Below are 144,179 nucleotides of genomic sequence, written 5' to 3'. Positions count from 1 at the left end.
ATTTTTTGCCAACTTGGGAGAGGATCCATTTTGGAGCTACTATTTATTAATTGTTTTGTACCAAGCACTCTGATAAGCAATTAGTCTGCATTAGCTCATTTCATCCAAACAAATCCCAATAAAAAGATTTTACTAATGAAGAAGCTGAGACTTCAGGTAGCTCCCAAGAGCCCCAAAGACTGTTCCCAGAAAGGAACAGATTTGTTTCATGCAGTGAAGAACATGTAGAACACAAACCATTTTTTAAAAACAAATTTACCTTCATTGGCCCAATAATTATAAAAATTTCTTCCAGATTCTAGCAACACTCTGTTAATATTAATTTTTACTGTTTGTTATTTTGGATTGTCACTATTGTCTGGATTTTGTCAATATTTTAATGGGAACTCTGGACAGGGGAAACTAGGGGTGGCTAGCCAGAGACCACGTTAGCCTTCTACCAGCCATTCTGAACAGAACTGTCATCTCCCTGACATAGCTCCAACATTGCCATTTGGCTTCCTTCTTATCTTTGGGTTTTCCCAAGAACCTGCTACATGGGTTATAAACTGAACCTTATTTTATGTTCTAGACCTGCGTACTTTGTTTTCTTTTCCATTCATCCTGGTTTCATGCTGAATATGAAACTAGCTAGAAAATTACCACTTTAAAATGTTCATTGCAAGGTTGTGAAGAAAAGAACACAATTTTGGTAAAGACCGACACGTCCAAACTTATTTGGTAAATGTTTGTCATGAATGTCAACGGGTAATGAAAAATTAATGTCAACAGGTCGTGGAAACTGCTCACACTGTGATCATCTGCTTTCCCTTTTTAGTTTTCTAGGCTTCTGCCTTCTCCTTCCATCATTTTTTAAAAGCTTCTTTTATGCATATTCCTGGTTTTGGCCACATACTTTCATCTCTACATATTCTCCTTGGTGACCTCATCCACTCTCAAGTATTCATGCCATGCGAATCTCCATTTCCAGTCCAGACCTCCCTCCAAACTCAACTTGTTCAATCACGTACAACCTGGATCCATCCATCCAGGTTTCCATGGGCATTTCAAACTCAACATGTCCAAATGAAGTTATCATCCTCAAAAATCCTTCAATCTCTCACCCTATCCATTTCTCTCCCATCGTTCACCTCCCCAAAACATTACCTTCCGACGTTTCTCACCACCCCATAATAATCACTGGTATTAATTTATCCATGTGAAATTCAGAAGCGCCTACATTCTTTGATCCATGTGGTCTTTTCACTCATTAATCACCATCTTCTGCATATATGAGTAGGAAGAATAACATCTGCTTATCTCAGCAGTGGTTTTGTAATTATTTTAAGGCCTTTTCAAATATATTTTTGTGAATTTAAAATGATGGACTATCTTTTAATGTATTTACATATACAATGCAAAATGTTTCACCTTTGTAAGTTTGTAACTTTTGGCTTAGAAAGCATTAATATTTTTACTCAAGCCATCTGGGTCTTGGAGATGTCGTGTGTTTTTGATAATTATATGTGGAAACTGATTTTGATCTTTAAAAATTACTTTAGGAATGCTATTTGCTAAATTTCTTTCCCTTTCTGTTTTTCTGAGTGTATTACAACTAACTTGCAATTCAAAAGAAAAATTTGGAAAGGCTTATATTTAAGCAATTTCAAGTGAACATCACAGATATCAAACGATCAAACTAAAACATTAATAGCTGTAGATGACACAAATGTTTCCTTGACTTAACTGTCTTGTTTTTATGTAATTTTTCCTCCACATTTAAAAAAAATCCTTTAGCACCGTCTGCTTCTATAATACTTTGTCATGCTTTAAAAATTTCATTCCCAGACTCTGCAGTCTTGAAATACCTCCATGAAAGTTTCGTAAAGGAAATAAATTGGAAAAAGAATTTCCATTCCTCCTAGCTTGTTTCTTAACAAACAGCAGACAAATTGCTCAAGAAACATAGAGCTGCATAATTTTTGTCACAATCAGACACTTCCCTTCTGATTTTCCCTCTGACCTTATGACCATGTTGTGCCTGAGGAAACAGTATTTTATGTGCTATGCACACAACTTGTGCAATAATTTTTCTTTAAAATATGCAGATCTGGTTTTATAATCTGTACCATTAAATATGATGAATTTCCATATACTCTCATTCATTTTATAGATAAACATTTAACAGATGACTAGATTACCAAAATAAATTCTCCAAGGGACATTGATGGACTGAAGCAATAATACCAGTAAAAGAAATCCGATAAAGTAAATAAACTCTTCCTCGATGAAATTAAAGCACACGTTTAGATAAAAATCAGACTTTTCCAGTTTGGGACAGCAGTAATGGAAGATTAAGTGGCTCACTTTTGCACTGTGTACAACTCAAGTCTGATATTGATTTAGAAATAGAAATAAGTGGTATTAAAACAGTGATGCTGAAATTGTGGTAGAAGAAATAGCAATAGGCCAACAGTTTCCTGGGGGAAGTCTAAATATGGATGTTCAATTGTTTACAAATACATTCAACCTTTCAATCATTATTCAATACACATCAAACACCTGCTGTGTCTAGATTCTATACAAGTTTCTGTAATGAATCAATAATTTTCTAAATAATTTTAAATGAAATTGATTCATCATCTTATAGAAAGAACTGGACTCCCTTCCTCCTGTATTTTCTTCTCTGGCCCATTTTCCACATACTAACCAGAATTAACTTTGTAAAGTTCAAATTATATTATATAATAAAGTTCAAACTCCTTAATGTGGTTTACAGAAACTTGATGGTTTCACGCTTGCTACCTCTCTGGCCTTGCGCTCGCCCTTGCCCTCCGGCCACACTGAACGACTAAGCATTCACAGAAGTCAGGCCTTTGCATGCATTTCCACTGCCCAGATAATTTTCTTCCTCTCCTTTTCTGACTCTTTTTCCTTGCTTTTTAGTTTCTGGCCTAAATATCTTCTTGGCTAAAACTTCTCTAAGGAATAAAGCCTGGTCGGGTGAGCCTCTTATGCAGTCAAATACTCTACACCTGAGCTCTCTCCATCAGGTGTGTCTCTTATGAACCACATTTAACATGCCATGCCTTCCACCTTTTAGCACCTAACACAGCAAGTTATTCACTTGTCTGCCTCTTCTACTGGACTGGCTACCCCTCAAGGACAATTGTTTGCTCTGGAAATCTCGTTACGTGAAATAGGGCCTTGGTGATAATTGGCTGAATGAGTAAACGGAAAATTGAAATACATTTTTCCCATTTATTTTGGTGAGGCCATTTTACAGTGGCATGTGTGTGAAGTACGGGAAATTATCCTTGGTCTCACTACTTGACTACGTGGATTGAAATATTTGATGGTAAATGCACACACTTAAGCACAGCCTCCTTTATCACACGTTTTAATTTTATTATTAAATGTTTTGTACTGAAATCAGTAATGCCCCCGTCTTCCCTACTGAGAAGATTAAGTGGCTTAATCTTGCTTTGATGTATTATGATGAGTCAAAATACAAGGCAACTCCAAAATCAACTTAAATTTTTTTTCTTTTTTTTTTCTTTTTAAAGCAGGGTAAGAAGGAATTGCACTAACAATAGTTATTTCTGGTTGACTTTTACTTTCATTTTTTACTCTCCCATGTTTTCCTAAACATTGACAATGGGCAGGTCAAAAAGGAAACCAATAAATATTTTACACACAGGAAAGAACAGGAAAGATAATTACATTGTACAAAAGACAGATTAGTAATATGGGTGATCTGTGACTTTCTTGCTACCTTTAAAATTCTATAATTTTATGGCTTCTCAATTGTACTATGCAAAAATATGTAGATTTTAATCCATACTAGATACAGTAGGGATTCAACTAGAAATGTCTGTGAAATGTTCTATCACGATAGAAATAATTAATGAAAAAGTTTACATATGACTTTAGTCACAATAAAAGGTAAATGCCTTGCACATAGTGAGCACTCATTAACTGTTAAACAAATAAATCTATGAACTGGTCAATGAATGTTAAATCAAGTTTGTGTATTAAAATCCTGTCTCTGCTGCCCTCCAGTGGCTCAAAGGCTAAACTCTGAAAGACTTCATTTTTCTGCATTTCATTTTCAGATCCTTATTTGAGAGGAGTATGAATGTTCAGGTTTGGGGGCTTGGTATTTTTCGTGGACAGTTTTGTATTTGTTCTCTGAAATATTACCTTGGTGGATCAAGACTAAATCCCCAAGATCAAATGCATTACCCATCTCTTCCCATTTGCAGGTTAAACTTCAGCAGTAGTAATAGGTGGTGTCAATAAACACTAACATTTGTATGTTCACAGTTTATAGAGATTTTTCATTTGTGTCATCACATAAAACTCCTTGTAAGAAATAGTGGTGTCAATGACGACGACAACTGCAACTGTTTTATTAGAAATAGCTCTGGCCTCTTGTTACTATAAAAAGTAGGTGATAGTCTTGCCATGTGCTATTAGGCATGAGGGTTCACATAAATGGCATACCCTGTGAGCAGCCTGGAACTCTAAATTTACATGTAATCTAAAAGTAGTACTATAGAAAAATGTTAACTTAGCAGCAAATACCATTACAAATATCAGTTCTGCAATCGGGTGAACTACAGAACTGTATTTTTGTATTGCCCCGGTCTGTGAGAGTTATATCCTGAATTCAACCGGTTACTAGAGTAGATGCAGGAGAAAACTTTTGTTTCCAAAAAAATGGAGTTTTTGACATTGGCTAGGAGCTAACTGCCAGATCTCCTGTGCTTCAGGCCTCATCCTGGGGTTTTAGATAACGATCTCCAACTGATTTATCTTCTAGATGACTTCTCTAAATGTTTACCTTCCCTTGTTATTATAGTTCTTCTGGAATTTCCTTTCAGTTTTAGCCAAGGAAGTCTCTAAATTCCTTCCTAGTCTGCCACCATACCTCTAGGTGGTGTGATTGTTTCCATTTTTTGCTCACCTACAATCTATCATCTTGAATCATAGTCTCTTACTTTATGTCTCTTACTTAAACGCTATTTCTTCCTTTTCTGTAATATGTATGTCCCATTTATCCTTCATAATAATACTTGTGTTTTTCTTATTATCAATTAGATTATTAGAATTTTGTGTATTTTATTGATGTTTTCATAAGCTCTTGGGTTTATTTAACAATTGTGTAATTTTTCTACTTTTTACTTCACTGTAATTTTGCAACTTGTTTTCAGTTAATAATATATTGGGAACATTATAAAAGAAAAATTATTTTTAGAACTAATCCTAAGAATATTTTCTCACCAAAGCATTTTTATAACAGTGAAGCATTTAAAAAGAATAAGTAAACTGAAATAAATGTCCATTAGGAGGAGATGTGTTATATAAATTTCAGTGACATCATAAAATGCAATAATATTCACTAATTAAAATTATGTTTTCTTTAAATATTTATTTGCTTGTTACAAGTCCATAAAATAACAAGTTAAAATTACAGGACATTTTGTGAGTTAAAATATAAAGAAGTATTTTTTTCCGTTTTTAGAAATGGATGTGCATGGATGTATTGTGCGTGTGTGTGTATGTGTTACATATATGCACACATAAATGTCTGAAAGAATATACTCTAAGCTACTAACAGTGATTTTATCTGTGGTGTGGTTGTTATCATAAGAATCTATAACCAAAAATGTCCCAACTCTCCTTATTCTTCATGAGGCCTTTAACCTAATGTGCCTTAAACTTCAACATATACTTTAGTATAATTTTCTAAACACTTCCAAAAATTTTATGGAGATACAGGCACAAAAACAAAAGAAAACAGCCAAACTGGGATGCTTTCCATTCTTGTTACAAGAAAAGCGAACCAAGAACATAGTGAGAAATTGTTTTAAGACAGGTTTGTGGTACTTTGTTACGGCACTCCTAGGAAACTAATACAATTTCCTTAGGAAATTATCCATTTTATCAAGGTTTTAAAATTTTATTTGTATAGAAGTCTATAAAGCAGTCTCTTAGGATTTGTAATTGCTTCTGCTTCATTTTGTTTTCACTCAATTCTTCATTTTTTACTTTCTCTCTTAAGTTAGGGGTATTTTGTCTATTGTTTTATTTCACCTCAAAATAAGGACTTTATTTGTGAATTAGACTTATTGTTTTCTATTCTGAACCTCAACAATTCCTGCTTTTACCCTTACTATATCTTTGATTATTTATTTCTTTGGTTTATTTTGTTGTTTACCTTTATTTTTTTCTTTGTTTTTATTTTTGGTTTGTTTTTGCATTTTGAGCTGGCCATTTAATTCATTTATCTTCATTCTTTCATTTTTATTCATGAAAGTGTTTAAGGTTTTGAGTTTTCCTCTCACCAGTACTTTAAATATCTTCAAAAGACTGAAATACAGTGTTTTGTCACTGGTTTTCAATAATTCTGTAATTCGTATTTCCCCTTTCACCCATTAAGCAGAAACTGTTTAATGGAAGGCTTTTAAATTGCCAGTTGGACGTACATTTATTTATTTATTGTTAATAATTTTTCATTTTTTGGCTTTGTGATAAATGTATAATATTTCTTATTCATGGTACTTATTGATCTTTTCTTTGTGACATTCTATATGATCAATTCTCATGACTTCCATGTGCCCTTAAGTAGGTACACTCTATTATCAGAGTCTGAAGCTTTATATATCCTTAAGATCTGTCTTACCATAAGTCTGATATTTGTGGTCTCAAGTCTATCATATTATTTTATTTTATAATTATTATTATGTTATATTTGCTGAGTTTTTTCTACACACTATAGATATGTTTTGCTCTTCTACCTTTTAAACTTTGCTATTTACAAAGTGATTAACTTTATCCTTATATATTTTTTAACACCCTTAGTCCTGTTTCCTTATTTAAACTTTTACTCAATACTCTGTTGTTTTATTCTGGTATCCATTAATTCTCACCTGTTCACTATATGTATAAAAAAATTAGTAAAATTATTCTACTTTCCTCTTTTGTTCTCCATTCTCCTCTGATATGTTGGTTGTGTTATTTATACTTGTAAAAGATACAACACATAACTGATATTGTGTATAACATTATTTTACCACCATTGTCCTCATTTTTATAGTACTATAGTCTTACTTAGATCTACATACAACTGAATGTATGAAATGTATACCAATAGTCTTTTATTCTGGTTTCAGCAGTCAGATCTTGGTTAGAAGATGCTCATTCTCTAGTGAATTCCTCAAGAAAGGCTACTGAGTACAGAATGTCCTGATCTCTTGCATATTTAAAGCATTGCTATCAAAGACAACTTGGCTTTATAAAATTCTTGGTTTGCACATCCTTTCCTGAAAGGATTTGAAAATTCTGCTTCATTGATGCCTTGCTTTATGTATGTTTTTCTAAGAAATTTGATGCTAGTCTAATTTTGTCCTTGTAACTTTTTTTTTTAACCTGATGGCCCTGAGAATTTTTTTCTTCATCTTTAAAGTCTAATAGTTTTACTAGAATATGTCACAGCATTGATCATTGTAGGTCAATTTTCCCTGGTACCTGGTAGATCATTTCAATATGTAAATATGGGTTTTATTTCTAGAAACTTTACTTAGATTATACATTTCAGTATTAGTTCTGTTTAATTTTTCTCCTTCTGAAACTCCAATAATACATAAATTAGTTCTTTTTTGCTTGAATACCATTTAAATCACTTTTCTTTGGCCTTTTAAAAACTCTTTATTTTTTCATTCCCATGGTTTTCTTACTTTTATTCATTGCACTTTATTAATTTTTCACTCGTATCTTTTCTTCCATGATTCCCTCCTCCCCCACTGAATTCAATCAACTCCTATTTCATTTCTTCTTATTCTTGACTTTTGACTTTTTGATGCAAAGTGCTGTTTTAAAAATTCCCAAGGGACTTCCCTGGTGGTCCAGTGGTAAAGAATCTGCCTTACAATGCAGGGACTGTGGGTTCGATTCCTGGTTGGGGAACTAGGATCCCACATGCTGCGGGGCAACTAAGCCCACGTGCCATAACTACTGAGCTTGCATGCCTCAACTAGAGCCTGCGTGCTGCAAACTGCAGAGCTCACGCACCCTGGAGCCTGCACGCCACACCAGAGAGAAGCCTTTGCACCACAACAAAGATCCTGCATGCCTCAATGAAGATCCCGCGTGCTGCAACTAAGACCTGACGCAGACAAAAATAAATAAATTAAATAAATAGTAAGTAAATCTTTTTTAAAAAAATTCCCAAATACTTGTTTGACAATACTTAATTCAGTTTGGAACATTGTGTGATAGTTTCCTTTTCCTTTGTTTTTCTTCTGTTTACGGGAAAGTTCATTAGAAAACTGTTCTGATTTTCATTTGCTTTATTTTAATAGTAATCTATACAGACAAAGACTGTATCCCTGCTTGGGGTGGATTACCAGATTCTTAATTCAAAATTATCTTCTTCAGTCTGTAGAGCAAAATATAACTTCTCTCTAGATGGCTTTCGTTTTTCTGTAGGGGGTAAGGAGAATGATTATGTGCTCTTTGATATTTTAATTTCCTTTTGTTTTCTAGGATCTCAAATTTCCCTCTCTCACTTCTTTTTCTCATTCACTCTGAATTTTCCAAGTTGCGCTTCTCCCACCTGTTTAACCCCTACATCCCCGCAAACTTACTCTTTTCTAATTGCCTCCTTGCATCCTCTGTACATTTCTCAGTCCCTTCCATGAGATCAGTACTCTTTTTCAATATTTTTACACTTAGGTTTGGTTTTCTTTCTCTGGAAGTAATTTCGAGATTAACCTTAGGCCCACTGCCAATTTCCCTCTTCTTTCATGCAGTTTTTAATAGACTGCTTTTGCTCTCCATGGACACTTCTGTCAGGAATGTGAGTAGTTCACTGGTATTTTGTTTTGATTTTTCCAGTTTTACAAGTAATTGGAAGTCTGGATGTTCTCTACTACTAGAATTTTGCATAGTTTCATTTGTTCTTGTTGTTCTGACTTTTCTTAAGAGGATATGTTGGGAGATTTGAATTTACTGAATGCCTCAACGAAAATCCCGCGTGCCGCAACTAAGACCTGACACAGACAAAAATAAATAAATAAATCTTAAAAAAAAAATTCCCAAATACTTGTTTGAGAATACTTAATTCAGTTTGGAACACTGTGTGATAGTTTCCTTTGCTTTAGCTTCCCTAAGTTCCCCCAATTTTATTTTAAGTGGTAGATTTTAATATATTATTGTCAATTAAAAGTAACTTCGAAAATGAGTATTTTTTAAAGCAAAAAAAAAAAAAAAAAATCCTACAAAGTTGCATGAGACGCTTCACAGGAAAGACATATCTAAGTCTTCAAGCCTGTGCTCCAAAAAGAATTGCTATTGAGATACTGGAATCACTGCTAATGATCTTTGAGATACCAAAGAGACATGGAACAGTTGCGAGGATATTGCAAATGGGTAAATCCTGTTGAAATTTTCACAATGTGAAAGATGGATTATGTAAGATAACTATAGCAATTTTGACTTTGAGCCTAAATAGTGTTCTAGGATGGTTATTTAAGAGGTCGTTTGGAGTTACTCAGATGAAGCTCAGGTTGAACGTGGGTTCCTTGTGAAGAAGTACTATCAGGTTAGCTAGACTCCTTTTTTTTGAAAGTATGGGTAGATTGGGGAATTATGTGAATATAATGTATCTGGAATTGAGAAGACATTTGACAAATCTTTTATTATATCCTTTTGGGCAAAATGGAGAAATGTAAGCTGTATTATAATATCATCTTTTTCTTGCTTCCTCTAAGCTATTAGGCCTATCTTTGTGTCAGGTGCTCACTCCACCATATAAAAGAGGTCCAAGAACACATTAGTTTTACTACCATATTGTAAACAATTTTCCCTTGCTTGTTTCGTGTTTATTTTACCCCAACTTCTGACCTGATTCATTTTCCCATTTATGACTTTAACTTGAGCCTTGGAACTATCGCTCATTACAAGTTGCTGGCTAGCAGCTACGCTTGGCTGGAATTCATATTCTCTCTTTGATTACTTCTATGAAAAGGGATGAATATAAATTAAAGATGATAAAACTATAAATAAAATGAAGGGATAAAAGAATGATAAAGTTCATAATTCAGATTCTGAAAACTGTTTTAACGGTACCATATATATGCTACATTAAGGAAATTCCACAAGATTTTTCCTTATATATCCCTCTTTTTCTTAAAATTTTATAATGTTTAATTTTGATAACTACCGCCTTCCCTAAGTTCTAAACATTTTGCTGGTGGTGGTGTTCTGAGGAAACACTCCCACGACGATCAGCAGATGGCACTGCTAACTTGAGGAACCAATTCCAGATGAACTAAAATTTGGAGATGTGACTTTTTAAAACTATTAACAGTCACTATTTTTTCATTACACAAGTGTATTGAAGAATAATGAGAAAATAAAGTTAAGCAGATGGAAGAAATTTTAAAATCAGATAAATAACAGGTAAATTCACTATGAATATTTTAGTGCAGCGCCAGGTTTTATGGTCACGTGGAAACAAAAATGGAATATATCCCACAAGAGCTTAGTGACTAGGTTTTTTAAATGAATACTGTATTATAAACAAATTGCTATGTCATCTTTCTCAGCAACATGATTTTTTCTGCCTATAAAACTATATCATAATTTGCTTAACTAATAACATGTTGTCTGAAATTTAGGCTATTTCCAATTCCTTATTCTCATAAATAACACTGTCGTGAACATCCTTGTGCCTAATTCCTTAGTTATAAGCATCACATACTTAATTGTCTCCCAACAGGATAAATTTTAGAAGTACAACTTCTGTTTCACAATATATTTATATGTTTAAAGTACTGTTTTCAAATTGGTCACAAGAAAGGCTATACTAATTTACACACTCCTTTTTGCTTTGATTTACATACACTGAATATTATATTAAAAAGCATTTGCTTCAAAATAGGAACAAAAGTTAACTTTAAAGCAAATGTCTGTCTTTTATTAAATATTTTTAACTTTTAATAGGTTTATGATCTGCTTGATTTTTGTGAAGTTCATATTCAGGTCTTTTACCCCTTTTTAAAAATAGAGTAAGTCATGATTTCTCTGCTTATTCTGTAAGCACTCTGTATACATTAAGGCTATCATTGCCACAAAATATCCCAATACCATTAACCCAAGAGTTATTTAAGAGAGCATTATTTTATTTTAGAAAGAATATATTTCTTCTTTGTAAAGTTTATTAACTTGTTTTGAGTATTATTTTATAATTAATTTAAATAAATGTCCCCAGGGGTTACGAAAAGGCTTAGTCTATATTTGTATGCTCTAGAATTCAAATTTTACAATCCTGTTATATTTCTCTAATTCTCTATGTTATTTATTTTTGACCATTTGATTACTCATGGAGAAGAGACGCTAAAATTTTCAACAATTATGTTTCTCTTTACTCACATTTGTTTTTTCTTTTTACGATTTATCATTATATTATTTGATGCATTAAAGCTTATAACTCATATTTTTAGTGTGGATTTTGCATTTTAGCTTAAAGAAAGCCCTCTACCCTTTTTCAGTTGTCTCTTTAAAAAAAATCAAATTATACTTGGTATACTCCCTAATTAATATATCAATTGTATATTATTAATATATCAGTTCAGGGATGCTTCTCAAGTGGTTGAAAAGTTTGATCTCTTCAGTAGCTTTAAACATTTTACTCATAATGTTTCCTGTTTTTTCAATGGGTTCCTTCAAACTGTCCCACAGGTCTATGTCATTCCATATTATAAATTAATAGAATTTGAATTCCATAATATAAATGCTTTAAAAGAGGATGTGACTGTCTCTTATGCACTTAATGTTTAGGGAGCTGCCTAACTGGACTAGAGTATTTCTCATGTAAATCAACGGATTTTTAAAAATAATGGCATTCACTCTGACAGGGTTTTCAGGATAGGTGTATTTAACTCATCAAAACATCTACATGAAGTAGGTATTATTATTATCGCTATTGTATTATTACTGTAACATTTTAGAAATGAGGAACAGAGAGATTAAGTTATTGCCCAAGGTAAGATAACCAGGATCCAAACCCACACAACAAAAACATCTGAGTTAGTGGTTTTATTTCCACAACCAAGCCAGAGAGAGAGAGGCCTGCGAGCAAAAACTGAAAGTGATGATTTTATTTGCGACTTTGTAGGATGACGGTGTACGAAACAAGACTGCTGGTGCCTGGTGGCAGCACCTGGGCAACCACAGTGGAGGTTGTTTCGACAACTTCGGGAGTATTAGAAGACGGTCCCTTTGGCAGGCCTGGTGACAGTATTATGGTGAACAATGGAAGGACAGTGACGAAGCGCACTTACAACAGGCTTGGCAAGATGCCAATGGAAGGGGCTGGCGCCAAAGAGCAAGGCAGAAGCAGAGATGGAGCAGGTCAGGACTCAGTTGTGAATTCAAGTGCACGCCCCCTCCCCACCCCCTGGGGACTTGCAATGAATATGACAGAGTCCAGAAAAGACCTGATGCCACAGGAGGGGATGAAGTTGAAAGCAGAAAATTTTGCTTATTTCTTGACAAATTGCCGTACTTCTACCTGTTTGCTAGTATGGCCTAGGAAATACAGGATCCTTCTATGGGCTGGGGGTGGGAGGGGCAGCTATACCGACAGAGCAAAGGCAGTGTAACCCACTTGGCAGGAATTACATTTGCAAAATCAAAAGATTGGTTTGCACAGCCATGGTTCACACCTGGCCCGCAATGCTTTGTGATGCCTTAGATCCTATTATCCTGATCCTGAGTCTAGAAGTCTTTTCACTAAAGCATCTGCGTATGATTAAGAGCAGCTAACGTAGGATTTAAAAAGAAGCACCCATGGGTTACACATGATAGTTTTTTATGAATGATTACTGAACAAGTCAGAGTGAACATCTACCATTTCACCTGCAGAGTTGAAGCCCTAGCTCTGTCAACTGCCCTGAGATTTGTGTGATCTTAGGAAAAGCATACATCTGAGAGCCTTGGTACATCCACCAAGGATGTACCAAACTTCCCATATTCCAAGTGACACTGACCCTCAAATTAAAACAAGCCTCTCTTAGGGGTAAAATTAGTGACCAATGGACCCAAAGGTTTTTGAATTTTGATGATAATGAAATGAAATTCTGTTAGAGTAACTAGGCAAAAACAAAATAAAACAAAACAGGTAACTTTGAATGACACAAAAATTAGATTTACCTCTAACTTCTATGTAATACTGGATGTCAGACAACATTGAAGAAAAGTCTACAGTCAAATCCATTGCCTTTTACCTGAGAGCCTTCAGTAGATATTCTTTGATTATACAAGGCCTCAGCAAACACACCTCCTATGTACCCTTCTCGAAAAGAAGAAAAATATTTTACTCCATCAAGAAATGAATCAAAATTCACAAGATGATTCTGAGACACATAGAACTGATAAGCTCATGAATAATATATAGAATTATCTAAAGAGTGTTGTAAGTATAGTTACAAAAATGGGTACAAATATGAAAATTGTGTTTATTTATGAATTTGTAATGCATATGTATATTTAAAAGTAATACAGCAGAAATTAATACAACATTGTAAATAAACTATACTTCAATAAAATAAATTTTTTAAAAAGGTAATACAAAATTATGGTGGGTAATTTAAGGAGTCAAAAAAGTATGGAGAAATAATCATTTGTAATTCTGCCTATGAAAAAAAAAATCTTAACATTTCAGTGTATTTCCTCCTGCTACACATATGCATGTTGCAAGCCAACTATAAATGGCAAATTTTATTCTTACATTTTAAAACTTAATAACGGATAAAATCTAATAGGCTGAATTTCTGAAAACACGATTTTTAATATTTTTGCATAATATTACATTCTACAAAAATCCTATAATTTCAAAAGATTTCCTTTTGGGGGCCATTAGATCATTTCTACATTTTTGGGCTATTGTGTATAACATAGATGTAAATGTCTTTTATAATCTCTGCATTGGATAGAGTCCTGAACATGAAATTAGTGAGTCAAAATGTATTATCTTTATAAAGCTCTGGATAAAAATTTCCCATTAATTTATACAACCACCATCTGTGTAGGAGAATATTGGTCTACGTCATCAATAGCAACGATCATCCTTAGAAAGTATAACTTCCCAATTTGAAAGGCAAACAATGACATATTTTATTCTATTTAGGTCCTAATGTTTTTCGCAGAAATTCAAATCGGGGTATTTTCCCTGGGTAAATGTGACTGGCCAAGGAGTCAAGGAATCATGTTCTGTCTGATACGTTATCTCAGCAAACTGTGTCTATATCCTGACTGCACACACCCCTCAACCACACCAGCCCCACTTTCTACCATCCCATCCACTCCTCTCTCACTACACTGTCTGTCCTTCTAGCCCTAAGCTAATGTCCTATCGTTGCACCATCCACCATACAGATGGAAGCAAAGCAAGTTAGGGCTGGAGGTAGGAGCATGGTGTATTACATGCTGCCCATTGACTAACATTCTCCTACAACTTGCTATTTAGAAATGGGGAACCAATTCTTACTGGTGCATTTGATTTAACTCTTTGATAAGATAGACCTTAATAACATCAGGAATTAAATCATTCTTGCAGTCACCAGTGGCTGATTGGTACAAAGCCGTTGCTTGTACTTCATTATCACGATACCAGTTGCACAGAAGCTAATGGACCCTGCTTTTCTCTCCAAGGTGGAATGATAACTCTAAGAAATCTCATATACACATTAACATTTACTATTTGTTATTTCGTTGAATACTGATTAGTTTGAGAATTTTCATGCTGTTAGGTTTTTGTAATTCTCTGACTTATTCATGTCCTTTGTTGAAATTCAGGTTGGAATTTTTTTCTTATTAGTTTATATGAGCTCTTTGCGCACTTTAGTTAGTAATCAATGCAATTTCTGTAACAAATATTTACCCTTAATTTGTCTTAGGTAGAGAATGGTCCTGCCTCATTCCTGATGTCTATGTGTGAATTCTACGTGCATGAGATTCCTGGACATATTCTGACCTTGTTATCACTTCTTTTCGAGGGAGAAGCAGCATCATGATCCAATTGTTGAGTTTGGGAGCAAAATCTGTGCATACACAGCTCAGTACCCTTTTCAAGTGTCTTCTAATTTGAGAGCAAACTTCCCCACAGTGAGATAAGAGGGACAAGTTCTATTCTGCTTTCTCATGTCGTAAGTTCAACAGGCGCAGACCCCAAACGTGAAGGCTTGGGTTGCTCCAAGGCTGCCTGTGAGTTGACGGGTACATAAGCCTAACTCAGGGGCTCTATGGTAGCAAACTCACCCGTCTGTCAGTTCGGCAACATTCTCCAACATGAGCTTGATAATAATAAAGGTGATATTTTGGCCTCTGTCTATTGACTTATCTCTTTTATATTTCAATTGGTTCAGAAGTTGGACGGGGGAGACAGATACTATTTATTGAATCTTTGAATTCCAGTAATTTGTTTCTTAATGATGTGGTTTTTTAAATAATATAAAAGTTTAATTTTTGTAAAGTCAAACTTATTGCTGCTTTCCTTTATTCCTTACATTGCTTTTATTCTTAGAAAATCTATCCCCATGCTAAGATCATTCAGATTTATCTATATTTTCATCCAGCTCTTATGTACTTTGGCTTTTTGTTATTTAAATCTATTTGAAATTAACTTATGAGCATGATGCAAAGTGAAGATTTCTTTTCCAAATAATTAAGAAAACACCTTGGCACACCTTTTCTGAATAATCCTTATTACGCACAAAATTGTAATAACCTTCTCATTTACTACCAAATATGTACACGTGGCTTCACCGACAGCACCGTCAGGATCTGGGACCTGCAGGACCAGGGTGTGGTCAGGGCCCTGCCGGGTCACCCTAACGGAACCAAGACCATCGTTGTCAAAGACCAGAACAGCCAGACCTGACAGTCTGGACTCCTGCCAGCGGCGCTGAGACCCAGGGACAGCCGGGGAGCCCCAGGAATACCAATTCATGTCTCAGATAATGAGCCTGTACCCTGCCTCCGAGAGGACCGGGTACTGGTGGGCACAGCCAATAGCCAGCGGTAGCTGCAGCACATCTGTGGGAGCCCGAAGTACACGGTGGGGTGTAAGGATAGCACCATCCTTCGTCTCAACTTCTCTCCCCTCCGCCAGGGGTGGGAGAGTGTTGGGACGGACCACCTGGTTAGCATCTACTGCATGCCCATGGTGACCAAGGTGTCCCAGGCACCCGAGACCTCCTCCATCGTGTGCTGGGATGTGTCCCCCACAGCTGCCTGATGGTTACTGGGGTCCAGGGGCTGCTCCTGATGTACCAGATCACGTACTGAGGGGCTTGCCCCTGTTGTCCCGACTCCGGGTCATTTTTTTTGGTCTTTTTTTTCCCCCAGGGATGGGGGGCAGGTGGTAGTGGTGACGTGTGGTGTGGGGATGCTGAGTTTCTTTGGCATTATGAGACTGGACCGGTGATCTTTGCCACATGCAGTAAAGCAACTGAGGAAAACAATAACCCCACCACCACATATAGATGTTATGTATATATGCATATATACATGTATCTGTGTGTTTACATACATATTACATATACACACAGTCATGTCTCTGGACTGTCAATTATATACCGTTGATTCTTTTGCCAAAGTTCTATTTTTCAATTACGATGGCTTCATATTTTTTTTTAATCAGGTAAGGGAGGTTCTACCTCGCACAATCCATCGTACAAATACATGTTATAATAAAATACCATTTTTGGCTATCAAGTTTTGCAAGCAAACGTTAATTTTCTGCAATAAACTTTTATCATTTTGTAAGTGTGATCTCTACACATTGTGCATGCCTGTGAGTCAGGCACGGACTGGACCGTGGCCTGTGCTCCCAGCTGGCCTGCCGCACGACCGAGAATGGTCTCCACCAGTCACAAATTACATCTGTTTGTGCCTCTATTTGTTAGACAATCTGGCACCAGGAACAGCTGAGAGGAAAGATTTGAAAACAGCTTGCTTGACTGATGTGTCTAGAGTTATCTCTAAATCCAAATAAAATGTTAAGTGCCATCAAGCAATCATAAATCAGGCATGTCTCTCTTTGAGCCATGAGAAGATCTTGCTACAGCTTTTATGACACCCATTTGTGAGAGACTGGCTTGCATTCAAAGACAGAATTTAGATCTGCTTGTTCCACACAATTAATTAGGTTGCATTTTTAACCTGATTGAGCTGCGAGGTGTAGCACAGGGCCTAGCATTTAAGTCATGGTGACGAAAACTATTGGAACTAGGATTGCCAGCCAGGTAAGAGGAATATAGCACCTACTAAGAGTGCAGAACGTGGCTGATACCAAAGAACATGTTGGGAGAGCAGCTATGATCCAGGAGATGTGTTTGTGGGTAGTGAGACATCGATCAGGATGGGCATGAACAATACAGGGTAGCTGAGCAAAAAACCAGTAGGACATCACCTTGTGGGAGATCCCAGTACTGAACTTCGTGGGTTATAACAAGAAGTTTTCAAGGGAACCCTCCTACACTGTTGTCCAGAATATAAATTGGTGCAGCCACTATGGAAAACAGTAAGGAGGTTCCTCAAAAAACTAAAACTAGAGTTACCATATGATCCAGCAATCCTACTCCTGGGCAAATATCCAGACAACACTATAATTTGAAAAGATACATGCACCCCCTACGTTCATAGCAGCACTACTTACAATAGTTAAGACGTGGAAACAACCTCGATGTCCATCAACAGACGAATGGATAAAGAAGATGGAATACTATGGAATACTACTCAGCCATAGTATACAATGGAATACTACAATGGAATACTACTCAGCCGCAAAAAAGAACTGAAATAATGCCATTTGCAGTTACATGGATGGACCTAGAGATTATCATATTAAGTGAAGTAAGTCAGAAAGAGAAAGACAAATACCATATGATATCACTTATATGTGGAATCTAAAATATGACACAAATGAACTTATCTACGAAACAGAAACAGAATCACAGATGTAAAGAACAGACTTGCAGTTGCCAAGGCGGGGGCGGGGAGGGGAGGGATGGATTGGGAGTTTGGGATTAGCAGATGTAAGCTATTACATATAGAATGGATAAACAACAAGGTCCTACTGTATAGCACAGGGAATTATATTCAGTATCCTGTAATAAACCATAATACAAAAGAATATGAAAAAGAATATAAATATATAACTGAATCACCTCGCTGTACACCAGAAACTAACACAACATCGTAAATCAACTATACTTCAATAAAAAAAAGAAAGTTTTCACTTTTTTATATTTGTGAAAACCCTAAAGGCCACGTGAGGGTGCAAATGGACCTCTTCTTCAGGCAAAGCTTTGTTTTTAAAAAAAAAATTTCCTAACTGTTGTATTAGATGCCATCAGTTAACACCAGCTCTGCCTAATTTAGGCAGAAAAGCAATTACTGGAAGAATATTGTGAAGCTCACAGAACCAACGGAAAGGCTAGTGAATCGAACTTGAAAAATGGGTAAAAACCAAGGAAAGTTAGGCAGGAGGCACTACGTCAAGGTCATGCCCCAGGAGCAGTTGGGCTCTGGTGACGTCTTGGCACCAGCACCTCTACCCTCTACCATGGCTGCCCTGCGCCATGTCAGTGAATGAATTCTCACGTGACTTTGGCTTTTGCTGACTCACTTAAGACTGGAAGTAGTGGTCAGGAACATCTGACTGGCTGATCCTGGTCGTGTGCCCACCCGGGTTTGGAGGCAAGTGGGGGAGAATCTGGAAACTTGGGCTTCTTTATGTAAGGCTGGGCCTTGACTCCTTAGCAAGACTGTTGAGAGTGGGAGGGGAGGGAGTCTGGGTGTTGGGTAGCGAAACAAAACAAACAAAAAAATACCCCACAAACACAAATATAATATATCAGCAATGGATTTCTATACCTGAAATTTTAATATTTTGAATATTTGTTACTTATAAAAATCTGTTTCTGTTTTCTGCAATAATTTGTTTTTAAAAGTCTAATGCTTAAGGTCTGTTTTTTTCCCACTTTTTGTGAAAGGAATATTTCTTCTTTACCCTTTCTTTTGATAGGGTCCTGGTATATCTCCCCAGTAATAGGGTGCTTACAGCGCCCCCTGGATTTCCCTAAACGTCACTTGGGTCTTCATAAGGAAGGCTGGTCTCCAGCTCCTTGATCCAGTAGCCCAAACTGAGTGCAGAGGGACCTAGGGCATTGGGCAGCCTTGGCAGGTAAGTCTCATTTCTGAAGTAAATCTCATCTGTCTCCCTCAAAACTTACATGCCAGATACCACATCTTTCCTGGCGCAGCATAAGCCATGGAAACCTGATGTAAATGTGCCACCTACAGAAGACTGTTCCCCACCTCCACCTACCCCCATTTTAGCACTCTGAACAGTTAGCGGCCTGGGCTTAGGCAAAAGTTTTCCAACATCACCTTTGCCAGCAGCCAGTGGCCTGACAAAGCCATCCAGGGCTCAGACCTCTCAGGTTAACTACTCTCAAATCTGGCTGGATTCCCCCAAGGCACTTATACCAGCGAATCTGGCGAGGAGCAGCTGCCCAAGACCCTCGAGGAGGAGGGTTTTCTTATGATCTGATGGTTCATTTCCAACTCAAGCCCTAGACCATATAAACTAATGTATATTTATGGCATTCAGAATTTCTTCTTAATTTTTGAAAGCCTCTAATTTCTAAGGCAAGAGTCTGCAAGTCAATCCTGATTAACCTTCTTTAAGCAGATCCCATGTGCCCTGTAATGAAAAGAAATTCTAGCATTTGGATGGTACCCTTCCCTGGTTTCCTATATGAATGTAGCTGTTTCTCCATTTCTTGGCTGATTTCACTAGCCACTGGGAAGAGAAATATTAAACATCTGTTGTCAAGTAGCTACCTTCCCACAGATGGCAACGAGAGCTGCGTTTGTTCTTTTTATATTTTATTTCACCTCTTCCTTTGAGTTCCTGTCTCATTGCTTTCTCTTGGCATTCATAAAAAGATATGAGGCAAAAATGAATTAGGCGAGAAAAAAGTAGCACATTTCTCTCATACCCCACACATCGTGGACAGGTGGTTTCCCTTGGGCTGTACTTCTCTCCCTGATCTCACATTTACCTAGTTAACAACTGATCAGCTCAAATGCTCTCCTCTCTGTGGTGGTCATCTCAGACCGGCCTCACCACTGTGGGACCCACATCAGCACCCAGAGTGCCCCCCCCCCCCCACAGGGCTCTAAACATGCCTCTCTCACACCTATTGTACTCTTCCATCATTGTCCATGCACTCACAGCATCTCCCTAGCCAGACTGTGAACTCCCTGATAGTTACCCGTCACTGGATCCCCAAGGTCAAGTTGAGTTTGTGAAATGAATGAACAGGTTTGGGAAAGAGACAGAAAAGACAAGAAGAAAACTTTTCTTAGAACCTCTAGATTGTTCCTAAATTGGTAACATCTGAGATCTCTCACACTTTGTTCAACCAATTTGGGAGGACAAATGTGAAGAAAGAGCTAGATTATGGGGCTGATAACCATTTCTGTTTATTCTGCTAAAAGCATAGTGCGTGTGTTAGAGGCTAACAATGTAAATAATTACTAACAGCAAATAAAGTATATAAACATAGCTTTGGATAACAGTTTCTATATAATTCCCATTTCTTTATAATGAATGCCCTATTCTGCATTTATTATTAGAAAAACGAATTGTCCACTGTGGAAGAGCTACCCATCACCCTCACAGCTCCTAAGCAATATACAATCTCGTCTTTTATGGCTCTCAGCTGCACCCTGCCTGGAAGATGCTTTAGACGTGAGCCAACTTTTGACGTCTAACAAATGCCCAGTAAAAGACACTTCGAATTCCAGTTGGACTGAACTTGCCCTTGCTCCAGAGGGCACATAAATGAATAAATACATCGTGCACACACATATGCGCGCACGCAATCCTCAGAGCAGCTGTGTTATATTACAAGTTGGAGGCCTTTTGTTAGTTCAGATGTTTCAGGTCTGTAAAAGCACTCTGGAGAAGAAATAAATATTATGAGTAAGTCTCGTTTCCAGGCTTATAGTGGAGAAACACTTACTAGCACGGTTTACTACAGCTTTATACTCAAACAATCTCGTAAAAGAATACCAGCATTACTCACTCAGCACATGACTGCTAAGACAAGATGGTGTTTGTTCTATTCTCTAAATATTCAAAACATGATTTCATTCAGACCATTTCCCAGATGGATTTTCTTTTCAGTAAAACTAATCAGGATAATCATGGATCATGGACCCACTTTCTTCTTTTTTTTTCTTAAAGCATTCATCTTTCTTTTACTTTACCAAATATTGAATATTAACAAAACTTCACAATGAGAGAGACAAGATATATACATTTGAATTGTCAAAGGAGAGGCAGGAAGCTGGGCAGGAACTCAACGTGGACTCTAGATCATTCCATTTGAGGTTTTGGGCTTTTGCTGTGAAGGCTCAGGGTCTGAGGCTGACAAATTAGGCAACAAGAGGAGAATGTACTGAAGACTGATATAAATGTGAATTTATTAATTTACAAGGAGAAAGGACTCTCAGAATAACCAAAATACTATAAGTCTGCCTATCAGTGCACTCTCTTCTTAACGTTAAACTCTATGTGAAGCCAAATTATAACAAGATTGTTTAGTGAACATAAAGTCAGAACAAAGGGACAGGGGGAAGTTGATTTTTAATGGCAATGAGAGCCTGATATGTCCATATCCCTATGAGGTCTTGTTAAGGGGATTAGAAACACTCTGCCATGCTCTTCCCAAAGCCTGGTACATTCTTCCCCCATTCTTCATTAACTTTTACTAATCCATCTAATCTTAGCTTAATTATCACTTTCTTAGAGAGACCTTTTCTGGTCTTCTTATCTAAGAAAGGGTCCCCACTGTACACTCCAGAGCACTCTGTAATTTCTCTTTATAGCACTTACCTCGATTTGTACTTATATACTTATTTGTTGCTTCAAGTCCTGTCTAAGACTCTAAGTTCCAGGAGAGCGGGCATCATGTTTGTTTTGAGTCCCACCAGGTTTTCAGTACCAACCACAGCACCTGGCACCTCTGCAAGCATTCAGTACATATTTGTTAAATGAATGTTCATCCAGAAGCTGCCTGGAGTAGTGGCTAAGAGCACAGGTGCTGGATTCAGGCTCCCCAGATTGAAATTCTGGCTCTGCCTCTTAATAACTATGGGAGCCTGAGCAAATTACAGAATAAGATCCCTTATCTTACGATAAGGGAGGACACTGATAGTGCCTGCCTCACAGCATTCTAATGAGGATTAAATAAGATAATAGATGGAAAATACTTGAAACACTGACTGGCACAGTAATCACTCAAGCAGAGTTAGATCTTAATAGTTTCTTCCAAAGCATAATTCCAAGAAAAATTGAAAGCCTGATTGCTAAAACTCAATTTCCCTGGGAATTATTAGGATGAGTACCATCAATACTAATCTCTGAAGATATTTATTTATGTTCCCATGGTTTAGCAGACCATCTTTTTGATTAAAAAATCCTTTATTATTAAATATGTGCATATATTGAAACAAGTCATACTCAAGCCCTTCCAGCCTAGAATTCACTTTATCTTCTCATGATGTTTTGTGTCTATGTACTGATCCGCTGTGCATGGGCGACAGAGCTTAACTCTAATGGCAGCTGTATTATCCTCATTTCTGAGTTTTTGGGAGGGCCACCTCTGTAACAATGAATTACGGACAATACTCAAGGTGGATATTTTATAAAATTTAGTAAGGAAAGAAGAAGAACACAATAAACACACAAAATTCTGTAAGAACAGAGGTAATCATTATTGTATTCATTTGTTTTAAACGCTTTACTGATAAACACTATGGGGCATGCACCATATTTGCAATGAATTAGCATTGTAGTTTTTGCCCCCCTGCCGCCCCCCTGTGGGTTTCACTTGGGTGCTTATGGGTAAGCGCCTGGACACTAGGAGAAAAGTTACATAACCTCAAGCTGTCAATCAACTTGTCAGTCAAATGACACAGGACACAGGGAGGGGCCACCACTCTAAAAAAAAAACCCAACCCTACCCCACTGCAGGGCTGCTTCTGGTTTCCAACAGCCCGCTCTCATCCTTTCTCGGGACTGTACTTTTGCTCTGCTTAATAAAACTCTGGCTGCTTAAAAATCCTCTATGCCTCTCAACTGAATTCTTTCCCTCAAGAGGGCAAGAACTGAGGAAATGGCCGATCCACCGGTGATAGACAGATAAGAAATAAATCCATATACATATAGTCAACTATAATTTTTGAGAAAGGAGACATGAAAACACAATGAGGGAAGGATAGTTTCTTCAATAAATGGTGTTGGGAAAACTGGATATTCCCATGCAAGAGAATGAAATTAGACATCTGTCTTACAACATACACAGAAATCAACCCAAAGTGGAGTAAGACTTAAATGAATGACCTGAAACGGTAAAACTCGTAGAGGAAAACATGGGAGAAAATCTCCTTGACATTCATCTTGACAGTGATTTTTTAGATTTGACACCAAAAGTAAAGGCAATAAAAGCAAAAATAAATAAGTGGGACTACATCAAACTAAAAAGCTTCTGCACAGCAAAGGAAACCAACAACAAAATGAGAAGGCAACCTACTGAATGGGAGAAAATATTTGCAAATCATATATCTGATAAGGGGTTAATATCCAAAATATATCAAGAACTCATACAACTCAGTAAAAGCAAACAAATGGGGCTTCCCTGGTGGCATACTGGTTAAGAATCTGCCTGCCAACGTAGGGGACACGGGTTCGAGCCCCGGTCTGGGAAGATCCCACATGTCACGGAGCAACTAAGCCCATGCGCCATAACTACTGAGCCTGCGCTCTAGAGCCCGTGCGCCACAACTACTGAGCCTGCGTGCCACAACTACTGAAGCCCATGTGCCTAGAGCCCATGTTCCGCAACAAGAGAAGCCACCGCAATGAGAAGCCCATGCACCCCAACAAAGAGTAGCCCCTGCTCGCCGCAACTAGAGAAAGCCCGCACACAGCAACAACGACCCAATGCAGCCAAAGATAAATAAATTTTAAAAAAAACCCAACAAATTGAAAAATTGGAGGAGGAACTGAGTAGACACTTTTCCAGAGAAGACATACAAATGGCTAACAGGTACATAAAAATGTGCTCAACATCACTAGCCATCTGGGAAATGCAAATCAAAACCACAATCAGATATCACCTCCTACCTATTAAAATGGCTATCAGCCAAAACCAAGCAATAGCAAGTTCTGACAAGGATGTGGAGAAAACAGAACCATTTTTCACCGTTGGTAAGAATATAAATTGGTGCAGCCACTGTGGAGGTTCCTCAAAATATTCAAAATAGAACTACCTTATGATCCAGCAGTCCCACTTCTGGGTATTTACCCAAAAGAAATGAAATCATAATCTCAGAGAGATATCTGTACTCCCATGTTCATCGCAGCATTGTTCAAAATAGTCAACATATGGAAACAATTTAAGTATCCATCAACAGATGAGTCGATAAAGAAAATGTAGTATACACGTACAACGGAACATTATTCAGCCTTAAAAGAAGAAGGAATCCTTGCCAGCATTTGGTGCTGTCAGTGTCCAGGACTTTGGACATTTTAATAGGTGTGTAGTGGCATCTCACTGTTGTTTTGACTTGCATTTCTCTGAAAACATATTATGTAAAACAGATTTTTCATATGCTTAATTTGCCATCTGTGTATCCTCTTTGCTGAGGTGTCTGTTAGGGTCTTTGGCCCACTTTTGGACTGGGTTGTTTGTTTTCTTGTCATTGAGTTTTAGGAGCTCTTTGTGTATTTTGGGTAGCAGTCCTTCGTCAGATGTGTCCTTTGCAAATATTTTCTAACACTTTGTGGCTTGTCTTCTCATTATCTTGACATTGTCTTTTTTTTTTTTAGGTAGTGAAATTAGAGGAAGCTTTATTATTTATAGTATTCTTCCATTAATCTATTTTATACCATGCTAATTGTAAAATAATTTGCACTCATTTTTTGAAATATGTGAACATTAATGTTCATCATTTATACATTTCATTATACCTGGAATACAGAATTAGTAAACTAGAAAAGAGAACTGGTACAATGCTTGTTCATCCTATTTGGAGAATAAAGCTGGGGAAAGGAATTAACAATTATGAATGCTAGTTTATTATGAGCTAGATATTGCCCTTGTTCACAAAATACATCATCCCCTTTTAACTTCATCACTCCATGAGAAAGTTTCATTACCATTTTTTTTTTAAGACTATTTTTTAGAGCAGTTTGTGGTTTACATCAAAATTGAGAAGAAGGTAAAGAGATTTTCCAAATACCTTCTGTCCCTACATGCGCGTAACTTCCCCCATTACCAACATCACTCACCAGAATGATACATTCTTTAACAAGGATGAATCGATATTGAGGAATCATAATCACCCAAAGTCCGCAGTTTACCTTAGGGTTCACTCTTGGTGCTGTGGACCAAGGATTTGGACAAATGTATAATGACATGTATCCATCATTATAATATAATACATAATATTTTCACTGCCCTAAAAAATATTGTCTTTTGCAGAGCAGGCTTTAATTTTAATAAATTCCAGCTTGTCAATTAAAAAAAAAAGAAGGAAATACAGACATTTTTGACAACCTGGATGAACCTGGAGGACATTACGGTAAGCAAAGTAAGTGAGACAGAGAAAGACAAACACTGTATTTGTGGGGGTGGAAAAAATGGGGAGAGGTTGGTAAAACAGTACAAACTTTTCGTTATAAGATGAGTAAGTTCCGAGGATCTAACGTACAGCATGATGACCACAGTTAACAATGCTGTATTGCATACTTGAAATGTACTAAGAGAGTAAGTCTTACGCTTCCTCATCGGAAAAAAAAAAAAAAAAGGTAACTATGCGAAGGGATGGATACGTTAATTACCTTGGTAGTGGAAATCATTTCACAATGTATACACATATCAAATCATCACGTTATATACTTTAAATAGATTACAATTTGTCAATTATATCTCAATAAAACTGGAAAAAACCTACAATTTTTCCACTTGAATTATCAATTACAAAGAGGTGTGTTAAAATCTTCCACAATGGTTGAAATGGTTCTATAATGGCTGTGGATTTGCCAATTTCTCATAGTAATTCTATAATTTTTATTATAAATTATAATTATATTTCTATAATTTTATATAAATTACAATTCTGTAATTTTTTGCTATAATATTCTTTATATACATATACATATATTAGGTGCATGAAGCTACATATATGATAGTGGGTGAAGAATAGATAGACATCAATGAAACACAATGTACAAATATAAAGCATCTTTCCTGTTGCCCCCTCACATATGTGCTCATGGGAGTCCTCAGTAATCAATCATGGCACTCCATTCTGATGCTAAAGTTGTTCCAGAATATGTTTAACATAGTGCTCCGTGCAATCATCTTAGTCACCCTTCAAGGTAATTCCTTTTTGCCTTTCCCTTCCTTACCATCTTATTGTCCTCAAGAATTTAATACACTAAAAAGATGAGATCTCAGGTAAATGGGATAAATAAGAGATTACTTTTTAATAAATGGAGATTATTATTTATTATCTGATCAATTATTAAATTTAATTTAATAAATGGAGATTATTTAATACATGGATTAGTTAATAAAGAGATTATTTAATAATTGATACTTTAAAAAATAATGTCATATTTGTACTTTCCATGATGCTAAGGAAAATTCTGGATTGACTGAAAAATTTAATATAAAGATAATAAACTCTTAGTTGGTCTAGAAAAGAATGTAGGTTGTTATTATCTTTTCTTGGAATCCAGAGAGCTTTTATACACATAAAAGCAGGGCCTGGGTAGCGGGCACAAGGAAAAAGTCTGATAGATTAAGTTTTATAAAAATTTAAAAAAAATTTTTCAGTCATAAAAGGCAAACTGAATAAATGAGGAATAGATCGACAATGCATATAATACTTTAAGTTCTTAATATATACAGATCTTATAAATTAAATAAGAAAAAGACAAACATCTTAGAGGAAAAATAGACTAAGAACAAGCTCACACAATTTACAGTAAGTATTAACAGCCAATACACATATTGCAAAAGGTTACATTTCACACATAAAACAACACAAGATACCTATTTTACCCATCAAATTATCACAGACAGAAAGCCAAAGATTATATGATTTCACTTACATGTGGAATCTAAAAAACAAATGAACAAACATAATGAAATGGAAACAGAGTCATAGATACAGAGAACAAACAGATGGTTGCCAGAGAGGAGGGGAGTGGGGGGATGAGAAAAATAGGTGAGGGAGATTAAGAGGTACAAACTTCCAGTTACAAAATACATGAGTCATGGGTACGAAATGTACAGTGTGGGGAATACAGTCAACAATAACGTAATATCTTTGTACGGTGACAGATGCTAACTAGAATTAGCTTCGTGATCATCTTGCAATGTATAGAAATAGCGAATCACTTTGCTGTGCACCAGGAACTAATGTAGTGTTGTAGGTCAACTGTTCTTCAAAAACAAACAAGCAAACAAAAAAATCTTATAGAAAAGAAGAACAGATTTGTGCTTACCAGAGGCAGGGGTGGGGGACAGGGAATTGGATCAAGGTGGTCAAAAGGTACGAACTTCCAGTTGTAACATAAATAAGTACTAGGGATGACATGTACAGCATGATTAATATAATTAACACTGCTGTATGTTCTATACGAATGTTGTTAAGACAGTAAATCTTAAGAGTTCTCATCATAAGGAAAAAAAATTGTTTTCCTTTCATTTGTATGAAATGATGAATGTTCACTAAACTTATTGTGATAATCATTTCATGGTGTACGTAAGTCAAATCATTCTGCTGTACACCTTAAACTTACACAGTGCTGTATGTAAATTATATCTCAACAAAACTGGAAGAAAAAAATTATCATAGATAACTCAAAAATGATATCATGATAGGGTGAAAATTGGTGACACTGGTAAAAATATCTGGAAGGAAATTTGGAAACATATATCAAGGGCTTCATAAATATTCACATACACTTAGTAATTCCGTTCCTATATTTATCTAAAGGTCAGAGGATCACATGAACAAGAATGGATGAGGTGCTGATATTTTACTTCTAAGGTTAGGAATTGGAAATAACTAAAATGGGTGAACGATTGCACAGATGGTATTAATAGTATATCTGTAAGTTAGAATAAAATCTGTAATAATCAATGTTGGTAGAAATGTACACAAACCAATGTGCAGTGTTCTTCAAACTTTAACATATATTCTATGTGTAACATGAAAGAAGTTGAGAAATAAATGTACAAACATGGCAATAATGTTTGTTTGCTAAGTCTGGACACTACTATTAAATGATTGACTACTGTTTTTATTGTTCTTAATGTTTTATGATTGTTTTCTTTTTCTTATATATTTTTTACTATGAATGGCTAAAAACAGAAAAAGATTTTTAAAAAGAAAATGTCAGCAAACAAAGAGTGCCTAAAAAAATCACGTCAGACTATTGCAGTCTTCAAATATTTCCTAATTCAGAGAAGTACAACGAAAAACGGTTTTATTAGACCACTGACAAAGAAACATCTCAAAAATATTACTTCACTTGCAAAGCTAGAAAATCACAGAAAATATCTCCTTGAGTATGTACTAATTTCTAAAGCCCCAGTAAACCGCTACTCAAAATCTCCAGAACTTTCCCTAGTCTGCACAGTTCAGTCTGGCCCTTGCCCTGGGCTAACCAAAAGCAACCTGTCCTCTGGCCCATAGGCCACACACATCCAGGCTTTGCAAAAGGGCCAGAGGTATGGCTGGTCTGCCTACCCTAATCCTGGTGATTACCGGGACATTACAAAATAAGACTTATCTGTGGGTTTATATTTTTATTAAATTAAATCTCCTGAGGGTGTCAGAGTTATGCAAAAACCGCATTTACTAATCCTTGCAACAGCTCAAAGAGATCACTGCAAAAACAGGCTGTGAATACACTGACCCTGTCATACTGATTCAGTGTGCAGCGTAATCTTCTGAGCGTTATTTGGTCCTGCTAAGCTGTTGAGGGGCTAAATGAAGCCTTCTCTGTCCCTGAGACGGTATGTCTTTCAAAACTGGAAAATTCTTTCCAGGCCATTTGGACATTAGTACACACTTCGTGAGCCCTTATTTATCCAGCACGTCACTATAAGGGTACTGTGCTGTTTATAGAAAATGCTAGAAGATGTATCTAGCACCTTGTCCAATTTGTTTAAGATGACTGGATTCAACCATATAAAGAAGCACTGTCATAGTCTGTGTGTGCAACTAGCAACTATTGCCAGGCAAGGAGAAGGGAGTGCTGACTATATTCGTTTTCTCATTGTTTAGTCACCTGGCAAAAATGAAAGCTAGCAATTTCGGCAAGCAAATGACAAAGCTACTTTCAATATGGTGTCAACAGTTCAAATATATTATGCTTTCGTTTTTGGAAATGAGGATTTCATAAATCAAATTAAATCAAACTGAAATTTAATAAACACAGAGATCTAAGAATTCAGCATGTGAATTGTGGTCTGCGATTTTCTTCCGTGCTCACGTTAGCCCTTAACCGTGCATGTTTGAAATATTCCTGACAAGGTCACCACCAACCACCATGTGGCAAAATCAGATGGACACTTCCCATCCCTAAACTCCACCACCCCTCAGCAGCATTTGACCGAATTAACCACTCCCTTCTGCTTGAGGAGTTTCCTTCTTCCCACAAGAATGCACACACCTTGTCTGGCAATTGTTTCTCACTCTCTTCTGCCTTATTAACTTACTCTTCTCAGTACAGCCTCTAAAAGTTGGCATTCCTAAGAGCTCAGTCCTGGGGTCTCAAATTTGCTCCAGCTACACTTTTCCATGACGATCTCTGCTGTCTTATGATTAAACAACATCAACATGCTGAAAACTCCCGAATTTACATGGAAGCCCAAGCTTTTCTTCTGAGCTTCAGCCCTAAATCTAACCTGTTTAGCAGACATTTTTATTTGTGTGTCACACAGACTTCTCAAACTTCACATCCAGAACCAAAATCATGGTTAAGAACATTTTCCTTCTTAAGCTGTTTTTTTTTTCCCTTTCTAAAAAAAATCCAGTCTTCAGCACCTTAGTAAATGACACCCCGTCCATCCAGGTATTCAATCTAAAACCCTGAACATCACTTTTGAAGGACTACCTCACCAAGTCCTGATGTTCTAATATCCCAGATGAAGGAGCGGTCTTTTTACAACCTAATATCGGAGGTGACATACCATTGCTTCTGCTGTGTTTTATTCATTAGAAGTGAGTCATTAAATCCAGACCACACTCAAGGAAAGGGGATTACAAAAGGGCATTCCACGTTTGGGGGCTATCTAAGAGGCTGTCAAAACACTCCCCCACTGTTCGGGCAGTGCTCCCAGCCCTGCCAAGAGCTTCTCTCCTTACAATGCCACATGGCCTAGTGGAAGCAGTTGTCGATGTTTCTTTTGGATTCCAGTGCCTGGCATGAGGCCTCGCAATGACCTGTTGAACTGAATTGAATTGTACGTCTCTAAGGCATGGTCAGAATATGTAAACAGTGCTGATGGTTGGAACTAAATTGAGAAATAAAGCTTTTAAAATGGGATGTTTCCTTTGGAGGTGGTCTAGTTCAGGGTTTTCCAATCTTTTCCACAGTCCCCTGAAAATAGATCTAATGTTTTTGAGGAATATGTGGTAGGAATCTGGAACACACCAGTTATGATGATGAGGAAGAAGGAAGGAGACAGGTGGTGAGAAACAGGGATGACTCTGTCAGCCTTGTAAGGGGCTTAAATGATGGTTTATGGTCTTCTCTGTGCCTCTCTGTCTCAGGAAACTCTGGATGAAGTTTAAGATTGAGGAAAGCAGAAGAGATGACAACACAGAGGGGCAGCTTACAGGGCACTCAGGTACTAGTTTTATTACAAGAGGAACTGAAGGAGGACATTTGCTTACCACTACCCTCAGGTTCCCAAATGATAAAGGCCAGAGAACGCCCAAATCAAATTCACTCTTTCCCTGCACACAGGATATGCCCAGAATTCCTGCCTGCCATTTTTTTCCCTAATGATCTGGGTAAATACAGTAACATAGCTTATCTTTCTTCTCTACCAAAAGCATAGACTTCAAGCATCCAGCCCTATGACTCCAGTCCTGTTTTTTCTCCAGTGTTGACTATGCCTTCAAACCATCATTTCCCCAAGCTGCAAAATGCAATTCTGCATGACCTAACACTCCAAATGCTCCTCTGGAGGAAAGGAAAAAAATACAACCTATGAAAGTAAGCCAAGGGAATCCCTTTTAATGCTTCACTCCTGTGTCAAAAGAATCCACCGCCAAGGCCTAAAATTCCTAGGGAGAAAGGAGGATATTGTTTCATTTATTCCTCTCTCATCATAAAATAGGTACCGGGGTACAATACGTCAGGAACTCTGCTAGGCACAGGAATCACAAAGATAAAAGATACAAAAATCAGCCTTCGATAAGCTCACATTCAAGAGCAGGTAAGAATCCTATTGTACAGTGTGTGGTGATATAGAGAGATGGGAGCACAGGGTCGGAGCACTGATGAGAACAAAGAAGAGGGCATCCTACCTAGGTCGAGGCATCAAACGAGGCTTCTTAGGGAGGTAAGAACCAGGTGGAATCTTGAAGGACAAGCCGTGATTGGCTAGAAAAAAAAAGCAGAAGAGTAACATTTCAGCAGAAAGGAAGCCATGTTAAAAGGCAGAGAGGCCAGAAAGAATGTGGTGATTTCAAGGCACTACAGTTACTCCTCAAAGAGTGTGAGGAAGGGAGGATGAGAGAAGAGGGAGGAGAGGTGAACAGAGGTTTGCCATGCTAGGGAGTGTGGAGTTTACCCCCCAAAACAGTGGGAAGCCATAAAACATTCTGGGCAGGAGAACAAAGTGGCCAAATTTGTATACTAGAAGGAACTCTGACATTGGTGGAGAGAAATGATTGGCAGACCCATTAGGGGGCTGCTGTAGCGAACAGACAATAAATTAAAGAGGGCTTAAACTAAGGCAGTGAGGGCACTGAGAAAGGGACAAACTAGAAATGTAAATCTGATAAGATTGACATTCAATTTAAGGTTAAGGGGGAAAAAAGGGTGTCAGGGATGATTCACAGCTTAATGGCTTGAGAAGCTGAGTAGAAGATGGTGATATTGACTGAAACAAGAGATACAGGAATTCCCACATTTCAGGGAAGATGATGAGTTTAGTATTGGACATACTGATGCTGTAGGGACTTTGGACCAATTTCCTCTGTTACTAGGATCTTGGATTCATTTAAATGAAGACAGATCTTTTGGTCGGTAGAAATTTAGACTCCAGGTCTTGAGAGCTTTGGGAAAAGGTTTTGTATCAGATTTAATCAGCTCTGAAATCATAACACCTTCTCAAGCTGTCTCCCACAACTCCCCAGAATAACTTCCCACTACCATACAGGGATTGGGGCATACAGGGGACAAACAACCGAGACTGTCTTACTTAAAGATACAGACAGCTGTACAGGACTAGCTCTTGGTCTGTAACTAACTTACTCTAAGGAAACTTTAACATTGAAAATCACGTTTTACAGGTAATTTAGAGCCACATCAACTTGAAAAAGTTATTAATTCATGTTCAACTCTTATTTATTAAATGCATTCCATACGCTAGTCACTATTCTAAAATACTTGCCTTCATAGAACTCACCAATAAGAGGAAACACGTATTCTCCAACTTTCCCACTGGCACCTTCATTTATGAGTTTGGAACTAGGTCTAGTTTCTGGAGATATGTGGGTTTCCAGAACTATTTTAGCTCCAATGAGAACAGTAGAAAGCCATTATGGAGATATGGTCTGTAAATGACATTTTCATCTTAAAGAGCCCCTTGCAGTGATGAGGAGAAAAAGCAAAGTTTGAAGGTTTTCTGTCCTCTCTGATCTCACTGTTCATTCTAGTTGAATATTAAATGGTTTTAAGATTAAAAATATTATATCTCAACTGTCAAGTTTCAGTTGCTGTGGGGCAGCCAGGCAGGTGACCACATATGCAGGTGTCTCCAAAAGAGAGATTTAATTCAAAGATACAGGTGTAGGAGTCATACATGTATAGATGTTGTCTAATGCTGTAAAATGGCTAAAACCACTCTTAGAATATGTGTGCAAAAGAGGAATGCCAAGGACATAATGTTGGGAAAAAAAATTTAAATTCTACATGGGAAAGAAATGGTTTTATGAGGGTGACAACAAAAAATAACAAGAAAGAGCACTATGCAGAAAAGCCAAGTGAAAAAGAACTTCGAGTAAAAACAACTGGCCAATATTGTCATATGCTGAGGAAAATTCAAGTAAGATACATACTGAGATATCTATTAGCTTTGGAAGTTTTTATCTTTTTCCTTTTTGATATTTGCCTTTTGGCAATATGTTTTCCAAGGTAGACATGAAAACTTTATGTAGTCAAATGTATTCATCCTTATATGACTTGTAGGTTTTGTATCATATGACTTTTCCCACAAGAATATACACATGTATTTTTTTCATGCATTCTTCTACTACTTTTAATTGTTTTAGAATTTTACTTTGGTGTAATATATGAGGAACATACATAATTTTTTACTTTGGTGTAATCTATGAGGTATATATATAATTAATTTTTTAGATGGCTACCCAGTTGATAGAAGTTATCTTTTCCCACTGATTTAAAATGTCATCTATCATTTACTCAATTTCCATTGATCTATTTATAGCCTAGTACTACACTATTTTAATTATTATAGCTTTTACAATGTGTTTCAACATTTGCTAGGCAAATTACCCCTTGTTAGTCTATTTTTTCAACAACTTTCCTTGATCATTTTTTTAATTTAGTTTCCATATATGCATCCTAAAATCAGTTCTCCTACTTCCAAAAATACTACTGGAATTTCACTGGGTTTACCTTAAATGTAGAGACCACACATTATCTCGGGGGGCAATAGTTCTGCTAAAACTGTGCCTTGCTCTTTTTCTTCTTCACAAACTGCCGTTAGGAGTAAATGAAACACTATTACAGGTAGTTCTCCTTTAGGGTCTAGATCTCTAGCTCTAAGCAAGATTACCTGAACTAAGGGTACATACATAGGATTGATGTAAAACTGAGGTCCCGGTGGAGGGGGAAATACACGCTTCTATACACTAAGAAGAAAACAAACGCCCAAACCTCTCCATCGTTTGTACACTTGCCTGACATCTTAGGTGTTAATGTCACCGAACCAGGTTCACTCACCGGGGGTGCAGCAAGCCAGACCCTGAGATGCCAAAGTTTGCAGCAGAGAAAGGGTTTATTCACGAGGCAGCCAAACGAGGAAACGGGTGAACGAATCTCAAATCCGCGTTGGCAAAGTTGAAGGGCTCGGGATATTTATGGGATAAAGCTGGGGCGTGGGGAAAGTGGGGAAAGGTGACTGGAGATAATAAACAGCTGAGGCACTTCTAGTTCTGCACAGGCGCAACTAAGCTACCGGCTTCTTCACTGGCCGCACCTCCAGAAAAGTGGCACCAGCATGTTCTGAGGGTGCAGCTCCTGGCCCTCTGACGTCAAAAGGTCACTGAGCGGACACCCGCGCATGCCCAGTTGGAGGGTCAGTGGTCCCAACCAGTTTTTTCTGGCTTAAGCGCAAACGGGACACAGCTGACTCCAAGTTTCCAAAAAAACAACTTGGGCAAACATCTCGTTGTTTAGGCTACGTGAGGCTTGGAGGAAATGGGAGTTTTTGTAAAAAACCAAATTAAAGCAAGCTTGATCCAGTGAAGGCAGGTCACAGTTTATTATTTATTAATGGCTAACTGATAATTGCCCTTGGTTTCACTCATACACCAAGATAGGTAGACGCACAAGAAATTCAGTCAATATTGATGACAGTAGGCTAAGTAGTTAAAATCCAATAATTAAGTCTCCCATTCACAATCCTGTGAGTGGCAAAAGCAATGGGTGAACACAAATGATAGTAATTCGGTGGAGAAACTCCAGGTTTCTAGGGCCAGTAATTCCTGATGCTATCATCTCCGGCTCTTACAGATAAGTCATTACCTCCTGCATCTCCACAGAAAACTCCACAGAAAACTGAATAGGCACCAGGAAGTAGAAGGGAAGCAGTGACTAGGAGGAAAGCCCTGCATGAACCGTCTGGTCTCCTAGAAGTTCGGAAATATTTAAGTTTTGCCTGCTGAGGAAGTTCGTTTTAGTCCCAAAGGGGAGGAGGCATGTACTTACCTGCCTCCCAAGTTTATTGGCTAAGTCCCACCAAAAACCTGACTGATCTCATCTGTAGTCATGTATACATCTTGGGTCACCTTCTAAGCCAGCCTGCTTACTATGACTGTTCACACCAATTTGTAAAGAACCCCAGATGACTCACCTCCATACGGCAGGACATGTCCAATGTGATCTTGGGACAGCATTTGCCATCCCCATCCTTCTTCCAGAGTTACTGTATAACCATGTTTGCTATTTCCCTGATTTCTCAGTTTGTATTCATCAGAGAAGATAAAATCACCACTTACCTTGACTAGTTCAACCTCTACGCTTGTTTGGCCATGAAAACACCCACCTATCGTATGAAGCGTATACTGTATCCGCATTGTAGATGCAGTGGTTTGGGGGCTGGGATGGGCGGGAATCATATTTAGAAGCCAGACAGACCTGTATTAGAATTCTGCCTCCATCATTTACTAGTTATAAAACTTTGGACACATTTTCAAGCTTTCAAAGCTTTAATTTTCTTTTCTGCAAAATAGACATTGATTGTTGAAATCAACAACAAATGACTGGTTTATTTAGAAGAAAGGGAACTTGGGGGAAGGATATTGGGTAGCTTATGGAATCCTGGGGAACACTGAAGAGCCAAGCAGGCACCTAAGGTGGCAAGCACTTGGGCCATGATCTCAGCAGAGGAACAGCCAGGTCAGGATGACACAGCTCTGCAGCTGAACGCTGGGCACTGGCACCGCCATCGCTAGACACTGGATACTGCTAAGGCACTGCTATGGGCGCATGCTGCCCTTGGCACCACTGCCACTGAACACTTGATGCCACCACCACTGGCATGAATTCTAACTACCTCTTTCTTTGTGACACTTGCTCCAGATTCACAGTCCCGGCAAAGGCGTCTGATTGTCTGAGCTTAGGTCACTTACCATACCCAGCTAGCAGGTTCACAAGAGTAAGTATTCACTTTTCTTAGCTTTTGTAGGGACAGCATAGACTTTCCTCCTACCAAAACTCACACAACCATAGGAGGAATTTCAAATACTGAATTAAAACAAAACAAAACAAAACAACTTCACTATAGAGTATAATGCCTTCCTTGCAAAGATGTTTTTATGACTAGTTCTTGGTCATAAAAGGACATCTGTAGTTGTCATAATTTTTAAATATTTATAATAAAACTTTTGTAAAAACATGAATACTATCATTGTACTTGACTCTTTACATAAATTCTTTTTTAAAAAAGACTTTATATTTTTAAAGCAGTTTTAGGTTTACAACAAAATTGAGAAGGAGGTCCAGAGATTTCCCATACACCCCTTGCCCCACACATGCATACCTGTCTCATTATCAACATCAATCACCAGAATGGTATGTTTTTTAGCAAGGATGCTTACACTGACACATCATAATGATCCAAAGTTCATAGTTTACCTTAGGGTTCAATCTTGGTGTCATACATTATATGGGTTTGGACAGATGTATAATGACATATATCCATCATGATTATATCATACAGAGTATTTTCACTGCCCTAAAATTCCTCTGTGCTCTGCCTACTCATCTTTTCCCTCCTTTCCCTGCCCCTCAAAACCACTGATCTTTTTACCATCTCTATAGCTGTGCCTTTTCTAGAATGTCATATAGTTGGATCATACAATATGTAGCCATTTCAGATTGACTTCTTTCTCTTAGTAATATGCATTTATGTTTCCTCCATGTCTTTTCATGACTTGATAGCTCATTTCTTTTTAGCACTGAATAATATTCCATCATTTGGATGTACCACAGTTTATTTATCCACTCACCTACAGAAGAACAACTTGGTTGCTTCCGAGTTTTGACAATTATGAATAGAGCTGCTATAAACATCTGTGTGCAAATTTTTGTGTGGACATAAGTTTTCAACTCCTTTGGGTAAATACCAGGCAGTGCCATTGCTGGATCAGATGGTAAGAGTATGTTTAGTTTTGTAAGAAACCACAAACTGTCTTCTGAAATGGCTGTACCATTTTGCATTCCCATCAACAATGGATGTGAGTTCCATCCATCCATCCACATCCTCCCGAGCATTTGGTGTTGTCAGTGCTCCAGATTTTGGCCATTCTAATAGGCGTGTAGCGGACAATTTTTTTAATTACTTGAAAATCCCACTGGCAGCAGCATTAAGGGGCTGAACAGCCTGTGGCAGAAGATTGAGGCAAGGTTGACGAAACCTGAAGAGTAATGGCAGCTTCAAACATTTCTCTAGCAGGTGGCTGATGAAATTGGCATTCCCAGTAGGCAGGGTGGAGGACTTCTTCCCTCAGTGCTATTTAAGCCAGATGTAGGAACTTCAGAGTCTTTGAACTGTAACCATATTAGAATTTTGCATTGGATTTTCAGATTGATCTCTTGATGCTGCCAGAGGGGTTTGATGAACCAGAAAGAAGTGCTAAATTCAGGGATATGAACAGGTTAGAGGCCTCAGAGAATACTTTTGTTCCATAGTCTAGAAAAGCCAGAGAAGTAGACCCATAGTCTGGAAAAGCCCCTGTAACACATTGTAGTATCGAAGATGTATTTCAAAGGGGCAAATAGTGGTTGATATAGAAGCAGTGTAATCAGTCTTTGGGAACAATTAGAGAGGTGGGTGAAGTATGACATAATGATTGAATGATTCAAAAAGAAATTGTTACAACGAATGGGAATACTGGCACGCCTCTCTTATCTGTTATCTCATTTGTGCTCCAGGTAAAGCTGGAATTCCTAAAGAGGCCTCCTGGGGTGTCCTTCCATTTGTTCTCCAGACCAATTTCTCCCCTGCTCTGTGGCTGTGGAAACTGACTTCTTTGAATTCTACCAATGGACTTTCTTGCCCTCTTGTTTCCTGTTGGGTTTGGCTAATGGTGAGAATCTGCAGAAATCAAAGGCACTCTCACGAGCTGGCGGAATCCCTCAACCAAAGGTCTTCGCTCCTATTAGGAAGCTCTCTCTCAACACAGTCGTCTCTGCCTCTAGGTTCCAGTAAATGTTTTCCTGCCCTTTAAACCCTTAGGCCTAGAAATGGCAAAGGGCGACTGTTAGTGGTTTACAGTTTCCACACTAATTCTTGTAGTTTCCCAATACCTTACACCTTTGTACATCTTCCTTTATTCTGTTTGATTCGGCCATCTATTTTGTTTTTGGACCCAAACAGCATCCTGAGATATATAAAATATACATTTACCTGTTGGAAATTCCTGCTAGCATACAATACTCCATTTTCTATATTCACTCAATTTTTCCAGTTGGAAATATGTCTTTATGAACAAATCCTTCTGATTCACCTTTCCATACTTGTCCTAAATCTGTCCTTTTCTCTCCATCTACACTGTTACAACCTCATTGCCCCTCGTGTGAATAGCAACAGCTACAGAGCTGGTCTCCACTCTGAGAAATGAGCTTAACTACACATAAGCAAAATGGCGCTGGGTCATGGGCTGTGTTCCCAATATGAACTCCTAAACTGGTTTAAACCTACCTCCATCCCTGAATTCACCCTTTTCATTGCTTGCTCCCATTGTCCCTTTCCTACCTTCTTTGTCCTGCCAGTATCATCACTGGTTTATTGACTATCTCTAACTCAATACATCCACTTTGCTTCCTATCATTACACTTCATTCTCTCTTCTGGAATGCTGTTTCCTTGGGTTAATATATCACTGACAAATACCCTTTCCTTCCCCCATCCCCCAAATAAACCTAACAATTCAACATCTGTTATGTGGAAAGCTGAGAATTGGTAGAGAAAAAAAATTACACCAGGGTATATGAGAATCAGTATGACTCTATACTGAACAATCTCAGCAGTGTGTTCTCTTCTTCTCCAGAGTAACTGTTTTAAATCTTCTCCGACCTCATCTTCTACTTGATAGAGATGATAGAAGTCATCAGATGAGGGCTCAGTAAACTCTTTGCCATTCCTGCCAAAAATTTCCCTACTTATCCCTTCCTCATCATCATCTACTACAAGATCCTATCCACCTGGCTTCCTTGAGACCGTGAATTGTCTATTATCTCTTTTCTCTCCTGTGTCTTTAACCTCTTTCTTTCTACAGGATCCTTCACAGCACACCTTCAAAGTAAACGAAAAATCAATTCTGTCTTCATCCAACCTCTCCCTCCAGCTGCTTAACTTTCTCTATCCCTTCATAGTCACTCTTCTTGAGAGAATCATATTTCCATACTGTCTCCATTTTCACACCTCTTATTCACTCTTCTATCTCTCTATACCGCTCTGATTTCTCACCTCATTCTCCACTGTTTCTTGAGACTGCCCTTTATCAACATCATTAATTACTTCTATGTTGCTAAATTCAGTGGAAACCTTTCCGTTCCTTCTTACTCGACCTCTCGGTAGCATTCAGAACAGTCCTGGAAAGTAGGCTCTCCTGGAAACGCTCTCTTCCCTTCCCTCCCCTTTTGTGACACTCTATCAGTTTTTTTTCTATCTCGCTAGCTGCTCCTTGTCAATCTCTTTCTCTGGCTCTTTATCTTCTACTGAATTTTAAAGGGTGGGATGTTTCATGGCTCAGTTCTAGGGCTTCCTGTCCTTCTACACTCTCCCCTTAGCCTAGCTGATTCACTTTTATAGCTTTATTCGTGATCTACATTCCCATGAGTTATTCCTGCTCTTAGAATGAAGTGCTTACTGAAATATACAAGATCCTGAATGACCTCCTCTACCTGCCTCTGTAGGTTTTACCCTCACTTTCTGTACTCCAAACACACTGACCCGCTTTCTTTCCATCACATCACATCCTTCATGTTCTGGGTCAGTTCCACGTTCTTCTCCCACTACCTGTTATGGTCCACTCCCAGACCTCCCGAGTTTAGTTGTCTGGTTTTTACTTATCCTGCAGGGTTTAAGCCTCACTAGCGTCTTCTCAGAGAAGCATTTCTTGAGCCCTCAGACTAGGTCAGGCTCAGTTCTTATATAATTTCACAGCACAATGTATCTCTCCAGATAATAATTTAGTTAATTATTAATGTTATTGTATAATATTCACTCTATCACCAGCCATTGTTTCTTGCTCCATTGATTCCTGCTGAATGTTCAGCAAACAGTAGGTAGTTAATATAATTCATTCATTCACTGAATAAACATTTTAAGAGTCCCTCCCAATTTTACAAGGTATATGTTCCCAGAATATTGATGCATCTCTAATTGGCATCCTAATATTTAATCAGACATTAAATCCATTTGCAAAAATAGAACTCCAGAATATCCCTTTGACTTCCCAGGAATTTTCTGGAGAGGGCAATACATGTGGCATTTCTGAACCACTGTCTGCTGACCGGTGAGGCAGAGAACCAGGTCATTGCCCTTTGTGATAATTAGAAGGGGCTCCTTGCCAAGCCTCAGCAGATGTATGAGAGCAGGGTACAGACCAGCAGCACTGACTGGGGGATGTGCCGACTCCAGCAGGAATGGGGCCGGTCTCATCAGCCGCTGTATGGTCGAATTCTGGCATCAAGTTCAAGATATAGCTCAGCATGGTGCTACTTGCTCTTGTGGCCAGCTCTTGAGATGAAGAAGCAGAGATACCAGAGGTGGCAGGACAAGCTTACCTGGTGACTGAGTGCATTTTACTGAAGGGAAGACTGGCCATCAGCCCCATTTACTCTCCACATGCCCAAGAAAGAAGCCAAATAACTGGCTGGCACCCAGTCTCCACTCTCTGTGGCTGAATGAGCCTGCTTTATAAGGAATAGGTTTGCTTGTATTGTAGGATGGAAGGCCATTTTGTATCCAGGTTCCAAGAAACTGCTGCAAGGACCATAATTGGCTGACAACCTCCAGCTGCTACACTTTGGGAGCTGCTGCAGCATCCATGCCTAAGCCACACTCGCCAGGGGCTTCTCTTAGCCAACAGTTGATTCATTTTATTTATTTATTTATTTATTTCAATTGAAGTATAATTGATTTATAATGTTGTGTTAGTTTCAGATATACAGAAAAGTGATTCAGTTATACATACATATATATATTTTTTTTCAGATTCTTTTTCCTTATAGGTTATTACAAAATATTGAGTATATTTCCCTGTGCTATACAGTAGGTCCTTGTTGTTTATCCATTGTATATATAATAGTTTGCATCTGTTAATCCCAAACTCCTATATTTATTCCTCCTCCACTTCCCCTTTGGTAACCATAAGTTTGTTTTCTGTGTCTGTGGATCTATTTCTGTTTTGCATGTAAGTTCATTTGTATAATTTTTAAAATGTGGTTTATTTATACAATGGAATATTACTCAGCCATCAAAGAGAATGAAATAACGCCATTTGCAGCAACATGGATGGACCTAGAGATTATCATACTAAGTGAAGTAAGCCAGACAAAGACAAATATCGTAGGATATTGCTTATATGTGGAATCTAAAGAAAAATGATACAAATGAACTTATATGCAAAACAGAAATAGATTGATTCATTTTAAGCCAGCCCTCAGCCACACATTCTGGCTTTCCCTCCACAGAGTTTTGTCTCCCCTTAGCTTCGCACAGTACTGTTGTCACCTTCAGGCTCAGATTGTGGTGGAATTTGAAGTAGGGGATAATTTCCTGGGGTCACTGGTCTAGAGGGTACAATTCCTGTTGGATTCAAAATGGGCACCATCAGTGCTTGTTCTATACTTTAGGGGAAAGGGAAAGAGGATGGAGAGTGCTCAATCCCAAATCGTCCTCCTGGACATTTGAATAGAGGCCCCTTGAATCACTCACCTTGGACTTCCCTTTATTAACAGCTGGTGGTGATCCTGAGCTTAATTTTAGCTCATAAATCTATAGTCACCCAAATCTCTGGAACCCTGTGCTTTCCCTAGTGCTGCTTATGGGAACCACAGCCACTCTGTTCATCCTGCTGATTCCTAAATTTCACATAAAAAAAAAGTGCTTCTCCTGCTAATGTCAAAGTTTCCCACGAAGTATGTAGCATTCGCAGGGTATTCTCAGAGCAGAAACCACACCAAATTTATATCTCTTCTATTAAAATTACATCAGCATTATTTTGATTGCAATTTAAGGAATGAAATTCATATTAGCCAAGCAAAAAAAAATAAAAAGGAATTTATTAATTTCAAAAACAAGGAAATCCGATGGATCGTTCTGGCTTTGCACACTATTTCTTGTTAATGAAGCATGAAGCCTCCAGCAACCTTGGCTTTCCTGGTCCTTACAGGTGGTGATCTAAGAAAGAGGAGCTTATTTTGTATTAGGTCCAGTAGAATACCGTGGAGACCTTGAGCCGTAAACCAGCTTGAGCCCTAAGCCCATTTCTGAAGCAATCACTATGGCTAGGTAGTAGAGCTATTCTACACAGAAAATATTTGCAAAACATATAATGGACCAATGATATAAATTATTTACATCCAGAGTAGTTTTTAAAACGCCTATAAATTAATAAGAAAAAGAAAAATGACCTAAGAGGAAAATAGACAAAAGCCACAGAAGAGGAAAATGAATAACAAACAGATGAAAAATTCTCATTACCAATAGTAAGAGTGGAATACATGTAAATTAAAACAACGACATACCCTTTTTATTCTACTTAAATGTAAAAATTCAAAGGTAAGTGTCAATGAGAGTATGGGGAAATGGATTCTCTCATACATTGTTGGGGCATGGTTAAATATACCATCATACATCCACGATTTAGAAATCTGTGTAGCCAATCGAAATAATGAGGTAGTGCTGTACATTAACATGGAAAAGTCTCCAAGACACATTGTTCCAGTGGGAAAAGGCAATTCGCATAGGAGAACATTTTGGAAGAATCTGCTGCAATTGACAGTCCATGGCTGCTGACCCTGTGGACTCATGAAGCCAAAGAATGAGGGAGACACCAACACAAGCGGAAAAAAGTCTTAAAACCATGTGGTAAGTCCAATGACAGAGAAGCCCAGAGGAGGTAAACCTAATGCAACTTTGGGAAGATGTGGGAGTTTTGGTCCAGGATGGCTCCCAGGAGGAGATGATGATCAAGCTGAGATAGGTATTAACTGGGTGGAGAGGAGGGGGAAGCATTCCAAGATGGGAGAACAGTAGGAACAATTCATGGAGGCAGGAAGGCTGTAAACAGGGAACCAGGTTGCTAAATACTAAACTAGAGGCATGGATTATAGCAGATGGGGCTAAACAGGTAGGCAGAGTCCAGCGAGCCTTCCTACGTCATATTAGATTTGAATATTTTTTTCTATGTGATGAAGAGCCACTGAAGACTTTTGAGTAGGGCAGGTGATCTGAAAAGAGATTAGAGGACAGTAGGACACAAGGCACAGAGAACAGACAGGAGGTTACCACTGTCATTCCAAGAAGATGAATGTCTGAAAGGGAGGTTGGGATAGGGTGAGACTAGCTGGAATCAAAGGAGGGAAGGAAATCAACGAATATCGAGTTGGTGCAATCTGTAGGAATTGTTAACGGGATGGATGTGGGAGGGGGAAGTGAGAAATGGGGAGGAGTCATGATTAGATATGCCCAGGGATCTGGGGTGAGTGCGGGAGGGATGGTGAGCTGACTCAGAAGACCAGGATAACTATACCTCGGGAAATCCAGTGATGGTTGCAAAAGGCATCTGGTATTGTCCTTCTACCACTGTCTTAAAAGGGATTCTAAAGGGATTTTCTTTCCCTTGTTCCTCCAGCCCTACACTTGCATTACTGGCCTAAGTGGATACTCACCAGCTGGCCGTGTCCATCATTACAGCCAAGTCTGAGAATTCCTGATTATACTTAGAGTCAGTGGAGCTGCTGACACAAACAGTCATTAGCAGACAACCCTTTTGGAACAAACTATGCTTTAAAATGTAAACTGGAGGGGCATTTTCCTTGCGTTGTCCAGAAAGAACTTTCTGCTGCCTGAGCCTGGATTAATCATGAGAGAGCTTGTCAACATTCCACTGGTACATATTCTTACTTTGGTTGCCTTCAGCGGGACTGAGAAACTTCCAAAAGGTTGGTTTGAGCAATCTTGTCTTCTCTTGCCTTATCATAGTTCTGAGGTGCATGCGTGTGTTCCGACCATGGCTGATTCATATTATGGCATGCTTAGGTTTTACTTGGTGAAGTAGGGGTGCAGTATATGGAGAGGGAGAAAATTGTATAAATAAGCAATTGATTGATGGTCTCCATTCTACTGCTATCCCTCCCCTGCTTAAGTTCTGCAATAAAAAGTTCAGCCATTCAGTGCATGTGGAGGCCTCACTTACAGGGGAAGCATTAGCAGGTAGACTGCAAGTTATCGAGGTCAGTTTGTTTATGTGTATGTCAAACTTCAGGGTGGTCTAAATGGATGATGAAAACCTTTTCACATCAGGTTTGCCAGGAATATAATCAACCGCACTCCCAGACATCCAGAGTGTTTGCTTCTGAACAAAAATCATTTCCATTTTCAGTTTCAGCTTTGCAAAACTCTTAATCAATATTTTAGTTCCTCCCACATTGGAATTAGAGAAAGACACACACAAGTGCCTATAAGATAAAAGCCTGAAGAACAATGGGTTCTCAATAACTTAGAGGCTGGAGCCATGATTTGGTTTGGCAAGAGACTGTGAAAGGTTTTTTTCAGAGCCTTTGGAATGTACCGGAAATAACACCACCTCAGGGGAAAGGAAAGCAACTTAAGAAACTGACAAACACCTGTTGCAGTAGCAAGAATGTCCACAGTTTCTGGCCAGCGTGTTATGAAACTGAGACTAGGGTATTTCAAATCAGGAAGAAAGATAGGAAAATAGGTGACTTGTGAAGTGACTGGAGGCTTCATTGAAATCTTTTTACAAAGACACGAGAAAGCAGATTGAATGATGTTACAGAATTTTCAAATTAAATGTATTACAGTAGAGTAAAAAAAGGTTCTGTGATTTATGACACACTCAAATGAATTATTTTCCCTTCATATTACTTTACCAAAGAACTGAACAGGTTTGTATTGTATAGATAAGTGAAGGTAATATATTGTATGTAGATGGGAAACATAGCTTAGATTTTGTGGTTCATTAGAATCTCTGGAAGCACAAGGTCAAAATTCACATGCTAACAAGATACAGCTTTCTTCACAAACAGTCGGATTTCATAGACTTATGTTGTTTTGTTGCTTTCTTTTTCTATTTTACGTGAGTAGAACGGTATCTTCAAATGTATTTAAATGTCTGTCAACTAATACTTTAAGGTAGCTCCAGATAAAAGAGAATCTAGATCTTTCCAAATAGCTAATAATAGCCAGAAAGACTGAACATTGGCTTCAGATTATTTTAATACTTCCTGATCATACAACGGATGTCCGGAAAGGCAGCACCTGGATGTTTGGACTTATGGATTGTTATAAATTTATTTGTGCTATTCTAAACCATGAAGTTACATAAAAATGACATGGTTAAATGCTAAAATTTACTGAAATCCAGTCTTACAAGGAGCAGGACAATTGATTTTCTGGTTCAAATTAGAATCTCGTGCACGAAGAAAAACCAAACCCAACCTCCTAATTTATATTCTAGAAAGAGAAGATTTGTAGCTTCCAAACTTTACAGGTGAAGCACACTATGTTTATTTTGAAAACTTCAAAAACGGTGGCATAAATGTAACAAAGCCAAAAGCCCGACTTCTAAATAAAATAGCCAGATTGTTACCCCAACCTTGTTTATTTGTTCATAATTTATTTACTGCTTTAATTAGACTGTAAAATCAAAAAATTAAAACAATATTTTTGCCTAGCCTACTCAAAGAGAGTATTTGAGTATTATTGTAAAATCTAAATTAATATGGGTTTAACACCAGCCTTAGCCAAAACACCAGGCCTGGAAGAGCAAACATTCATTAACTACACTTACCAGTTCTGAGAATAAACATTATCATGAAAACACAATCCTTAAAATTTTAAATGTTGAAGTACATGGAATATATTGGTACAAAAAAACACATTAATATGCGATTATTTTAATACTATTGAAAGTAATGAAATTGTTCTACACAAAATATCTCTAGTTGTTTTCTCTATTCTTGGCAGAAGGCAATAATGGGAAGAGGCTTTTTTTTTTCCCCCCCTTTGGGTTTATTTATTTATTTATTTATTTATTTATTTATTTATGGCTGTGTTGGGTCTTCGTTTCTGTGCGAGGGCTTTCTCTAGTTGCGGCAAGTGGGGGCCCCTCTTCATCGCTGTGCGCGGGCCTCTCATTATCGCGGCCTCTCTTGTTGCGGAGCACAGGCTCCAGATGCGCAGGCTCAGTAATTGTGGCTCACGGGCCTAGTTGCTCCGCGGCATGTGGGATCTTCCCAGACCAGGGCTCGAACCCGTGTCCCCTGCATTGGCAGGCGGATTCTCAACCACTGCGCCACCAGGGAAGCCCCGGGAAGAGGCTTTTTAGATGGTATACCTTTTTCCTAAGTCCTTTATCGTGAATGAATCAAGGTGTCTGCAGCATAATATATCACAAAATAAACTGACACAATTAAAATACTGCAAGAGTATTCCATGGGTTCTTTTCCAACCATCAGCATGGGATTTCCTCAATAAAATTAATAACCAACTTTGTAGAATTAATAGTGTATTGTTATAGTTTTAATTTAATTGATATTCCTAATATTCAAAGACAAAGGGAAAAGTCACTATCTTTCTGAATCATTTCAACTAGTACTACTTTCAATCATGAGCTCAGTATCAAACCATGAGGAGGAAAATTTTATAAACTGTCATGTATGAAAATAGTCAACATTTCATTGAACATTCGCCTTAACCACATTCTTCAATAATATTTAACGCTTTATCACGGAGTATTAAGTGTATAGTGGGATTTTCTGGAGGAGTATAGGAGTTCATGTAAGCAGCCCTGAATTTGTTAACATGCTACACACAAAGAACTCCCGTCCAAATTCCAGTTTTAAAATTACCCCATAACTACCATACCTAGAAGTTCTTGAGTCTCAAGTGATTTAACCTGAGGCATATTTTAGTAACTTCTTCTTCTAAATCATACGTCTACAGGGATAGAATTCGCAAATTCGACACATGACTAAGTCAGATCAGGCACAGCTGTCATTGAAATCCAGGACACCAAGTCCTGGATGAATGTTTTATACTAACGTATATTGAAAGAGTAACTCATTCCACGTTTGCGGAAACACAGTTGCTTTAAATATTATTGACCTTAAAGAACAGAAAAAGAGCAGAAATGGCAAGATTTCTACCATATTTCGAAAGGTGAAGTAGGCAACTTCTCAGTGAAATAGGACGTGAGATTATTGGGGGAAAGTGACAAGTAAGGGATGACTAAGAGGACCTGAAGGAAATGGTTCCATTCAGGAAGATGAGAGAAGTGGATCCGAGAATGTAGAAGGACCATATGTCCTTGCTGAGCACCCGCTGGGGCTGGAGACTGCATGCCCATCATGGTCCTGATCCACTGTTGTTTCACTTTATCCAACAATACTTTATGAACATATGAGCAGTGAAGACAGCTGGTTGGATTAGTTCAAGATTGGTACTTTCCAGGGTCAGTGCAGCTAAAGGACTAGAGAGTAAGGGAGCTGAGATTATATGGCAACATACCATGTCGTCTAGGTCAAATAATGAAGAAAGTGAAACAAGGATATTGCAGGCCTGGAAGAGAATGCTACAATCGAGTTCCTTTTCTAGTCCCCAATGCCTTTCTGTGTGTCTTTAGGGAAAGCATGTAGTCACTGTAAGCCTCAGTTTTCTCCTAAAATGAAGGACCTACCAGTGCTCAACTTATAACGTTATGTGCTATGCTAAGGATTGTCAATGATTGGTGGCGTGATCACTTCTGGGGAACAAGCATATTTTAGATGAGTCCCTATGAAATCATCTCTTAATCCCAAAGGAATGCCCCCCAGGAGAGGTCATTTCAGAAATTCTAACAGGCTGACCCAGAATTCCTACCTGCCTGTCCCCAGTGTCATTCCCAAAGGCAAGGACCAAGAGTGTGTTCTGTGACAAAGAATTAATGATACAGTATTAATAAGTGAGATAACAATAATTATTGAGATGATCAATGAACCTTACAAGTTCCAAAGACATCATAAGAAAAAATAACTTATGTTTGATTACATCACCAGCAGAATAAATGTGTCAGTTTCTAAGATATGAACATCCTCTTTCTTTGGGGGATTTGAAAAATTTCTGACACCAAAGTGTTTTGTCATACCGAAAAAACAATACTGTATTCATGATGTTAGAAAAGCATGAATATGTTCCAAGTCTGAGCCCTAATTTTACTAGAACAGAAAGGAGCAAATACACCTGACTTCTTTGTTTATTCGGTCATTTGGTTATGTCAGTCAGCAGCTGGTCACTCAGAAGTTGGTATGTCAATGGCCATGTGCTAGAGCCCATAAAAGGGTAATATCATATCCTTCTCAGCAGCTAGTATTCAAGTTAAGTTACTCTTTGGGTACAGAAAAGCATTGTGTTTATTTTCATGTATTTGTTGTTCATGTGGTCCTTGGATTGAGGGAAGAAATAGTGTCCTAGTTTAAACAGGCCCTGGCTGAGATGAAAGCTGGATAGTAGAATGAAAGCAAACAGGAGACGGTCTGCTGAGTCAACAAATATCATTAAATACAACTATGTGATTGTGCCAGTAAAAATCTGAAAGCAGATTTGTTTGGATAATTTTGGAATATGGGCAAAGTGGACTTAACTGACTATACTCTGCCTATAGATATTGATATTGATATTGATGTCAATCATGTTTTTTCCCTTTCTGTGAGTAAGTAGTACCACACTGAAGACATGGTATAGCTTACAGTTAAAAGATAGGTACTTTCAATAAAATTTAACTTTGAAGTTCAGTTCTATCACTTCCTGCTTTTGTTTTGTTTAGACAAGTTTTTGAACAATTCGTCGCCTTCATTCCTCATCTGCCAGTGGGAATAATAAAAGTATCTGCTTTTTCGTTTGTTGTGATAAATAAATGAGATCATGAATGAAAAGTATATTGCATGGCTGATAGCAGGTTTTTAATCAGTTTTAGATGCTAAAATTATTAAAAACAGAGTCAAATCTCACATAAAACTGTCATGCCACTGAACATTAAGGGAAGCTGTTCTTAGTAAGAGCTCATGTATTTCTCCATGTCTAAGTTTATCAAGACATTCTAAGATTTACTTCTTTGATCTTAACTGATCTCAACAGAGTTTGTGTTGCCTCGTTGGAAAGATAATATTATGTCTGTTAACTCTGTCACTTCTGCATCTGTATGTTGAATGAGAAGAAACTGATGAATAAAGTTTGGGGTTTTGGGTAAAAATAATTCACGGCCATTAAGAATGATATTGAAAACACAAAATATACAAAAGTGTAAAAGAGAAAATCACCCACACTTCCAGGACTGTTAACATATTGATATATTTTCTTCCATTTTTTTCTACATACCCTAAAAAAAGATATCATAATAAAATTGTTTATGCAATTCTGCTCCCTGCCACTAAAGTATGAGAATATTTTATATCATCAATATCTTCAAACTACCATTTGCAGTGACTGTGTAAATAGTATCCTGTTTAGATAACAGTTGCTAATATATGTTGAACATTTGCCTCTCTGAGGAAAAAAGGCCCTGATATGTTACATTTGTTGACTGCTGAAGTATAAATGCTCCAGTCACAGCCAATACCCAGGTACCAACAAACACTGAGTTGGGAGGAGATGTATAGTAGCACACCTACAATTTCTACAGACATTAGATGTAAATAACCACAAGAATATAGATAATAGTAAAATATAGAAAAATAATTAGAAAGTGATAAATGTTGAGTATTATTATTTTGTTTTTAACATAATTTATCTAATCAAATTTATATAATTTAGTTTTTAATAATGGCTCTATTCCATTATCTTGTTAAATTTCTGAAAAATTAACACTTGACTCTTGCAAGCCAGTACAAGCCAGCTCCAGTAGACCACAGCTAGAAGACAAAGCTGTGTGCCTAACTCTTCTTCCACTTTCATACAATTAGTACAATCTAGTACAATTAATCTATTTTTGTGCAGTGAAATTCATCTATATGCCTTTCCATTTGGGGATTATTTCCTTGGGATAGACTCCTAGAAGTATTATTGGTAATTTGCAGGTAATACAGAAACCGGGAGAACAGCTGAACAGTTCAGGTTTCTGTCTCTAAATTATAGAGTCAAATAACACGGAGTGTTCCATATGGACCATGGACAATGTTAAATGCATTATGTATATTCACTTACTTAATCCTCATGACAAGCCTATGCGGTGGTTTTATTATCTCCGTCTACAGCTGAAGATGCCAAGGCAACTAGTTAAGTGAGTCAGTGGAGCTGAGAAGGAAGTGATAGAGCAGGGATTTGAACTCAGGTCCTGTGCTAGGACCTCTTACCGTCTAGTTCCTCAACAGGCAATGAAAGCATTCAATACTATCAGTTAACCTTTGGGCCCATCATTACCTGCATCCTATGACCTTACTATAATATTTTTTGTTTTTTAATCTCTCAATATCTATGTGATTATGCGACTGATTGCTTATTTCATTCATTAGTTGTTTAGAAAAATCTGCTTTTTTTCTTAAGAGATTGACTTTCTCAAACTTTGTTATCAATTACAAATTTGCTTCCACTGCATTGGAAAATTAACATTTCTGTGGCCTGATTTATGTCCTATAATTTTTTATTACAAAGATAATATATATTAATTTTACATATTTTTAAATATCATATAGTATTTTCCTGTAATACTTTGCTGTAAGGTATGGCAAAGCAAAAATACAAAATTACACATAATGCTCACAACTAGGAGGTAAATGATTATAACATTTTGCTACTCATTCATTTTTCCACTCTCGTGTGTGTGTGTGTGTGTGTGTGTGTAATTTTCTTTAAAAATTTAGTAGCCTATTACTTCATTGTTATATCTTCTGGAAATATTAATTTTAGTTTGGGCTTTGTTTGAGTCTATATTTTTAAATAATTAAGCTTCATGATTGTTGTATCTTCCTGATGGATTCTTCCTTTTATCATTAAGAAGTATTTCTCTTCATTCTTTAAAGGCTTACTTATCACCTTATATTCCATTTTTTCTTAGTACTTAGTACTAAGTAGTACTTAGTAGTACTTAGTACTACTTTATTGCTTTATCACTTTGTTTTGAGAAGTGTTTACTTCATATGTATTTTCCATTCTCTTTATATCCAATGTTTCTGTTTTAATTTATTTAGGCATGTCTTTTGTGTTTTTTAATCCTGTATGATAGTGTCTGTCTTTCCATAGATCAGTTTATACCATGGGTGTTTATTGTGATTTCTGATATATTTGGCCATGTTTCTTCCACATTAATTTGTGTCTTCTGTTAACTATACCTTTTCTTGGCTTATTTATCCTCCTTTTCTGCTTCTTCATCATTTTTTTTTTAATTGATACAGTTCTAGTCTCTTTTTCTTCTGCTAGTCTGGAGGTTTTGGTTTTTAATCTATTATTTTAGTGGTAAGCATTAATGAAATTTTAACAATATGTCTCTAACCATATATTTTCTCCCCATGTTTACAGTTATTCAGTGTTTCTGTCATCTTCCTGCTTACAGTAAAGAACTTAGAATGTTTTAACAATCTGCTGAACTTCTTCCCTAAACTTTCATCTTATAATTGTTTGTCTAGAATTCTAGTTCCACTGTTTTTATAAACACAAAAATTATTGAGTTTAAAAAATATATATTCCACAGTGTCTAAAATTGCAATTATATTTTACCACCATCTATGCTAACTACAGTTTCTCTTCACTGGCTACTTTCTTTTGGGTACAAGTTATTTCTTATGGAGTTTATATACTTTTAGTAACTGTTTCAGAGAAGGTCTCAGTGGTAAATACTCTCAGTATTTGTCTGTGTACTTACTTTGTCTTCATTTTTTTAAAAAATGATTATCTAAGCTGGCTATAGAATTCCAGGCTAACAGTTATTTTTTTCTCAGCCTTTTAAAAATACTGGTCCATTGCTTTTGGTATCAATTGTTGCCAAATAATATCAGGTTAGCCTAATTGGCATTCTTCTTAAGGTGATTGATCTTTTCTTTCTAGTAAGGTTTAAGATTTTCTTTATCTTAAATTTTCTAAAGTTTTAATCCAGTGTATCTAAGGATGAATTTATTTTTCTTTATCTGGCTTGATGCTTAGTGGAAACTTTCAATGTGAATACTTCTGCTTTTTTTTCACTTTTGAAAAATGATCAGTGATTTATCCCTTTACATATTACTTCTATGCCATTTCTTCTATTTTATTTTTTTTGGAACTTCTGTTAGAAGTTTATTAGTGCCTGTCTGTCTTTATGTCTCTTAACTATTCTTTTTTTTTTTTTTTTAATAATGTGAGTTGTTTTTTTTTTAAATTATTATTTATTTATTTTTGGCTGTGTTGGGTCTTCGTTTCTGTGTGAGGGCTTTCTCCAGTTGCGGCAAGCGGGGGCCACTCTTCATCGCAGTGCGCGGGCCTCTCACTATCGTGGCCTCTCTTGTTGTGGAGCACAGGCTCCAGACGCGCAGGCTCAGTAGTTGTGGCTCACGGGCCTAGTTGCTCCGCAGCATGTGGGATCTTCCCAGACCAGGGCTCGAACCCATGTCCCCTGCATCGGCAGGCAGATTCTCAACCACTGCGCCACCAAGGAAGCCCTTCACTATTCTTTAATACTTTTAATTTCTTTATTTCTTTGTACAGCATTCTGTATATTTTTATGGTCATTTTAGTGCAAAGTTGGGAAAAGGGGGGCCTTGCTGCCTAGATATAAAATATAAAAGACATCATTTCACCTAAAAATTCTGCCCTCTTCTTTCACCTACTCTCTCTCAACCTTTTAAAAAATTTATGCCTTTTATAAAGGCCTCAGTAATAGAGTTTGGTTCATTTAAACAATACATTAGTCAGTGTGCTAGCCCTCCAGATAGAGAGAGGTCTGAGACATGGTCCCTGACCCAAAGCTTAAGGTTTTTATAACTGAGTGTGGGACAAAGACATAAACAAATCATTCTAATAGCATCTCTGTGGCAAGCGCTATGAGTGACATATATAGGATGACCCAAGGTTAAAGAAAAGGGCATTTGGTTCTAAGGTTAAAGAAAAGGGCATTTGGTTCTATCTAGCAAGTCAGGGAGATTGGGAGGAGATGATGCTTAAACTGGACCTTAAGAAAATAATAACACTTACGAAAGAGATATGGGCTAAGTGGACACTCCCAACCACCATTTCCCTTACTCTCAGCCAATAAGTTTGCCTCTGAGTTTACTGAAAAAATAAGTTTCATTTAGATACTGGATGCATTTTTTAATGGCCAATGTGCCAGCTTTTTCTTCTTGTTTTATGGGGCTGTCACCCCCTACCCTACATCTAAAATATTGCTTACACTACTTACTTGGCTTTCCTAGGCACCTTGCATTTTAACTAAAATGACCATATAATTTACTGTCCAAACTCAGGTATTTTTGGAGTATGGGGGTACTATTAACAATTATGCCAGGATAGCAGGCATAACTATTATAGCTGATCATTTTATGTATCTATCCTACCTTATCATCTAGATTGTGGACTCTTACCAGGCAGAGATGTGCTTTACACATCTTTTTGCTTCTAGTCAACCCAGTGCCTGCTCCATGAAAAATCATAAATAAATCTTTGATAAATAATAATAACAAAGCGGTGATGATGATAATTATTTTATATCAGATTATGCAATGGGGTAGATTTTCAGACTCACCCAAATACAGGTGCTGGCACTTTCTCACACCATCAAACCCTTGAGGTGACCAGGACCTCACCCCTTTGTTTTGGTGGGATTCACAGATTTGTAAATTGAAGTGGGGTGCATCCCTTTACCAACACATTCTCATCCTTCTTAACTTCTCTTTCCTCCCCAGTTCTTCTAAGCCAGGTGACCCTCATTTCATGGAGGTGGGAGGAGAGAGGGACCATGTTAATAGCCTCTTTTCCTTTTGTCTTTCTTTTTGTAACACACATACACACAAACACACACCAAGCAAAAAAAAACAAACAAAACCCCCAGCTTTATTGAGATATAATTCACATACCCGTCTCTTTGGGTAAAGTATACAGTTCCCAGAGCTGTGCATTCATCATCATAATCGATTTTAGAACATTCTTATTACACCTATTTGAAATCCTGCATTCCTTAGCCATGGATTACTCCCTAATCCCTCCATTCTCTTCCCAATTCCTAGACACTCATGTATTTTCTGTCTCTACAGATAATGACTATTCTGGATATTTTATATAAATGAAATTGTACAGTCTGTCGTTCTTGTGACTGGCTTCTTTCACTTAGTTTATTGTTTCCAAGTTTCATCCATGTTGTAGCATGTATCAATACTTTGCTTCTTCTTATTGTCAAATAATATTTCGTTGAATGGATATGCCACATTTTGTTTATCCATTAATCTGTTGGCAGACACTTGGGTTGCTCCACCTTTTGGCTACTATGAGTAATGTTGCTTTGAATGTGGGTGTACAAATATCTATCTGAGTCTCTGCTTTCAGTTCTTTTGGGCATATATCCAGAAGTGGAATTGCTGGATCATATATTAATTCTACGCTTATTTGAGGAACCACCATCCTGTTTTCCACAGTGGCTGTGCCATTTTACATTCCCACCAACAATGCACAAAGGTTCTAATTTTTCCACATCCTTGCCAGTATTTGTTGTTATATTTCTTTTTTATTATAACCATTCTAGTGTGTGTAAACTAGTATCTTACTGAGGTTTTGATTTGCATTTCCTTAATAGCTAATGATGTTGAGCATCTTTTTACACGCTTGCTGTCCATCTGTATACATTCTTTGGAGACAGTCAGTTCAGATCCTTTGCTCATTTGTTGTTTGGGTTGTCTTTTTAGTATTGAGTCTTCTTCTGATCTACTCATAATGCAGGTGTGAATTCTTTATAAATCTGATGAATCTTCACCTTCAAAGCCTCTCATTTACAGGAGCCCCCTTCTAAGACCTCCAGTGGTTTCTAGCAATGTGTTCATATAAACATATGTTTTAACAAAATTTGGGGAAAATTGTTTTTAAACAGGAATTGTTAAGATTGCTTTCTCTTTTCACTTTGACTTCCCTTCAGTAACAATTCCCTTCAAGCTGATTGGTGTTAGGGAGGCAACAGACATTTTATATTAATAATTTTATATACTTTTTCTTAAAAAGGACACCTAAATTATATAACTTTGGACTTCACAAAACCTGGATCTGCCTCTACCCATATATAATAAATCGAAGTCCGACTCTCCTGAGAGCCTTCTCTTTTGATTCTCAAATGCCTACTTTAGAAGTAGCAACAAAATCCTCTGCACAAAATTTTTCCTTCCTTTTGGCAAATTTCTACTATGGGGAAATGTCATTCTCAGTCAGGTATGTGGTGGCCTCTGATTACTTACAGAAGAGTTAGTAAACAGTATTGTAGAATGCTCTTGTTTGATTTCTCCTCTCCTTTCAGCCCCTGTCATCACCACTCCTCTTGAGACAGTGGATGCCTTAGTTGAAGAAGTGGCTACTTTCATGTGTGCAGTGGAATCCTATCCTCAGCCTGAAATTTCCTGGACCAGAAATAAAATTCTCATTAAGTAAGTATTCTGCCTTTTCCCAGCAAGAATGCCCAAGGCTGCCTTGTGACTTATCTTTGTCATAAATGTAATCACAGCTGTGGCAGTACTAAAGTTCACCTTCTAGAATATGTAAAATGCAAATTTCCTCATTTTATAAATGTAAGATCTGAACTTCAGTGAGGTTAAGAGAATTGCCCAACATAAAGTGATTTAACTGATATGGGGAAGTCAGGGTTATTTCATGGATCCCAGGTTAGGACCTAGAAGAAGTTTCACAGTAATTAGGAAACACCATGATATCCTAATTCTGGGGGTACATGTTCCAGGACACTCTGGGGAGTTAATAGGGAGCAGCCTCATTTCCTATACTTCTAATATCCCGATCAAGTGATGCATGTGGTCTAGGAATCTGACCTCTAGGTGACCATGACTTTTTCTTTTGAAAGTCAGAAAGGACTCTTGATGTATATAGTGAGGTAGCCTCTCAAACAGATAAAATTTCTACTTGGCACATAAAGGTTAGGCTATCCTTTCCCCATTACAATAGCTATCTGATCAAAAATACTCTAAAAATCTGTAACAAAGGGAACCACTGGCTTTCTAGCAGGCCACATAGCTTGCATTAGGACTAGAGCATTTAACTCCTCCACACACTGGAACTTGAACTCCACATCCATGAACTTGGATGGGGAAAAATTACATCTTTGTTTTCACTAAGCTCCAATTGAAATTTATCATTTCCTTCTATTATATATGTTGTACTGTGGGAAACTACCCTGGGCTGCAGAAGCCTTCAGGTACTCTACCAGGCAAGCTATCCCAGAAGTCCTGGAATAGGAAGGCTCACAGAACAAATTAAGGTGCTTGAAATACAGTTTATTAAATCAATTTAAAATACATAGATAGAGAAAGGAATGCAAACTACCAGAGGGTTTCTATAGGTGTGCTCTCTGTTCACGATGTTTGTGTTTGGCTGAAGGCTTCCCTAAGCCCTGTGGCTGACAGGGTCTTGGTGCTCTGGCCTGCTGTGCTGAGTTCAGGACATTGGACCACCAGAGACCTCCAGGCCCCATGTAATATCAATCGGCAAGAGGTCTCCCAGAGATCTCTGTCTCAATGCTAAGACCCAGCTCCACCCAACGGCCAGCAAACTCCAGTCTGGATACCCTATGCCAAACAACTAGCAAGACAGGAACACAAGCACACCCATTAGCAGGGAGGCTGCCTAAAATCACACTAAGTTAATGACACCCCAAAACACACCATCTGACGCAGCCCTGCCCACCAGAAAGACAAGATCGAGCCCCACCCACCAGAACACAGGCACCAGTCCCCTCCACCAGGAAGCCTACACAAGCCACTGAAGCAACCTTAACGACTGGGGGCAGACACCAAAAACAACGGGAGCTACGAACTTGCAGGCTGTGAAAAGGAAACCCCAAACACAGTAAGTTAAGCAAAATGAGAAGGCAGAGAAATATGCAGCAGATGAAGGAGCAAGGTAAAAACCCACCAGACCAAACAAATGAAGAGGAAATAGGCAGTCTACCTGAAAAAGAATTCAGAGTAATGACACTAAAGATGATCCAAAATCTTGGAAATAGAATGGAGAAAATACAAGAAACGTTTAACAGGGAACTAGAAGAACTAAAGAGCAAACAAACAGTGATGAACAACACAATAAATGAAATTAAAAATTCTCTAGAAGGAATCAATAGCAGAATAACTGAAGCAGAAGAACGGATAAGTGACCTGGAAGATAAAATAGTGGAAGTAACTACTGCAGAGCAAAATAAAGAAAAAAAGAATAAAAAGAACTGAGGACAGTCGCAGAGACCTCTGGGACAACATTAAATGCTCCAACATTCAAATGATAGGGTCCCAGAAGAAGAAGAGAAAAAGAAAGGGTCTGAGGAAATATTTGAAGAAACTGTAGTTGAAAACTTCCCTAACATGGGAAAGGAAATAGTCAATCAAGTCCAGGAAGCACAGAGAGTCCCATACAGGATAAATCCAAGGAGAAACACGCCAAGACACATATTAATCAAACTATCAAAAAGTAAATACAAATAAAAAATATTAAAAGCAGCAAGGGAAAAGCAACAAATAACATAAAGGGAATACACATAACGTTAACGGCTGACCTTTCAGCAGAAACTCTGCAAGCCAGAAGGGAGTGGCAGGACATATTTAAAGTGATGAAAGGGCAAAACCTACAACCAAGATTACTCTAACCATCAAGGATCTCATTCAGATTTGACGGAGAAATTAAAACTTTTACAGACAAGTAAAAGCGAAGAGAATTCAGGACCAGCAAACCAGCTTTACAACACATGCTAAACGAACTTCTCTAGGCAGGAAACACAAGAGAAGGAAAAGACCTAGAAAAACAAACCCAAAACAGTTAAGAAAATGGTAATAGGAACACATATATTGATAATTACCTTAAATGTAAATGGATTAAATACTCCAACCAAAAGACAAAGACTGGCTGAATGGATACAAAAACAAGACCTGTTATATGCTGTCTACAAGAGACCCACTTCAGACCTAGGGGCACATACAGGCTGAAAGTGAGGGGATGGAAAAAGATATTCCATGCAAATGCCAATCAAAAGAAAGCTGGAGTAGCAATTCTCATATCACACAATATAGACTTTAACGGCTTCCCTGGTGGCGCAGTGGTTGGGAATCTGCCTGCCAGTGCAGGGGACACGGGTACGAGCCCTGGTCTGGGAGGATCCCGCATGCCGCGGAGCAGCTGGGCCCGTGAGCCACAATTGCTGAGCCTGCGCGTCTGGAGCCTGTGCTCCGCAACGGGAGAGGCCGCGACGGTGAGAGGCCCGTGCACTGCGATGAAGAGTGGCCCCCACTCACCACAACTAGAGAAAGCCCTTGCACAGAAACGAAGACCCAACACAGCCATAAATAAATAAATAAATAAATAAATAAATAAATAAACCCAAAGTTTAAAAAAAAAAAGACAGAACTTTCTACCTAAAACTTGCTTTAAAAAAACAAAAAATAGACTTTAAAATAAAGACTTTTACAAGAGACAAAGAAGGACACTACAGAATGATCAAGGCATCAATCCAAGAAGAAGATATAACAATTGCAAATGTTTATGCACCCAACATAGGAGCACCTCAATACATAAGGCAAATGCTAACAGCCATAAAAGGGGAAATCAACAGTAACACAATCATAGTAGGGGACTTTAACACCCCACTTTCACCAATGGACAGATCATCCAAAATGAAAATGAATAAGGAAACACAAGCTTTAAATGACACATTAAATAAGATGGACTTAATTGATTTTTATAGGACATTCCATACAAAAACAACAGAATACACTTTCTTCTCACGTGTTCATGGAACATTCTCCAGGATAGACCATATCTTGGGTCACAAATCAAGCCTTGGTAAATTTAAGAAAATTGAAATCATATCAAGTATTTTTCCGACGACAATGCTGTGAGACTAGATATCATTCACAGGAAAAAAACTGTAAAAAATACAAACACATGGAGGCTAAACAATACACTACTAAATAACCAAGAGATCACTGAAGAAATCAAAGAGGAAATAAAAAAATACCTAGAAACAAATGACAATGAAAACACGACGATCCAAAACCTATGGGATGCAGCAAAAGCAGTGCTAAGAGGGAAGTTTATAGCAATAAAATCCTCCCTCAAGAAACTAGAAACATCTCAAATAAACAACCTCACCTTACACCTAAAGCAATTAGAGAAAGAAGAACAAAAAAACCCCTAAGTTAGCAGAAGGAAAGAAATCATAAAGATGAGATCAGAAACAAATGAAAAAGAAATGAAGGAACCAATAGCAAAGATCAATAAAACTAAAAGCTGGTTCTTTGAGAAGATAAACAAAACTGATAAACCACTAGCCAGATTCATCAAGAAAAAAAAGGGAGAAGACTCAAATCAACAGAATTAGAAATGAAAAAGGAGAAGTAACAACTGACACTGCAGAAATACAAAGGATCATGAGAGATTACTACAAGCAACTATATGCCAATAAAATGGAAAACCTAGGAGAAATGGACAAATTCTTAGCAAAGCACAACCTTCCAATACTGAACCAGGAAGAAATAGAAAATATGAACAGACCAATCACAAGCACTGAAATTGAAACTGTGATTAAAAATCTTCCAACACACAAAAGCCCAGGACCAGATGGCTTCAGAGGCGAATTCTATCAAACATTTAGAGAAGAGCTAACACCTATCCTTCTCAAACTCTTCCAAAATATAGCAGAGGGAGGAACACTCCCAAACTCATTCTACAAGGCCACCATCACCCTAATACCAAAACCCAAAACCAGACAAAGCTGTCACAAAAAAAGAAAACTACAGGCCAATATCACTGATGAACATAGATGCAAAAATCCTCAACAAAATACTAGCAAACAGAATCCAACAGCACATTAAAAGGATCATACACATGATCAAGTGGGGTTTATCCCAGGAATGCAAGGATTCTTCAATATACACAAATCAATCAATGTGATACACCATATTAACAAACTGAAGGATAAAAACCATATGATCATCTCAATAGATGCAGAAGAAGCTTTTGACAAAACTCAACACCTATTTATGACAAAAAACCCTCCAGAACGTAGGCATAGAGGGAACTTACCTCAACCTAATAAAGGCCATATATGACAAGCCCACAGCCAACATCATTCTCAGTGGTGAAAAACTGAAACCATTTCCTCTAAGATCAGGAACAAGACAAGGTTGCCCACTCTCACCACTATTATTCAACATAGTTTTGGAAGTTTTAGCCACAGCAATCAGAAGAAAAAGAAATAAAAGGAATCCACATCGGAAAAGAAGTAGAGCTGTCACTGTTTACAGATGACATGATACTATACATAGAGAATCCTAAAGATCCTACCAGAAAACTGCTAGAGCTAATCAATGAATTTGGTAAAGTAGCAGTATACAAAATTAATGCACAGAAATCTCTTGCTTTCCTATACACTAATGATGAAAATTATGAAAGAGAAATTAAGGAAACACTCCCATTTACCATTGCAGCAAAAAGAATAAAATACCTAGGAATAAACCTACCTAAGGAGACAAAAGACCTGTATGCAGAAAACTATAAAACACCGATGAAAGAAATTAAAGATGATACAAACAGATGGAGAGATATACCATGTACTTGGATTGGAGGAATCAGCATTGTGAAAATGACTATGCTACCCAAAGCAATCTACAGATCCAATGCAATCTCTGTCAAACTACCAATGGCATTTTTCACAGAACTAGAACAAAAAATTTCACAATTTGTATGGAAACACAAAAGACCCCGAATAGCCAAAGCAATCTTGACAAAGAAAAATGGAGCTGGAGGAATCAGGCTCCCGGACATCAGACTATACTACAAAGCTACAGTAATCAAGACAGTATGGTACTGGCAGAAAAACAGAAATATAGATCAATGGGAAAGGATAGAAAGCCCAGAGATAAACCCACGCACATATGGTCACCTTATCTTTGATAAAGGAGGCAAGAATATACAGTGGAGAAAAGACAGCCTCTTCAATAAGTGGTGCTGGGGAAACTGGACAGCTACATGTAAAAGAATGAAATTAGAACACTCCCTAACACCATGCACAAAAATAAACTCAAAATGGATTGAAGACCTAAATGTAAGTCCAGACACTGTAAAACTCTTAGAGGAAAACATAGGAAGAACACTTTTTGACATAAATCACAGCAAGAACATTTTTACCCACCTCCTAGAGAAATGGAAATAAAAACAAAAATAAACAAATGGGACCTAATGAAACTTGAAAGATTTTGCACAGCAAAGGAAACCATAAACAAGATGAAAAGACAACCTTCAGAATGGTAGAAAATATTTGCAAACGAAGCAACTAACAAAGGATTAATCTCCAAAATATACAAGCAGCTCATGCAGTTCAGTATCAATAAAACAAACAACCCAATCCAAAAATGGGCAGAAGACCTAAATAGACATTTCTCCAAAGAAGATACACAGCTTGCCAACAAACACATGAAAGGATGCTCAACATCACTAATCATTAGAGAAATGCAAATCAAAACTACAATGAGATATCACCTCACACCAGAATGGCCATCATCAAAAAATCTACAAACAATAATGCTGGAGAGGGTGTGGAGAAAAGGGAACCTTCTTGCACTGTTGGTGGGAATGTAAATTGATACAGACACTATGGAGAACAGTATGGAGGTTCCTTAAAAAACTAAAAATAGAACTACCATATGACCCAGCAATCCCACTTCTGGGCATATACCCTGAGAAAACCATAATTCAAAAAGAGTCATGTACCAATGTTCATTGCAGCACTATTTATAATAGCTAGGACATGGAAGCAACCTAAGTGTCCATCGACAGATGAATGGATAAAGAAGATGTGGCACATATATACAATGGAATATTACTCAGCCATAAAAAGAAATGAAATTGAGTTATTTGTAGTGAGGTGGATGGACCTAGTGTCTGTCATACAGAGTGAAGTAAGTCAGAAAGAGAAAAACAAATACCATGTGCTAACACATATATATGGAATCTAAAAAAAAAAAGAAAAGAAAAATGGTTCTGATGAACCTAGGGAAAGGACTGGAATAAAGACACAGATGTAGAGAATGGACTTGAGGACACGGGGAGGGGGGAGGGTAAGCTGGGACGAAGTGAGAGAGTAGCATTGACATATATACACCACCAAATGTAAAATAGGTAGCTAGTGGGAAGCAACTGTATCACACGGGGAGATCAGCTCGCTGCTTTGTGTCCACCTAGAGGGGTGGGATAGGGAGGGTGGGACGGAGATGCAAGAGGGAGGGGATATGGGGATATATGTATACATATAGCTGATTCACTTTGTTATACAGCAGAAACTAAGAAAACATTGGAAAGCAATTATACTCCAATAAAGATGTTAAAAAAAATAAAATACATAGATAGAAACAAGGGGAAAGAAATAGGGCAAGTTAATATACTTAGGAATCTTGGTTTACTTAATGTTTATATGTCTAGTCACTCTTGCCTGTGCCTCAGATGTCCCCACTGTGGTGTTCTTACAAGAAACAGAGTTGAGGTTGAGCAAGGGCCCACAGGTGGAGGATTCCTGAAGCCAATGATATATATTTGCCCTGTTGGAGGGATGCAGGGGTAAATATACCTGGCCGGAGCTTGCCAATTAGCCTGCTCAACAGCCATGGATTTTAACTGTGTTTCCTGGATACAGCTCATGGGACCATAATGGGGCCATACTGCATATCACCAGTGGGTGGTTGTTTTCAAGGTGACAAAGTTGTCAGTCTAGAGGTGGCAGAATTATGAACTTGTCTTTCCATCTCTTCCTGCCATAAATAATGCTCTTCTTTGTTCTATCATATTTTTAATTTATTCCATCTATCTTTAGTAGGTTGCAATTTTATTTACTACCTATATTCAACACAATTTATCAATTCTGCCTATATTTCATAAGTCAGTAGCTTACTTTTTATCTCTACTTACAAGTCATTTTACCAATATCGCATAAGTTATTAGCTTTACAATTTATATGCGTAACACTTTTTATGAGTTTTATCCATCTTATGTCTTTGTCTTCTATAATAAAATTGACTATTCCTAAACAATACAGGAAAACCTCATTTAATATACATCATGAATAACAGTGGTAATAAAGTACCTGTGACACTATTACAGTAGAAGTTATAAATAGTTTTATATTACATTACAACATGATGTAATATATTATTGTTGCTTATATACTGAGATATTATTTATATTCTTCTCTACTTTGAAATTATAATAGTTGTTAGATAGCATTCAGTATTCAAAAGTCAATATTCAAGGGGAGGAGAGAAGATGGCGGAAGAGTAAGACGCGGAGATCACCTTCCTTCCCACAGATACAGTAGAAATACATCTACACGTGGAACTGCTCCTACAGAACACCCACTGAGCGCTGACAGAAAACGTCCGACCTCTAAACAGGCAAGAAACTCCCCCCGTACTTGGGTAGGGCAAAAGAAAAAAGAAATAACAGAGACAAAAGAATAGGGACGGCACCTGCACCAGTGGGAGGGAGCTGTGAAGGAGGAAAGATTTCCACGCACTAGGAAGCCCCTTCGCGGGCAGAGACTGCGGGTGGCAGAGGGGGGAAGCTTCGGAGCCACGGAAGAGAGCGCAGCCACAGGGGTGCGGAGGGCAAAGCGGAGAGATTCCTGCACAGAGGCTCGGCAACGAGCAGCACTCACCAGCCCGAGAGGCTTGTCTGCTCCCCCGCCGGGGCGGGCGGGGCTGGGAGCTGAGGCTCGGGCTTCGGTCAGATCGCAGGGAGAGGACTGGGGTTGGCGGCGTAAACACAGCCTGAAGGGGTTAGTGCACCACAGCTAGCCGGGAGGGAGTCCGGGAAAAAGTCTGCAGCTGCCAAAGAGGCAAGAGACTTTTTCTTCCCTCTTTGTTTCCTGGTGCGCGAGGAGAGGGGATTCAGAGCGCCGCCTAAACGAACTCCAGAGACGGGCGCGAGCTGCAGCGATCAGCGCGGGCCCCAGAGACGGGCGTGAGACGCTGGGGCTGCTGCTGCCGCCTCCAAAAAGCCTGTGTGTGAGCACAGGTCACTCTCCACACCACCCCTCCCGGGAGCCTGTGCAGCCCGCCACCGCCAGGCTCCCGTGATCCGGGGACAAGTTCCCCGGGAGAACACACGGCGCACCTCAGGCTGCTGCAACGTCACGCCGGCCTCTGACGCCGCAGGCTCGCCCTGCCTCCTCTGTACCCCTCCCTCCCCGCGGCCTGGGTGAGCCAGAGCCCCCGAAGCAGCTGCTCCTTTAACCCCATCCTGTCTGGGCGGGGAACAGACGCCCTCAGGTGACCTACACGCAGAGGCGGGTCCAAATCCAAAGCTGATCCCCAGGAGCTGTGCGAACAGAGAAGAGAAGGGGAAATCTCTCCCAGCAGCCTCAGAAGCAGCGGATTAAAACTCCACAAACAACTTGATGTGCCTGCATCTGTTGAATACCTGAATAGACAACGAATCATCCCAAATTCAGGAGGTGGACTTTCGGAGCAGGATATATTAATTTTTCCCCTTTTCCTTTTTTTTGTGAGTGTATATGTATATGCTTCTGGGTGAGATTTTGTCTGTATAGCTCTGCTTTATAATAGCTTTATTTTACTTCACTATATTATAGCCTCTTTCTTTCTTTCTTTCTTTCTTTCTTTCTTTCTTTCTTTCTTTCTTTCTTCCTTCCTTCCTTCCTCTCTTCCTTCCTTCCTTCCTTCCTTCCTTCCTTCCTTCCTTCCTTTCTTTCTTTCTTTCTTTCTTTCTTTCTTTCTTTCTTTCTTTCTTTCTTTCTTTCTTTCTTTCTTATTTTTTCTCCCTTTTACTCTGAGCGGTGTGGACGAAAGGCTCTTGGTGCTCCAGCCAGGCATCAGGGCCGTGCCTCTGAGGTGGGAGAGCCAACTTCAGGACACTGGTCCACAAGAGACCTCCCAGCTCCAGGTAATACCAAATGGCGAAAATCTCTCAGAGATCTCCATCTCAACATCAAGACCCAGCTTCACTCAACGACCAGCAAGCTACAGTGCTGGACACCCTATGCCAAACAACTAGCAAGACAGAAACACAGCCCCATCCATTAGCAGAGAGGCTGCCTAAAATCATAATAAGGCCACAGACACCACAAAATACACCACCAGACGTGGACGTGCCCACCAGAAAGACAAGATCCAGACTCATCCACCAGAACTCAGGCACTAGTTCCCTCCACCAGGAAGCCTACACAACCCACTGAACCAACCTTAGCCACTGGGGACAGATACCAAAAACAATGGGAACTACGAACCTGCAGCCTGTGAAAAGGAGACCCCAAACACAGTAAGGTAAGCAAAATGAGACGACAGAAAAACACACAGCAGATGAAAGAGCAGGGTCAAAACACGCCAGATTTAACAAATGAAGAGGAAATAGGTAGTCTACCTGAAAAAGAATTCAGAATAATGATAGTAAGGATGATCCAAAATCTTGGAAATAGAATAGACAAAATGCAAGAAACATTTAACAAGGACGTAGAAGAACTAAAGAGGAACCAAGCAATGATGAAAAACACAATAAATGAAATTAAAAATACTCTAGGTGGGATCAATAGCAGAATAACTGAGGCAGAAGAAAGGATAAGTGACCTGGAAGATAAAATGGTGGAAATAACTACTGCAGAGCAGGATAAAGAAAAAAGAATGAAAAGAACTGAGGACAGTCTCAGAGACCTCTGGGACAACATTAAACGCACCAACATTCGAATTATAGGGGTCCCAGAAGAAGAAGAGAAAAAGAAAGGGACTGAGAAAATATTTGAAGAGATTATAGTTGAAAACTTCCCTAATATGGGAAAGGAAATAGTTAATCAAGTCCTGGAAGCACAGAGAGTCCCATACAGGATAAACCCAAGGAGAAACACGCCAAGACACATATTAATCAAACTGTCAAAAATTAAATATAAGGAAAACATATTAAAGGCAGCAAGGGAAAAACAGCAAATAACACACAAGGGAATCCCCATAAGGTTAACATCTGATCTTTCAGCAGAAACTCTGCAAGCCAGAAGGGAGTGGCAGGATATACTTAAAGTGATGAAGGAGAAAAACCTACAACCAAGATTACTCTACCCAGCAAGGATCTCATTCAGATGTGATGGAGAAATTAAAACCTTTACAGACAAGCAAAAGCTGAGAGAGTTCAGCACCACCAAACCAGCTTTACAACAAATGCTAAGGGAACTTCTCTAGGCAAGAAACACAAGAGAAGGAAAACACCTACAATAACAAACCCAAAACATTTAAGAAAATGGGAATAGGAACATACATATCGATAATTACCTTGAATGTAAATGGATTAAATGCTCCCACCAAAAGACACAGGCTGGCTGAATGGATACAAAAACAAGACCCATATATATGCTGTCTACAAGAGACCCACTTCAGACCTAGAGACACATATAGACTGAAAGTGAGGGGATGGAAAAAGATATTCCATGCAAATGGAAATCAAAAGAAAGCTGGAGTAGCAATTCTCATATCAGACAAAATAGACTTTAAAATAAAGACTATTACAAGAGACAAAGAAGGACACTATATAATGATCAAGGGATCGATCCAAGAGGAAGGTATAACAATTGTAAATATTTATGCACCCAACATAGGAGCACCTCAATACATAATGCAAATACTAACAGCCATAAAAGGGGAAATCGACAGCAACACAACCATAGTAGGGGACTTTAACACCCCACTTTCACCAATGGACAGATCATCCAAAATGAAAATAAATAAGGAAACACAAGCTTGAAATGATACATTAAACAAGATGGACTTAATTGATATTTATAGGACATTCCACCCAAAAACAACAGAAAACACATTTTTCTCAAGTGCTCATGGAACATTCTCCAGGATAGATCATATCTTGGGTCACAAATCAAGCCTTGGTAAATTTAAGAAAATTGAAATCGTATCAAGTATCTTTTCCGACCACAATGCTATGAGACTAGATATCAATTACAGGAAAAGATCTGTAAAAAATACAAACACATGGAGGCTACACAATACACTGCTTAATAACGAAGTGATCACTGAAGCAATCAAAGGGGAAATCAAAAAATACCTAGAAACAAATGACAATGGAGATACGACGACCCAAAACCTATGGGACGCAGCAAAAGCAGTGCTAAGAGGGAAGTTTATAGCAATACAAGCCTACCTCAAGAAACAGGAAACATCTCGAATAAACAACCTAACCTTGCACCTAAAGCAATTAGAGAAAGAAGAACAAATAAACCCCAAAGCCAGCAGAAGGAAAGAAATTATAAAGATCAGGTCAGAAATAAATGAAAAAGAAATGAAGGAAACAATAGCAAAAATCAATGAAACTAAAAGCTGGTTCTTTGAGAAGATAAACAAAATTGATAAACCATTAGCCAGACTCATCAAGAGAAAAAGGGAGAAGACTCAGATCAATAGAATTAGAAATGAAAAAGGAGAAGTAACCACTGACACTGCAGAAATACAAAAGATCATGAGAGATTACTACAAGCAACTCTATGCCAATAAAATGGACAACCTGGAAAAACTGGACAAATTCTTAGCAAAGCACAACCTTCCAATACTGAACCAGGAAGAAATAGAAAATATGAACAGACCAATCACAAGCACTGAAATTGAAACTGTGATTAAAAACCTTCCAACAAACAAAAGCCCAGGACCAGATGGCTTCACAGGCGAATTCTATCAAACATTTAGAGAAGAGCTAACACCTATCCTTCTCAAACTCTTCCAAAATATTGCAGAGGGAGGAACACTCCCAAACTCATTCTACAAGGCCACCATCACCCTGATACCAAAACCAGACAAAGATGTCACAAAGAAAGAAAACTACAGGCCAATATCACTGATGAACATAGATGCAAAAATCCTCAACAAAATACTAGCAAACAGAATCCAACAGCACATTAAAAGGATCATACCCCATGATCAAGTGGGGTTTATCCCAGGAATGCAAGGATTCTTCAATATACGCAAATCAATCAATGTGATACACCATATTAACAAACTGAAGGTGAAAAACCATATGATCATCTCAGTAGATGCAGAGAAAGCTTTCGACAAAATTCAACACCCATTTATGATAAAAGCCCTGCAGAAAGTAGGCATAGAGGGAACTTTCCTCAACATAATAAAGGCCATATATGACACACCCACAGCCAACATTGTCCTCAATGGTGAAAAACTGAAACCATTTCCACTAAGATCAGGAACAAGACAAGGTTGCCCACTCTCACCACTATTATTCAACATAGTTTTGGAAGTGTTAGCCACAGCAATCAGAGAAGACAAAGAAATAAAAGGAATCCAAATCGGAAAAGAAGAAGTAAAGCTGTCACTATTTGCAGATGACATGATACTATACATAGAGAATCCTAAAGATGCTACCAGAAAACTCCTAGAGCTAATCAATGAATTTGGTAAAGTAGCAGGATACAAAATTAATGCACAGAAATCTCTTGCATTTCTATACACTAATGACGAAAAATCTGAAAGTGAAATTAAGAAAACACTCCCGTTTACCATTGCAACAAAAAGAATAAAATATCTAGGAATAAACCTACCTAAGGAGACAAAAGACCTGTATGCAGAAAATTATAAGACACTGATGAAAGAAATTAAAGATGATACAAATAGATGGAGAGATATACCATGTTCCTGGATTGGAAGAATCAACATTGTGAAAATGACTCTACTACCCAAAGCAATCTACAGATTCAATGCAATCCCTATCAAACTACCACTGGCATTTTTCACAGAACTAGAACAAAAAATTTCACAATTTGTATGGAAACACAAAAGACCCCGAATAGCCAAAGCAATCTTGAGAACGAAAAATGGAGCTGGGGGAATCAGGCTCCCTGACTTCAGACTATATTACAAAGCTACAGTAATCAAGACAGTTTGGTACTGGCACAAAAACAGAAATATAGATCAATGGAACAGGATAGAAAGCCCAGAGATAAACCCACACACATATGGTCACCTTATCTTTGATAAAGGAGGCAAGCATATACAGTGGAGAAAAGACAGCCTCTTCAATAAGTGGTGCTGGGAAAATTGGACAGATATATGTAAAAGTATGAAATTAGAACACTCCCTGACACCATGCACAAAAATAAACTCAAAATGGATTAAAGACCTAAGTGTAAGGCCAGACACTATCAAACTCTTAGAGGAAAACATAGGCAGAACACTCTATGACATACATCACAGCAAGATTCTTTTTGACCCAGCTCCCAGAGAAATGGAAATAAGAACACAAATAAACAAATGGGACCTAATGAAACTTAAAAGCTTTTGCACAGCAAAGGAAACCATAAACAAGACCAAAAGACAACCCTCAGAATGGGAGAAAATATTTGCAAATGAAGCAACTGACAAAGGATTAATCTCCAAGATCTACAAGCACCTCATGCAGCTCAATAACAAAAAGACGAACAACCCAATCCAAAAATGGGCAGAAGACCTAAATAGACATTTCTCCAAAGAAGATATACAGATTGCCAACAGACACATGAAAGAATGCTCAACATCATTAATCATTAGAGAAATGTAAATCAAAACTACAATGAGATATCATCTCACACTGATCAGAATGGCCATCATCAAAAAATCTAGAAACAATAAATGCTGGAGAGGGTGTGGAGGAAAGGGAACACTCTTGCACTGTTGGTGGGAATGTAAATTGATACAGCCACTATGGAGAACGGTATGGAGGTTCCTTAAAAAACTACAAATAGAACTACCATATGACCCAGCAATCCCACTAGTGGGCATATACCCTGAGAAAACCATAGTTCAAAAAGAGTCATGTACCAAAATGTTCATTGCAGCTCTATTTACAATAGCCAGGACATGGAAGCAACCTAAATGTCCATCAACAGATGAATGGATAAAGAAGATGTGGCACATATATACAATGGAATATTACTCAGCCATAAAAAGAAATGAAATGGAGGTATTTGTAATGAGGTGGATGGAGTTAGAGTCTGTCATACAGAGTGAGGTAAGTCAGAAAGAGAAAAACAAATACCGTATGCTAACACATATATACGGAATCTAAGGAAAAAAAAAAAAAAGGCCATGAAGAACCTAGTGGCAAGACGGGAATAAAGACACAGACCTACTAGAGAATGGACTTGAGGATATGGGGAGGGGGTGGGGTGAGATGTGACAGGGTAAGAGAGTGTCATGGACATATATACACTACCAAATGTAAAATAGATAGCTAGTGGGAAGCAGCCACATAGCACAGGGAGATCAGCTCGGTGCTTTGTGACCACCTAGAGGGGTGGGATGGGGAGGGTGGGAGGGAGGGAGATGCAAGAGGGAAGAGATATGGGAACATATTGTATGTGTATAACTGATTCACTTTGTTATAAAGCAGAAGCTAACACACCATTGTAAGGCAATTATACTTCAATAAAGATGTTAAAAAAAAAAAAAAAAAGTCAATATTCAAAGACTACTCTCCCCATCATCATCTTTTAACTTGTCCAAGAAGGAAGTTTGTTGCCTACATTGTCAAATAGCTTTGAAAAATATTGCCCTATAATCCTCTCATGTGTTTATCTCCCAGTATTATAAGTAGATGAAGAAATGGACAACCAATCAGTTTTTTTCAAATCATGCAAAGAAAATCAACATTATAAGTCTGGTTCAGGAAACCATAAATATTCTAACTTGGCTTATAATACTATGAATAAAATTACTTTTAATAAATTTAAATCTTCCCTTTATTGTATGGCAAAAATATGTTATAAATAAATAAGAAATAAATGGAGCAACAGGTTCAGATAGTTGTTAGTCAAAGGATATGTGAAATAGGAGGAAATTATGTTTTGAAAATACAACTGAGTGCTTCTTGAGGAATAATGAATAACTTTACACAGGAGATACTTGACAAGCACTACCTCAGCTAGGTGATAAAGGTCAGTATCAATAGTGAGAAATTATATTGATAGTAGTACCCTTGTTATGATGTGATGAAATGGCACTCTACCTTTGTGATCTTCCTCCCAAAAGCTATAAACCCAATTTAATCATGATAAAAGCATATGACAAATTCCAATAGAGGAGCATCCTACAATATATTTGACCAGTACTCTTCAAAACTGCCAAGTCATCAAAAGCAAGGAAAGTCATAGAAAATGTCAAAGCTAGAAGGAGCCTAAGGAAATGAGACAAATAAATTAAATGTAGTATCCTGGAAGAGATTACGCAACAGAAAAATACATTAGGTAAAACCAAAACAAATCTGAATAAACTATGACTTTAGTTAATAATGTATCAATGGTGATTCATTACCTGTAACAAATGTACCATACTTATCTAAGATGTGGGAAACTGGATGTAGGGGGTATATGTGAATTCTCTATACTACCTTTCCAATTTTTCTATAAATCTGAAACAGTTCTGAAAAATTTCTCTTTGACATAAATCATAGCAATATGTTTTTGAATCTGTCTCCTAAGGCAAAAGAAATAAAAGCAAAAGTAAACAAATAGGACCTAATTAAACTTGAAAGCTTTTGCACAGCAAGGGAAAACACCAACGAAACAAAAAGACAACTTACAGAATGGGAGAAAATATCTGCGAATGATATGACCAGTAAGGGGTTAATATCCAAAATATATAAACAGCTCATACAACTCAGTATCAAAAAAACACAAACAACCCAATCAAAAAATGGGTAAAAGGCCTGAATAGACATCCTTCCAAAGAAGACATACAGATGACCAACAGGCACATAAAAAGATGCTCAACATCACTAATTATTAGAGGAAAACAACAATAAGATATCACCTTACACCAGTCGGCTATCATCAGAAAGTCTACAAATAACAAATATTGGAGAGGATGTGCAGAAAATGAAACCCTTGTACACTACTGGTGGGAATGTAAGTGGTGTGGCCTCTATGTAAAACGGGACGGAGGCTCCTCAAAAAGCTAAAAATAGAAGTATTATATGATCCAGCAATTCCACTCTGGGGTATATATCCAGAAAAAATGACAACACTAATTTGAAAAGATATATGCATCCCAAATTCATAGCAGTACTATTTACAATAGCCAAGATATGGAAGCAACCCATGTGTCCATAACAGATGAATGGGTAAAGAAGATGTGGTATATATTTAGAATGGAATCTTAGCCATAAAAAAGAATGAAATTCTGCCATTTGCAGCAGCATATATGGACTTAGAGAATATTATGCTTAGTGAAATAAGTCAGATGGGGAACAACAAATACTGTATGATACCACCTACATATGGAATCTAAAAATTAATACAAACGAATGTATATGCAAAACAGAAACAGATTCACATAGAAAACAAACTAGTGGTTACCAAAGGGGAGAGGGATGGGGGAGGGGCAAATTAGGCTTATGGGATTAAGAGATACATACTACTATGTAGAAAATAGATGAGCAACAAGAATATATTGTATAGCACAGGGAATCATAGCCATTATCTTGTAATAACTTTTAAGGGAGTATAATCTGTAAAAATACTGAATCACTATGCTATGTACACCTGAAACTAATATAATATTGTAAATCAAGTATACTTCAATAAAAAAGAAGAACAATTTATATTTTGAAAGTTATAAATACTTGTGTCCCTCACAATCCAAAAGCAATTTATGTACTTGAATTAAGCAGCAGTGATACAACAGATTATAAATCTTGGAAGTTTATATTTCACAGAGTGGCTGGACTCTTGGTCCATAAGCACATCTGTAAGATATTCCAATATTCATATTTTCCATGAAACCTTATACATAGCAAAAACAAAGCAAAAATTACATGAGAGTGAATATCATGGCTATCCTCAGTTATTTTGTGATTTAATGAACTACCCAATGATTATATTATCCTTAGTCACATTAGACCAAAAATTACTACATCCCTTTTTTCCTCTTTAAGATCAGTGTGTGATGGGAGCCACCCATTGAATTAGAAAAATCAAAAATCCATTCCCTTTACAGTTTTTGTTTTCATGTCGTGTTAGTTTTTTCCATTTCTACTGTAACAAATTACCGCACACTTCGTGGCTTGAAACAACACAAATTTATTGCGCACTTCGTGGCTTGAAACAACACAAATTTATTATCTCCCAGTTTCGGAGTTCAGAAGTCTGAAATAGGGCTCTTTGGGCGAAAATCCAGGTGTTGGCGGAGCTGCATGCTTTCTGGAGCCTCCAGAGGAAAGTCTGATTTCTTGCCTTCCCTAGCTTCTCGGAGCTGCCTGTGCTCCTTGGCCCCTTCCTGCATTTTGAAAGCCAGCAGCTGTGTCACCCCATACTCGGCCTCCACCGTCACATCTCATCCTCTGATCCTCCTGCTTTCCTCTTCCATCTTTTAAGGACCCTAATGATTACACTGGGTCCCTCTGGATAATCCAGGATACTCTATTTTAAGATCCTTGACATCTGCAAAATCCCTTTTGCCATGTAAGGTAACATATTCATCACAGGTTCTGGGGATTCAGACATGGATCTTTGCTGGGGGTGGGATGCTTTACTCTGCCTCATATACAGATTTAGCATAAAGAATATTTGGTCATAAAACTCACTTTTAGGTTGACGCTTCCTCTCAGATTTCTTTCTTTTGTCCTAATTCCCTTCTCAACATTCACGTTGCATGTCATTTAGTGAGATAATATATGTAAAACCTGTATTTTTACAGTTTGAACCTTTTTTGCTGCCTTATGTATTCCAAGGAACTAGAACTGTGCCTGGCACTTGTTAGGCACTCAACAAACATTTGATTAATGAATGAACAAATAGTTAAGTGGTAGCTACTTCTATAAATATTTAACTCTTTCTTTTTTTCCCATTTTAAAAAACTGAGGTATAGTTGATTTACAATGTATTAGTTTCAGGTGTACAGCAAAGAGATTCGGTTCATATATACATACACACACACATGCTCTTTTTCAGATTCTTTTCCCTTATAGGTTATTATAAGATATTGAATATATTTCCCTGTGCTATACAGCAGGTCCTTGCTGTTCATCTGTTTTATATACAGTAGTGAGTATCTGTTTATGCCTTTCTGCTAGTCGCACTTATGTGTGTGTGTGTGTGTGCTCTCATTATCTAGCTGCTACTTCCCAGTAAATATGGGACAGAACTCATATCTTGGGTAATGATATATTTTCCTAAATAAATTTTACGTTTGGTCTCATCAATAGACATCACCTTTTGAAGTTATTTTTGAAGGACTCAGCACTGCTTTGATTATTGGAGCCTAGGAAAGATTAGAATATAATGTTAGCTTTCAATTCCCAAATAAGCTTATTCTATTATTCAGAACTCAATTGAATTTCCTCTTACCTTTAGTCTACTTCCTCCATTGGTAAGTCATCTGTTTGATCATTTAATCATAGCCAAAAAAATCACAGATGGGGCCCTAACCTGCCATAATCCTCTGCAACCCACAGGCTCTTTGACACCCGGTACAGCATTCGGGAGAACGGTCAGCTCCTCACCATCCTGAGTGTGGAAGACAGCGATGACGGCATTTACTGCTGCATAGCCAACAATGGCGTGGGAGGAGCTGCCGAGAGTTGTGGAGCTCTGCAAGTGAAGATGAGTGAGTAGGAAAGAGAATCATCCATTGATTTCAAAGCTGACTTGGTACATTTTGAAGCAGGCAGTAAATAGAGCCTCCCGCATACCTGTATGTTCAGGCAGCCAGACAAGTTCAAGTTCAAATCACAGCCTTGAGACAGTTCCACACCTCTTATTCCTGCCATCAACCACCATCCTACAGGCAAGCCTCATTGTTCTCTACCGTCTCCCACTTTCATGCCTTTATATGTCTCTTTATTTGTGCCACCCTAACATCTTTCACCAGGAACTTCCCTTTAGAATCTTTACCCCATACCTTCAAAACAGTTTCATTACAACCAAACACCCTTTTAATCTAAAACCTCTTTGCAGACACTTCTTCTACCCTTTTGCCTTGTTTCAAACTTGATTTTCTTGAGAGACTTTTCAAACTTGAGTGACGTTTCTGCTGAAAGGGAGGCTATTTCTTCCCCACTTCATGTCAACAAGGCTAGCATGTACTGATGTTTCATTGCGGCTTTTAAGCCATTACATTTTGTATTCCTGTGCAAAACCTTTCCTCTCATGAGGGCTTTTGCCATTTTGACACTCTCTCTAACTCTGTTCATCAAGTCAGCTACTCACTTCTAGGTCCTCTCCCATATTTCTCAAAGATTTTGATTCCAGATTTATTAAATTTCTATCCATTCCTACTCCTGCCATTATCCTAAGGGATTTCAACAGCCATGATTCAGAGCCACTGTTCACTTCATCCTATAGCTCCTTGACCTTCACAAGTCCAGTGATGTTTGCCTTAACTCTTTATCAGTCTACCCAATCTATGACCTCGTCACCCCCAGGAAATGGACTGTATTTCAAATCTTAAACCCCAGTAGGTCACATCCTGAACATGGACATTTCTATTTCCAGCTCTGTCCGATGAGGAAAGTAGTTTCCCACACTCATGATTTGCCTCCAAACAGAAGGCATAAACTCCATCTGTCTCTTTCTCAGCTAAGAACAGAGTCTAGCTCTCTCACACCCTTCCTCCCACTCCATACCGTCACCATCATGGTCATGTTCTCCTGCCCTTAACTCCATTGGGGGGGTCTCTGTTCCATCGACCCCCAATGGGCACTTCATTCAATTCTCTCTTCACTTAGTTCTCTCTCCTACCTAGCATGGCATCATCACGCAGCCCTTACCAGCATCCTCAAATCTCATGACCCCCTGTGCTATAGCACCTGCTGCCTGCAAACTCTCAACCTTGTAATGAAGTAACCTTTATTTTCTCCTCTCTGACGTCACACTACTGATGGGAGAAATCACAGAAACATGCATATTGGCACCATACAAAGCACGGTGGAATCCAGTTCCACCCGGAATGTTTATTATGAGTTTTTGTTGTTGATTTTATCACTATTTCTTACATCTTTTATCTTTTGGTTTTATTGTTATTGTTTTGCTGGAGGAAGTTGTTTGCTGCTTCTTTTCAGTGTGAGCACGTGAGATGTATTTTCTGAATGTGTGGCTGAAAGTCTTTATTTTGCACTCCAATTTTTTCTCCTCATATTTCCTACATATCTGTCTTGATATTCTACTTTCTAGGAGATTTATTTGGCTTTTCCTTCTATATCATGAATTTGGTCTTCAGTATGACCATTCTGCTATTCTGACCTTATATTCTGTACTTTGATCTTAAAAACCCGTATTTTTAATTTCTAGGTATTATTTTTTCTCTGATTTTTTTCATAGCCAACTGTATGTGTATGATGCAATATTCACTCATCTAAGGATACTATTAATGCATTTTTTAAAAAGCATTTTCTTCTTTCACCTGCTTTATTTCTGTTTTCTTCAGGCTAAGTTTTGATTTTATTTTGATTCTCTTTCTTCATGTTCATGGTTGTTCTCACATGTCTCTTAATCTTTTATGTTTGATCATACTTATAAATGCTGTCCGAGATTAACTATAATAGGTATGTAGTGGGGCTAGTGGGACATCGTGGGAAAGCTGATCTGGGGGTTCTGAGGGTAAATAGGTTGGGATGTACCCACAAGCAGGCTTTCTTTCAGCATGTGGGGCAGTAAGAACACCAAGTAAGGAAGTTGGGATGTTCTCTTTTGCTGAAGAATGAAGGTGTGATTCCAAAGACAGAGTACATTTAAGTACTTCACTACTTTGTGGTACTACTTTTCCTTTGAATACTGCTCATACTTTTCTGGCACTAAATGTTCTTGATTTTGGTTCTATCCTAAATCCTCTTTTTTTCTTCTCTCCTCTTCTTTTCTCCACTCTCTCCTTAGGAAAGCTCACCCATTCAGGTGGGTATACACTGGTGTGGCCATCCCAACTGTTAAAATTTTGGAATGCTTCCACACTGCTTGCTAAAGAGCTGTTTCATGAGACCCTCAAGGTCTCCACCCCCATCGCTACTCCAACTACCCTCAGACCTCCTTCGGGAGTTCCCTCCCCCAGATTCCTTATGGTCCAACAACTAAGGGTTCAGTCTTGGCATAGCAGGACACTTCCAGCATCCCACTTCAACAAGATGACCAGTTCTGATTAGTCAGTGCTCATGGCTGCACCTGAATCATGCTCCCTCAGGGTGGGGAATCCATGACTCCACGTCAACACTCAGTTCATTCCTAGTTTTCTTTATATTCAATTGCCCGCAAAGGTTCTCCTGACCTCTCACCAACAGATGACAAAGACATTTCATTGAGAAGACAGGAGTTATTTGCTTTAAGCAAAGGTTTCCTGCCTAAGACATTATCTGTGACAAACTCAGGTTTGCCACAGGGATCAGTTCAGGGGGCCCAATGGAAGGAATGAATAATACTCTCTTTGACTATATCACAGGTGTATCAACTCCTAAGCTAAGCTTTTGCCAATAGCTGTATGACAACTCAACTCACAATTGAGGTGCCTAGTCATTATCTAAATGTAGGTATTCACTGTCATTGATGAGAATGAGCATTGTATGCTTTAGATCGCAGACAAAGTGACAACGTTGATATTTTCCTATAACATGTTTAAAGCCTGTCTTGTATCTTTGCCACACTGCAGGATCATACCACCTCTAAATGGCAATAAATGGCTAGATTAAAAATCAATAGACCATGCAGTCTTTGCAAATATCACTTATAACCACCACCAAACCATGTCCCTCCAACACACACACACACACACACACACACACACACACACAATTGAAGTAGAAGGGCAAAAATCCTTATTTCCTGCTCTTCTATGTCAAAGTAACAAATTGATTATGGCACATGACCTGAAAGAAATAAAATGCATCTATTTCTCAGTAGTCTCTCCTGCAAAGACAGTCTTCTGTTTTGTATCTGTAACATAAGATTCCTTAGGAAATAAATGTAGTTTTCATTATTTTATGAATGTTCCAAATAGTAAAATAACTGGCATCCTGAACTTGTCAATACTTCTATGCATTAGATTTAATAATGTCTTCCTCTGAAAGCTCAATATTGGAGACTAAAAATTAACTGACATAAACTATTTCTTCTGAAAAAATTAATTTAGGAGTGTTTCACAGAGCAGTATACACAAGTTGGCTTTGCAGAGTAGAGTTACTCTGAATTGTATTACAGAATATCTCTGATTACAAATATAGTAACATTTGATTTATTTTCTAGAGGATAAATGTATCTAATTTTTAATCATCAAACTTAATAGTCAAATTAAGATGGAAGCCAAAGGGAAAGTAGGTCATAACTCAGAATTATACAAATAAAACTTATATCAAAACTTTACTTTCATATGTTTTCATGTCTGTTGCTATGAATTATGTAATGTTGAATTGTTATGGTATCAGTTTATTTTAATCAACTTATTAACTATTTTTAAAGTGAAGAATACTATGATAATTTTAAACTCCTAATATGTTTTATGAACTGATTTTTCAAATAAGATAAAACAGAGATAACCTAAATTTTCAAAAATGATTTCTGTTTGATAGCCACTAAAAACATGTCTTAGCATTTGGCGAATTCTGTATTATAATAAGCCTAAGAATATTTTTAGTGTATATTTATAATTAAACATAAACTGAGAAACTCTAAGTTTAATAAAGCCATATTGCTTTTTAATTTTTAACCTTCATTTCCCTTTAGAACCTAAAATAACTCGTCCTCCCATAAACGTAAAAATAATAGAAGGATTAAAGGCAGTTCTACCATGTACTACAATGGGCAATCCCAAACCATCAGTGTCGTGGATCAAGGGGGACAGTGCTCTCAGGGTAAGTGATTGTTATGTTAAAACATGTATATACAACACATTTTCAAATACAACAATCCTTTGCAAACTCAGTCGCACACTTATAAACTTAGTATAAACTTTTTTCCATGTACAACATTTAACCAAACTTTAATATTTCTGTTCCCATATATGCAAATTGTAAGGCATTCCATTTGGGGCTGAGTAGGGGAAAAAAGAGATAGGAACCAGTAGTGTTAAGGATGATAAAGGAGGCAAAGCAGAGCAAAGCTACAGTCTTTTTTGTTGGTTGGTATTTGAATCATTTATTTTTCAACATTGAATCTTTGAGACTCAAGAGATTTAAAAAATGGAATTAAGCTCCAAGATTTAGACCTGACAAGTAGTTTCTGGGAGGAGACAGAGAAATAACGTTTGGAAGAAAAGGAATGAGAACATTCTGGAGTGAAGTTAGAGCATCAAGACTCAAGACTGGTGAACAAACCACCTTGACAACAACCTCAATCACATAGTCAAACTTGAAATGCATTATTCACATGCTTATTTTGTACTGCTTTGTATCTTATACCTACATTTATTGATAAATTACTATACTGCATCACCATCGTCTCTTTCTATCCTTGTATAACCTACTAACTGTGAACTCAGTGAGGTCAAAGACATTATGTTTTTCATATTACTGTACTCAGAGTATTCCATGGGGAATACATAGGTGTTGGTATATGTCAATTAATTGAAATAAAACATAATATCAATTAGCTTTGTTTTATTTAAAATAAAGCAAATAATTTTCATTTCTTTATGGTAATCTATATAATTCTCTGGCTTTCCTTTTGTTATAAATATTTTCTACAATAAAAGCAGAGGGTGGCTCTGTATACACTACTGAATTTAGAGTCCCCAGAGAGAAGATAGATGTAACATTTTAACTATAAAGACCAATTTTTGTATTATCTGTAGAATTTTCCAACTTTTCAAAGGACATATATTCCCCTAAGGATACCATATAGGCAGTAAGCATGGCTGTTAAAAGCAAAGCTTTTAATCAAACAGACCTGGATGTGACTTTTTTAGATATCAAATAAACTCCTAAAATAAGGCTTGTTGATGTAGGACATTCAATAAGCCTTGGGGTCCTCATATAATGAAAGAAAATAAAAATAACTGTATCTTATGGCATTGTTATTAAAATTAATTTTGGTAATCTTATACTATCTCATTTACTATTGTATGTTACCCATAATAAATGCCAAACAAATGTTAAAATAATATTTTTGATAAGATTGATAGTGATGACGAGATGAAATATAGCAAATGTGTCCTTGACAGACCCATGGCCATTTTTAATTCATGTCCCTATCCCTGGCAGGAAAACTCCCGCACTGCGGTTCTTGAATCCGGGAGTTTAAGGATTCATAATGTGCAAAAGGAAGATGCCGGAAATTATCGATGTGTGGCAAAAAACAGCCTCGGGACGGCATATTCCAAGTTGGCGAAGCTGGAAGTTGAGGGTAAGGAGCTGCGTTCCTTCCCATTACAGTGCTAGCAGAGGGCCTCACGCTCTACTGTGAAGGCTGTATTTCAGCCTGCAAAACAGAGAGGCAGTAGGTAGTTCATTTCCCTCATTTATTCCAGATATTAGACCGTGAGGTCAACACTCAAAAAATTGAAAAGAGAAAAAAAAAAGTTCCTTTGTATAACAGGTCATATTCCATGTATAGCCCATCAATTAACCAAAACCGACTAAAGTCACTATAATACTAAAACAATAGGATACCGTTTTAGAACGTCTTCTTGGCTTGGACAATTCTCCCTTGTTTATAAATTTGAAGATATTCATTTTATCTTTTTTCAGCATAAAAGACGTGTCTTAAAAATGTATCAAAAAGAAATGAAAAAAAGTAACCTCTTTCCAATTGTATTGTCACAAAGGGTTGAGAAAAATATAATACTGGCTCAAAATGTATAACCCCAAATGGTCCTACTTCTATGAGTTACATTGTCAAAATATTTTCCGTTTTTTAAAGTGTTCCTTTAAAGGCAATTAATCCAACAACTGGTTGTGAAATATCTTCACTGAGAAATCAGAATCCAGATTGAGCTAGGGATTCTATCCATTTGGTCCTCAGCTCCTTCTTGACCTAAAATTATAACATACTTTGCTTAAAAATAGAAACTACCAGCATGCCTATACGAGGTGAGTAAACTGAGTGCAAAACTCTTCCCAGCTCCTCCTGTTACAGGCCTTAGAATTAACCTCTCTGGCTCTCAGTTTTCTTATCTGCAAAGTGGGGTTTGTTGTGAGTATTCAATGAGATAAGTTACTGGTAGTGTTTAGCAGAGTGTCTGACCCTTTGTAAAACTCAGCAAATGTTGACTATAAGAATTATCACTTCCTTTTCTGTTTTTCTGTTATCTGATTGATAAAGTGATTATCACACACTGGCACAAATTATAGTTCAGCTGGGGAAGACTTCACAGTTTCCCCATAGCTTACTTTGATGTCACCCTTCTCTTGGGCCAAAATCGACCCTTTCCTACATTTCTTCCTTCTCAATCATACAGTTTTCTATTAGCTCCTTTAAGATTATCTTTATTTCCTAGCTAGACCTTCTTCTCACAGCTTTAATGATCTCATTTCAATTAACTGTTCATGGAAAGGAATAAGGTTGGAGGGAATAGTGGTTGTCAGATGTAAAAAGAATATATTTTTAGTACAGCTGCTAGAATTTAATATTTTTTAAATTATCAATGCTATTTAAAGCTCAGAATGCAACAACCACCTGATGTAACTTATTGAGTGAAAATTAACTAAACATACAAACACACTCAGTCCCACTTTCAGACACAATGAATGTCTGCCTAGATCCAGTGTTTCCTTGAACTATATGTGGAGGGATACAGAACCAATGTTATCCATTTGTGTACAATATCATAAATATTTTCCTCTTCAAGGTATGAAATACGAGCCCACTGAATTATAACATCAAATACTGATTGTTTAGGTTACTGTCTTCAAAGATATTGAAACCATTTGCTTTAGCTTTGGCCTAGAGAAAATTATCACAGATCTCATTAGTTGGAGTTCAATTACACAGTTTGGTCTTGCCTTGCCATTTAGTTTTGTATCATGCCTATCAGTAAAACTGAACACTCTCCTTTCTTCCAAACACTGAAACGATCATGTTCATTGTGTTAATAATTAATATATGCTAGAGATTTTATTAAACTTGCTAGTACTGAGAGCTCATAATATCATTTAAAGTTACTCTACCAGTAGGTAAGATGCTCATTTTAGCACGCATGTCTATTTCTACTCCATTCTAATCCTTATTAGTCAATATACACGAAAATATGTGACATGCTTAGCACAGCTGCTGGTATATAATATGCATTTAGTAAATGGTATCAACTATAATTATTGCTATTAGAACATAAATTTTTCAGCATATCTGCTTTGGTTATTGAAGCTCTGAAAAATTGGCTTCCACCTAAAGAAATAGTTGAGGCATGTCCACAGGACATAATGCAAACATGACCTATTTTAAAGGAAGGGCCAATTCAACCAACAACTCAGAGCAGGTGAAAAAGCAACTAAGAAGTCACTGGAAGAATCCCAATGTGCCTTCAAATGCCTGCTGTCTTGGCAATGGTGAGGGCTAAAGATGAAGCTGGCCGTGGTCAGTTAGGACAGATGAACATTTGCTATGTATTATATCGGTAACTCTGCAGATTAGTTTGAGCAAATCAGAATAAAAGCCCTGTAAGTGCTATTTGATGTGGGGCTACACTGAGGGCAAATAGGTATGTCAGGGAAAGATACGGTTTGTCTGCCATTGTGAGCTTCTAATGAGGTTAAGCATGCCAGGTTATGGATTTAGTACAGTGTGTTTGCTAAATCTTAGCAGCCAGAACAAACATGAAAGAAACACCCTTGGACACAGAAGTAAAGATAGCTCTCTTTCTAGATTGCCATCCTCAGGCCGCCGGGTCTCTGGAATGGCAATGTAAAGATATTCTACCGTGCCGCCTTGCCTTAAAAGATTCAAACAGTGGCATGCAAAATTACTGATGGAACCATCTAACTCAACCATGACCAAACATGGATGTTTTTCGAAAAGGATGAGCAATGGGATGGCTAACATTTTAAAATCCTAAATGCTTTACATGTATTATTTTATTTTAATTTTCACTAACAGTCACTGAGGAAGGGCCTATAATTGTACCATTTTAGGAAACCCAGGAACACAGAGGATAACTAATTCACTCAAGGCTGCACAGACAGAGGCACCTAAGAAATGGGGTAACACTGAATACTGTCTGTTCTATTAAAAAACGACAGAATCATGTGTGACATTGTCAAGAGTAGTGTCAGAATGGGGATGGGGAAGAAGCCAGAATTCTGTGAATGAAAGAGAACAGGAACTGAAAGAAAGAGAGACAGTGTATGTAGACAATTTTTTTTCCGATAAATTTGGCAGAGAAAAGGGATGAGTCAAAAAAGTTAGCAGTAGTTGGAGGCATCTTTGGCACATAGGAAGTGTGGTTTTGCACGATTTCTCTTTTTAAAAGATTGAAATGTTTAAGAAAAAACATGGACAGTGTTAAAATATTAATGAGAAGGAACCCAGAGAGCAGGAAAATTTGAATATACAGGAGAAAGGTGGAATATTCAAGGGACTGCGGTGCTTGGGAAGGCAAAAGAGATGTATTCAGCAATAAACTTTATATAGGGGGTGACCGCATGTCCCAGTTTGCCCAGGACAGTTCTGGTTTACACCTGTTGTCCTGGAATAATTATTAATAGAGTCCTTCTTTTACTTTCAAAAATATCCCAGCTTCAGTGGTCAATTATATGATTACTTAGACAGGAAGAAGAAACTTCCTTCCTTGTAATAGGAAGAAGGAGAAAAGAGGTGTATGCCAGTATAAATGAGTTCATAAGTTGGGCAGATGGAATTTGAGAAAGCTCTGTTCTGATGGGCTCTATTTCCTCTAGGAAGTAGGAAGTAAGGTTATCTTCTGAAAATATGTCTGTAAAGGGGGGCAGAGGGATGAAGAGAGGGGAAAGGTTTTAAAATAGCTGTGGGGAATGGGGGAGATGACTCACAGGGAAACTAGGCTTGCTGGGCAACATTCAGATTTTAGCAGAGACGAGTACTATGAATAGAGAGTGGCATCAATTTGCTTCATTGCAGGTTTTCCCACAGGGTTGCTCAGCAGTACAGGTATAAGTTGGAATAAGTAGAAAGCCAAATCCAAAGGCAAGATATAAGCATTGGAGTTTTGCCAGGAAAGAAAAGAGGGCAAAGGATTTGTGAATATTGTAAGAGAATGCTTGAAATGATGACTCATGGAATCCTTATGTACTAAATACACAAACCTGGGATTAAACACTTAGAACTCCAGCAACACGGCCAACAAGATAATATGAAAATCCTCCCACTACAAACAGCCAGAAATGCCGGGTTAGTTGTATAACTCATAAGGAAAAAAATGTAAATATTCAGAAGTCAGGAATGAATAGAAAGTGGAAAAGCAGAGCAGTAAGATCATGAGCTGGTTGGGAATTGTCCTCCACGTAATGAGACAAGTGCCCATTTCTTTAATGTAGAAGATTGGTTTTAAGACTCTTAAAGGGAAAAAGTCAAGGTCTTGGGTCCCTGTGAAGTGGAAGTTAGCGCTGATACCCTGTATAAAGCTGAGAACCACTGAAGTGAAAAGATAGGCCAGAAAAATTCTACCCGTTGGCATAGAAAGACAACACAGAGGCTTGTCTTTCTCTTCATAAGAAGAAAAAACAAGTGTTCTTATGAATGAATAGCCAGTACTCAGGACTGTATCTCAATTACATTTGGTTTTGAATTCATGCTACCAGCACAGCCAGTCTGGGAATCCCCAGTTGGAGAAATTAACATAAAAATTAGTCCCAGGTCTTCCAAAAAAGACATAGAGATGGCCAACAGGCACATGAAAAGGTGCTCAATATTGCTAATTAATAGAGAAATGCAAATCAAAACCAAAATGAGGTATCACTTCATACTGGTCAGAATGTCTATTATCAGAAAGTCTACAAATAATAAATTAGAGACGGTGTGGAGAAAAGGGAACCCGCCTACACCGTTGGTGGGAATGTAAATTGATACAGCCACTATGGAAGACAGTATGAAGGTTCCTTAAAAAACTAAAAATAGAGCTACCATATGATCCAGCAATCCCATTCCTGGGCATATATCCAGAAAAAATGAAAACTCTAATTCAAAAAGACGCATGCACCCCAATGCAGCACTATTTACAATAGCCAAGACATGGAAACAACCCAAGTGCCCATAAACAAATGACTGGCTTAAGAAGATGTGGTATATATAAAACGGAACATTACCTGGCTATAAAAAAAGTGAAATATTGTCATTTGCAGCAACATGCATGGGCCTAGATGATATTGTACTTAGTGAAGTAAATCATTCAGAGAAAGACAAATATGTGGAAAGACATGTGGAATCTAAAAAATAATACAAATCAGTCTACATACACAACAGAAACAGATTCACAGACACAGAAAACAAATTTATGGTTACCAAAAAGGAGAGGGAGAGAGGGAGGGACAAATTAGGAATATGGGATTAACCGATACAAAAAAATACATAAAATAGATAAGCAACAAGGATTCACTGTATAGCACAGGGAATTATATTCAATATCTTGTAATAACCTGTAATGAAATATAATCTGAAAAAAAACTGAATCACTTTTCTGTACACCTGAAACTAATACAATATTGTAAATAAACCATACTTTAAAAGAAAAATTTTTTTAATTAGTCCCTGGTCAAAAATTTAACAACAGAAAAGCTGAAAAAAGAAACACCTTACACAGGTTACATAGGGTTTTCATAGGCAAAGCCACACTGAGGATGAGTTCACAATACAAAATTATCACATCCACAGGAAACAACCTGCCTTGAGTGAGAATTAGCTGACACAATATACAAAGTGATTTAAACCCCAGGAAATTCGATTAACAACACAATATAATAGATACTCTAAAATAAATATGTTTAAACTAAAGACACAAAAGGAGGAACAACAAAAAAGTAAAATACATTAGGAAGAAGAAAGGCAGTTCCGATAAAGAATTAAATATAATTTTAACAAATGAAAAATATAATGGTTAAAATTAAAATTCAGTTGTTGAATAATGGTATATTAGAGATAAAGAGATAATTCACACATTAGAAGTCAGCTCTTCAGAATTAAGAATTCAGTGCAGAGAGATGGGAAAGATTAAACTGAATTTAAGAAATAATTAAGGATAAAAAGAGAAATAATTAAGGATGTAAATTATAGAAAGAGAGAATAGAGAAATGTAAAAGAAGCTATACTCAAAAGCATGATGCCTGAGAACTTGCCAAAATTGATGAAAACTTAAATCTTCAAGTATGAGATGTACACCAAGTCCCAATAGTAAAAATAAAGAGCAGATATAGAAATACTTGCACACCCAGACACAGTATAATGAACCAAATACATAACGAACCAAACACAAAAAGGTGATGTTAATTATTAAAGAAAAGACAGATTACTTACAAAGAACATCAATTAGAATAACAACAATAGACAGGGTGTGGGAAACCAGCACTTGCAATTATTCTTATAATTTGGTGTAGCCTAGTGGATATGTTTTTGGTTTTTTGTTTTTAATAACCATCAAACTTTAAAATGTGCATAGATTTGTCTCAATAATTTAACTTCTAAAAATTTGTCTAAGGGAATTATTTACAGAAGTATATACTCAAGATTATCACAAAGTTGTTTATAATAGTAAAATTTTTAAAATAATTTAAATTTGCATCAATAGGAGACTGACATAATATGGGATGAAATTCCGTGTGACCATTAAAAAGGATGAGATTGATCTATATGTATTAATTTCTAAGACTTTCCACCATATATGTGACTTGGGTCTGTTTCCTGTCTCTGAATCTCATTTTCCTCATCTCTAAAACAGGGATAAAAATAGGACCTACCTCTTAGGTTTTTGCAATGATTACATGAATTAATACTGGCACACAGTAAGCATGATATAATTATTTGCTGTTTTTATTAGTAGTAATTTAATTAATACTTATATAGTGCTTACCATGTGCAAGGCACTATCCTATTTCTTTAGAAATATTAACCCATTAGAAATATTAATGTGTTCATAAGTGAAAAAGTAAGTTAAAGAACAGTATGTTATATATTATACACTGGAGTATAAATGCCAAATTGTTAATAGTCATCATCTCTGCATATAGAATTACATGTGGGGGTTGGTAACCTTCCATCATATACTTTATATAGCTTTATACTTTCTGAACTTTTATAAAGAGACCTTTATAATGAGGAGGAATTAATGCTTGTATTTATGCTTTGGAAAAAATGACTCCTTCCAAATATTATACTATTTTAATCAAGTGACATCAACCTTTCTGTTCATTGGTTTTACATATTATTTTTGTAGTTCTGTTGCTCCATTCTGCTCTAGAACAAACTCAGGGATGGGAAAAGTTTTGTCAAAGGCAATCTATCCCTATGTTGATTAGATATTCACAACTCTTGCCTATTGGCTGAAGAACGTTCAGGGTGGGATCATGATAAACAGAACACGGAAGCTGCCATTTCCTTAGGGAGGGAATTAACCCATAAAGACAGTAAGTTGAGGAAGTAAGGGAGCCACTTAGATGGAGTGGGAAGTGAAAAGGTTCAGAGAGTGGCAGCTACTGGTGAATTCTCTTCTCGTTTGACTCTTCTTTCTTGATTATGGGCAGAAACCTGGAATTTATGATTCTGTAGTGGCTTGGAGGATCCAAACTAAAATTCCATATGGGTTCTGATTTCTCAATGAATATTTTCTACACTTGGTTAGGTGTTATTGACTCATAAGGTAAAATAACAGTAAGTTCACATAGAAAAGTGAAGCACTCCTGGGTGAGAACTATATAGCTATACTGATTTGCCATTGGCAGGGAAATCTCCGGTTTCCCAAATTCCATGGTCACCTGGAATGCAGAAAAGAGCTGTCAGTCTCACAACTGTGGAGGCTCTCCCTCTGGAAATGTTAACCCCTGTCTCGGGTACCTCTGTGACAGTGGGCTTTAGGATAGGCCTCATGGCAGGATAAATGAGGGCCAGAGAAATCTGTATGTCATATTTCATAGAAAATTTCATTTTCTAAATGTTCATTTTTAAATATTTTACCATATTTGGAGTGAATCTCACAGTCACTGGTTTTTTACAAGCATTGGCTAATTTTTTGTTTCTTTATTATGCATTTTAATATATCTGAAATTGAGATTTGTCTTACCCAGCTTAAAGGCAATCATACCTTGTTTGTGGCTTCTGCCCCCTAGCTACGATGGTTCCTTAGCTGTCTCCAGATATGAGAATGAATATACAATTATAAAACAAAGATAAATCAATCATATTGATGATTTATCATGTTTGGCTGAAAAGAGACAAAGTGACTTCTCAGGGACCTATGGAAGGAATTCTCTTCTAAGTCAAGGGACAGCGTTGTCTCTTTCTCCAATCTACTTCACGTTCTGCCTTAGGCATGGGCGCATCCAAAGAATGATCCCTACTGTTTCTCCTATGTGTCTTTAACTGAAACAGTTTTCTCCTGAGTACGCCGAAGTACTCAGTACTCCAGAGTACTCAGTGGCAGGGTGATACCACCATGGAGTGTGATGATCTGAGTGGTAGAGCTGAAGTTTCCAAGGAGAGGCTGCCATCAGGGGAGGCTTTGAATGACCTCTGAAGTACCAGATTCTTATTTTACTTTTCCAATTTTGACGAGAGGGATATTCTCCCTTAAAAAATGTTTCATAAACACTACACCACAGAAATTAAACACTTCTAATACGATAATGTAATTATTCTTTTTATAGCCAGAAAGAACATTGTTCTGAGTTTTTTAATCATTGGAAAGGATCCATTAAAAAAAACTACAAATATCTAATTTTCTTATATTTCCCTTATATTCTTACCTATTTCCCTTATGCTTCCCTTATATCCTTTGCCTTAATTATTAGTGAAATGATTTATTTATTTGGAGCTGAGGGTGGATCTTATACATTCTGTGAATATCACATTCAGACGAATCCTGCTTTGTGTATAGAAACTGGTTGAGTGTAGAATCCTTGAGACCCAAATTAAAATAGATGGATGTTGGAATGGATTGGGCTCCCTGCTAATTGCATTTTCTATTATTGCCTTGTTTCCTCTTGGAGCTTTAAGCCATTAAGGAAAAGATTAGGCAGAAGAGAGGCTAGAACCAAGGGTTCTCAGTCAGCGATCACCAGTGGGAAGAGGTGGCTTGGCATCAGTATAAAGCTGCAAATGAGAGTCCTAGAAGCAGACCAAGAAGAGAACAGAACCCTTCTACACAGAGGGTTATAGTAGGCTCTTCTAATGTTTAAACAACTCCTTATTTGCAGGGGGCCTCAAAAATAGACCCATGCCTCCACACTTGGGAGAGGCATTTTGGGGAGTGAGGAGGAGGGAAGGTGAGCCATTTGGCAAACTTAATCGGCTCCAGAGCAAGAGTTTCCCAACACTGAACAGGGCACTTTATTGCTGTCAGTCCCTTTCTCTGCAATCTGAAAAGCTTCACCATGTATCCCTTAGGGATGACCTGGTCTATTGGAGGCTTTTGTTGCTGTTGTTGAAGATTTTTGGCAAACATATGCAGTATATAAGATAAGTAGAATTCTAAAAGACCAAAACAAATACACACATAGGATGTCCCAGAGGCAAATGGCAAGAGATCTAACTCTAAGAGATCAGGACTGTTTTAAAAAAATGTTAGACTTCTGGCTGTCTTCTTTCCTAGAGATCAGACTTCCTTACTGCATCTAGAAATGTTTACATACATTTGATTTGCTTTTTCCTTTGTTTATGCTGCAGCTCTTAATATGACAAATGCCACAGAGAGAGGTATTTAAACCCCCAACGTGTGCTGTGCTCTCAGTGATTGCAGACTTAATAAAATTTGCAGTGGCCCTGTTCCCGGCATCAATTCTACCTGTTTGATGCCACTAACAGCTTTGATTTGCTGTCATGAGTACACTGTGTATTTAAAAACCAAAGAAAAGAAACAGGCATAAACCTTTGATAACCCGGGGGGCTATCATGGGGAAAATTAAATCTGCATGATTCATAGGGTGCATGCTCTAAAAGAAGGGTTTGACCCATTGATTTCAACTTTAGGGGAGATTATGCTGCATTCTCATCTAGAAGGTTCTGTAGTGCTTTTGAGGAACAATGGTAAAGTGGTCCTTTAGTTGAAGAGTTGTCAGTAAAGTTCTCTAAGGACAAAAAAAAGTTATATAATGATTATGCACTGAACATATAATACTTCAAGGTGAAGAACAGTTAGGCCCTCTTTAATCGCTTTTAAGAAAAGAAAATGTGCTTCAAAGATTTGTCTTCAATTATTTAAGATAATCAAATTGATATAATGTTGACATTATATCGTTTGAAATGAAAAGTTATTGGGACCGAAAATATGCACCCTCTAATTGGAGTAAGCTTTTATTTTCATTGTTTAGGTATTCAAATGAGATGTACAAGTTCAAACATACATTCACCAAAAAAAGGAAAAATTCTTTCCCTTTAATGCATTAATTCATCCAACAAAGATTCCTTGAGCAATACACCAGGTGCTGTATGAGACAGAGAAGACCATGTCATCACTGGGCTTAATTTCAAAATGTAGCTGTTTTGAATCATGCAAAGGTATCACAGAAAGCTATCAGGACTCTATGGCAATATGGAATTCAAATAGTACATTCACCTGTTTCCTTCAGAGATCAAATATGTGACTTTCAAATTTTAATTAGCATATTTATTTCCACCAATGATAAACTATACAAGGCATGATTTTTGGAAGGAACTTAATGTACTGGCTAATAACATGGGCTCTAGATTTTTGAGAAAACTGCCTGGGCTCCAGAGACTAGAGTCAACTGCTTAAGTTCAAACCGTGGCTCCACCACTTACTACTTATGTTAACTTCAGGTGGGTTACTTTGTTTCTTAGTGCCTCAGTTTCCCTACCTGTAAAATAAGGTGAATAATACTTCCTATCTCATAAGTTGTAAAAGGATAAACCTCAATACCATGTTTAAAGCTCTTAGAAGAATGCTTGGAACAGAGAAATCACTCAAATAATAGTTATCAATGTTAGTTCTAGGACTAAAGTTAACTTCAATACAACGAAAGCAACGACTTAAGCAACTGGAAAGACGTTTACAGCTCTTTACTCCACGTGTCATCTTTATCCTTGAGGTAGAAGCAATAAAGTTCAATGAAAAAACTAAATTTTTATTTAGAATAGAGCTGATGTTTTATTAACTTTGGTTCTATCAGAAGAGTAACCATCGACTTTAAAATCTGAAATGAGCCCTAGAAGTTATAGCTCAATCCCTTAGTCTTCAGATAAGGAAACTTGAGACCAGAAAAATGATTACTTTGCCTAAGTTATCCAAGAGCTTGGATGTCTTAACCCCTAGACCAGGACATCTTTCATTCCCCCATTCTTGAGTCTTTTCTTTTTCTATGTTTATGTTACATAGATCAGTACTCTGCCACTTACTAGTTACGTGAGGTTGGATAATTTACTTAACCTCTGCAAGTCTATTGCCCCCTTTGTGAAATGGGGGCAATATGACTTGGAACATAGAGTTCTTAAAAGGGGCTGAGATAGCATATATACGGTGTCTACATGGTAGCTCTTCGATAAATACTGGCTGTTGTTGGTATTGTTGTCTGTTTTTTACATTGTTATGAAGCTCGATGACTTCTATCCAGAGAATATTGCTGGTTAGGCTTCTCAAATTTCATAAATAGAATGTCAGCATTACCAACTGCTCCTCTTGCTTCCAAAGAACATAAATCTACCCTCAATCAGCAATGCTTCGTCCCTGCATTCTTGGTACTTGTTAGAGATTATAACTTTGGTTTGGCCCCATTGTGACAAGTGATATAAGGATGCTTATCTAAGGAGCTGTATGAAGATGTGCCTTTACCGGCAAACTAGAAATGGGCTGTTTAGAATCAAACTGTCCCCCCCAAAAAAGTATAAAAACAGGAAAGTCGAGGCAACCTTAGTGCATACCCCAAGCTTACATCATATTTTATTCACTACAGAAATAGCTGTTTGCCAAAAATCTTGTTGAAAATATTGATCATTCCATCACTCACCGCTCTGCAAAACATCTTAAGTGAGAAATTGCTTTAAAAATTTAGTGCCTGGGAAGAAAACAATGGTCTCTCTTGAGACCATTTTGCTCTCCTTCCTGTAGTGAGAACTGCGTACTTTATTTTCTTTTACTTAATTTTTTTGCCCTAGCTTGCATGTATCTCAGAATTCAGTTTGAAGCTTAGTCATAGTATCCGTTACACTAAACCAACAAGAAGTCTCCTTTTCTTAAAACTAATGTGTTGTTATTTCATTTAATTTACTGTCACATCATGGATTATACTCACTTCAAAATTCTCTATGAAAAGAGATGGAAATAACAAAGCTGATAGACGAATGGAACTCTTCCTCCAAGGTAGTGGTTTCCAAGCATCAGTGCACATCAGATCTTATTTAAAGGCATAGCTCTAGGTTGCATTCCCCAGGGATTCAGATCTGATGCATCTCTGTTAAGGCCTTTTAACAATCTCCCAAATGATCCTTACATAGGTAGTCTATGAACTACACTTTGAGAAACATTGATTTAAGGATTTCTACCTGGAATGTCTTTATTCCAGATGAAGCTTAAAAATTTAAGAAGAAACTTAGCTTATTCACCATTAGTATTAGGATAGCTTCAAATTTATTCATTTGTTGAGTGCCTACTATATTCCAAGTAGTGAGGTAAGTCCAAGGTTACAGAGATATATAAGACATGGTTCATTTCTTGAAAAGTTTTCAAATTTAGTGAGGAAGGTGAACATGCAAACAAGTAATTACAGTAATTAAAGTTCAATATATTTGCAATGATAGAAGTTTGGGCAGGATACATGCACAGGACAGGGGAGACAGTGAAAGGTCAGGGAAAGCTTCAGAGAGGTGAGGTCCCACAGGGCTTTGATGGATGAATGGCAGCTCATGGTACAGATCATATCTCAGTGAGGGAGGGGAAAAGGCAGATTTATCATGCTAGCACAGGCACACTGACCCCTAACCAGGGAGTCAAAGATGGACTAAAGAGTTTGGGATAGTATCTATTGGAGGTGCCATGAAGACCAGAAGGAGCTGCAATTTGACTCACAAGCTATTTGAGTTTATAGTCTATGCTATCTTTCTTGGGCATAATTTTAAAATGGGTGTATATCTACCATCTCATCAGCATGGGACCCTACAGTTTGGAGGCCTATCTATGGTCCTATTGGAACATCCAGAATCCCATCTCAAAGGCTACAGAAATGTTCCCAAGCCAAGCCACTTTAGACAACCAGGATATTACAGTGTCACTTAAGATTAAGGTTGTAACTCCTGTTTCTTTTCCCAGCTAAAAATTTCTGGTCAGCTAAAAAATAAATAAATAATTTGAAAATGCTGGTTGTTATTAAACTTCAGCTTCTTTGACTACTGTCAGAGCTCAGGTATCTTCCTTTTCACGCGATTAGGTCAAAATGTCATTTAAAAGTAAACGAAGATTTTGATAAATATACTGTAGTTATATACAGTGTTAACATTGGAGGAAACTGAGTGAAGAGTACCTGGGAACTTTTGTATGCTTCCTTTACAGCTCTTCTGTAAATCTAAAATTATTCCCAAATAAAAACCTTTTGAAAGGGTAAACTAATAACGACTTCCATCCTCATCATCAAGCTGTTTAGCATCTCCTCCCATTAAAACCAGAAGATAATTTTTTTAAGAATGAAAAAAGTGAATCAGAACCGAAATTCAACTTTTGTCTTACAGTTAAACTTGTAATGTATTTTCAGAACCATTTTAACAAAAATATTCCTAATAGTTGCTGTAGCTACATCGAGGACTGAAGTCAAAACAAGTTAACTTTGTGTGGCTTTTGTCTGATTTCCTTGGTAAACATGTCTTACTCACAGTCATTATTCACCATCCATATTTACAAGCTAGGAAAATGTTATTATCTCAAAGGCCACAGAAATGTTTCCAACCCAAGCCACTTTAGAGAATTGAGATGTCACAGAGGCAGGCCAGCCTGACTTGGAGGAGAGAGTCACAGTTTGTGAGGGTACCATGTATGTTTTTCTAAAGGAACTTGCGCTCCCATCCCTTCAGAGATGGAGCCACAGTGGATAAACCTCTTTATGCATTGCTCTGCTTCAAAGGGGACAGAAATGTAAACAGTGGCAGCACACCAGGATCGGGTTTCTTTGCTTTAGCCACCAAGAAGTCAGGAAAGGAAAACCAGGTATTTACTTAGGTTTATCATTACTATTGTCAGGTTTTCTTTTAATGATTGGAAAACAAAAGAAGAATCTGTTCAGAAACAAAGTACCACAGAGCCTCACTGTGATTTCTTTTCAACCACTCCTGAGCCATTTTTTTAAGTATAAAATTAAAAATTAAAATGACCTTTTTTGTTCTTTGTGGTGGTTGTCTACTAACAGGAATCTCTGACTCAATAATTCTTAAAATACAATGCTATATGAGACACATGTAGCCTATTTAAGAATGGAGTCAAATCATCTAAAATTGATTAGCATCTATGTTTTAATAATAGGGCCTGAAGAATGGATTTCTCTTTCTAGAGTGATTCTTCTCGGATAATTGAGGAATGGATTTAAGCACAGGCTTTTAACACCTACAGAAAGGCTATTCAACATGATCAATATCTGGGATGCAGCCAGCCAAGGCAGACTGAAATTTAAAAACAAGATAAAATAAAATAACCTTCTACCTCTGAAGTCAGTTGGAAGAACAGCTTTCATCAGTCAGGGAGATACCATAGAGATAGAAATAGCAAGCAAGCAAGCAAGAAAGAGCTAGAAGACATGGCTTCAAAATTAGCCTTCAGTACCTTCTAGCTGTGTCTTAGTTGCTGTATTAACTGGTTTGTACAAATCATTTCACTTCATCTTCTTCATAATTCTATGAGTTGGGAGTCGATACCTACATTTTCTGCGTGAAGAGGCTGAAGTTCAAAGAAGTTGAGCAATACCACAGATCAAACAGCTAATAAGCAGTAGAGTGAGGACTCAAACCCAGATCCACTTGCCTGGTTTGTTTTAAGGGTATTATATATAACTGTAAGGAAACAATTCTAGTAATATGATTTTGATTTCCCAATTTCTGAGTATGTCCTTAGAAAAAGCCCTAGAATGGTATTCTTAGAGTACCAGAGATTTCCTTAAGATATTGCCTAAGAAGAAAATTATAAATGATGCCATCCTACAAAGAGCAAAGAATGTGCTATTTCAGCCTCCATTGAGACTTCAACTCTAGATAGCCAAATTCCTATTATCTTCTTGGCTTTCCTCACTTTTACAGTCAAAAGAATGGAAACCATCTCACAGGTCTGCCTGTTCTCTCTTCTGGTTTCATTTCTTTCTTTCTACAAGATCTACATGACCTGTATTGTTTTACTAAATATATTCCTTTTATTTCTGCCAGCCAGAGAACCTTGATGGCTTTCCCTCCTTCCATATAACAATACATTTCCCCTCCAAACTTCTTCTCCCATCAACTAATACGGTGAACTGAGTAGGAAAAACTTAATTGACCTTAGAATCAAATCATATTTACTCACTCTCACACACACACACACACACACATATTCAAATTGGGGAGATAGACCTTAATAAAAGCAAATATAGAAATGAGTATTGGGTATTCAGGACTTTCAGTGGAACCAATGACCTGTTTTATTATATGAATGCAAATAAAAACTTATGCAAATTTAGATTCATAGAGGTAGAGTATTTAGAAAGAGTCTTGCTATTCCTTGAATTTGTGAGACTCTAGGTATATGTTAGTTTTAGTTCCTGGTACCACAAGATAAGAGGATAAATTACGAAAAGAGGGAAAGATAAGAGGTGGTTCAAAAGTGAGCAGTCAGGATGGTAAACTGGGGCTAGCAAGCTTGGAAAAATGAAAATATTTGATGGATTTTTTTTTTTTTTTCATTTTTGTCCAGTGGCTAGAAGTAGGAACTAGGTCTTGGCGGGGGGGTGATTATAAGGAGACTGATTTTAGTTTGATTTAGAATATATGTGTATATATTTTAAAAACATAGTTGTTTAAAATGGGTTGATATGATAATGCTGAGTTCCTCATAAACCAAAGTATTCAAGAAAATGATGGATATCCTCTTTAACTTGGATGTTGATTTTATCTCAGATTATTCCAATATGAGAAGTCTCAGATTCTCTGTTCTAAATGTCCTACTGAACAATCCCAAGAAAGCAGAGATGGAAAATGAATCACTATCCAAATCTTTTTTAAAGAATTTCCTTTTTCTACAAGAGACTGTGCTGGACTTTAGGGGAAAAAAGATGGCAAAAGCAAAGTATGCTATGCTATTCCCTCCTCTACCCCCTACTCCCCACCCCCCCAAAGATTACAAATCACATTGGAAGACAAGACTGATGCAGTACACATAAGGCAATTAAACGAAAATTTAACAATTAAGTGGGAATAAAGACCATGAAACAGAATATGTAAAAATTGATAAGAGGTAAAGCAATCAGTTTAGAAGACAAGAGGGATCGTGGTAGGCTAGGCGAGCAGGATACACGGAAAAACTAGGACTACAGTTTGGCCTTGAAATAACAATCTCATACACTGAATGCGTGTACTCAACCTTAAATAGTTTGCAGGTATTCTTGCATATTTGTCTCTAATTTAAAGTAACCTCAATTGTATGTGCATGTGTGTGAATGTGAATGTGTATATTAACACATAAGCATATGTAAATATGTATATATAAAGATGCATATTTGCATTTGTGTGTAGAAAAAAATTTTGAGAGTCTATATATGAAAGTATAATTTCTGGTGGAACTTCCAGACCTCCTCCTAGGAAAATGGCAAATCTTAGACATTCTTTCATCTTCCGAGTTGGTTCTACATATCTGCAGTGGAGGAAATGGGTGCATTAGTTCAAAACTGCTTCCAATTCCAAGCAAATCAAGTAAAATGAACAATAATAACAATAGTAACAACACGGTGAAAGATGGCAAAGGAAAATCAGCATTGCCCTCAGAGTCTACTTTAAAATACAGCCCAGTAAAAGATCACTGGTGTAAAATTAAAAGGAGACTGAGGATTTACCTGTACTTGCTCTAGAATCCTAGTGAGAGTAGTGTAAGAGATGAGTAAATAAAGTTCTCAAAACTTACTAAGACCCTTCAACTTTAGTGGAACAAAATTTTGGAGGTATAGCAGCCAGGTAATAAAGACACTTAATATTCCCAGAGAAGTCCCTTGCCCATCTCAGGCACTCATAAATAGTTATTTGGCTGGTGAAAAAAAAAAAAAAAAGGTTTTTTTCTAAGCTTAGAAATAAGCACAATTGTGCTGACGAACTAGAAAGACATGCCCAGCCCAAAGGCATTCAAATATAATTTTTCAGGTCCAATCTGGTCCAACTATGGACCTTTATTTATTTCTTCTGATTAAGGTCTGTGTGGCAAACAGGGAGTCTCTGCAGTTTTCAAGTGTCCAGATGACCAGTTTTTAGCATGGGAAAAAACTCATTTTTAGCCAACATGACCTTGATACTTAAAAAAATAAAATGAGAATGTGCCACGGACTTGATTGGTGGAGGTAGGGAAAGTTCAGAGTAAAATCTAACTGGGAAATTATATGTTCACTTAAATTTAAGAGTATTGGGTATTAAGTACCAAAATGAGGTCTTCTCACTGTGATGCTAGGTTAGAACAGAAGATTTGGTGTCTGAAAGTTGGAGTGGCATTTCTGGCTCTGCATCTGCAGCAAATCTGTGAGTCTCAGATTCCTTGTCTGGAAAATGGGCTGAATAATATCAGTCATGTACAACCACAGAGATATGGTGAGGGTTAAGTGAGATAATGTACAATGTGTGTGAAAGTCTCCATAATCTGTAAAGAATTATACCAATGTATTCTTATCATTAAAAGTAGTTAACAATAGCATTGCCATTTTATACTAAAAACAAATATTGTACTTGGCTTATCACTAATTCAAAGAAAGGTCTATTCTAACTATACTCCAATAAAATTAAAATATTTTTTAAAAAAGAAAGGTCTAAATTGACATGAAAAAATAAATCTTCATGATAGAAAAATAGAGCTTCATGTGGGCTCTACATCTGATATGGTTGTATTGAACATTTTGGAACAATTAATTTGGTGGTTGTCTCTTTTCTAGGATTTTTAAAATTCTAAAAATTCTCAATTCCGTATACCCAATTTAGATATTTTTATATTTTTCTTTGTAGCTTGCTTTACTGTTTTTTTCCTGAAAGAGAATGACTTGCTCCTCTCTGCTCTCTGAGCAGCCTCTGGGAATTGATACAGAGGAGAGAATCTCTGTTGGTTGTAGGCTCTGTTCTGCAGACACCCCCTAATCCTCTGTTTACCACAACATGAGTCTATTACCATAGAAATGATAGCTGAGATCCCAGATTCAACATCACTGACTTCACAGCAGGGCCTCGTAAGCGGAGAAGCCACGCTGACAAGGAGAAGCACAATCACTACTACCATTATCAGAAGAGTAGACAGTCTGTGGCCTTGAAAGAAAGGGTAATTGTCAACATCGTAATAAAAATGCATGAATGAGCTGTGTTGTTGGGATATGCTGTAGCTCATTTTCTGTGTAACACTGCCTGACTAAAAGTAATGATTTGAAATTTTATGTCATTTAAAGTTTGCTTTTAAAAGGTCAGCAGTTTCACTCGATTGCATTTGTCTCTCATTGAGATACGAAACAAGCAGATTCTAATTCATCTTTACAGTGCTGTTTCTGTGCTCAAAGATTTCCCTTTTCATGATGCCTTGTTTTTCTTTGTGTTTGTTTGTTTGTCTTGTTTCTATTAATAGAAAAGAGTGAACCTGAGCAAGATACTAAAGGTATTTTTTTTGCTTTCTGCACTGCTTCTTTTTAAATGTATGGTTCGATTCCATTGTTTACTTCTCTGACCTTGTAAACAACTCTGAGTGCCATGATTTTGTAAGGAAATAACAAACGATGTACGGGGACTATTAATTCAGCATTTAACAGTGTTATTAGATGGGCTGCCTTATTACATAATATAGTTATTGAGCATTTACTTTTATTAAGAAAAGTTTGAATCAACAGAAATATTTAAACTTTGTACCCCAAACCCTGAAAATGCAAACAAAATGAAATGACGTAAATCAGCATGAGAATATAAATCTCACGTAGATTGGAATAGAAAGATCCTCTGACCAAAAGCCTTGAGGGGACAGGAGGTGAGGGTGTCGCAATCTTTGGAGACTTGTAAAAATGTCAAGGTGCCAGCTTAGGTTTTTACTGTCATTACTTGAAGTGGACAAGTGTTATGCAACTGCTCCAAACCAAACCAAATCAATCAAACTGTTCTAATCTAACTTTTGTATATTTTGGATGAAATTCACAAGTTCTCATATAATACAGTTTGGCTCTAGGAATAAACCCTAGGGTGGTATTCTTTGAAACAGCACTTCCTTATCTTAGTATTTCAAATAAGGTATCCGAGATGTCTTCCTATTTCTAAATATCAGGCTGCTTATAACTAAATTTAGATAAAATTATTTCACCTGCTCCTGTGTGGTTTTGGGGGGGTTTGTTTGTTTTTTAGTTTTTGTTTTTGCTTGTTTTCAATTTACTCCTGTCAGTGCTGGTTTGAATCAAGTAGCCTCAAAGACCTCTTTAAGAGAAGCTAGAAAATTAGAAAGAAGGAAAAGAACGAAAGAAAAAATTCATGCAAACTTATTGTGTCCTTTGAAATAATTGCTCAGAAATAGAATTTATAAGGGACTTCAGTATTCTTCTGGTCCTACACGCTTACCAAGAAAAGAGAGGCAATTCATCTCAAGCCAAACTGCTTATTAATTTCAGGATTTAACTTGGGTCCCCCTCCTGTTAGGCTTTCCATTACCCCACCAGGGAAATTTCAGAGTGTATAATGGCCCTACTTCCTTATTACAAATTCAGATTACCCCTTAAAATGACAACCAATAATAAACTTTATTATATATCTGAAAGTGCTTTGAAAAATGGAACGAGGAAGATGGGGTGGTGTGGGGGGGAAGGAGGGAGGGAAGGAAGGAAAAGAAAAGAAACAGAGAGAGAAAGGAAATGGGAATACAATACGGTTATGTTATACAGAACTTTGGAATCACTGGCTGCTTAAGTCCAATTTTGGATACAGGATTCTCAACCTGCAGTTAGTATTGTAAACTTACCCCAGAGAAAGTAAAGCCCAAAACTCAGGACTAGATACCATGAGAGAAAACCCAGGGATAAATAGATTGCCCGTGTCTATTTTACATGTTGCAGATGAACAATAACGTGCTTGCCCATAGGAAAGCAAGTCAGAAACAGCTCACAGTGAATTGGAGAATGATGGATAAAACTATTTGTAGAAAGAAGAGTTGGATAATTTTTTTCTTTAAAAATCCACATCAAAACAATTGTAAACATTTTCCAAATTACTCAGTAATGTCATGCCCCTTCTATTAAACAGCTTGTTTATGCAACAAAAACACTTTTATATTGTCTTTCATGCAAATAAAAGGTAAAATAGGGATATTCAAGGGACATTTATTTGATATGAAACCTATCACATTACTTTTAAAATGGATGACTTAGAACGAATTTTCAGTTTGTGGCTACCGCTAAAACAATGGGAGTTTATTATTGAACTATGTTTAAGTTTATTATTACAGGTATACTGTTATCCATGGGGCAGTCTGGCATTTATTTTTAATGGCAACTGGCTTTATTGTTTTTAATGTTTGATAAATGTGGTGAAATTTCCTTCTCCATCCCTTCACCTTTTATGCTTGGAACTGGTAACAAATACTGATGGGTATAAAAATATTAGCTTTATTGCTGATAAAGCTGGATTGAAAAATAAAGCTTCCTCTCCCTTCATCCAAGAATTAGAGTCAAGTGATCTACTGATTCCTCCCCACACCTCCACCTTTCACCTGGAGTCGTAGGATGGAGAAGTCCTGACCTGGAGAACGTACCTACTGCATATTACCCCATACCCTTCTTGTTTGCTGGGTAGCTGGCAGAAAGATGGCCCAGAGAGGATTGAGATACTCATCATATATACAAGCACTTTTCCCCAATCTCACCAATCAGAGGAGTCACTCATTCACTCATTCAACAAATATCTATTGAGTGCCTACCATGTACCATGCAGGGCTCTGGATCGATTGATCAATGAACCGACCAATGATCTGTCTATCTATCAATCAGCTTGTGTTAATGAACAAAGCAAGCTTTGCCCTTCTGATGCTTACATTCCAGGAGAAGAGACAGCCAAAAAACAAACAAACAAATCAATACTTATGACATGGTGTGAGGGGGATGTGTCGAGAAAGCATTATGAGAAGACATCTGAGTCAAAACCCAAAAGACATTTGCAACCTTCTTTGAGGGAGGGAAACTGGCAGGAAAGGTGTAAGCTATCTTTCAATACTGAAAGAAGAGTCAAGTTTCTATTTTATCTTTTGGCAAGAATGTGGGAGGGCAGGAGAGACCAGCTTCCCTTTATTTCCTGGCCTTTTTTTTTTTCTCTTAACCCATCACACTTAACAATGAAACCCATGATCAGCCAAGGGTATATCTGCCCCCTTGGAGCAGGAGACCAGCAGGTGGTCAGCACCACCCTACATTCATGAAGCCACCTGCAATGCCAATGGTGCTCCCTTCTGTACCCTCCTGTGCCCCACTGGACCTCCCAGAAGGTTCTGATATGGGACAGAGCAGCACATTAATTAAATTAACTCCAAGGCTACGTTGACCTCTAGAACAATGATGGACTCTGTTTTAGTTACCATCGCACATAATTCTTAACTGTGTTGTGCAACATAGAGCATCAGAGGTTTTGCAATGAGCCCAAATGATATTCCAAATAATGTAACGCCAGCCAAAAGAAGAGAAAAAGCCATAAATTACAAAATAAATAAATAAATAAACAAACCCTCCCTTATCATTAAATTCCAGGAAGAATTTAAAGTCCCCAAATGGAAATTCTTGCCTTTGTAAAGTAAAGCAGAAAAAAACAATCTAGATTTCATAGTCTTCCAGTTTCTTATGCTTCTCATCTTCAGCCAGAAGGCTCTCATTCAGGTTTAAGGGCACACTGACTATTGTCATCTTCAGCAGCTGCTGTCTACACTTTTCCAGCATTCATGGAATTGAATTAAACCCACTCTCAATCTTTCAAGGATCCTGCTTTTTTTCCCCAGATTCTCGAAGGCAGTGGGACCCATAAAATGATCATTGCAGTAGACTCAAATTCAAAAAATTCTGGACACACAAGTATAGCCCCAACTCCTACAAGAGTTATTTCAGCCAAATGATGAATGTGGACTCAATTATGTTGTGCAATCTAGGTCTCCATTATTGTTGCCAGAAAACATCAGAAGGAAAAGAATCCCTGGGTGTACCCTCGCTCGGATGCCAGTCACTCTGTGTTAGTTGTCAAGGGTCCAAAACCTGTGAACTTAGACTAAGTTGGGAGAAACCTCCTATTAGGTGTTCAGATGGGGTACCATGTTTGTCGCCCTGGAAGAAATGTACACTGCCTCCTAGCTGGCTTGTCTTCTTGAGAAATTTAGACTTTCCAATGGGGACAGCCTCTGTCTTCTAGTCTTGATTGACACTTCCTTCGGACCCATCCAGCATTTTGCAACTTTTTAATTTTCCATTTCACCTTGGAGCCTTGTTTTTCTGGAACTCCAACAGAGGTGCAGCCTTCACCCCTATTTTAAGAAGGCAGTTATAGCTCTCACCACCAGGCTCTCAGGACTGGCTCCATAATTTGTGGACCAGGTGCAAATGACAGTGAGGGCCCCTAGTTCAAAAATCACTTATAATTTCAAGACACAGGCAGCAGAAAAATAAACGAAGCATGGGGCCCTCTAAGCATGGTGCCCTGGGGGACTACACAGGTCACTCGCTCTTGGAGCTGACCCTGCTGACCACCATAATGACTGCTATTCCTCTTGCTATGGAATTTTTCAGGTTATAACTATTGCCTGCTAGGGAAAATTTTCCCTGATTCCCACATTTCGTTTCAATTTGGAATCATCCCCCACAGAGCTCTGATCTAAAACTGTTGTGGTTATTTCTGAACTCTTAGGACTGACATCTCTGACAAATGTTTTTCCTCAGAACCTTACCCTTCTTCAGGTTTTAGGTTTTCTAGTACCTTATTCTATTTCAATGGCAAAAGAGGTATGTGTCCCATTGCATGTTTCTCTGGAGTTGTAGAGTAGGCTCTACTGCAATTTTCAAACTTTTTAATGTTAAAACTTTTCAATCTTACAAAAAAGTAGATACAGTAATATATTAATAGTAAACTCCCATGTTCCCATCACCCAACAGCAACAATGATCAATAGTCTACCATTTTTGTTTTATCTAACCCAGTACCATTTTATTGCTGCTGGTTTATTTTAAAGCAAATCCCAGACATGAATTCAATCAGTCCATATGTACTTTAAGGCTTTTTAACGCAGTCACATTACCATTTTCATTACCCCATCCATCCCCAGTTAGCACTAATTTCTTAATACCATTTACTACCAGGACAGTGCAATTTTTATTTGATTGTCTCAAAAAACTTCTTTTTACATCTGATTTGTTGCATAAGAATCCAAATGAGAATTCACACATTATATTTAGGGCTAGGCCTATTAAGTCTTTCTCAATCTATAATAGTTCCCTCTTTTTCTTTTTTTCCCCCAATGTTATTTATTTGGTGAGGAAACAGAATAACTTGCCCTGTTCAATTGTCTATATTTGGGATATGATTGAATTGTATCCTTATAATGTTGTTTAACATGTTCCTCAATCCTCTATTCTTTTGTATATTGGTAATTAGACCCCAGGACTTACTTCAAATCAGGCTCAATTTTGTGTTTATTTGGGGCAGGGGGGAAAATTCAGCTTCCTTTTAAACATTAAATCCACTTTTTTTTTTTTTTTCACACTTTTGCCTTGAAGTTGGCATCTTCCTTCCTTTTTCTTTCTCCTGGCTTTAGGGTCCAACGTGTGTATTTCTAGCATGCCCTTCTAGATTCCACCTCTTAGAGTCCTCAATATCAAAAGATAGAAAGGTGAGTTCAGTGATGTTGAGCATTCTTTCATGTGTTTGTTGGCAATCTGTATATCTTTAGAGAAATGTATATTTAGGTCAGAAATGCAAATGAAAACCACAATGAGGTATCACCTCACACTAGTCAGGATGGCCATCATCAAAAAATCTACAAACAATAAATGCTGGAGAGAGTGTGGAGAAAAGGGAACCCTCTTGCACTGTTGGTGGGAATGTAAATTAATACAGCCACTATGGAGAACAGTATGGAGGTTCCTTAAAAAACTAAAAATAGAACTACCATATGACCCAGCAATCCCACTACTGGGCATATACCCTGAGAAAATCATAATTCAGAAAGAGACAGGTACCACAACGTTCACTGCAGCACTATTTACAATAGCCAGGACATGGAAGCAACCTAAGTGTCCATCGACAGATGAATGGATAAAGAAGATGTGGCACATATATACAATGGAATATTACTCAGCCATAAAAAGAAACGAAATTGAGCTATTTGTAGTGAGGTGGATGGACCTAGAGTCTGTCATACAGAGTGAAGTAAGTCAGGAAGAGAAAAACAAATACCGTATGCTAACACATATATATGGAATCTAAAAAAACAAATGATTCTGATGAACCTAGGGGCAGGACAGGAATAAAGACACAGATGTAGAAAACGGACTTGAGGACGGGGGAGGGGAAAGGGTAAGCTGGGACGAAGTGAGAGAGTAGCATCGACATATATACACCACCAAATGTAAAATAGATAGCTAGTGGGAAGCAGCCGCATAGCACAGGGAGATCAGCTTGGTGCTCTGTGACCACCTAGAGGGGTGGGAGAGGGAGGGTGGGAGGGAGGCTTAAGAGGGAGGGCATATGGGGATATATGTATACGTATAGCTGATTCACTTTGTTATACAGCAGAAACTAACACAACAGTGTAAAGCAATTATACTCCAATAAAGATGTTTAAAAAAAAGAAGATGATCAATAGATCGTGGGCGTTCGATTCTTGTGGTTAAGGACAAAATTTATATTTTCCTCAAATTTATTATGTTCTAAAATATGATCAGAAAATACAAGGTCCAATTACCATCTCTCTCTAAAAAAAAAAGAAAGGTGAGTTCATCTGAACCTGCAAATCTGGAATTAGAACTTGCAAAAAGCAAACAACTGTCAAACAAATCATATCCTCCTATATCTCCTTGAATTATGTAACCCTTTTAAAAAGGTATTCAGAAATCAGACTAACTTCTAATACAGCTGAATTTGATCTAGCCTTGGCCTGTACATCTCCTGTCTAGTATATACTATCTCTTCTGTACTTTCCTTTCGAATACAGACTCCAGAAATTTCACAGTTTTAGAAGAACTAAGCATCAAAGCCTGGTGTTAATTGGAATTTCATAGTCTAATATTATGTTCTGTGTTTAAGTCCCAGAAAACAAAAGGCGAGAGCAAAAAAAAAAAAAAAAAATCATGTTTGCAGTGAATGGGCAATTAAAAGGATTCCATAATGGTCTAAAGAACACTGGATTTGAAGTCAGAGGACTTGAACTCGGGTTTCTCACGCATCAGTTTTATTACTTTGGGGAAGAAACTTAAATTACCTGGGATTTGGTTTCTACATCTATTTAGTAAGAGGAGAAATCTAGTTGATCTCTGAAGTCTCTTCCAAGATTAGTGATTCTGTGATTCTAAGTACCCTTCAATTTATTGTACATTCTAAACCTCATATCCACTCTTCAATTAAAGGTAAAATTTCTTTTCACACCAGAAGAACTTCCTCTTATCTAGTTAGTGGGGATTCAGCCTCAGAAAAGAATATAAATTACCCATTCTCCTGCCCACTTTTGTCTAAAATATTCCTTTTCTTTTTGACCCTGTATGCTCATCTCACTCTCTGAAAAGTTGGACAGATTTTGTCTGTCCTCCCACTATGATACAGTTGAAGATGTAAAGCATTAATTAATTAGTTCATTAATTCAATGAAATATTATTACTTTGGTAAGCACTCTCCTAGGTACTGAACAAAACAGGCAAGGGTTTTGGTTGCTGAGGACTCACGGTCTACTGCGGGGAGACAGACAATAGACAAAAAAATAAATAACTTCAGATAGGGGTAAGGTCTATAAAGACAATGAAATAGGATGATGAAAAAGCAAATGGGGGGAAGGTTAGATTTTACGTTGGGTGGTCAAGGACGCCCTTTCTGAGAAAGTGTCACTTAAACAGAGACTTAGATGATACAAGGAAACGACCACATGAAGATCTATGGGATGAGTGCTCTAGGCTGAAGGATGGCATGGGCATCTCTTAAGTTGGGAACAAGCTTGGTGTATTCTGGAGTGGTGAGAAGCATACGGTCATAGCATAAATGGCTTAGAAGCCGGGGCATAGCATTTGATATTATCCTTAAGACAGAGGGAACATGGAGGATCCTTCACAGGAGAACATGATCTGATTTGCATTTCTTAAAGACCACTCCAGCTTGACTATTCCCTGTAGGAGAGTCACTCACCACTTCTGTTTTCCTAACAGTTTTTGCCAGAATCCTGCGGCCTCCTGAATCCCACAATGTCACCTTTGGCTCCTTTGTGACCCTGCGCTGTATAGCAACAGGCATCCCTGTCCCCACCATCACCTGGATTGAAAATGGAAACGCTGTGAGTGCCAACTACATGGAAACTTGTCTGGGGAAGACGCACTGGTGGTGAATTTCAGGGCAGACCACTTATTTGTAGAGTTACCTTGACCTCTGTCATTGGTCCCACCTGCATCTCCATTTTTCAAAGCCTTCCAATATTTTCATCCTAGAAGTCACTGCCTTAGAGACTGAACTCCATAGGTTTACTTCTTTCCTTGTATCATGGGGATAGTAGAAAGTCAAATTCATTCTTTATGCTTTTGTGTAAAAGGAAAGTGGTATTAATTCCTTCCCACACAAAACTCATCAGTTTAAGAATTAGTTCACTGTTGGAGCCTACTTTGATGAAAAGTAATCCAGAATTAGAACCCATGTCTGTTAGTGCAACAGAATTTTCTTTTCATTTCTAATACTGGTAATAATAACTAATATATAGTATGTGGTTGCTATGACCAGGCCCTGTTCTAAGCACTTTACATAAAAACATTCATTTATTCATTCTACAAATATTATTGAGCATTTCCTGGGCATCAGGCATTATTCTAGACATTGTGGATACAGGCATAACCAAAACAGGTAAAGTTTCCTGCCCTCAAGTTGCTTACATTGTGATGGGGAAAAACAAACAATAAAATAAGCAGATGGGAGAATCTATAGTCTATGTGCATAGTGTCAAATGCCATGGAGAAAAATAAAGCAGGAAAATGAGAAAATACAATCGCAGGGGAAAGATTCCATTTTCAATAAAGTGGTCAGAGAAGCCTTATTAAGATGGAGATACTTGAGCAAAGATCTGAAAGAGCTGAAGGAGGAGGCTATGTAGATAATGGGGGGTGATAACCAAGCAAAGTCACTGAGATAAAGGTGCACCTGGTATGTCAGAGGAACAGCCAGTAGGTCAGTGTGGCTAGAGGTAAGTGAGCAAAGAGGAAAGAGGTAAGGGGTGTGCATAGGGGTTGTAGGTCCTATAGGCTTATATAGGTCAAATGATACAATTTGGCTTTATTTGAGTGAGACAGGATGCCATTGTAGGTCTGTTTCTGTCGTCTGTTTTCCTGCTGACTCTTTCATTGTGTTTTGTTTCCTTGTGTGCCTAGTTATCTTTGACTACCTGCTGTTCATTGTTTTGAGAAAAAAAAAAAATGTCAGAGATTAATTTGAGGTCTAGATAAAGGTTCTTTTCTCCAGAGAATTTTTGTTTGTTTCTGCTAGGGACCAGGGGCTACTACTAATCTTAGACTGCCTTAAACTTGTTATAGTAAAGTAACTTGTAGTCCGGTTCTTCTTTAGCTCTCGAATTAAATTTTAGGTGCCATTTAAAATTCACATCTTATTTGGCAGTATGTTTTGTGGCTTTTCCGCGAAGCTGTAGGAGTTGTCTTAAGCCTCTCAAAGTAGTGTAAAGAGATGCCCTAAGAAAACTGGGGAACTGACAATATGACTTTATTAATTTGTCTTAAACTCTGTGAAAACAGTTAACACAGAAAATGGAAAGACATGGGCTTTTAAAAAATTCAGTGTTTTCAAAAGGCTCCTATGAGTTTAGAACTGGAACATATATGATTATTCTCTGTTGGAGTTGAGGAGTAATAAAAAAAAAGCCAATGGTTAGAGTTAGTTTTGGTCTTATTGAGACTCCAACTTCATCTTTCAAGATGTGATTCACAAAAAAACAGAAAGCAAACTGGATTCTTCGCCAGAGATTCTAAAACAGGAATGACATAAACGAATGGTAACTTTCTTCCAGGAAGAAAGCAAAAGGCCATCTGCAGTTCTCATGGTCAGAGAGAGTGTTACTCTTACAGCCAAGTCTTGTTCTTGGTGCTACTATCCAAGTCCAAATAGAAATCGAGATGACTGCCCCATGCTGATGCAAATCACAGGAACTGGAGGCAACTGCAGGCGTTTAATGTTGGACGAGTAGCCAACCCGAAAATTCTATTGAGGAGAACAGGGAAGGGCCAAAGCCCTGGTATCATTCTGGGTGGGCGAGATTAAGACAAATGCAGAGTTGGGAGCTATTTGACACAGAATAAAACAGAATTTCACCTGTGGCTTTTCACTAATTATAAGCCAGTGAACTAACTTCATAACACACTACCAAGTACAACGAGTACTTTAAAAGATGTGAATGCTCCTTTTCTCCTCCTCCATGAACATGCCAATAAACTAAAACCCTGAATGATTATAGCCAAAGAAAAAGAGAAAAGCAAGCAACTTACCCCAAAGCCATCAAGAATTCTTTTGCTTTTATCTTATGGAAATATCATTCATTTTTCATGAAAATTTGTAGTCTTAGATGAACTCAGAGTGAGCAGTAATATCACTTTTGTTTTACAACATTGGAAATAATAGTTTGGTGTGGCTACAGCAGAGTTTACTTTTCTAAAAGAAAATACCCTTATATTTTGATAACCAGATTTATTTAAAGTTATACCCATCTCTCTATTTATTATTTTGGCATTCAAATAAAAAATGTAGAAAATTTGCACATCTCTCTTGCTTTGTCCAATCAATATAGTTCCTAAAATATGTTAAAAGTTGAATCATTTTAACTTATTAGAAGAATTTTATAAATTAAATAGCCAAATCATCTGTGTTGAAGATTGTGGTTTTTGAATTTCCTTAAAGGGAGGCTCACCTATATATTATACGTATTTTAAAAAATTTATATGTTTATTTATTTTTGGCTGCGTTGGGTCTTTGTTGCTGCGCACGGGCTTTCTCTAGTTGCGGCGAGCAGGGGCTACTCTTCGTTGTGGTGCACGGGCCGCTCATTGCGGTGGCTTCTCTTGTTGCGGAGCACGGGCTCTAGGTGCGTGGGCTCCAGTAGTTGTGGCACGAGGGCTCAGTAGTTGTGGCTCGTGGGCTCTAGAGCGCAGGATCAGTAGTTGTGGTGCACGGGCTTAGTTGCTCCACGGCACGTGGGATCTTCCCAGACCAGGGCTCAAACCCATGTCCCCTGCATTGGCAGGCAGACTCCCAACCACGGCACCACCAGGGATGTCCCTATACATATTTTTAAGAGGCAGTTTTTTGGTTTAAAGGACACGAGCTTTGGAAACATCTTCTCTCACTAACTGGGTAAACCAAGATAATTACATATATAAAGTGGAATATATTAAGTTGAATATTTCAGCAGCCAGATCAAAAGAGGTCAATATTCATAGCTATGTTGATCAAAAACAGCATGGGAAATTTTCTCAATTGTTCCTTTTTCTATGATGCATAGACAGACACTGTTACAACTCCTTAAACATGGACCGTATTGGGCCACATCCTAAAGGTCCCTGAGACAATCCTAGCCAGCTGGGACTATTTGCAAGACAAGGTCATAGAAGCCAGAATACCATTCAGAGGTTTCTCTATGTTGAGGTCAAATCATGATGAAGTTGTGGGATTATCCATAACTCGGGATAGATTCTCTCCAAACAGCATTATTAATATATTAACGATATGTAAAATATATTCCACCTATATTGCCTCGCTCAGAAGGCTTTTACATACGATAAATCAGGTGTGAACTAATATGCCTATTTAATAGAGTTCCTGTTCGATGGCCTCATTTGAGGTCACTGTCTCAACACCACACACAAAGCAGAGAGCTGTTTATCCAGCTCTTTCAGGTCAGTATGCCTGGGTGACTTGGAGAAATACCATATTTACTCTAATACCAGATAGAGTCACCTCAATTAAGTCCCCAGCTTCGCCTCAGCATACCTTGGTCAAAGCGCCCAGGAATAATCTGAACTCGTCATTTTGAGCTTTTAAACCTGAAGAGCAAAACGATCAAAACGCGGGGCAAAGGGCTGTTTTGAATTTTAGGTCATCAAAAATACTAAACTGTTGGTCAGGCTGCTCCATGAAGAAAGAAAAACAAATTCAAACGATGAGTAACAAGGCCTGCTGTGCGTGAGTCACAAACTGAATCAAGCCAGGCCTCTGGAAACAGGAGGAAAAGCTCATAGGAATCACATAATAATCAGGCAATGAGCCTCAGAATTTGCTGGTCTACTCGCTGAACTATGTCAGCACCTGGATGACGTCCAGGAGAAGAGAGGTCAGGCGGTTTAAAACTCACTTCTCTTTCCTCCCAAGAATGTTTTCAGTGACCTTGAGGAGTGACTTTCTTAGGTGTGAACATGAAAATCGTGGGAGTTTAGTCAGCATTTGGGGGATTACTCGTTTCTGAGTTGTCTCCCAGGCACTGGCGGTACAGACCTGCTTCTTGAAAGAGGGAATGAACTTTGCAAAGGAGGAAGGTAATTGTTCTACGGATTTCACATATATAAACTGGAAAGGGATTATATTTATAAACAAAATATCCTGAGAGCATAAGGCATACTGACTGACAGAGGTTTGAGGTCTTTAGCTTTTTTCTCATTGTTGCTTTGTATTAAAATTCAGGGAGAGTCCAAAATTGTATTTCACCAAAAAGCACCTACTATATAGCACAGGGAACTCTAATCAATATTCTGTAAGAATCTATATGGGAAAAGAATCTGAAAAAGAATGAATATATGTATAACTGAATCACTTTGCTATACACCTGAAACTAACAGAACATTGTAAATCAACTATACTCCAATAAATTTTTTTAAAATTATATTTCAGATTGTTCAATCCTTTCCATCTAACTTGGACACTCAAATCCATAAGAACTTGCACCTCTAATAAATATGATAATGATGAATTCGGTTTGAATTCCCAACTGCATGTATGTCTCTTAAAGATACTTTTCTCTCTGCCTTGTCAATTTCTCAGAGTCCAGGCTGCTTATCTGGGGAAAGTGCCACAATACTTGATCTGACCTGGGACGTTTCCCCAGTTAAGGTAAATTGATGCTCACATAAACCAGTGTTTCTCATAAGGAGACTAATAGCGCAGGTAAAGAATAAAAAGACGAAGAAGCTAATTGAACAAACTTTCACTGCCTAGTTGCTACAGAGAGTGCTGGGTTCTGGGGCCAGCCAGCCTCCTAGCAGCAGAAGGATGGAAAGTTGGTCTCACCTCAGGGCTTCCCTCCCCCTTGCTGGTCTAACTGTGAAATCTTCCCTCATGTGAAACAGTAAAATAACTGGCTCCAAGTTTTTCATTCTCTACTAGACAGAAAGATCTCTTTCAAGGCCACCCTGGTACTCATCCCTACTCCTCCAAGATAAGGTCAAGGTAAACCATCAGCTAATTCCTTGATTGTCATTCCATTCACACTTCCCTCAAACCAGCATTTTCCCCTCATATAAGCAATGATAATTAAACAATAATTATTGAAAAGACGGTAGAGTGCTTAAGAAAACAGTGAAGAAAGAATCACCAGTTTAAGAAATGCCACCACTTTAACAATGACATTTAAGTCAGATATTTGTTTTGTTCATGGTTGATTTGAGGTTGTTATTACTGTTCTTGTTTTCTAATAACTCTATTCTGTTTTCTAGGACTAGGGAAGGCACTAAAGCATAATGATTAAAAGCACAGGCTTTGGGGTCAGACAAGCTAGGGTGTAAATTGGATCTCTGCAACGCAACAGAATGTGCTAGGCAGCTGTCTTTCTCACAGAGTTGAATGCTGACAGCTAATAAGCACTTACATAAATTAACCTGTCAATTATGTGCTAATATGGCATTGATAGCCTGGCTCTTTCAGGACATTTGATTTTCTGATTTAAGTAATGAGGCAGAAACAGAATTGGCTTTACAACCATTTTTTCCTCATAACCATTCACCATTTGATGTGCATTTATGGAGAACTGAACAGGAATTATGAAAATAAGCCCGAAACTCTATAACCTCTCATAATTGACTCTATCTTCAAGACAGAGAGACATATCTTGGAGGATCCACACAGTATATCCTTTCCTACCTTGCATTAGTTATCTATTGTTGTATCACAGACATCCCAAAGCCTAATGGCTTAAAACAATAACCATTTATTAATGCTCACAAGTCTGTGGGTCAACCGGATGGTTTTGCTGATTTGGGCTAGGATTGCCTGCTCTTGCTGATCTAGCTCCTGTGATTGGCAGGTTGATTGGTCTGGGAGCTGGGAGCTGATTGGTCTAGAATGGCCTTACTCGTATATCTGGATGATATTATTGGCTCCTAGATGGATCAGTGAGGATACCTGGGCTATATGTGCCTCATCCTGCAGCAGGCTAGCTTTGGCTTGTTCACAGGACGTCTAAGAGCAACAAGAAAGCAAGCCACAATGTGCAAGAACTTTGCAAGTCTCTGTGTCTTTCTAAAACATGTCACAAGCCAATCAAGATTCAAAGCATGGAGAAAGATGCCATCTCTTGAAGGAAGAGCAACAAAGTCACATTGCAAGGTCATGGGCATATGGAGAGAAAAGTTGTTGGCAATTTTTGCAATCTACCACAGGCCTTTTGATCATAATCCTTATCCTTTTTCTTTCCAAGCAACTGATATGGCATATTAGAAATCCTTGACCTAATTCTATCTTCTTTTTCCCCCTGACTCCACCAGGTTTCTTCTGGGTCCATTCAAGAAAGTGTGAAAGACCGACTAATTGACTCAAGACTGCAGCTGTTTATCACCAAGCCAGGACTCTACACGTGCATAGCTACTAATAAGCATGGAGAGAAATTCAGTACTGCAAAGGCTGCAGCCACCATCAGTATAGCAGGTAGGATGGATTTTCACAATTCCATTGCTCCAGGAGAGGAGAGAGTTGGCACTATTCCACAATATCTTTCACTGGGGAAAATCTTTTTTTTTTTTAATCTCTTACTCCAGTCCCATTTGGGATATTTCTTCCTCCATAGGGACACTCCAGAGGTTGACCTAGATAATTGATTTTGGCTGATTTGTTGCTTCAAAAACTAGATTCTCAAATACCTGCCCAAGTGATGGGTAACAGCTTCCAGGAGTTCATTTCTTTTTCTTTCATTTTCTTTTCTTCCCTTTCTTCTTCTTTTATTCTTCCCTTCCTCCCTCCCTCCTTCCTTCCTTCCCACCTTTCATCCTTCGTTCCTTTCTTCCTCCCTCCCTCTGTCCCTCCCATTCTTTTTCATTCCTTTCCCTCCCCTCTTTTTTCCCTTCCTCTTCTTTGTTTCTTGGGATTAATCAAACTTTCCAAGGCTCTAAAGAGGAAGTTGGCAGATATTTAACATGGTTGTGCCAGTTTCTGCATGGCTACATTTTGAGGGCATTTTTACTTATGAATATGTGATCTACCTTATGGTCTTTCCCCTTCCTGTTTCATGCAAGTGATAGCAGGACCTACAGGTATTTTCAAGGAAAAGGGCTGACACATGGATTTCTAGGATACTTGTGTTGAGTTATAAAGGTTTATTTTTAAAACTTAAATGTCCCAAAGGCTTCTGAGAACATTTGTGGAATTCCTAGAGATGGAAATAATCCCTGTATCAGGAAATGCCAGGTATGATAATATTCATAGCATATCTACTGTCCAAGAGTCAGCAGAGAGATGCTTGGCCTCACATGTAAGGCAAGCACTGGTAGAACCTGTGCGCAGGGCCAGCTCCCCAGAGCCTACTATTTCTTATTACAGTGCCGCTTCTTAGATCTTCCCTGATGGGGAAATTTCCAGTAATGTTTGTGATTTTTTAGCATGAGGTGAATAAAGACACAGAGAAATACAAAGGGAGCATTGGACAAGGCTGGCCCTCTGAGGCATGCCCATGAAGGAAAGAGATTTCAAAACCAAGGATCTCTTCTGCCTTCTTTTCCAAGGATATATCTGCCTACAGTATCTTGAGACATCATATCAGTTATTTGAGAATTTCCACTGATGGGAAGTCATTTTCCCAGAGAAGGGTGAGATTCTTAAAAGTAAATTCAACTCAGTTTAACAAATAATAATAAAATGATTACTATTCACATAGCACTTTGTTGTTTACGAAGCACTCTTACATGCATTTATTAAATACACTGGGCTCAGTCCATTGCGTTAGGTAAAGGATGCAAACTTAATTAACGAATGGGATCATTAGCAATGGAGTCCCAGTTTTCCAGGGACTCTCAATCTAAAAAGGAAGTCCATCGGTCACAGACATTATGGCGCAGACTATGTTCTATGCAGAAGCACAAAGTACAACAGCAGACACAAGAGAGAGTTTAAGGGAATCCTTGGGAAAGAGGTACCATTTGAGTTAGAGATGACAAGGTCGAAATGAGTTCAGAAAATAGCAAGTCATGATGGAGACTGAGAGTGAGGTGGAGGATGGGAAGAAAGGTTTGAAATGTGAGCTCTAGCTGGGTTATGAAGAGCCTGAGTAGGTTGACTGTACTCTTCAATCAATGGGAAGTCATTTAATTTTTTTAGAGAAGGCAAGTGATATGATCAGATATATTCTTTATCAAATCGACAGGTGTCGGGTGTCAAAAGATGGGGAGGCATGGCATGCAGTTAGGAGGCTATTCCAGGAGTCTGGAAAAGTCATGAAGGTCTGAACAACCACAGCAACAACTGGTAAAGAGAGAACAAGGGAGATGTGTGAAACCTATCAGGAGAGAAACGATAAGATCTGAAAGTGTTTGAATGTGGTAGAAGGAGTTCAGATGTGTCTGAGATTTTGAGGAAAGTGTCTAGGACAAATAATAACAGATAAAAGAACGTGAGAAGGTTCAAGAGATAATAAAACAATTAAATTTTGATGCTTTTTTAATTACTTGGAATGATTCTCACTATCTTATGTTTTATTTGATATTTGATCAAGACCCAGTGTTAAACACATAAATATATATTTATATAACCTATATCTATATATTTACAACGTGTGTGTATGTGTGTTTGTGTGTGCAGAGAGAAGGAGAAACATTTACGTATGAATTCTCAAATCCAAGAAAATAGACTGATCTAATCTAGCTTAGATTAGAATCACCTCCACTGGTTAGAAAAGAAAAATTAATGTTGCTAATCTGAAGAGAGTCTCGTTTCAGGTAATTATTCAGTCATTCAAAGATCAATTCCCTGCCACGTTTCTTCCTCCCCTTTCTCCTTGTATCTCTTCCCTACATGGAAAGAGAGAAGGAGTCTTGGATTTATGCGGTGGTGTCCTCTGGACCCGCCCTGGTATTTGGTAAAGTCTACAGCTAGAGAACTAGTGATCTCATCTCTTGGCTTGGTTGGGACCCAGAGGACCTCCCTGTCTGGCTCAGCCCCACTGAGGCTCTTCCTGTAGCAGCACAACCCTCTACATCTCAGTCAAATCCTTCATCGAGCCCCTCTCTAGAGTCTACTCTGCAACGTCTGCATGTAGGTCACCCTGGCTCTCCTTACAATACCAGATATACTAAAAATCCAAGTCAGCTCCTTCCTTAACCCTCATGCAGCCTGAAGCAACTTCTGGATCACTTTCATGTTACACAAAATCCAAAAAAGATTCACACCTACCAACTCAGTTCTGCTGTCTACCCAACCATGTCATGCTACCATTTTTACACTAATATGGCCATCCTATGTCAGGGTAAGAGGTCCCTAAAAGGTTCTCTGCTTTTAGAGTCCCAAATAAGAAGTAGGAAAAACTCCCTCTGCTTTGGCTTTTTCCTGAATTTATCAATATACCTCTCTTCTAGGATTTTGGTCCAGAGAAAGGAGTCTATAAAATGTGTATCTGAATTCTTAATTCCCCTACCTTCCACCTTTCTGCAACATACCAAGCTGAAGGGACTGGTCAGGGACTCCCCCTTTAGTGCAGTAACCTTCAGAGCCCACCCATCATAAGTACAAAGACAGGTGTGAAGGCAGTGCTATGATCAATAAAAAGAAGAACCTGATAAAATGGGTTTATCTCCCCCCCTCACAAAGACAGATCCATCACATGACATGATCTCCAAGATGCTGAAAGGACTATAGAGCGTAATTACCACCATAGTGTAAACGGCAACATCACCCCTTTCATCCCAGTCCTAGTCCAAATGAGAACCTGATCCAACACCGTTAATAAACAGAATATACCAACAGAGGAAGCTGTAATCCTAAAGAAAATGATGGTATCTTCTGGTGGTAAAAAGAGCCTTAAAGTGTGGACAGGCAGCATAGAAGGGCAATGTCCCAGAATGCAGGGAGAAGTCATTAATGTTGAGAATAGACCAGAGTGAGAATGAAGGCAAGTAGCAATGGCAACCTGGGGGAAAATAGCAGGAGAATTTGCATGGGGAAAGGGATGGTGGGAGCAATGCGTGAGTTGGCACATAGCAGCAGAGAGGGCTGGAAACTTGCCGCAGCAGAGGTGAATGCAGATAGGGAGCAGTGACCCCAGGAGGGGCAATGGTCATGTAGACTGAAACCAGTAATGACTTGACTTTAGCCAATGGGCCTGTAGGTACTGTATTTGAATAATAAATGTGAATCCATCTGTACATAGAAAATAAAGTTACTAAAATGAGTAGAGGGACTCCCTCACGTAGCTAATTCATAAAAAGCTGCAAGGCCCTTTTGTTCATCCCCTGATCTGTTTTTCCTGTTGGATCCCATTTACTATGAAACTTGAAGCTCCCCTACTTTTCCTAAAATTTCCTCAGGCAGATTTAATGAGGGTGTCTCATGAGTGCATTGAAATAAGACCTCTGAACCCCATGAGACACCTGCCATTTTTCTTCCTCTCCTTAACCCATTCTTTTCAGTCAAAGCTGCTAGATGCCTCATAAAAGTCTCCCTGCCATCACTGAGGAAACTGTTGTACTTCCCAACTCTGGGGTGCTCCCTGAACCAATATTCCAGGGAAGTGAGGCCACTCTGGTGAAAAAGGGATTCATGGAACCACTTTAATTCAGAATCATTTCAAAGCACAGTCTTATGCTTTCTAGATCTCTCAGAGCTTGGTTGTGACATTCGCTCTCTCCACTTCTGCTTTTGGCATCTCTCTCCATTGGCCTCTGATGGGGCTGGCCAGAGGTCCAGAGCCTGGTGCCTCCCCTGGACATTTTGGCAATGCTTCCTTACCCCAAATTCTCCTTTCTCTCATTTCAGCCATCCCCATCCTCCCCTAGTGTTCTGTAGTCAACAGTCCCCTTTGTCACATTCTCTGTGTTTCACTTTGAAGATTTCACTCCATCTGTTTATTTACTCATCCCAGCAGGAAAACTGGAAATAGAAAAATCTGGTCTAGTGCTTAGGATCATGTGTAATGATATTTCTAGTGTTTGAAAGACAACAACAAAAAAAATAAAGATAAGCCTTCATTTTCCCAAAACTCTTCCATGTGTATGCCCAGATTCATATGTATTATTTGAGAAATGTGATATACTTCTTTCTGACTCATTTACATTTGCTGTTAGTCATCAAAAGGAGCCAGAAAAACTTTTGGAACCTCTCCCTATGAACCAGGAAGTTCCATTTCCCCTCCAGTCACAACCTCAAAAGGCTCAAGTTGCAATTTAAACTCAGCAGGATGCTGGGTTATTGGCAAGATGCCTTCTCTTTGTCATCAGCCCTGTGACAGAGACCAGCAAGACACCTCATGATCTCTGTAATGAGCATAGTCCTGGAAGAGCCAAAGGCCATCAAAATAGACACAGGTATTAAATCTACCAAACATTTAAAGAAGAATTAACACCAATCTTTATTACCCTGATACCAATGCCAGATAAGGGCACTACAAGAAAACTAAAGGCCAATTTCCCTGATGAACATAAATGCAAAAATTCTCAACAAAATTCTAGCAAACCAAATTCAACAGCACATTAAAAGAATCACACACCATGATCAAGTGGGATTTATCTCTGAGATGCAAGGATGGTTCAACATACACAAATCAATTAGTGTCATACACCACATTAATAGAATGAAGGATAAAAATTACATGATCCTCTCAATAGATGCAGAAAAAGCATTTGACAAAATTCAACATACATTCATAATAAAAACTCTCAACAAATTGGATATAAGGAACATACCTCACAATAAGGGCCACATATGACAAACCCACCGCCAACATCATACTCAATGGCAAAAGGCTAAAAACACATTTCCTCTAAGATCAGGCACATGACAAGAGTGCCCATTCTCACCACTTCTATTCAACACAGTACTGGAAGTCCTAGCCTAAGCAATCGGGCAATTAAAAGAAGTAAAAGGTATGCAAATTGGAAAGGAAGAAGTAAAATTCTCCTTGTTTGCAGATGATACAATCTTATATATAGAAAATCCTAAAGACTCCACCAAAATCTGTTAGAACTAATCAAAGAATTAAGTTTCACATACAAAATCGACATACAGAAATCAGTTTTTTTTTAATACACTAACAACAAAACATCTGAAAAAGAAGAAAACTATCCCATTTACAATAGCACCAAAAACAACAAAATACTTAGGAATAGGTTTAACCTAGGAAGAGAAAGATCTGTATGCTGAAAATTACAAGACATTGATAAGAGAAATTGAAGACACAGATAAATGGAAGATATTCTGTGTTCATGGATCAGAAGAATTAATATTGTTAAAATGTCCACAGCACCCAAAGCTATCTGTGGATTTCATATACTCCTATTAAAATTCCTATGGCATTTTTCACAGAAATAGAACAAACAATTCAAAAATTTGTATGGAATCACAAAAAAGTCCCAATAGCCAAGCAACCCTGAGAAAGAAGAACAAAGCTGGAGGCCTCACACGTCCTGATTTCAAGCTATATTACAAAGCTATAGTAATCAAATCAGTATGGGACTGGCATAAAAACAGATGCCTAGACAAATGGAACTGAATCAAGAGCCCAGAAATAAACCCACACATATATGGTCAGTTAATTTATGACAAGGGAGCCAAGAATATACAACGGGGAAAAGATAGTCTTTTCCATAAATGGTTTTGGGAAAACTGGATAACCACATGCAAAAGAATGAAACTGGACCTCTATCTTACAACACTCACAAAAATTAACCTGAAATGAATTAAAGACGTAAACACATGACCTGAAACCATAAAACTCCTAGAAGAAAAAATAGACAGTAAGTTCCTTGACATCAGTCTTGGTGATGATTTTTTTGGATATGATACCAAAAGCATAAGCAACAAAAGTAAAAATAAACAAGTGGGACTACGTCAAACTAAAAAGCTTCTGTACAGCAAAGGAAACCATCAACAAAACTAAAAAGCAACTTATAGAATGGGAGAAAATATTTGCTAATTATATATAAGGGGTTAATATCCAGAATATATAAAGAACACATACAACAGCAAAAAAACCAAACAATCTAATTTAAAAATGGACAAAGTATATGAATAGACATTTTTCCAAAGAGGACATACAGATGGCAAACAGGTACATGAAAAGGTGTTCAACATCACTATTCATCAGGGAAGTGCAAATCAAAACCACAATGAAGTATCACTTCATACCTATTAAGATGGTTATCATCAAAAAAATAAGAGTTAGCAAGTATTGGCGAGAAAGGAACCCTGACCCACTGTTGGTGGAATTGTAAATTGGTTCAGCCACTATAGAAAACAGTATGGAGCTTCTGCAAAAAATTAATAATAGAACTACCATATGATCCAGCAAACCCACTTCTGGGTATATATCCAAAGGAAATGAAAACAGGAGATCAAAGAGGTATCTGCACTTTCATGTTCATTGCAGCATTATTCACAGTAGCCAAGATACGGAACAACTTAAGTGTCTGTCAACAGAAAAATAGATAAAGAAGATGTGGTATATACATATAATAGAATATTATTCAGCCACGATAAAGAAAGAGATTTGGTCATTTGTGACAACATGGATGAAACTTGAGGGCATTGTGCTAAGTGAAATAAGTCAGAGAAAGACAAATGCTGTATGATATCACTTATATGTGGAATCTGAAAAAGTCTAACTCATAGAAAGAGAGTACAGTAGTGGATACCGGGGGCAGTGGGGTGGGGGAAAAGGGGAGACATTGATCAAATGGTACAAACTTCCAGTTATAAGATGAATAAGTTCTGGAAATCTAATGTACATCATTGGTGATTATAGTTAATACTGTATTATATACTTGAAAGTTGCTAAGAGAGTTGCATTATGTAACTGTAGCAAATCAACACCTTGTCCACCTTAAACTTACACAATGTTGAATGTCACTTATATCTTAATAAAGCTGGGAAAAATAGACACAGGGATCCAGTAGAGGAAAATCCGTGTTTGTATTTTCCATTCTCAATGGCATTAATAGGTCCTTGACGAAATACTGAGGTCCAGAGTTCTTTTCTGCTTATTCAGTCTGAGGGTACAGGAATGAGTCTGTGGTCACATCCCGCCTCTAACATAAGCCACTCCTCATTCTACCAACACCCCCACTGTCTGCAATGCCCCTTCTTTGGATTGACCTCAGAGTCTGGGGATTCTGGTCACTAAATTTAAAGCTCAAATGAAAATATGTAGCATAACCAAAGCTGGGCAGTAGGGAGAAATCCAATATGTTAGTACTGGAGTTCCCCACCCTCCCAAAATGGACAATGTATTTTCATTTTTTAAATTTTTATTGAAATATCATTGATTTACACTGTTGTATTAGCTTCCAGTGTATAGCAAAGTGATTCAGTTATATATATTCTTTTTCATATTCTTTTCCATTATAGGTTATTACAAGATATAGAGTATTGTTCCCTGTGCTATACAGTAGGTCCTTGTTGGTCATCTATTTTATATATAGTAGTGTGTATATTTTAATCCCAAACTCCTAAATTATCCCTCCCCCCCCTTTCCCCTTTGGTAACCATAAGTTTGTTTTCTATGTCTGTGAGTCTATTTCTGTTTTGTAAGTAAGTTCATTGGCATCATAGTTTAGATTCCACCTATAAGTGATACATATATTTGTCTTTGTCTGACTTACTTCACTTAGTATGATAATCTCTAGGTCCATCCATGTTGCTGCAAAATGGCATTATTTCCCTTTTTTTTATGGCTGAGTAATATTCCATTGTGTATATATACCACATCTTCTTTATTCATTCCTCTCATATTTTTATTTTCTATATTTTGAGTTGATGTTTCACATTATTACAGAAAAAATTAGAGCTTTGGACTCTTATTTTGTAATCGATATAGCTGTTTGAACGTACTACCATGTTTCACACTCTCTCTCATGTCTCACAGTCACGCTCCCGTGTCCCCCGCAATGTTTCCCCCAGTTGTGAGACGTGGGGTGATGTAGCAGGAGCACACGACTCCCTCTATCACCCAGTGTTTCAGCCATGATAGGTAGAAGTGTTCTTACCAACAAAACAGGCCCCGTCCCTTGGCATTTCATGGTGGCTTCATCTGGTTTCCAATGGATTAAAGGTGTTTGTTTTTGTTTTTAATAAAAAGGAAAGGAATAAATGACTAACAGCCAGTAGCCGCACTAAATTGCTACCAGCTGTTCTGCAGCTAGGCTCAAGAGGTAAGCATTCTTTTTACAATCAGGCAGCTTTTTTATATTAGATTGGCTGTATGTTTTAGAAGAGAGACAACATTTTATTGGCTTTTCCAGATAATGGAAAAGATACTACAAATATTGATGACTGTTGGAAGTTTTTGAAAATTTTTAAAAATCTAGTTTTGAGATAAAAGCACTTGTTTATAATCGGAGGCTCTTGGACCCCTTCCCTGCTCCCCACTCTCCCCGCCCCGCAAAAAAAGAAAATGTGACTGGAGAAATTTCTGTACGAAACACATGGAAGCCTAGTGAATCATCCTTTGATTCTCTTAATATTCTTGAAAAGACTGAGCACCCTTAAATGACCTTGATTTTTTTTTTCCTCACTTGTCCTTGAAATAGAAGCCTATCTAAGCTTAGTATCTCTTCCCAAGTTCTATGGCTGGATTCTCTTTGGCTCTGGTTGATCTCCATGGTATTGAATCCTCTCTTTTACATCTTAAATTGAGGGCTCTTTCACATACATAACCTTGGCCTTTTCACGTTTCAACAGGTTTCCCTGCTCAGCTGCTATTAGAGTCTGCCTTTACCCCTTCCAAATTATATACCTTTTTCTCTGTAAGAATTTCCTCCTGTTTCTTCCATCTGTTCTCTCCAGAAAATGTGGGGCCCCTTGTTAAAAAATTATTAAGTGTTTCAAGATGGTAACAGCAGAACATTAAATTAAGCATGGGGCCCTTCTGAGTGTGGCACGCTGTGTGACCATGTGAAGCCAGTGGGTCTGTGAGAATCACAGCTCCACCACCCTCTTCCTGTTCAACCTCTCTCCTCTTCCTGTTCAACCTCCACTTCTTGCTTTCTTGATGCAAAGTCCTTGGGTGGCCAACAGAGGGAAATTCTGACCTATGATACTGCCTGGGCTAATGCGGCCACGGTTGACTCAGCTTGAAAAGAATTCAGTTCCTGGAGACATTTAATAATTTCTTGCTCTCCTTCTCCAAATCTGTCTGTTAATGCAGTATCTGGCCTCCTAGCAGAAGCAGGGAACTTTTCAGAAACTTAGAGATTAGAAGAATGAAAATTATCTGTTACAAACCTTGAGATGAAAATGTACTAACTTTTGTTTCTTTTCCCCTTTAATTTGATCTCCTGTGGAAACTTCCTTTCCTGTTACTAGAATGGAGGTAAGATATTGTTGTTATACCAATGTTTTGTTTCACTTTGTTTGACATGCCATTTATTGAGTATCTATTATTCGTTGAGTACTGTAATCTTTCAGAAAACTTTCTAATTTCTAATCCTTTTCATACTCTCACAAAATGATGATGAAGATGAAGAGAGGCAACATCTGTTGAACACTTACTATGTATCAGGCACTGTGCTAAGAGCTTTACATGCATTTTAAAAATTTATCCTCAGGACATGAAATAGGTGCTAGTATTATCCCTATTGTACAGAAAAGAAACTAAGAGAGTTACTCTGAACTGGAGAGTACACATGACTTACACAGTTAGTATATGATAGGCTTGGAAAAGAGACACAGAACTGACTCCCAAAGCCTCCCTCATAGCTTTATCCTGCAGATAAGGAAGTAACACCATGTAATATAACACTGTGACACTTACAGCATTTTATCTGCATAAAATTGCCTTTCATAAAAACTCTATGATGTGTAAAATTTCATCTAATTTTACAAATGATGAAACTGAGATTTAGAATGGTTAATTACTAATAATAATAGCAGTTAAGTTTTGCAGGGCATTTTTGAGTACCACTGTTCTCATATTAATGTTTCAGCAACTTTATGGGGCAAAAACTATCATCCCTCTTTCTTTATATGAGGAACCTGAGGCACAAGAGTTGTCCAGACCACATAGCTAACTACAAAGCCTCAATCTGAGCTCAGACAGACAGACACGAGAACACAGATTCATACCTATTATGCTAATCCAGGTAGCACAGCAACTGAGCAGGACCTGCAACTCAAGCCATTGATTCTAATTCCATGGAATGAAATAATTCATTGCATAAGAAAATTTAGTTTGCTCTCAATCTTTTTCCCAATTCATATAGCTTTGATGCATTTGTTTACCTAATAAATAGGTATTGAGAAAGAGTCCTGACCTGAAGGATTCTACAGAGAAGCTGAATATCTACTGAAGGGATATACAACACAAACACGGGAAAAGGTAAATTAAAATGCAGGCCAACCACAGAAGAGATGCCATCTTTCATTCATACACCTCTTTCATTCAGCACACCTGTCTTCTCTGTGCATCTTTAAAACACTCACTCTATTCCTGGCACTATATTGGAAAGTGGTAAAACAAAACAAATTGTACATATTCCCTGCACGCAAGGAATTTACATTTTACTAGGGGACCGACACACACACACACACACACACACACATTAGTTACAAGGCAACATAATAATGGAATCATGCACAAATTCCAAGGGCTCAAGAACAGAAATAAATCATTCACATGCAACTAAATGCAAGTGAAAAGAATTTTAACTGATTATAGTCAAATAAATGCTAACTAATGAAAATTCCATACCATTTTTCACTTGTGATAACACAAGCACTTTTGGTTTTCTGCAAAGGGCTAGATAGCAAGTATGTGGCTTTGTGGGCCATACGGTCTCTGTTGCAACTGCTCAGCTCTGCTATTGCAGCACAAAAGGAGCCATAGACAATTTGTAAATGGATGAACTTGGCTCTGTTCCAATAAAATTTTACTTCCGGCCACTGAAATTTGAATTTCATATAATTTTCACTTCTTCTTTTTATTTTTTTCAACCATCTAAAAATGTAAACACCATCCTTAGCTCACAGGTGGTATAAAAATAGGCAGTAGGCCAAATTTGACTTGTGGGTTCTATTTGCCGATCCCTGTCATAGAGAATGAATCATATACAAAGACACTAGGCATGAAAGGATAAAAAGAATTCCAGTTTGCTTTGGAAGTTTAGAGTGGCGTAGGGCCCTGGCCATCACATTTGTTGGGAAAGTACAATGGGAGCCTGGCAGTTGCTGTATAAGAAAGAAGATGTGTCGCTATCAGAGGAGAGGTCCCGTTCTCAAGTGTGCCAGCCCTAGGGAGGGCAGGAAAAGAAGGTGTGGAGTTTCCGCTGGGGGAGTGGGGTTGTCCCAACCAACCATGCCATGGCTGGTCATCTGGATGTGCCCTTGGACAACGTACTGTATTATGTGTTCAAAGGGAAGAGACGTTGCCCTCATAGAAACTGGAAGATCACATTTTAAAACAGTGGACCCCTGAACAATTCAGGGGCTAGGGGCACCAACCAGCATGCCCTATAACTTTAGAGTTGGCTGTCTGTCTATGTGGTTTCTCCATAGCCACGTTCTGCATCCTTGGATTCAACCAACTACGGATGGGATCGTGTAGGACTGTAGTATTTATTGAAAATAAACTGTGCATAAGTGGACCCATACAATTCAAGCCCATGTTGTTCAAGGGTCAACTGTATTCTACTGAATGTCATTCATACATACATTTAATATATGTATGAACACATTCATACATACATTAAAGCAGAGAGAAAATAAAAGCAAAAGGTGTAGTGAGAATCCTTTAAATATTCCATCTGACCAAGGAGAGTTGTCTGCTATAAAATAAGTTAGAAGGGGGACTTGGGATCAAATATCAGTTGTTGCCTCCAAAAAGAGAAACTGTTCAGAAAGAGAGGTCAGCCAGGTTCAGTCTGTCAGGAGACAAGAGAGGGACTGGCTCCATGTGCAATATTAACTAGAATTTTTGGAGGTAGTCCAGCAGATCATTCCAAAACAACCAGCATTCTGTGAACAGATCCCTGTGACCTCTGCCCCACTGTTCACAGGAGCAACAGGACCAGCTGCCTCTGCTGTTACTCCATCCACAGTCCCAAGATCTGCATGTGGAGAAATACGACTTCAGCTGGACAGAAAGGGCACTCATCACTTGCACAAGACAAAAGACACCAATGGAAATTTTTTGCATTCATCTTGTTCCCTGGGTTTTGCTGTGACCTCCTTAAAAGAAATTTTTTAAGTGATAGGCTTAGAAGGATGAGGGAAAAAATGGCCCCATTGGCCTCCATATCTTGCCTCTGAAATTTGATCACTGCATAAAATTTGAGGTTTATAAGTCAGCAGAACAGGGGAGGAAATTGTTCCAACTCTGACTGAAACTGTGACTGGGCAGTCTCTTTATGTATGTGTGTGTGTGTGTGTGTGTATATATATATATAGTAAAAGGGAAATTAAAATACAGGCCACCCGCAGAAGACATGCCCTCTTTCATTCGCACACTGTTCAGCATATGTGTCCTCCCTATGTATTTTTAAACCACTCACTCTATTCCTGTATATATATATTTGGTCCTATATATCCCTTACCTTGTGGGGCTAATCCAAGCAAAGATGTACTACCAAAGCTAAGTCTTTAATGCTCCCAGAACATCACAGAGACATAGAAAATTAATAAGAACCATATACTTTGTATCTGTATGGTTTTTCCCAGCATGCAAAGGGTTTTCACAGGCTAGTTATCTTCAAGCTGGTAGGAAGACAAATAAAATTAAAACCAAGATCTTCTCATTTCTATTCAAAACGTGTTCTGCTTTTTCTTTTTCTTTTGCATTATATAGCTAATGTTCAAAAATCAGTCAGGACTCCGTACTATTAATTCACACTGAGGTTGTTCTAAAGATTTTCCCAGGGCTTTTTAAAAGAGAAGCAGCAGAAATTCAGAAAAAAAGAATTGGTTCTTAATTGATTATTAATAATCCTTATCTCTGAGGCTATTTTCATTTTTTCTTTTGTGTAAGTTTTCTTAGTTTCCAGTGTTTTCTTTTAAATGTTTTTTGCTTATGTAATTAAAGAAAAAAATCATGAATTTTTTAAATTAAAAATATTCATGGAAAAATAAAGAAGTGTCATGCAGTAGTTAACACATGACCGTGCAACATGGATGAATAATTCTCAGCTCAGAGACACTAGGAGAAATATTCAACTTTTACATGATATAGTTTTTTATAAATTTATTTATTTATTATTTATATTTGGCTGTGTTGGGTCTTCGTTGCTGCACGGGCTTTCTCTAGTTGCGGCGAGCGGGGGCTACTCTTCGTTGCGGTGCACGGGCTTCTCATTGCGGTGGCTTCTCTCGTTGCAGAGCATGGGCTCTGGGCACACGGGCTTCAGTAGTTGTGGCACACGGGCTCAGTAGTTGTGGCTCACGGGTTCTAGAGCACAGGCTCAGTAGTTGTGGTGCACGGGCTTAGTTGCTCCACGGCATGTGGGATCTTCCCGGACCAGGGCTTGAACCCGTGTCCCCTGCACTGGCAGGTGGATTCTTAACCACTGCGCCACCAGGGAAGTCCCTATAGTTTTCTTCTAAGTGAAAAGAGTCACACCTGCTCTTATCCATCCTCTCTTTTTATGGAAGGATTATCAATATGTGTGACCATTTTGTAAGCCAGTTTGGGGTATTTCTAATTGTTAGGTATTATTATTCAGTTTCTTAAAGCACAGTATCCTTGCTTCTCTAGAACTTTCTTAGTGTCAGCATACCCTGAGTTCCCTCAGAGGTTGAGTCATGAGCTATTTCTCTGGGTGTTTTCTCAACCCTATAGGGCCCAAGTTTTCATGGGAGTTTTGCATTTTCTTATTCAAGGCCTTCATTTAAAAAATCCCCAATGAATTACAGGTAATGCAATAAAATTCATGTTGACTAATTAGTAGAATGCTAGTATGAATTAGAGAATGATTCTATGTTACAAAACATCATTTTAAAATATAGTATTTCACAGAAGTTCATTGTTTTACCTGAATGAGTTGTATCTCATTTAATAGATTTGCTTCAAAGACCAGTCAATGACGTTTCTAATCAACGTTTCAAATTCAAATGGGGTCTGTTAGCAACTTAATCCCCACAAATTCCAATTTGTTTAATTTTCTTTCCTTGAAATCCTTTATATAAAGATAATGAAATGCTAAATTCCAACAGATGTACAAATCTAAATGAGAGTGCAACTTGAATTTGCTGTCATCGTTAATGAGATATCTGATGGAAGGCATAAGGATATATTGAGACCATTACAGTGCCTGCACATAATAAGTGCTCAATAAATATCTGTCAGGTGAGTATACGAGTTATTATAATTCCCGGCATTGCATTAAGGAAGCAGTGGATATGTGGAGGGACTACCAGCTGCGTTTTCCATTTTTCTTATTGTCCTCTTCAATTGTTACAGCAGACAAGCTTTTAATCTTATTGCTGTGCTAACACTTATATTACCCATGGACACACAATAACCTGGGTTCAGGATAATTACTTACATCACTTTACAGATTAGGACATTGTCAGAGACCAGATGACTCTCCCCAAGACATGTGGTGAGAAAATAGCAAAAGTGAAGATGTTACTTAGCTCCTCTGAGAGCCATAGCCAATGCTTTCTCCTCCCTGAGTGGCTTTCTTCTTATTCTTTAATGGAATGCTGGGAAGATGTGTGAGTGAGAGGATCTGATTTTGGAAGATGTGCCACAAAATTCAAATCCTTAACTATCATAACGTTTAAATAAACTATGTTCATCAAGCTGCAAGCTCTTTGGATCAGAGCAATTACTACGTTCAGTCACTTATTAATCATGATGATGAATATATTTTTTAGATGTATTTATTTGCTGTGCCCGCTTATATGTAACAAATGTGGAGTCAAATTTTATTTATGATGGAAACAATAAAAATTCTCCCATCCATTCTGGCCTTGAGTGTTTCCAAAGCTTTCCACATCCATTATCACATTTGATCCTCTTCATAGCCCTCTGGAGTAGCTAGAGGTCATATAATTGCTGCTGGTAATGAAGACAATATTCAGATGGAACGTTTCAACCAATTTGCTGGTGCAATCTTCTATTTCTGTGATGCAGATGTGGAAATGGAAAACAAACAAAAAGGCAGATGGAATGCTAAAAAATAGCATGTGATCAGAAATGTTGTTCACTGCTTCTTTCAGTAAACCACAGAAAGATAACAAAGGCTACTGCGCCCAGTACAGAGGGGAGGTGTGTAATGCTGTCCTGGCAAAAGATGCTCTTGTTTTCTTCAACAACTCCTACGCAGACCCTGAGGAGGCCCAAGAACTACTGGTCCACACTGCCTGGAATGAACTGAAAGCAGTGAGCCCATTCTGCCGGCCGGCTGCTGAAGCTTTACTGTGTAACCACATCTTCCAAGAATGTAACCCTGGGGTGGCACCTACTCCTACACCCATTTGCAGGTAAAATTTACGAAATAAATAAATGGGGAAATTCTGTTTGTCTGTCTGCCAACAGGAAAAGTTTTCAAAAGAGGAAGTTGTTATGTGTAAGAGTAAAGGCAAAAGCTGGCTTTTGTCCAAAATGTAAGGTAATTAATTGGACAAAATTCCTACCATGGGAATCACCGGTGAAACCCTATTATACAAGGGCTCTAAGTTAGAAAATGTCATAAAAGGTATAATATTCTATTACATTTGTTATTGTTCACATTATTATCATATTCATAAACATCCCTGCTTTCTAGGAAGTAAAAAACAAAATCCCAAACTAATATGGACCTCATTAGTAAGCCAAGATAGAGAAAATAAAGACTACATATCAAGTATTTCAGCATTATTTGCCAATAAATATGAGATCTTGGTGAGCATGTCAGAATATTAAAATACATTCCATCCAATATTCTAATTTAAGTACTGACACTCTTGTGTCATGGGGGGTGGAAGGAGTAGAAACAGTTATAAAACAGATATTTCTTTAAAACCCCCTACTCTTTAAACACTGAAATTTATAAACCGACTTTCAATAGAATTATCTTTGCCTTTATTTACTTCTTGTGTAGAAAAGACAGGAATCAATGTAGCTTTTGAGCTAAATGGAACAACGTTCAAATACTGTTTTGTACTGCTTTCTAGATGCACTGACATATGACCTCAGCTAAACTTCAGTTTCCTCGTCTGCAATAGAGCTGAGAGGATTAAAGGATAAATTGTACCCAGGGTATATATTAGAAACTGGATGGATACTGTTTGCTTTTCAAGAAAACACATGAAGACTACCAACACAGCACATTTCCAACTGTTTTGATAAAACCAGGAACTATTTAAATATTGAAATAGTTTTAAGGCATTCTATTTAGTATAAAAGGACTACGGAGGTCATTAAAATAGAGTGCTCCATTCTTCAACTTACTGCAGATTTTGAGGGTTTGGAGACATTTTAAGACTAATATAGGGACTTCCCTGGCAGTCCAGTGGTTAAGACTTCGCCTTCCAACGCAGGGGGTGCGGGTTTGATCCCTGGTCAGGGAGCTAAGATCCCACATGCCTCACGGCCAAAAAACCAGAACATAAAACACAAGCAACATTGTAACAAATTCAATAAAAACTTTAAAAATGGTCCACATCAAAAAAATATTTTAAAAAAATTACTTAAGACTACTATAATTTGTTGTTTCTTCACTTAAGATTATAGTTTCATCAGACATGACATCTAAGTATCTTTTGAGGAACAATGAGAATTAAAACTGAATTGTATCTTCATATGCTAGCACAAAATAAATTTATTGAGTAATTTCCCAACATTTATGCCCTAGATCAGTTTACATGCATAGGCCACAGATGTTCTTTCTCAAGATTGAAAATAATTTAACTTTTTTGTTTTTTTAGAAAAAAATCCCATTCACTGAGATTTCAAATTTATTAGAATAGCATAGTTAATTAACTCTTAAATCTGTGAGCCATTTGTAGTGTACTTAAATTTTTTTCTTAATTCCACCTGTTATTTAAACAAGTATTTTTTTTAATTAATTTATTTATTTATTTATTTTTGGCTGCACTGGGTCTTTGTTGCTGCGCACAGGCTTTCTCTAGTTGTGGCGAGCGGGGGCTACTCTTCGTTGTGGTGTGCAGGCTTCTCATTGCGGTGGCTTCTCTTGTTGTGGAGCATGGGCTCTAGGCATGAAGGCTTCAGTAGTTGTGGCATGCGGGCTCAGTAGTTGTGGCGCACGGGCTTAGTTGCTCCGCAGCATGTGGGATCTTGCTCGACCAGGGCTCGAACCTGTGTCCCCTGCATTGGCAGACAGATTCTTAACCACTGCGCCACCAGGGAAGTCCCTGAGTATTTTTTTTAATCTGAAAATTGTTTCTCCTTTTTTAATCCTTGTAAACAATTTATTCACATTGGGGTTGAAAAATATAGTCTAGAAATTTTCACATTTTTATACTTCATTAAGGTTTTCTTTTTTCTTATGTATAATCAATAATTGTTTAAAAAATTAGACATTTAAAAAGACTTGGGAGTAGATTTCTTTTCATTATTTTCTTTCCTATAAGTAATATAAAAAGAATGGATAATATGACTTCATCATCAGACTTATGTCCTTTTTATTTTAAGAATGTTTTCTTATAGTATATCTCTGAGTATTTTTCTATTTTTTTTATGTGCTCTAGTTTCTTGTTGGGAAACATTGTTATTTGTACTTTGAATTTCTTGCTTGCTTCTCCCTCTCAGTTATCTCCTTACTCACTATTTTCATCTTTCTTTCTGCATTCAGTTAGAACTTCTAAAGTTTTCCCCTATTATTTGTTCAATATCTTGCCGTGCCATTTCTTTCTCAATGAAGATTTCACTTGTTTCCATGAAACAAAGTTGTTTTCACTTCTTCGTGGTCTTTATTTTCTTCAGTCACTACCATGTTTAACTTAACCTAGTTTTCACTCTATTTTGCATTTCATCTTGATTTTTTTTTCCCCCGTGAAAAACTCTTCTGTAGAGGCCATGCTTCAGTGCATGTCAATGAAAACAAAACAATTTTTTTAATTCTCTAACGTGTCTTTCCATGTATAATAAAAAATAATTTTCCCAGGTATTTGCTTTCTCCACATAATGTGGGCTAAAAAGTTCTTTCATATGTCCCGTATTGCTTTTGCACAGTTTAACTGTAACATCTGAATGCAGAAAGATTTGCTTATATGACCCAAGGATGGGACCAGGCATAAGAAGAAGCAAGCCAAGCAATGTTTCTCCAGTTCTTTAGCGTCTCAGAAGCCTGAAAGCCCCATTGTTCCCTCTTCCTTTGCAGACATATTAGGAATCTACATTCCACTGTTGTACTCATGACTCCCATTATATCCCATCACATTAGTATGCACAGCCCTTTCATTCTGCACATGCTCAGTTGGTCCATATTGGCAAGTGGTCGCCTGGGAAAGCAGGAGTGTAGGCAAGAGTAGTAAAAAATATATATACATGTATATATAACTACACATACACACGAATGTACACACACAAAATTTCCTCCTCTTTTATACTTCATATATTTAATGAATGACATTACTATTATTATCCTTAATTTCTTTAATTGTCTTTAATTTCCTCTTATTATGAATCCCAAATATCTTAATTTGGAACTAACTTGATTTTTCCTATGTAGTCTATCCTATTTCCTATAAGATAAGCTTGAACAAATATTAATCCACAAAATTCTAATTAGTCCAACTATCTACCTAATCTTTCTTCAGCCTTTTCACTCAGTACAACATAGAGATGAACATTGCAGCTTCGTATTCACACAGACCTTACTCTAGCTTTCTCAGATGAAAGCACACACAGCAATGGGCTAGGACTCAGCTTCTCCAAGGGTAGGGCTGGGTAAGGACTCCCAAGCCCTCCTATAACCTTTCAGGAAGGTGATGCTATTCTGTTTTAGGGAACAAAGCACACAGAGACACGGACTGTGTTCCTCAGGCCCTGCCCATTAGCCCTGAGATTACAGAAAAACCTCCCAGGCTGGAAACTGCTTGACAATGATCTTTTAAAGCTCTGCGTACCTTGTTTCTGTACCTTTGTAGTTACTTTAATATGAAGTTAAGAGAAAACATATCTGGGATTCCTAATCCATTACCTTTTGAACTTGAAAGTTCTTTTCCCCAGTAGCATTAGTGATGTTTTAAAAACAAAACAAGATAGCATTTCATCACATGGGATAATATACTATATATTTCATAACTTCTCACATTATTTACAATAAAAGGATCTTTACAAAAACACTTTTGCAAGAACAAACAGTGTACTATGATGATGTTTTGAAAATATGCGATTTAGGCTCCGCCACCAATTTGGCTTCAATGTGCTATGATTCATCAAATTTTGTTCTCCCTAAATTATTTTAGAGAATACTGCCTGGCAGTAAAGGAGCTCTTCTGTGCACAAGAATGGCTAGCGGTGGAAGAAGAGACCCCCAGGGGACTCCACAGATCTGGGATACATCTGCTCTCCATGCCGGACTGCAACAAACTCCCCAGCATGCACTGGGACCCCATGGCCTGTACCAGACTGCCATATTTAGGTAACAGAGTTCTCTCGAGACTTTGGAGGTTCAGAGAAATTTACTATTTTGAGGAACCTGAGGTGTGAATTTAAATCTCCTAATATTCCTAGGCATTTCCAATTTTTTTTGAGTTCTGCCTTCCTTCCATACCTAATAACAGAATCCTATTGCTATCCTAATTGCACCGGTTAGCATAAGGATTTATTCCATTTGTTCTAAAAGAAATTAAAGAGCACTTTTCGCTGCTGCTTGAGATCTTACCTTACTTCATAAGCAGATCTTATGAGAGCTCATAACATTTTATGGAATGTGCAGAGAAATGGCCAAGAAACAGTTCATATTTTGTCAGAGGAGTGGAATAAAGGCATAAAGTCCTCTTTCTTAGCCAAGGAAGCAGATTTTTCAGCATGCAAAAATAAGCCATATGTTTGCAAATGCTGATCTCACAAAACAAAGCTGAATGGCTGCATGTTGCTTTAATGAACTTCATTTGTAAGGAACTATGTGGTGAGCCCTAACAGCTGTTTTAATTTCAAAGATGCAATCCTTTCGCATTCGAATGCGAAGAATGTTTTCCCATTGTATATTAAAAAGCTGAAAGAGAACTTGCATTTCTTAGCACTCTCTCACAGAACACAGGAGCTATCTGGATGTTCACTTAAAACAAATTTTTATCCTTTCCCCTTCAGATTATAAAAAAGAAAACCTAACAAGTAAGTAATTTTGTTTGTGCCCTTGAAACGTTATGTGTATGTAACTGGATTCATGCATGCATATTTACACCCATATTTCATGATGTCCAGAACGAGATGTACGGTCCCTCTCAAAGTCTTTTCACTATACTCACCCAGGGTAGAATATGAAGGAAGATCATTGGAGATCCCAGTTCATAGCTTCTAATTAGGCCATGGAGAGCACCATATTTAGTGAATGATACAAATCCCATCTCCTACCTCAAGGTTACTAAGTTGCTTTATCCCTTCTACGGCTATAAAATAAGCCAATTTAAAATATCACCTTTTGATTTTGCATTCATGATTTTTGTATCATCCAATAGTATAAAGTTTACAGGGTCAAATCAAACGGTTTTAAAAGGGTCATCTCAAAATCTCTAGGAAAGAATTCAAGAAGGTTGCTTGAAAAGGGGTGTCCTAGAAACTAACGTGTATCAGATGGTACGTTAAGCCTACCAGAATGCAGAAATCTTCAGAATGAAATTAGAAATTTTTTTCATGTCGACTAACTTCCTTTGATTTTCATGTTCAAGGCTCAAATCATATTCATTTCTTGGGCTAGATATTCCAGGCCTAATTGTTTCTGCACTTGGCTAAATGCCAGGAGTTGATTTTACCAGTTTACTTAAAGGACTAAGACTTAAAATATTGAAAGAAAGAATGCTACTGGTCACAACTGAATCACTCAGAGCTAGGAAACAAGAACAGCTTTGGAAAACCCTAAAAATCTATTATTCTGGAAACCTGTCAAATTGTCATTCCCAACTTGAAAGAATGAAAAAGAAATGTTTCAATTCTTTGTCACAGAAGCAACCAAAGTTAACTTTGATTGGACTTTTAATTCATGACTGTGATGTTTGTTATCCTTTGATTGTTTACTCATTCATCCATTCAAGCGTTCATTGAGGGTTTACTGTATGAAAGGTGCTGACCTTCAATCCTAGATTAGACAGAAATAAGACACACAAAAGCATCCAGATTTCTGCCTTCTACACTGATTATAAGGACTTGCGAGCAGCATAGATTAGCTAAATCATTTTATGAAATCTATGTTATATGTAAGAAGATGAACTCCAGATGTCATAAACTGATCGTTTCATCTGACCATATGGTGACGAATGTCTAAAAATATGTTCCCTGAGTTAAATACAATTATCAAAGAAATTGGCTTTAGCTCTTCAGGTAGGTCAGTCATTGAACAGAGAAGTCATCCTTATTAGGTAGACTGTCTCATATTCTGTGGGAGTGTGTAAAGCCCTCAAATATTTCCTGGACAGTCTCTTGAATTCTGAGTAAACTCTAAAGGATATTACCAGTTCCCTTTGAAGGGTGATGGAAGATTTTTTTTAATCATTAGTTTATCTTTTGGATATTTCCTTCTTGCTTCCCTTCTCCCTGTCTTTTGATGATTGCTCCTACTTTCATATTAGCATTAAGTTTAGCTCTCCAATTTAAGCCCCCCTCCCAACTCATCTTGGATTGATTTTTTTAAATCTTCAAATGACTCAGTTCACAGAAAGTCAGAGCAGCTTTCACACCATCACAGCTGAGCCTGGGAAGTCTGTTACATCCACCACTGCTGTGATGCTTGATGAGAAATGCTGTCATTGGTCCTGCACGAACGTTTTACTGCTGTGCTAATATTCTTCTAGTTACAGGTGCCTGCTTGAGTCACAGGGGTGACCAAACTTGGTCTCCACAGGCTTCAAAACCACTTGCTTAGCCACTGGTGCTCAGGGCATAATCACTGCTTCCATGCCTAGACTAAGAAGTCATACGTAGGCATCCCTTATAATCTCTGCTTTTACAAGTGTCCTATTTCAAATGGCTTCAGGCATCCACTGCAATGAAAGTTTTCCTTTGACTCTGTGATGTGTTATAATAATATAGTTCCTTCTAAGAAATCATTTTTTTTTACTATATTGCAGTCAATTTCTAATATTTCATTTAGGATCTTTTAAATCTATGCTCTATAATCTGCACTTTTCTTTTGTGCTAACACTGTCAGGTTGTGATATTACTATTATAATAACTTGCTAAAACAATCTGAAAGATTTTTCTCTTACTGGAATATATTATAAAACTGTGAAAATTGTATCTCTTCCAAGACTGAAAGACTGTAACCATAATTCTATAATGACTTAAATTTCCTGGTTATGGCTAGTTTCAGATTTTCTAATTCTTCAAATTTGGTAATTAATGTGCTCCTACCATTTTCCTTAAGATTTTAAAAATGTAACTCCATAGTTATATATTATTTCATTTTTATTGACCTTTGAGTCTATTGTTAAAATGACTTTATCATTCCTAATTTTGTATGTTTGTGCCTTTCTTTTCATTTTAAAATTAAAATGTCACTGATTAGACTACTTTGTAAATATTTATAAGACAAACTATTGACCTATTTTTAAATTCTATCATTTGTGTTATGTGTATTCTAACTTATTAATTTCTGCTTGTACATGGCTGTCACTATATCACCTGTTTTCCTTTGTTTTCTGTAGATTTTGTTTCTTTTCCAAAGTTTTAAATATCTAGTTCATTCACTTCATTCTTTTTATCTAATGGAAGAAGATAATGCTATGAGTTTATCACTGAACACATCTTTGGCCAAATCTCATCAACACTGTTAGGAAGTTATTTTGTCATCTGTAACTATGGCTACTTTCTACTCTTTGATTGAAAGGTTATTAAAATGTTTCTTTTTTTAATGCCTTATTGGATTTTATTTAATCTGTTATTAATTGCATTTTGGTCAAAGAATAGATCTGCATAATTTCTTCCTTTGAAGTTTACTGAGATTCATCTTTGTGACCTGACAGAAAAGACCGTGTCTGTCAGTATCCAACAAATATTTGAAAATAAGGTTTATTCTGTCTTTTTAGGGTACAAAGTTCATTCTTCACTATTAAGACATTCTTGTTGATTATATTATTAAAATATTCTGTATCCATGTTTTTGTCTTTACTCAGTCAACTAAAAGGATTTAAAATATAATTCATAATGTTGTTTTAATAGATACACAATGGTCGTTACACCCTACAAACAGAGGGACATTAGTATGACATCTTTTGGTTTCCAGCGGTAATACAGATTTTAACTTATTTGTATATTGCATTGACCTTTTTAATAGGAATTTGACAGGAGTTCAATTGTTAGATGAACTAACTTTCTCATTTCTGTCCTACTATTTCCATTTTCCATGTTCTTCCATTTAATTCTGTTTGTAAATCAACAATACATATGTATAAAACCTCAGCTTTAGACAATCCTGACTTCAATTTCATAAAAATATTTTATTTAGTAACTTAACAATGTCCATGATTGTTGTCAGGTCATAAAAACTATGATGAGTGTAAAGACACTAGCCCAGGATTTGCATTTGTCTTGGAAAAAGTATTTCCTTTCTCTGAGTCTCATCTTTAAAATTCTATGATTCTGTAAGCTGGATTTACTTACAACTAGACTTCACTGGATTCTTACAATTGCGCTGTATAGATATATAACCAGGGAGAACCTGATACATTAAAACATAGTCTTAAATTTAGTTTCCTGATTGCCTGAATACAAAAGTTGCTGCTTAAAAGTTTAAGAATGAGTGAAAATCTGTTGTTGACTTACAGCATTCCCACCAATGACGTCCTCAAAGCCGAGTGTGGACATTCCAAATGTGCCTTCCTCCTCCTCATCCTCCTTCTCTGTCTCACCTACATACTCCATGACTGTAATAATCTCCATCATGTCCAGCTTTGCCATATTCGTGCTTCTTACCATAACCACTCTTTATTGCTGCCGAAGACGAAAACAATGGAAAAATAAGAAAAGGTGAGATTCTAGTTTAAGTGAATCACATGTAGTATCATTTTTAAAACCTTTACGTATTTGGTATTGAAGCTGGAGACGGGAGGAGGGGTATATATAACACTGCCACTTCCTTTCTGACAGCCGTTGCCTTGCTTTAACGGTAAGCAGCCCCACCATGATCTTTAAAAATGTCAATGACTTGTTGCATAGGATCACATGTCCTAAGGTTAGTTTTTCACAGCAGATAGAATCTAAACCACAATTTGGAAGAATATGGCCGTTCCTGCTCCCTATCAGCCCCCTCAGCCCCACTGCCACTACCAGATTGGATAGTGACAAAATTCCTGAAAAAAAGAATGTACCTTTAGGCTCCAAACCAAATTCTTCGTTGCTCTAAAACGGAAGGATCTTTGGTGAACTTAGTATAATTTGTTTCCTCCTAAACACCATGTCTCTTTAGAACCTAAGTCTGAGTGCAAAGCTCTCACCTGGTCCTCAGCTCATTATTGATCTTACCTGTCTTACCTGCAGAGAATCAGCGGCTGTAACCCTCACTACTCTTCCTTCTGAGCTCTTGCTAGACAGACTTCATCCCAACCCCATGTACCAGAGGATGCCACTTCTTTTGAATCCCAAATTGCTCAGCCTGGAGTATCCCAGGAATAACATTGAATATGTGAGAGATATCGGAGAGGGAGCATTTGGAAGGGTCTTTCAAGCAAGGTAAAGTTGCCCACATTAAAAAAAAAAACCTACCAACTGAAATACATTGTGTCTGAAAAGTTACCAGACATTAACTTGATTCTATGTAATATGTATAATAGTTATTATCAAATTAGTTCCTTCTTCACGTCATTTGCCTTATTTTTATTGAGTGCTGTACTTTGAATCTTGATACTTTTCCCCCTCTGCTAGAAAATAGGGTTGTGTATATGGAGAGAATCTTTATAAAGTGTTCCGATGATAAGCAATTAGCAAAGTTTAATCATATTTTCTTTTCAGAAGAGAATTTCGTTGTACATTTTAAATAATAATTTCTCACATTGCTTTTAGTAAATATTTCTAAAATCTCTTCCATTTTCAATTGCTATAGTCTCCACTTCACTTAATGTTTACTTTGAAATAGTGTTTCAGTTTAAGAACTCAAAGCCTGACATGTATGGATGTTAAATAGATGTTCACAGAATGGCAAGACAGAAAAAGGAAAAAAAAATTATGCAAAAATGTCAGCCAACAATGAGCTCAAAAAAAACGAGTGTGTATTAGGGCCAGTGCTAGCCCAGTTAATGTCTTTGTGTGAGTTGGAATAAAATACCCTCTCTGCACGGATGTAGCTCCACAGACACACAGCTGGGCCACAGAGTGTGGACTTGGTTTTAATCACCAATTGTTACTTTGGCCTGTTGCTCTTGGGCAGGATACAACCTTACTTCTACTCACAGTGGCCCTGGTATGGAGGTTACATGATTAATGAAAATCTCACACAAATACTTAGTGGGAACCAAAAACTACGCAAGGCACCCTTTTAGGCTCTTTGGGGATATAAAGATGAATAAGTCATGGTCCCTGCCTTCTAGGAATTTATATTCTGGCCAGAGATTAAGGGGTTAGGATGGTAATGATAATCCCATTGGACTTGGGCACTTTTGGTTTTCTGTTATTAATAAATAATGCCGCGATAGTGAGAGGCCCGCGCACCGCGATGAAGAGTGGCCCCCGCTTGCCGCAACTAGAGAAAGCCCTCGCACAGAAAGGAAGACCCAACACAGCCAAAAATAAATAAATTAATTAATTAAAATAAATAAATAAATAAATAAATAAATAAATAATGCATTTCTCAAACAGTCTATGTTGAAAATAACCGCAGTGATTTTTATTCATTGGAGTCAAGGAGTTTTAAGTGTGACCTGCCATTGGCATCTTACTTTGGTTCTGTGGCTCTGGGAAAGGCTGCATGAGTGTGGGATGTGTATAAGCCTGGGTAGTTATCATGTGACTATGTGTAATCTTCCTGATCTTTGATTTCTTGCTAAATAAACTTATCTCTCAGGGCTCCAGGCTTACTTCCCTATGAACCTTTCACAATGGTGGCAGTGAAGATGCTCAAAGAAGAAGCCTCAGCAGATATGCAAGCAGACTTTCAGAGGGAGGCAGCCCTCATGGCAGAATTTGATAATCCTAACATTGTGAAACTCTTAGGTATGAAAATATAAGTGAAGAAATGTATTGCATCAGAAAACAGAGGCTTGCCAAGTTTCTTCTCCTTCATACTTCACTTACATCTTTTCTTTCATTCCTTGATCAGAGAGATGCCTCTGTTCCTCCCCATAGAATATATTCTGCACTAGGGAGTAGACTATTTCATTACATCACCTAAATTCAAAACACTGACGTTTTAAAAAAACTTCTCAGAGAAATATTTTCTCACTTCATTAATTCTTTTACCAATTTTGTATTTAATTTTGTAATTTTTAATTGAATTTATATAGTACATATAAATATACAGATTGCTAAAGTCCCTGGAATTAAAAACTAACAGCAAAATAAACAAGCCAAGATAATAGTATTCTCGTTTCTCTTCCTTTTTGAACAGACTTCTAACTTTTGCCTGAAAAAAAAATAGAGCTAATGATCTATTTTTATGCTGATATGAAATTGTGACCATCTGATCTAATATTTCAAGTTGTCCATTTCCCTCTCAAATACAGCAAGATTTTAAAATTAACAAATGTCTTCCTGGCACTAAATCTAAGACTCTTTATGTTAACATTTTGTTTCTTTCTGGAATGAACATTGTAAATTTACCTAAATGTTTTACTGCAGTAACCTGAATACTTCATCTAAGAGCTTGGATTGTTTTTGTGCTCCTTTCCAAATTTCATCCAACAGCTTCCTTATCATCCTTCTTCAGAAAGGAAGCAGAAAAACAGAGCAACTGCATTACATACTCAAAGCAAACATCCATTCATAAATTCATTCACCCAACATTTATGGAGTACTTACTCGCCAGACACACGGTAGGTGTGTGGAATTTAAAGAAGACTTAAGATATAATCTCTAGTTTAAAGGGCTAAAATGTTGGGAAGAAACCTCAGCTAAATGGATGATTATAACAGGCAGGTAGATAGGATGCAGGATTAAGGATAAAGAATGACGGAAGTTAAACCTGATCCTGGAAAGGTCAGGAGCTGAAGCACCCCATGAGGAGTGATAAATCAGTTGAATCTTTAAAGATAAATAGGAGATGTTTACACAAAGAAAGGGGGTCAGAGTTCGACTATGATGCCCTCAACAGAAAACCAAGGCACCACATTTTCTGATCTGGTCATTTGCTTTTGGACAATTTTTTCCAGCGTGTCACTTTGGAAGCGCAACCTCTAACAGGAGGCCTTGTTTTGGTTCTAGGCGTGTGTGCGGTGGGGAAGCCGCTGTGTCTGCTCTTTGAATACATGGCCTACGGGGACCTCAATGAGTTCCTCCGCAGCATGTCCCCTCACCCCGGACGCAGCCTCAGTCCCAGCGACCTGACCCGCGGGGCGCAGGCCTCCAGCCCCGGCCCGCCGCCCCTTTCCTGTGCCGAGCAGCTGTGCATCGCCAGGCAGGTGGCCGCCGGCATGGCCTACCTCTCCGAACGCAAGTTTGTCCACCGGGATTTGGCCACCAGGAACTGCCTTGTGGGTGAAAACATGGTGGTGAAAATCGCCGACTTTGGCCTCTCTAGAAACATCTACTCAGCTGACTACTACAAAGCCAACGAAAACGACGCCATCCCCATCCGTTGGATGCCCCCGGAGTCCATCTTCTACAACCGCTATACCACGGAGTCTGACGTGTGGGCCTACGGGGTGGTCCTGTGGGAGATCTTCTCCTACGGCCTGCAGCCCTACTACGGGATGGCCCACGAGGAGGTCATCTACTACGTGCGGGACGGCAACGTCCTCTCCTGCCCAGAGAACTGCCCCCTGGAACTGTACAATCTGATGCGTCTGTGTTGGAGCGAGCTGCCTGCAGACAGGCCCAGTTTCACCAGCATCCACCGAATCCTGGAACGCATGTGCGAGCGGGCAGAGGGGAGTGTGGGTGTCTGAGGTCGAAGATGGGCAGGTAGAACTCTCCAGTCTCCTCTCGGACTCTAGGAGCCAGGGGAGTCCAACACCAGAGGCCCAAAGAGACCCAGATAGGAAATAATAGTAGTAGGCATGGGTACCATGCTGTTTGTTTCTCAAAAAAAAAAAAAAAAAAGACAGGGCAGAACTCCTGGGGTGGGTGGAAAGTGGGTGATGGGAAAGGCAGGGGAGGAAAAATGTCAGATAATTGGAGAGAACTACTCTTCCTCGTGGGGAAAGTTTGTATTACACACTGTACAGGAAAGAATGTCATCCTGTTCAGTTCCTGAATTAGCTGGCAGCAGAGTAAGACTCTGCTGTATTAAATTTTGATACGAAATGCAGTTGAGAGCTCCATTTTTAATAGAGTTCATTCCCGTCCATTAGGAAAGTAGCGTATCTTCCTGTAAGAAGTTTAGCTCAAGCACAGAAAACTACAAAGAAGGAAAAACCATTTATCGTCTCCTCACCCAAAGACGGGTGTTGGTTTTTTATTCAATATCTTTCTTGAGTTTAACGCACACTTTTATATTTGTTTGTATTCTGCAGAGTTGCGGCTTACTTTATTGATAGAAGGTTTCCAAGGAATAAAATGATAAATCAGCAAGGCTATATTCTTATTGTGATAAGAAATAAGTTCCCTTTTTCTGTCTTTGTATTTCTTCTTTAGGAGTTTTTCCTTTGTGTGCACTTGTCATGAATTTAATCTGCTTATTTTATTCCTACATTTTCTTTTCTGAAAAAAATCTTTTGTGGCTAATTAATTTACCTTTTTCTTTGAAAGTTTTTTTGGTACTTTTTCTTTGCTCTTCTCTTTGTTTCTTCCTTTTTTCAGAACTCAGTTCTTTTTTGGTTATTTAGCTATTTTTTCTTTTTATTTCATCCATACAACAAACACCCTGGCAGAAATAATAACTTTCTAAATAACATTGTGGGCTATTATGTGTATACCTTTTGCAAAGTATTACCATTTTCTTCTGCACTTGCTTTTGAAGCCACACATTTTAAAGTGGTCATTCATTAATTTTATTGCCACAGTCTATTAAATCTCTTTATAAAGCATAGTTTATAATATGGGATTTTACAAGGTGCTCTTGTGGCTCTGAGTTATTTCAAACCTGATGTTTGTGAATTCTGACATTTTTTTCCTTCTAGAAACCAATTTGATAGGCAGTAGAATTAATGTAGGGCTGCTTATCAACTTTCTGCATGACTATTCACCTATCTTGTTACATGATTCTTACAAAGAAAAAAAAAAACCTTCTGGAAGTCAGATTCTTGGTGCACAAGATTTCTCAGTGGTGCCCACACAATATAGCTTTATCTGAGGCCAACATGGATGATATGAGTCTCTTCTGATATAGTATGAACCCAAATTCTCCCAAAAAGCAAATAAACAGGGAAGAGAAAATAGCAGTCTACCCTATATCAGCTTACTTTCATTCAACCTAATTGGTAGTTAGGGCAATGGAGAAATGGTCTGAATTCTTGAAAGTAGATTTTCAACTGCTTCTGGAAGGCTCCACCTAAAATCTCCAAATGCACCTGC

The 144,179-nt window shown here is 37.8% G+C and overlaps 1 protein-coding gene across 5 annotated transcripts; it reads left to right on the top strand.

The window, feature by feature from the left end:
- Positions 1-44,231: 44,231 nt before the first annotated feature.
- On the top strand, positions 44,232-143,232 carry MUSK (muscle associated receptor tyrosine kinase). 5 transcript variants are annotated; one of them, XM_068552283.1, is made up of 15 exons: positions 44,232-44,310; positions 55,824-55,950; positions 75,011-75,162; positions 79,260-79,387; positions 80,735-80,876; positions 107,188-107,312; positions 113,776-113,935; positions 123,788-123,794; positions 129,635-129,898; positions 133,829-134,004; positions 134,676-134,699; positions 138,344-138,545; positions 139,056-139,247; positions 140,575-140,723; positions 141,930-143,232. In XM_068552283.1, the coding sequence occupies exons 1-15, from the start codon at positions 44,232-44,234 to the stop codon at positions 142,610-142,612; spliced, it is 2,610 nt and encodes an 869-aa protein (XP_068408384.1). In that variant the 3' UTR covers positions 142,613-143,232. The 5 variants fall into 5 exon arrangements, with proteins under 5 accessions (XP_068408384.1, XP_068408383.1, XP_068408385.1 ...); XM_068552282.1 differs by lacking the exon at positions 134,676-134,699 and adding an exon at positions 99,406-99,435; XM_068552284.1 differs by lacking the exon at positions 134,676-134,699.
- Positions 143,233-144,179: the final 947 nt, after the last annotated feature.

The sequence above is a fragment of the Eschrichtius robustus genome, chromosome 10, assembly GCF_028021215.1.
Source record: "Eschrichtius robustus isolate mEscRob2 chromosome 10, mEscRob2.pri, whole genome shotgun sequence".
Taxonomy (NCBI): Eukaryota; Metazoa; Chordata; class Mammalia; order Artiodactyla; family Eschrichtiidae; genus Eschrichtius; species Eschrichtius robustus.
The sequence above is the reverse complement of the archived record's forward strand: the minus strand, read 5'-3'. Positions and strand labels throughout refer to the sequence as shown.

Excerpts from the sequence above, each read along its gene's own strand:
- MUSK (XM_068552282.1), top strand. The coding sequence starts at position 44,232 with ATGAGAGAGCTTGTCAACATTCCACTGGTACATATTCTTACTTTGGTT. Across the intron at positions 75,163-79,259 it reads AGCTCTGCAAGTGAAGATGA|AACCTAAAATAACTCGTCCT; the intron begins GTGAGTAGGAAA and ends ATTTCCCTTTAG. Across the intron at positions 138,546-139,055 it reads CAATGGAAAAATAAGAAAAG|AGAATCAGCGGCTGTAACCC; the intron begins GTGAGATTCTAG and ends TCTTACCTGCAG.